At 40.8% G+C, this 144,179-nt stretch overlaps 3 protein-coding genes across 6 annotated transcripts in view; 2 read left to right on the forward strand and 1 right to left on the reverse strand.

Moving 5' to 3' along the window:
* Positions 1-2,466: 2,466 nt before the first annotated feature.
* On the forward strand, positions 2,467-27,482 carry LOC147329836 (constitutive coactivator of PPAR-gamma-like protein 1 homolog). Of its 3 annotated transcripts, none has more exons than XM_086291194.1 (17): positions 2,467-2,570; positions 6,895-7,141; positions 7,226-7,308; positions 9,257-9,385; positions 10,519-10,609; positions 11,339-11,427; positions 11,510-11,760; positions 12,803-12,890; positions 12,983-13,204; positions 13,340-13,511; positions 16,448-16,697; positions 16,827-16,941; positions 17,537-17,746; positions 20,948-21,146; positions 21,259-21,397; positions 21,798-21,894; positions 26,012-27,482. In XM_086291194.1, exons 1-17 carry the CDS (start codon positions 2,553-2,555, stop codon positions 26,321-26,323), a joined length of 2,712 nt encoding a protein of 903 aa, XP_086147320.1. In that variant the 5' UTR covers positions 2,467-2,552; the 3' UTR covers positions 26,324-27,482. The 3 variants fall into 3 exon arrangements, with proteins under 3 accessions (XP_086147320.1, XP_086147318.1, XP_086147319.1); XM_086291192.1 differs by lacking the exon at positions 2,467-2,570 and adding an exon at positions 4,995-5,778; XM_086291193.1 differs by lacking the exon at positions 2,467-2,570 and adding an exon at positions 4,995-5,778 and having other exon boundaries at positions 21,798-21,891; positions 26,009-27,482.
* Positions 27,483-29,877: 2,395 nt separating this feature from the next.
* phf2 (PHD finger protein 2) lies at positions 29,878-70,763 on the forward strand. 2 transcript variants are annotated; one of them, XM_086291196.1, is made up of 22 exons: positions 29,878-30,418; positions 44,731-44,816; positions 44,948-45,062; positions 46,046-46,206; positions 49,310-49,451; positions 49,565-49,751; positions 49,893-50,055; positions 51,522-51,609; positions 51,894-52,000; positions 53,196-53,287; positions 53,388-53,477; positions 55,350-55,703; positions 56,171-56,287; positions 57,686-57,801; positions 58,018-58,196; positions 59,733-59,800; positions 62,095-62,261; positions 63,092-63,378; positions 65,709-65,804; positions 65,894-66,003; positions 66,085-66,397; positions 68,858-70,763. In XM_086291196.1, exons 1-22 carry the CDS (start codon positions 30,321-30,323, stop codon positions 68,944-68,946), a joined length of 3,225 nt encoding a protein of 1,074 aa, XP_086147322.1. In that variant the 5' UTR covers positions 29,878-30,320; the 3' UTR covers positions 68,947-70,763. The 2 variants fall into 2 exon arrangements, with proteins under 2 accessions (XP_086147322.1, XP_086147321.1); XM_086291195.1 differs by having other exon boundaries at positions 29,881-30,418; positions 63,071-63,378.
* A 70,915-nt stretch (positions 70,764-141,678) lies between these two features.
* Positions 141,679-144,179, reverse strand: part of barx1 (BARX homeobox 1) — a 3,365-nt gene continuing 864 nt past the window's right edge. The window contains exons 2-4 of the mRNA XM_086294151.1: positions 143,036-143,315; positions 142,487-142,571; positions 141,679-142,215 (exon numbers count right to left, since the gene is read on the reverse strand). Coding sequence (XP_086150277.1) covers positions 142,051-142,215; positions 142,487-142,571; positions 143,036-143,315 — 530 coding nt within the window. The 3' untranslated portion in view covers positions 141,679-142,050. The remainder of the gene's footprint in view (positions 142,216-142,486; positions 142,572-143,035; positions 143,316-144,179) is intronic.

Raw genomic sequence — 144,179 nt, forward strand, 5'->3', positions numbered from 1 at the left:
CCATATTTGTCACATTTAAGTGTTTCAAATTTTAATATTAGACAAAGATAACCGGAGCAAATAAGAATTCAGTTTTTAAATGATTTCATTTATTAAAGGAAAAAGCCACCCAGACCTGCCTCATGTTAAAGGTTAAAGTTAGATAAAGACACATATGGGTTGTTTAGAACGGTTGCCAGGAGAAAGCCTTACCGAGGTCATTATTAGGGATGTGTGCAACAGGACAACTGGACTAGTCGCACATAAATGACCAAAAGCCAGTAAATTATTATTTCCTATATGTTATACAGCCATTTTCCGTTAACACTAATAAAATTCGATTATGGGTGATGGAAATGAGCTTTTTCTGAATCATGGACGGGCTCTCCCTTAGTAACAGCGTGAGGAGGTCAGTCATTTGGGAGCGACAGAGTAGAGCTGCTTCTCCTCCACATCGAAAGGAGCCGTCTGAGGCTGTCACCTCCTGGGTCAGAGATGGCATCTGTCGGATGGCCTGGGAACCACTTGATGTTTTTCCGGATAAGCTGGAGGTGGGGAGAGGGAGCTCTGTACTTCCCTGCTTTGCCTGCTGCGTGACCTGACTTCAGATAAGATAAGGAAAATGACTGGATGACGTATGTTTTGTTATTTTAAATTCAAACTTTTATTGAAGTGGTTATTATGACAACAACATGGATCATCTATAATTGACGGTAAGTAGCAAGTAAAGTTCTTTTATGTAGTGCTTTTCACAGACGTAACAGTCACGAACAATTCAAACACAATATCAAAAGAATAAAGGCCCGATTAAACAGAAAAGTTTAGTTGTTTTAAAAAGAAAAAAGACTAAGAGGCTACAAGGAAATATAAAAACATATAAACTTGTTTGAGTGTTTACCAGACAAAGTCACAAAAAATCCTACTGGCTGCATTTTAGGATAGTTGAAGCCGGTGTTTAACCCACACTGGAGATTAAACATCAGGATATTTCAGTCTCTGCTGCTTCAATACTGGACCTCATTTGAAAAATCTATTTTGAGTTTCTTTTCGTTCCATTTGCGTTACAGTGAAATACAACCATTAATGGCGTAATTGTTCTATTTCTGTCACTGAAGCGTGAAAACATTTTTACACCCTGAAGTGATTGTTAGACATCCGAGTCATTACAGAACAGGAACTGGATTTAGGGTTGTATGCTGTCTTTCCTAACTGTGGACTGTGCACAATAGTTAACCTTTTACCACCCACTCTTCTGCTTGGGTACTACCTTTAAAACTGCTGGTAGTATATAATGTCTGCGGTGAAAAACACAGCACTGCAATGAAATGAATGAACAAAAAGACCTTTAGAGAGGCCACTGTTCAAAAGATGGGGAAGATTATTTTCAATCAATACATGTTTTACATCTCTGTAAGCTTTTGTTTTGGTTGTCTATGAAGTTGGGCGAGCAACAGTTCGGGCAGATTTTCTCACAAATTATGAGATGTTCATTCAAATTTTGCTGATTTAAATTTGATGCATAGCTACAATAATTTTTGATTCTTTTGATACCTGCTGGCTTTTCCCCTGAGGCACTTTTACCTTCTCTATTCTCTTCTCCCAGTTTGCACTGCACTTTTTCTTTTGATCATTTGGCTGGGAGTTAGCAAGCGGTTCCAGACAAGCATGAAGAACTACAGGCAACCATAGAAATCTGCTAGCAAACAAAGCAATCACTGATCAACTGATCTCACCCACCGAGTGCCAACAACCTCCAGAAACAACTGTCAAGCCGTCGGGGAATACACATTTCCCTAGAAACCAGTGGTTGTACCACATCTAGTATATGGTGGACAAATCTAGAGCTATGTGTGCATCGTATTACACCAGAAACCTTACCAGGTTATGAAATGATTTAACCACATGCAACGCAAGACACAAACGCTTCCACTGTGTCATTGTGTAACAAAAACTAAACTAAAATGGAAAACTGAATGTAGAGCTACCTTTAGCAACAATAACTTGAAGTGTTTTGTGTCGAATGTTTTTGTGAAGGAATTTTGTCCCTCTCGTATTTACATCGTTGCTTCAGTTCATTGGAGCGTGCATGGATAAGGAGGACCTCATGGTCAGCTCAAAGGTCCTGCCTTACTAACCGCGTGCATGCACAAACCTGTGCATAAGTCATGTGTAAGAATGCAAATCAGTGATTTATCAATATTTATGTACCTAAATTTGTTTAGATTTGTACTTTATGAACAACATTAGAAGTTCCTCTGACCATCTAGATCAACCAATGATGGCCTGGTGGAGTGAAGGGTGTAAGCTTGAACCTTTTCAGCCTAAAGATATTCCAGTATTGCTTATCTCATTTGATCTTATCTTAAATTCACATTGTTTATATCATTGCTTGATGTTGCTTTCTTCTTTTTCTTGTAGTTTAGACAGGTTCACACATCACTGTGAGTGCTTCGGGGGAAACAGTATTCACAACCTTCATTATTTTAACCAGAGCCTCGAAACACTCAAAAGTTGTTCCTTCTCTGGCTTCCTCTTCGGACAATTATTTCAGGTTTTTTCAGTCAGGACTTTCTATGACTTTCCATTTAGAGGTGCGTGCTTCTGTCTTACAACATCGTCACTGCTTTATTTGCTTCATCTGAAGGTAAATGAATTTGCTCATAGAGAGCAGATTGTGGTTGTGCAGATTGTATGCAACTGGTAAACGGGTACAGGGCTATTGGTTCAGAATGACTCTGATTTATTAACATGTTAATGGTGGTAAGAACAATATAGGACAGATCAAAGAGTCATTTTGCTTTCACACTTTGGTTTTTTGTGCAGTTTAGCATCATTGCTAAGCACATATTAGTAAATGCGGTCCATAGTTCCAGAAGTCCAGTTGTTTTCTCCCAGCAGCCTTTCCAAACAAGCCTCTTGGAGCCATTAGAGGAACTGCAGTTTTTGTTACTTTGACACTGGCTTCAGTTTCAGCCCGAAGGTTTGCTAATGGGGAGTACATCAGTCTCAACACAAGTTTCAGTTTTAATATATTGTTGTATGGTTTGAATTTTACTACTAATTCATATTCTTAACCGTCACACTGAAGACTTAGTTTGGCAAAAACATTGCTACTGTAAGTCCAGCGATTGTAGTTTACGTTGTGAGATTTTAAAGGACCACGTGAAAAGCTACAAAGGGTTGCAAACATAATAACTTTGTAGTTTTTAGACTTGTGATACGCAGAAAAGACAAAAGTCTCAGCCAAACACAGAAAGGACTAGGCCTGGAATCAGTGGGGTCAATATCAAAAAGTGCTGAGCAAAAAGGAAGAGTATTTATATTCACTCTATTATAAAACTTACAACATATAATATAAAAGAATACCAGGATTACAAACCTCTTAACATCCACCAGGTCGCTGGAAACCCAGGGGTTGAGTTTAGTTAACCACCTGTTTCTACAGTATTTGAACCTTTCTGAAATGTAATGTGTAGGTTCTAATAAAATGCCTGGTTAACATGTGGCTAAAGCAGAGCCACATGTTAACCAGTTAACTTTGTAACCTCTAAGGATTATGGCCACCAAGACCCTAACCTGTTGCTGGTCACCTGGTTAAGAGGCTAATGGGGGAGGGGGCTCACAAACGTTTCCAGCTCATCGATAAATAAATGAGTATTACTTATTGGAAATGCAAGTGAAATTCTCATGCGTGTTTATGACATAAAAGAGTGTATTAACCACCGACAGACTGCTCACACGTGCAGTTACTGATTGGATGCCGCCCTCTGTTGACACTGAACGGAAATGACTTTAATCCCATATTTTGGCTGCTTTTTCCACTCTTAACCAAGCGGATATGTTGTGAACATCTGCATTTATACATTTCCGAATCATTGCAACATCATTTAAACGCATGTAATGCTGCAAGTTCTCTGCTTCTTTTAAACCTTTGCTGTAACACCTGTGCATTCTAGAAAGATAAGGAGAAATTCGGGGTTAACTGTTAAGTTAAACCAAGTAGCTCACAAGGCTTCGTAAAAACAATGCCATTAAACCCTGTTGTATCATTCATTAACACATTTATTAATGCATTGTTATAACCAGCTGGTGAGAGGGTGGTGGACTTGTCGATAATGAGCTCTGAATCAAATCAAATCACTTTTTATTGTCACATCACATGTGCAGGTACATTGGTACAGCACATGCGAGTGAAATTCTTGTGTGCGAGCTTCACAATATCGAAATAGCTGTCATTTCTAGATCGTTTCCATGTAGCAGATAGAAAACTACCAAACTGCTATTAAGAACACTATTTTTTGCACATTGTACAGAGACTCAACTTTGCACCTTCGCTCACCCCCTCCCTCCACAAATCAGGAAGGAACGCTTTTACACCCAAAGAGTGAAACTTGCCAAGATAGTTCACATCCAACCTTTGCCAGACAGTTCTCAAGGCTAGCTTCTAGCTAATGGGACAGAAGTACTTACTTCTGCAGTAGGTTTTAAAAATGTGAAATTTTGATTCCCAATCTCACTGCTTCTAGCTTTTATACTAAAAAAAAAAAGAAAATAATAGCCACACTCATCTACAAACTGGAGTGGTAACCTTAACATAACATCTATCTCTACGCTAAAGTCACAAGATAATGAAACAGACAAACTGCAGTCTGGAGCAACAGCCACAGAGTCATGAAATAAAACAGCCATCAATATATTTGGATTGATATCGCATCTTTTTTCTTTTTTTTAAATAAAACAGAACTACCTTCCACATCCATATTTTTCACTTCGTGACCAAATCTGATCACAAAACTACAGAGCTAACGGTAGTTATGTTTCATATACAGTCTCTGTATAAAAGGTCTTTAATTTTCTGATTTTATTTTATTTTTTTAATTCAGGCAAACAATAACAACAACAACAACAACAACAACAAACAAACAGCGAAGCACCGACAGTGTACTCTCTTGCTTCTCACGTGGGCCTCTCGAGCCTACGTGCCTTGCGTCATATCGTCACGTGCTTTCCCTCTCGCTCTCCTCCGGTACAGACTAAGGATCGCAGTCATGGCTTCGTGAAGCGACACATGGCATCTTGAAGCCATGAACCAAATTAATAAACACAACAAACAACAACAACAACTCACCGGAAAGCGGACACATTTAAATAGCAGGCGTGTTTGATTTCATTTGTAATTACAGCAACTCCGGTAATATCTCCAGCTAGCAGTCAGTCACACTGGGGGAGAGGCGCACTGCAACCTCCCCCGGTTTATTTTCCTATGATAGCCAGCTTTCTTTACCGTCACTTTTAAGTTTCCGTCTTTTCTAAGAGAAGCTCGACATGGGTGTGCAAGGTTTCCTGGAGTATATTGAGAAGCACTGTCCCAGCGCTGTGGTGCCGGTGGACCTCCAGAGGTTGGCCCGGGGGAGTTTGGTTGGAGGTGGCCGGCAGAAACCCCCTCAGAGTCCGCTTAGGTTGCTGGTGGACGCCGAGAACTGCCTCCATCGACTCTACGGGGGCTTCTACACCGACTGGGTCTGCGGGGGCCAGTGGAACCACATGCTGGGCTACTTGGCCGCCCTCTCCCAGGCCTGCTTCAACGGGAACATTGAGCTCCTGGTGTGCTTCAATGGCGCCCTGGAGAAAGGCCGTCTTCACGAGTGGGTCAAGCGGCAGGTGAACGAGAGGCAGACCGCTCAGCAGATCATCAGCCACGTCCAGAATAAAGGCACCCCACCGCCCAAAGTCTGGTTCCTGCCTCCCGTGTGTATGGCCCACTGCATCCGACTTGCTCTCCTCAAGTTCCGCGTCGGGGTGAGTGGAAACTCGGCCCGGCAGTGTCTGCCTGTTGAGCTGTGGACACAGCCCGAGTTAGCCTGCTAGCTGCCCACCTTGTCACCACAGCATCCTGACCCACGATAGGATGCTGTTCCCACACTTAGACAAGTTCTAACCTGCTGTGCGAGGGTGGGCAACTGCGGTGGTTGACTAGTATCCAACAGGTTGCTGGTCTGAGTCAGATGCTGGCCCCCCTCTGTCACTGCTTGTCCTCCCATCTGACAGAAGTAAACAGAGTGAACAAAAAGATGTCCAGACAGGTTTGGCATAAACGAACAAGTCCCTGTTTCACTGGAAGAACGTAACTTCATGGCTGAGGTTTAAATGATCTCAAAACAAACAAACTACTAACTGTAAAGATACTTTCTGCTCAGTTAATAAAACGATGAGCTGATGAGATAAAGTAGAAAGTTCTGACAGCGTCTCCGCCTCAGCTGTGAGTCCCATCACACAGCTGCTCGATTTGTTGGAATCTGGTAAATTAATGCAGTACGCCACAACTTCACACTTACATTTAAGACTTGTAGTGTGTGTTCTTTTTAACACACACACCAAAAATAAAGCCCTAATTTTACCTGAGGCACAGACCTGCAGGTCATTGAGGTCAGAAACATGTTCTGTGGCTCTTCAGAGCAATGATAGTGATGTGTTGACAATATGGCTGAACTGTTTATATATTTGTACTAATCCTAATAAAGATGGCATACACAGGATCTTTCTTTTAGTAGCCTGTTCAAGCGTGACCACAAAGCAGGCAGCAAAGTGAACGTGAAAGTGGTTACAGTGATTCTGCTGTAACAGTGAATACAGACAGAAGACTCCAGTCCTACTGGTACACGTTTATTATAAGGCTGTAACATGACAAAAAGTAATCAAGTTGTGTTTCGTATTGTAATTTTCGGTCTGCCCACAGGATGATAACAGTGAAATAATAAAAACTGAACTCCAGTGTGAAAACTTATACGGGACTTATGAGCAAGGCTCACTCACCAACAGCTCACACGAGTGTGCTCCTCGACTGTAGTTTTCTTCCTGTGCATATTCTTTGAGTGCTTTAGCGTTAGCTCAATTCTTGTCTGTGGCTCTCCTCAGGTTGTCCAGAGTGTGGAGGACCACCACCTGGAAGTGATAGCCTTATGCAGGAAGAGTGGCTTCCATGGTCTGGTGGCTTACGACTCGGATTACGCCCTGAGCAATATCCCATACTACTTCAACGCCCACATCCTCAAACTGAGCCGCAACGGCAAAAACCTCACCACCAGCCAGTACCTGATGCACGAAGTGGCACGGCAGCTCGATCTCAGCCCCAATCGTTTTGTCATTTTTGCATCGCTTTTAGGTTAGTGTTGTAGTTTGAGCAAGTAATGTTGGTGGAAGTGTTTGCCCCGGTGAGGCTGACGGATACACGTTTTCTTTTTAACAGGGAATCACTTACTGCCTGATGAAGACTTGGCTGCCTTTCACTGGAGCTTACTTGGTCCAGAGCATCCCTTAGCCTCTTTGAAGGTAAGGACTTTCTCTGAGAGCTGCGAGAGCTGTCGGCCTTGTGCTTAAATATTATGGTTACTGGTCATTTGTTTGCTCGTGCAGTGCACATCCTTGACTGATGGGAAGGAAATGTGCACATGTTTTGCATTCAAACATATAGTAGCAAGTGCCAGCGACGCCTAGACTGAAGTAGCTACCAGCAACAGCGCAGGATCTCATTGATTGACATATGACCTGGTAGAAAATAGAGGCGTTACCTAGGCAACTGGACCCTGGAATTTCTGCAGGTGACCAGCTGGCAGCTTCAGAGCGATTCAAGATGAGTGAAGTGTTTCCAGTGTGGGCGTTGCTCAGCACACAGACAACCATTCATCCTCCTAGTCACACTTGTGACCAAATTTTAATCACCAGTTATTAGTTCGTCTTTATTGGTACTCGCGTCTATGTGACATCACCCATTTGAGCGCACCCCCACTTCAGACCAGTAGATGTGTTTGCATGGACTCGTGTCCTGGTTATGATAAAGTTTTTGAAGTATGTAGTTGTTTCGTTAGCACATGTAAACATGATCAGAGTATTTAAAAACTTTAATCGTTCTTTTTTGGTTTTATTCAACCTGGATTTGGTAACGGGACTCCAGGTCCAGCCTCCGTCCCTGTAAGTCGGCTTTAATTTGAGCGTTTGGCTCTCAGATTATTGTACATACACTGACCTTTATGTTTAATGGTAAATTAACTAAAACTTCTACTACAAGTCTCATTAACCCAGTCACACACGCATTCATACATATCTAGCACTTACACTCACACCAGAGGCAATTCTGGGTTCACTGTCTTGCCTAAGTGATCAACCCGCTCTGTCACCTGAGCCACAGCCACTCGCCTTGTTTAACATCACTGCTGTCATAAGGAAAAGCACACTTAGGCTCCCTTTTATGATGCTATCCTGGTATCAGTACCAGCAAGTTTCAGCAGCTGCCCTCAGGTAATAGTTATAGGTACATCTACCTATTTGTTTGTGTTTCTCAACATATCACACCTGCCTAAACTAACATCACACAGTTACCAGGATACTAGTATTTATTATGTACACAGGACACGCAGAACCCAAACATCTGTTTTCCGTGTAAACAGCGTTTCGCGTATATGACCTCGGATAAACCTCATACCCGGGTTCATGAAAGTCACAGGAACCACAGTGCTGTGTAGAAATATCCAGACCATTCACATCCAAAACAGGCATGTGCTTAATGGGTTTCATATCTGTTCTGTCACAAAGCTTGTTGTATTGATTCTGATGGTGTCTGTATGACCGTCCAGATCCCACAGAGTGTTTCAGAGCCATGTTTTGCAGGATTGGAGATCTTCAGTCCATGCACAGTTTGACACGGACAAAACCTCTTTGCTCAAAATAGCAGTCTTCTCTTTCATGTAGTGATGAAGCTGTCAAAATGCTCTCAAGTTGACAGCACAAGACTCAGATTCTGTTTGTGGTGCTGCGGATGGGCGAGTTCACTTGGACGTGTGTGGATGTGCACATGATAAAAGATAACATGCAAAGTTCTTTGTTTGCCGCATAAATGTAAGCAGCCTCACTTTCATTAATTCCAGCTTAAGTGAGTTCATTGTCGTGGCACCAGAGAGTCTAATGAACAAAGTTCACTTGACACTGTTACGGTGGAATGATTCACAACACGAAGCACAATCTAAGCTTTTTGTGCACGAGTGTTACAGTAGTCGACATTTCAGTTTGATGTGGACATACTGCAGACACATCCGAACATGTTCACAAACCAGCAGACACCCCTGAGCCTGAATCCTTCTCAGATACACTTTACTTACAGAGGAAGAAGACACTTTTACTTTTGACTTAAATCATTTGTGCTTGTTGATTCGTAACCTTCCCTCTTATGCAGTGAAGGGTTATATAAGCTTTGGCTGCGTTCAGGACAATCTGTCTTTCACAGGTGCGTGCCCATCAGCTCGTGCTTCCTCCCTGTGATGTTGTAATCAAGGCCGTGGCCGACTATGTCCGCAGCATCCCCGACATCACTGACCTGGAGACCATTGGCAAGGACATCTTCAAGAATTCACAGGTATGAACTTTCCAAAAGCCCTTTGAACAAAGTTTGAATGTTTTGCTCCACCCTGTCATCCCCTCTACCCTTGGTAATGCAAACAGTGAGATATTTACAGATTCAAATGATTTAGCTTCACAGTAAGTGGTTGGACCAGCTAAAACAGTATGCTTGACACTGCATTTGACTTATTTTCGCCTCAGAGCTATAGTTCTGTTACTCACCTTTTCTGAAAATCTTGTGAATGCAATAACGCAGGATTTTGACATTCCTACCGTAGGTGTATCTGCTTGGAAGCTGAAGGGTAGCAGTGGCAGTTTCATATGTTTAAAATCCGTCCTCATGTAGTTCGCCCTTCTTCATACACAGCCAGTGCTCGGGGGGGGAAAGAAATGATATAGATGAGATAAATGAGCAGTTCTCCCAGTGCAGTCACATTAACCTCGAACCGCCAGGCAGAAATATCATTCTTCTGTTTTCTAGTTCACATCACGTTAAAGTGATTCTTTGTGACTTTGAATTGACTGAGCAAGAAAAAACAGCCGTGAATGGGTCATGGAGCTAGAGCCAGCTAAAGTGATCATGTGACAGTTTTCAGATGTAGTCCTGTTGATTAAAGATGCAGAACGTCCGTGCTCTAAATAAAATCTGTTGATCTGCCAGATGTGCAGGTAGACTGCATGCGCGTGCCTCCTTTAGCATACACTACACCACAAACAATAGAAAGCTTTGGGAAAATTGATTATGAAACAGGTTCTGACAGGTGGTCTCTCTTCATTATGGCTTCAGTTTGGTATTAAATCTAGTTGTATGGCCAGTTTCTGTCCTTTACTCCTTTATTTTGGTGACACCGACACATAAGGGATCAGAGTGAGCTCTGAGCTGTGGCGATAAATATGTAGTCGCAGAGGATCCAGCGGGATGCTCAGAAAATGGGAAGATGATGAAGTGGTCTAAACACATTATTGAGCGTGCAGTGATTGATTCCATTTGAGTTACCTAAGCTATGTATATTATTTTTACTGCATGTTTTAGTAGAAAGTGGTCAAAATCAGGATAAGAGGAATAAAGAATTTGCTTGTTTGAAAGTGAATTTGGAGATTTTTTTATTTTAGACAGAAATACTCTGTTCTCTCATTTTTTTCTTTTAGTCTTGCACTGATGACAAAATCTTCCGCTTCAAGAAGGCAGTGGAGTACTACTCAGTGGCCAACCAGCCCCAACATTTACCTCTACAGTTGGGTGGGTTTTCGCCTCATCTCACCATAAACTGAAAACTCTGGAGTTCGGGTCAGCAGCACTGATCCGTCGAGACGCGGCGCTGAGACTCAACACTTTAATATATCATTTATGACATTAACGTGCAGAGTTTCTGCTTTAACTTGAGTTTACATCAAAATGATACTTTTTTTAAAAGTTTCCATTAAACTACTTTTGGGTTCCGTCTGTTCGGAGACTCGCTGCTGTGGGGGGATGTACAGTAGATAACATTGAAAAGTATAAACTGTAAATGTTATTTATGGGGAGTTTAACACAAAGTGTTCAAAGTTTAGAGGTTAAAAAGCATAAAACTAAACTGAGTTGATTGGACATGTCACTGCTGACCGAAGCAGCAGGTCAAACGCACTGAACAAATATAAAGGAGTGTTTTCCATCTTTTTATACAGTCTGTTACTCATATTCAGATAGACGTATCAAAACTCACTGGACTAAATTTGATCATTTTAACAGTGAAAGAGCTTCTCAGAATAGACGGCCTGCAGTCCACCTGCTCAGGTGCATTTTCTTTGGCTCTGTGTTCGGTTCTATTTGAAGCTCTTCAAATGCAGTACTGCTCCTACACGGTTCTTTGCCACTTAGTAACCACTATCAAATTTCAGTGTGAATGTGATGAAGCACATAAAATATCTGCGTTTGTAAGTGTAGAAGTTACTTTTCATATGAACTAGAGGTTTTGTGTTTGTTTCACAGTTAGACCAAAACACACGGGGGTGCCAGCTGCAGTGCCATCTCCTAAACTACTCGCCATTCCACAGGCGCCGCAGCCTGACAAACACGGGGTAAGAAATCCAGCCAGTACCACGGCAACGTGCTCCAGCTGCCTCAGCTTTCCTGATGCTTCTGTGTCTCCCCTGCCTTCAGGTCCAGCACTCGCACACAGACGCTGTGGTGGAGGGCAGCCAGTCTGTGGACTCGGTTGAGAAAGCTCTCCCAGAGCAAAAGAGCTGCAGCAGCATTTCTCCTGAAGGGAGGCACACTCCCCTCTATGAGAGATCCTCTCCCATTAACCCCAGGCAAGCCGGCAGCCCCAACCACATAGAGGCTCCTTTCTTCAATGCCTCCTCCACGTCGTCTTCCTCAGAGAACGATGAGAGCTCTGGCACAACTGCCAAGTGAGTAGAGCTCAGCATGTCCTCACTGATGGTGTGCCGATTCATCAGCGGCTACACTGACTGTTTGAGATCAGCAGCAGTCAGTGGGAGAGGACAAAGGTGAAGGTAGCTGTAAGCTAGTTTGTGCTTTATTCAGTCAGGACCAATGGACCTGGCCTAGAAATACAGTAAATTTGCTTTTGGCAGCTTTTGGCTCTTTTATGTGAATATGTAGAAATTCAGTAGAACAGCAGCGTGAGCCCAGCATAGAAAGAGCATGCATCGGTGACAGCTATCACATTAAGACAGACACCAGCAGCAGCCAGGGTAGAGTTGGTTTGCAGCTTTTGAAGAACCTGCTCTACCAGTCTGGGTGTCATCTGGATCCGCAAATGGGCTTAGGGTTAGAAGGTCAGGGATACAGTTGGGGTTAGAGTGACCTCATGTTTGGGTTTTGTGACCTTTATAGATGGAAGCAAAAGATTCCACAGCAGAATAATCCACAGAGCGGTGGATGGTGTCGGCTGGCTCGCTCTTTCTTCCTATAAACAATCCTGCTGCCATCAGAGAAACACAACACGATTGAGATTCATCAGCCCAGAGCAGATTGTTCGGTCGCTCAGTCCTGTTCTGACATCGATGTGTCGATTGCGGGTTCTTTTGCCAGTGGACTCTGGGCACTCTGTCGGGTCTGTGGTTAAATAGCCACAAACTGCAGTAAACAGACACATTTCAAGTTTTTGACACAGTAGCTTTTTCATGCGATCAGAACACATAAGCCTCCCTTTTGCACATATCACTGAGCCTCTGACTTTGTCACCAGCTCAGGTTTCCTCCCTGGACTGGTTCCAAGATCAAGAACCGCTACGCTCTGTTGGAAATGATGCGTAGGCAGGTAGTACGTGACAAAGTAAAGGGTCAAAGGTTTCTTAGTATGATGTTGTGCCAAAAAGATTCTAGTCATTGTGAATGGCGGTTTATTTGACTTGTGGCTGATTGCTGTAAGAGACAGTAATGTTGAACACTTACCTGTAAATGCAACAAACCTGTTTCCCTGTTCTAGTCACGTGAGCAAGCACACTGAAGAGTGGCACAAAAATGGACATGCTGCTCACGCTTCCAACACACCAGAGAGAGGTGAAGGGGCGAAAGTGAGTCTAGCTTGACCAGTACTACATATTGGTTGATGGGGAATCTGACAATAGACTTGATTGAACATCCCCACACCCCCTTGTGTCCTCAGACTGACCTGTGTGGGACCTCTGCTGTGAACCTGGGCTCACAGGATGGAGATCTCCAAGGCTCGAATGCACAAATCCCCTCCCTGCTCTCCATGCCCACCAGGAACCATATGGACATTACCATCCCACCTCTCCCTGCCCCCGCCCCCGAGGTCCTGCGGGTTGCCGAGCACAGACACAAGAAGGGCCTGATGTACCCCTACGTCTACCACGTCCTCACTAAGGTCATCTAGACTGCTTTTATCTTTGACGTGTTGTATTTGGCATATACAAACTCTGCATGTTGGTAGAATGTGAAGTGCCTGTGTTGAGCGGCCTTTGTCACTGTCCAGCACTGATCTAACAGTGTGCCTTTGCAGGGAGAGATTAAGCTGTCTGTCACCATTGAAGATGAAGCCAACAAAGACCTGCCTTCAGCAGTGCAACTGTTTCGACCTATCCGTCAGTATGTTTACGGAGTGCTCTTCAGCCTGTCAGAGGCCAGAAAGAAGGCTGAGAGACTCGCCATGAGGAAGAACTGCCTCCCTGAGTGTGAGTTATGATCAAACAGCTCCTTTATGTCTGTTTAACACTGTAGTGAAAACTCACGGGCGGGGATTTTGAGATTAGAGCAAGACTGAGAGCAGGGCTCTGCACTTCCACTGTTTTTTCTTTCTTAGGGGTACTGGTTTCAAGTTTCAAATAATGAGGCTGGTGTGAAATGTCCCAACAAACATGCCCGTGTGGGCTCACTGGGGCTGTGTGCACAAGGCAAACCCACACAGGCCCCGAGCGGGTGTGCCCACTTGGGGCCACAGCAGCCAGGGCCCTTAGAAAATAGTCACTGGGACCTTGAGAGGTAAAACTGTTGTTGGGCAGACATGGGCCAGTGAGTGTTTTTGTAGACAAACAGTATGGGTTGCACACAGAATTCCTCCTAGGAGCCCAAAAGGAGCAAAACTGCTGTGGGACACACGGGGGAAACGTTTTTTGTTCATCCACAACTATTGAGTGTGGGCATGCGTGGGGTTGTGCTGGTATCAGACAGAGTATTTTGAACTGAACCATGCAAAGCTACTCTAGTATGTGTAGTCCATAAGGAGAGCTCTTTTGTTGCATTAGTTTGTTATCTACAGGTGCATCAGTAGCAACTGTGTCGGACAATTCTTAATTCTGATTTGGATTTTTTTTCTGAGAACTATAACTCATAACAGATTTTCTGACTGTTCAAACCGAGGCTGCTGGCTCTGAGCTCCAAACAACTTCAGACACTTTTACTTGGTCAGCTTGTTTAGAATATCCAACGTCAGCAGCTCAAGTGTCTTGTTAAGTTTGTTGCTACAAACCATTTTGTGGTAGTTCTCTGTGACAAAGTGGGTGAGCAGCTGTCACACTTTTATAATTTCATTACAAGTTCATTTTCCACACTACAGAGGTCCTTCGTTTACTGTGGGAGTCGTGTTCCAAAAATAACCAGCGACAGGTGAAATCGGCAAAGTAGCCAGCTTCATTTTTTACAATTATTATAGATGATTTAAGGCTGTAAAACCCGTCACTACACACTTTATACACTTTTCTCAGACAGGCACGAACATTTTCACACTTTTCTCTCTTGTTTAAACTCTCAAAGTTCAAACCTTCGTAGAAAAATCAGTCCAGTATTGTAGAATGAAACCAAGGATCAAACCCTGTTTGAGGTCCAGAACATGGGAACAGAGCAGCTGCCAGAGAATTCAACATAAACGAATCAATGGTACAGAAGTGGAGGAAGCAAGAAGAATGAGCTGAGTAAAGTTTGACTTATCTGACTGTTTTGTTTCGCTCAATGCGCCTTATAATCTGAAAATTATGGTAACTTTACCTTCCTTTAACATGTCCAGAAATCCAACTTTCTGTGCGATGGTTAGCATCTTCCTCTGCCTTCTGGGTGCTACTGCAGCTGCCTTTGACAGTGCAAAACGTTTCGTTGACATTGTTGTGTTTGTTGTGGAGAAAACTTAGAAACATACAGTGCAGCACTTCAGAGTCACACTGCTAGGATCGAAGATTTATGTAAATTTGACAAGCTGAACGCATTCTGTACTGTACAGCCAATCAGGACGCAGAACACAATGCGCCGTAAAAAAATAAAATAAAAATAAATAAAAATTGCACAAAAGAAAATCCTCAAAACAGCGTTACAGCGAGGGACCACTGTCCATCATGTTGTTTTTTCTACCATACATGTGCGTATTTGCTATAGCTTCACATACTAAACTTGGTTTGTTTGTGTTAGCATTATGTTGCAGTTAATATCAAAGCATGTACAAGTCATAATTATTATTGTTCATCCATTCTCTTCCAATTATCCACATCAGGGCGCGCGGGGCTGGAGCCTATCCCAGCTACCACGGGGCGAGAGGCAGGGTAAAGCCTGGACAGGTCGCAGAGCTAACGCAGAGAGACAGACAACCTTTCACACTCACACTCACACCTATGGGAAATTTAGAATCACTACTGAGCCTAACCCCACTAACTGCACGTCTTTGGACTGTGGGAGGAAGCCGGAGAGGAGCCACACAAACACGGGGACAACATACAGACTCCACACAGACAGACCGGCCTTTCTGTGTGGAGTCTGTGAGGCAACAGCGCTGACCACTTGGCATTGTGTTTGTTTGTTCTGAGCCACCATGCAGGTCATTGTTGACATCACTGCGCTAAACCAAGCAGAAGGGTGCTCTACTTGTAGAATTGTTTTCTTTTGTTTCTTTTAATGTGTATTTTTCTTTTATAGGGACCCATTTAGCTGTGTTAATGATCTGTGAGTGTTTAGTGACTGCTATGAGATTTTCATATGTACACGTTAGATTTACAGGTTTGAGCTGTTGGTACCGGCTAGACTAATTAGCTGTGAATTGACGCCCTACATAGAGTCAGTCAGAGGTTGTTTCCGGTGAGCAGATGATGTGTGCTGCTTCTTTGTTGTGTTGGTTTGTTTAATATGGAGGTCTAACTTTCACATGTCACAGAGAACACTGTAAATAAACTCCTCACCTCAGAAAACTCTAAATATAATTTTTACCTGCCTGCCCAGACTAGCTTACATTCTGTATTGTTGACTTGGGTTTACTTTGGTGAGCTTTGTGTCTTCTTCATTCAAAGTTAAGAACTCGATTACAGCCATAGCCACATGCTAACCACATCTGGCTGTGAGTGTGTGCGAGTGACCGCTGTGCATGAAAGGGACCAGCATATAATCAGATTTGAGCGATTGACTCGTCACCGGTCTAGGCCAAGATCGGTGAAAATCATCCGATTCTGGTTTCGGTCCGTTCGACCACTGTTGATACCTGTTATGTCTTTAGGTTTGACTGGAACCTTTGAGTCATGATCAACGTGTAAATAACAGCTATTGAGCCCTAATACTGATATAAAGCTGGCTTTTAAACATTTTTTTTACATGCTATAAAAGTACGAATCGCTCACTATTTTTTGTCCTCCTGCAGACACACATGTCATGGTTAAAGAGTGGGCTGCCTACAAAGGCAAATCTCCCCACACTCCAGAGCTGGTGGAGGCTCTGTCCTTTAGGGAGTGGACATGTCCCAACCTCAAGAAGCTGTGGTTGGGGAAAGCCGTGGAGGACAAGAACCGCAGGATGAGGGCGTTCCTGGCCTGCATGCGCTCTGACACCCCGGCCATGCTGAACCCCGACAACGTCCCCACGCCCCTCTTAGTGCTGTGTTGTGTGCTCCGGTGAGTAGCCACAGTCTGACAGCTGGAAGCAGTGCGATGCTAAAGTTTAAGGGAGTGAGGATTGATGAGGACGGGCTCGATCGGTTCCCGCTTTCTGTAACACTGTTAATCTTCTGTGTTTTGCTTCAGGTTTATGTTACATTGGCCAGGAGTAAGAATTTTGCGTCGTTACGAACTTGACGCTTTCCTAGCTCAAGCACTTTCTCCTAAACTTTATGAACCTGACCAGCTGCAGGAACTTAAGGTGATTTTATAGTCTTGATTATATGAGGAGCGTCTGAGAACTGCATCCGGGAATATCTCGGCTATAATCTGCTGCTCAGTCAGCCGTTCCCTTGCTTTGTATTCCACCTCTTTCTCTTCTCTGGACACTCCTCATGTTCCTAAAAACAAGCTCTGCAAAACACTGTTTTGTAGAGCTTGTTGTTACTGAAGCTGTAGCTTTGTGTTAAGAGATGTATTTGTAGAGCTTTGCGGGATTTCAGTGACGTGTGTGGATGGTTTATAAATTCAAGAGAAACTGGATCGATTTGACCCTTTTTAATTGAACCATCCACACGAGCTGTGCGCTTTCCTCTTTGTGGTCTCTGTGTGTGTAGCTCCCCTCAGCCTGTGTCAGAACATCTGGGTTGTGTGTGTTGGCTTTCTGTCTTGGCTCAATTAGCTTGTTCGTCGCTGTGTTTTAGCAGCTGAGTGTGAATGGGCTGCTTACACCCGCTCTGTGCTTCGCTTTGCAGTTCCCCCGTTTCAATCTGAATGGTCAGCAGGGCTGTTAGGGGTTGCTAGTTTTTTATTTTCATTTCAGCATTTTAGAAGTTTTTCATATTTTGCTTCCACAGATTGACAACCTGGACCCTAGGGGAGTCCAGCTGGCTGCTCTGTTCATGAGCGGCGTGGACATGGCTCTGTTCGCCAATGACGCATGCGGGCAGCCGATTCCCTGGGAGCACTGCTGCCCGTGGATGTACTTTGATGGCAAGCTGCTTCAGAATAAACTCGTCAGGGCCAGCAGGGAGAAGGCCCAGCTCATCGACCTCTGTGACGGTCAGGTAGATTCAGCCGCACCAGTCTCACGTCAGCAAAATACGCTCCAGTATCAAGGTTGGGATAGGGTTTTCTCATGCTTCTAGTGTATTTGAGCCTGCTGTATTTGCCATTAATATTGTTGTTGTAGCTTAATGAGTGATGCTAACTTTACACTATCAAACCTGTGCTGTAGACATTCAGGGAATCAAACAGTTGAACAAAACAAACCCTAAACTGTGTCCTGTATGGGGTTCAAAACATATATACCATTTGCCCAAAACTCAACCCTCTGGGCTCTATGGTGGCCATTTGTGGCCATGAACAAGCTGAGAGGGAGTTTTTATGTTTTTGCTCTCCCTGCACAAAAATAACAATGCATTATAATCAATGTTGATGTGAATCAATTACATGCCCCAGACTCTACTATTAATAATACAAGAAATTCCAGTAGCAATGCAATTATAGAAAATTGCAAGATGTGATGTTGTCTTCCAGCTAGTGCAGTGGACAAACAAACTGGTGTTTAAAGGGTTAAAAATGTAAAACGTAATAACTATTTTATATTTATGAAAAAAACTAAAGTTAGTTAAAAGCTTTATGCAGAAAAAATGGCAACAAAACATAAAAATGATAAAACTTACAGACCTAATCTGTCGGTGGACACTTTTGGCCTCAAACAAACTGAAAGGGTCGTGATTTTGAACAAACCCAGAGGGATAAGTATATGCGTCCCCGAGTGCTGCTATTGGTTATTTACCTTCATGCTCACATTAGAGTTGGGCAATATGTTCTAGTTTTCCAGCTGAGCATCTTCAGTCCAACAACTGACTGTGGTGTGTGTGCGGAGCCATCCATCCATCCATCCATGGACCTACTTACATGTAAAAATGATTAAAAGACTTACAGTTATGGTTTGCATTAACTCATCGTGAGCAATTTGGGGCTTTAATGATTTCTTTGAACTGTTCTCTCTCCAGGGTGGAATAATTGCATAGCTGCTTTAATGACTTTAAAAAAGGTGCACAATTTAGAATTTTCTGTAATCCACACAGGGTCAAAAATATAAAGAAAAGCTCAGATATTTACATTTGCTCACTGTTTTAATAAGAGAGAAGGCCAAGGCCTATTAACTTCTCGTTAGTGATTATGATCGACTACAACAGGTTGTTTCTCTTAGCCAGCATAAATAGGGTTTGTTTGACAGCATTCATTAGATGGAGCAGTACTCAGAACAGTGGGGAAGGCCAAGGAGCTCAGCGAAGAGCTAAAAGGAGAATTGTAGAAAGGTTTCTCAGTGCCAGTTAAAAAAAACAGTCGTATGTAAGTACAAGTTATTTAAAGTTGTCACCATTATGCCAAAGAAGAAGGCCTAAACTGTGATCCTCAGATGAGAGAAAATTGGTTAGGATTTTCAGGAACAACCCACCAAGGCGTGTCCACGGTGAGTGTTACGTTGCCATGGACTGAGAGGATACAGACCGAGAAAGAATCCCCAGCTTTACATTTAGAAGAGTAAGGATGAGGCTTTCACACCCGAGAACGCTTGGGAAACTGTGTTAACGTGGACACGATTGGTTGTTCTAACAGGACACACATCAAACATCATACAGTTTTAGCTTGTTGGTAACAAAAGCACCTGGATAAGGTACAACTTGGTATTGGGTATTTAACTGGATATTATTGTGAAGGTCTGTATATATAATCAATTCAAACCTTTGCATTTTAATCATTAAAGATGTGTGCTGTACAGTTGTTCCACCCTGGAAACAGAACAGTTCAAAAGAATCATTAAAATTGCTGTAACATTCATGCCACGAGTGTATGTAAACGTCTGACCACAACTGGAAATGAAGGAGTGTAAAAAATGGGTACAACCTGCTATTAAACAACGGCAAAGAACAGCTAACAATATTCCAGCATCTTGCCTAGAAAAGCATTCTGCTGTATTTTATTAGCTCTGAAATGTGTCTGAGAAAGGAAGCGTGATTTCCACACTGGTGATGAAGTTCCTTAAACTGACCATAGAGGGCAGGGTCTCTTCAGCAAAGCAGTAGCTACTCAGAAGAGTAGCTACATATGTAGCGATATATGTAACTACTCAGAATGAGAAACAAAATTGTTTTAAGTGACTTCAAACCAGTTCCAGGCTGGTCTTAGTTGTGTGGGAAGTTTCTGAAAACTATCTCTAGGTTTCACGGAGACTGGTCCAAAAAAGTTCTCTTGATGAAAAAGCCTTATTTATGTCTGTGGTTAGAGGAGAATGACTAGAAGGCTAAAAGCTAAAGGGAAATGTTTTCAATAAGCACTTGTCACAGACGAGGTCTGCAGGAGAACGCACAAATCTCGAAGCAGATGCACTGCAGAGACAGAGAACCACACTGGTTCACTTCTATCAGCTAACAACAGAAAACTGAGGCTCCAGTTTTCACTGGCTCATAAAACTTGGATGAGAAGATTGAGCAGCTTTTGCCTGGTTTGAGCCTCGATGTCTGTTGTGACATTTTGGATGCTAAAATCAGTATTTGGTGTTAGCAGCATGAAAGCATGGATCCATCCTGCCTGTATTAGCAGTTGAGGCAGCTGCTGGTGGTGTGTGGACATATGTTCAGCATCATTTAAATATCGCGGCCAGCCTGAGTATTGTTGCTGACTACGTTCATCCCTTTATGACCATAGTGTACGTATCTTTGATGGCTCCTTCGAGCAGCGTAAGCTCCTATAATTCCAAACTGGTTTCTTGAACATGATGATGAGTTCACTGCACTCAAACGGCCTCGACAGTCACCACAACACAGCAGCTTTAGAGTGTGGGGGTCGTCTACTGAGTGCCTGAAAATAGGGAACTGACTGAAGATGCCTGAGATTGAAGGTAGTCTGCACACATATCATTAATCTTTAAAACTGCACATTTAGTTTAACGCATTCTTAAAAATTTTAAGGCTGTTCCTGTTGTTTTGTTGAAACTACTGTTGAGCACCTGTTGTCCCAGATCTCATGAAAAGGCCAGTTTCATTTTACCGTGATTTAATCAGACACTGAACATTTTCTTGTCAGACGGCGAGCACCGCAGCTGATCTAATGAAGCTGTTAAAGGGAGGCACTGTGTTTAACTGACAGCAGTGTGATATTGATTTTATAGCTGCTGATTCAAGAGGCTGATGACTGCACAGACAAAAAGAGCTCTCTATGTTAAGCCAGTGCTTGTGTGATATCTCTCTCTTCAGGCTGAGCTGGCGGCCAGGGTGGAAAAGATGCGTCAGAGTATCCTGGAAGGCCTCAACTTTGCTCGGCCACCTCATCTGCCTCCTTTCCCCCCACCGCCACCTCTGCCTCCTCACGGGATGCCTTTCTACCCTCCCACTGGTTATTTCTACAACCCGCCTCCAATGACGCCTCCTGCAGGGAGAGGCTGGGGGGTGCCCGGTGAGTTCTGCTCTTTAAAACATGTAGCCCAGATTAAGGTCATTTCTCACAAGTCTTCAGAAACAAAGTGTGGTCTTAACATTTGATGCCAACTTCTCGCTGTTTCTGTAAGGATTGGAAGCAGTCCAAACACAAGGTGGGAAGCTGGAGATCGCCGGCACTGTGGTGGGTCAGTGGTCTGGTACACGACGCAGCCGAGGAAGAGGAGGCATCCCTCTGCAGGTGGTGTCTGTCGGTGGACCAAACAGAGGGTAACAGCAGAAAGATCGAACGTCTCGCTCATATTACTTTGAGAACAGACTTTTCCATCATTTACGTTACACGAGCAAACTAAGAAAACACCACTTTCTTCTTTTTACCACTGTAGAAAATGAGACAGTGTCATTCACATCAGCATATCGCGCCCATAGTGAAGTAATACGGCTCGATGCATGAACTCACACATTTTTCTAGACTTTTCGGATCTGAACTTTGTGTAAAACGATCAGGTTTCTTTGTAATACACTTTATGACTGGTCCTGATGTATGGTCTAAGCCTTCCTGTCTATAAGCTCATGTAAAAACGACTTGTTTTTCATGTAGAGATTCAAAATGTGGCAAAAACAGCAGATTAAAATGAATCTACAGTGGAAATCTGTCTGCTTCTTGCAGTCGTCCAAGAGGCGTGATTTCTACACCGCTCATAAGGACGTTTGGTCGGGGAGGACGGTACCACGCCCGAACCTTCAAGAGCCAGGGAACGTACCTGGTAAGTCAGTCATGATTTCATTTTATTTGGAGGGACTGTGCAGAAAAAAACATTATCTATGAAAGAAACAATAACACTGCTCTGGATTTCTAATTCCATCGATGCAGACAGGATCCCCAGCACAACAGATAAACACTAACTGTTGTGCAGTTAGGTCCATATATATTGGACACTGACACAAGTTTAGTTTTTTTACCTGTTTACTGAAACATGTTCCAGATATACTATGGACACAATGTGCAGACTCTCAGCTTTCATTTGAGGGGATCCACATTCAAACTGGATGAAGGGTTTAGGAGTTTCAGCTACTTAACATGTGCCACCCTCTTTTTAAAGGGACCAAATGTAATTGGACAGTTTACTCAAAGTGCTATTTCACGGACAGGGGTGGGCATTTCCTTTGTTATGTCATTATCAGTTAAGCAGATAAAAGGCCAGGAGTTGAAGAAAAAAAAGCAAAAGTGTGGAAAGCATGGCACAGAGGCAGTGTGATGGCTGTGAGCGGCACTGGCACACTAGTGTTTACTAGCATTAAAAAGGAAGAAGCCCAACATCTGAGTTCATCCATGAGTTCAAGACCTCAGGCTGTCATTGCCAGCAAAGACTTTTCATACAAGTGTTAGAAATGAACTTTTTATTTTCAGTTATTCAATCTGTCCTGTTGCTTTTGAGCCCCTGAAATGAAGAGATTGTGTTCTTTTTGTTCAACCCACTGAATTAAAGCTGAAGGTCAGCACTTCATCATTGTGGTAATGTACAGAACCACAATGTCTGTCCAAATATGTATGGACCTAACTGTACCCCACTGACCTCCATACATACAGGCAGCGATTTGAGGCCAAATTTCACATTTCATTCATCGCTCTATCAGACCTGTTGCCACATCTTCAGTCCAGCTCTTGTGTGGCAAATCCCAGCATTTCGTTCTGTTTTCTTTAAGAACAACAGATGAATGTGTTATTTATGAATTAGTGCCGGATGTATCTGTCAGGCCACTGCTAGATCTCTGTCTGCTTTCAGTTTTCTCATCTTTTTGAAGGACACACTGCACTACAGTCCAGTGTAAAAGCTTGTTTATGAGTTTGAAACCTGAATGCTTATATTAATAAGTAATTGTGTTGATCTAGTTTAAAATACTGACCAAAGCAATAGTGACTGTACTTTTGCCATCATTGGTTATTGACCATCATCGACCATTTGAAGCTTTAATCTTCAAGATGATCATCAGTGTCTGAAATTCTCAGTGTTTGTCACACGTGGATTTTGGTACCAGAGAAACGAATAATTCCTAAATTGAAGCTCAGCCTGTAGTTTGCTTTCCCAGGAAGGTACCTCACAAAACTCCCGATGCAGCTGTTGGTTTTTCCACTGTTTAATTACGGTGCAAAACCAGAACACAACCATTGTGTGAGCTTTCAGCATGGGAACATGAGAGGGAACTAAACAGGCTCCCTGCATGTCTCTGGGCTTCCTTTTGCTGCTAATTAACTTCTAAATAACTCTTGAGTCCTTTTGTTTGTTGGCAGGACTTCCAACCCACAAATGCATTTTTCTGTGCTGCACATGATTTTCAATGGACTTTTGTAACATGTGGGCCTTAATAAGCTCTAAATATCCTCTTCTACTGTATCACACCATTGAAAACACACAAGTTATTTTCATTGTTTCTGTGTTTCTAAATGTTTCCGACATTTTCTGACCTATGAAGGTCATCACAGTGCACAGTGCCTTCTGGGTCTTTGACTGGTTGCATCTAACATCTACTATCATCATTTCTACCAGTATAAAAATGGCTGTATTTGACTGTTATCATCTAAAAGAAACAATGAGAGTGATATTTTCTGTCTGATATTTTCTGAGTAAAGAGTAGAAAAATGCTGATATAAAATGACAATCTTCTGAAGACCCACAACTCTGTTTTCAGCACTTCTGGTGTTGAATTTTATGCATGTAGTCCAAGTACTCACAAAACCTGCTGATTTCTTTTAGATATCTTCTCTATCTTATAGTTTGCGTTTTGCTGTTGGTCTCTCTTTTGGCGGCTCCCTTTAGGGGGCGCCATAGCGGATCACCTGCTTCAGCCTGTCCTTATCGTTCTGCTCCTGTCACACCACGCTGTATGTCCTCCTTCACTGCATCCATAACTCTTCTCTGAGGTCTCCTTTGTCCAGTACATTCACTGTCCCTGTTCATGTCTAAGCCATCTCAGCCTTGCCTCTAACTTTGTCTCCATGCTGTCTTCAGCTTAGCCTCCTGTGTCTTTGTCAGTGCCACTGTCTCCAAAATCGATCTTCTTCACCTCGCTCGGTCCCTCCATATTTCTCTCTCCAGCCGTGGCAGATGGCTGTTTGTCTGCGGTCTAGTTCTGTTAGAGACCACTTTCTGTTAAAAGTGAGTTCTTCCTCCCCACTAGAGCAGGGCGATATGACCAAAAATATTTATCACGATATACATTTGAAAACTTGCGATAACGATATAACTGACGATATAATTGACACTAGACAAAAGACTTTACAACTCCACAACTTTATTAGTGCAAAAAAAATAAATCAATGTATTTTCACTTAAACAAGCAGCTGTTTTTATGTGCATTAAAGTTATATAAAAATTTAACAGTGCAAATGCAAATTCCTCGCTGACAGTTTAACCAAGTGGAAACTGGCCGACACATCCTCAGCATAACCATGTTTAATATCCACAAAACTTGAAAAGAGGTTATACACACACAATACGGTAATATCATGTTGAAGCACAGTACGTATCACTCCGCGAGGCTGCCTACGATAGCTGTAATGCTCCGACAATCCATCAAGCGGTGCGGCTTCGTAGCTTAGCAAAGTTGTACTAAAACGTGACAGATTTTCGAGCGCCGTGTACATAAAATCGTTTCGAGGTCAGTAAACAACCAGAATTCATACATAAGGCCATTGGATTATAAGGGGCGCTGTCGATTTTCAGAAAAATCAAAGGATTGATTTTAAGTGTGACGTATTTTCCAAAAAACACGGTAATAACGACGGCCCGCTAGCATGCGCTACCAAAAATACTGCTTTGTTGTGTATCTGACGGGCGAAAGCTAAACCAGTTCCACACCACTGAAGCTGCAGCATTTTTACAAACCAATTCTGGTTCATCCGTTTCATTCAACGATCCGCTTTCGCCCTCCTCATTCGCCGCCATGCTTTTTCCGCCATGTGCATATGAAAACAAAGGCACTGCGCATGCGCGTTTTACTCATATTCTGTCGCGATATTTCATTTTCGTTGCCCAACGTTACACCGGTGTTACCGTGAACGGTATGATATGGCCCAGCCCTTTGCCATGTGCAAGTGATCATTAGATTGCTGGGGCTCTCTCCCTCTCTTAATATTACAGGCTCTTCTTTAGATGACCATTGATGTGAACAGGCACTATATAAATGTAGTATAAACAACAATGGTGAGATTTTTTTTAACCTACCAAACTCAGAAATCTACAGCTTTTTAAAAATATCATATTATAACTGATGACCATCACACCACAGGCTCTACTTGCTTAATCTATTTGAAAGCAGTTTTATAGTGTTTAAACCTTTCTCAATATGGAGATGTTACACGTGGTTAGAGCCATTGGACTGTGCAAAACTTAACAGCTTGCTTCATTTCACAAGTGTCAATGTGCATCATTGACAACACATTAGGCAAAATACAGTAAATAAACAGGGGTGACTTCACTTTTGAAGCAAATTATGTCCCTCAGTTATTTCTATCTATGTAGTCTATAAGAGTCTAAAGATCAAAGAACCAAATGGGTTCTTTGATCTTTTTTCCTAAAAGATTTTAAGTCACTGTAGCCAATCGTGTTCCCTTTCGAGCTTTGCTATATTTTAGGCAAGCTACACAACTGCATGCTGCTGAGCTTTCTCTTCTAGCATAACTAGTTTAAGTAACAGACAGTGTCACCTTTGAGATGGCGTGTAATCCATGCATTTTATCCCTACACTTCACCTGTTTAGAGCTTTGCCTTTTGGACATGTTGCATAGGCACCGTGTCCAAATGGCAATAAATAGAAAAAAGTCTGCATTCTCAGGATTTCTTTGAAGAACCCTCACCGTCATTTTTTCTGTCTGTCTACCAGAGCAAGCCTGCTTACAAGCCTGCTCAAACATCTGGAAACAACCTAGTGAAGGACCAAAAGAAGCCCAAGCAGGAGGAAAAGAAACCTGCACAGCACGGTGAGAGCTTAGCCATGGAGAACGGTGTGGAGGACAAGGAGCCAGAGCAGCTGAACGGAGAGAGAGAGGAATGTGGGGCTCTCATCCAACCTGAAAGTGCCTTTAGCAGTGACTCCAAGACGTGCAATACTAATCCTCACTTAAATGCACTAAATGTAGACAGTGGCTGCCATAGAGATGAAGGTCTAGAGGTCACTGTCTCAACAGAAGATTAAACCTATTTTTCTAGAGAGGGTGAAGGATGAAACATGGAGCAAGGTTAGGAACACGAGGAAATATGGAAAGCTTACATTCATTGTACTTTTTTCTTTTCAAACAAAGAAATGAGATGTAATTCGGATCCCTCTCTCTAAACACACGAGATCCTAACACCGGTAACCTGGAGTCACTCACTCCCTTGTCACTTCAAATCAGAAGGTTACTGCTTGAAGACGCTTTAATTTGAAAATATGAGTTGATCTGTGTTTGACCTGCTTCTAGTACTTACCGTGTGCAGGTATGGATTTTGTGTTGTCATTGTAACCGCTCAGTGAAACAAGTGAGGCTTAATCTTGTGCTTCCATCACCACTTTGAGTTGTGTTCATGGTTAAACAGCTCTGTCCCTCACTAGACGTGAGCTCCACGCTGTTTCGCTTATTTAACTGTAAGTAACGCCTCGAGAAACAGCTCGCGAAACAGCTTGAATTGGGGTTTTGAGCTGTACTCAAAGCTGTAGAGCTGTAGTGTTGCCACTTTGATAGAAATCTTCTGCATGGTTCGCAGTCTAACCAGTGTGTAGTTATTATGCATGCTGTCCTTTTTCTTCCATTCTTCCCGGTGCCCAATTACAAATTAATGAAACATCTAATACCAACAAAAGTCCCAAAAAGTAGTTGTTCTAACCTGGAATCTTCTTGTGATATTGACCTCTGTTGCATTAAAAAAAGGTTATTTAGCCACTTTGGAGTAGTGTATTCATGCTATATTGTTCTGTTACTGTTTCCTGTTTTAGTCAAAAAAATGAAACTCACCCTTTGTGTAGCTAAAAGGCTCCACCTTTAAATCAAAACTTTAGCCATTAACCAGTAATCATTAGGGAGATTTCCTTTAGTGTTATTTATACACTTGTAATTCCTCTTCACCAGAATCATCATTTCATGTTTTCACTTAATACTGCCAAAGCTTTTCATCTATCACTAGTGATTGGAGAGATGGTGTAATCTCCTACCCCTGTCCCCCTCGCAAGAGCTAAATGGGTTACCTTCTGTGTAAGTTGATCAGAGTTTCCGCCTAACTCTTGGATTGTAAAAGAATGAACTGCTGATGGGTTTGGTTGAATGTTCGTGGATTTTGGTGTGGTGTACTTGAAGGCAACTTAGCTACAATGCTTAATAAAACTATATTCTTTTAGTACACACTGTTGGTGGTTTATTGATCTCTCTTAACACTGGGACATGTAGTCATAACACTGTGGTGGGCTGCTAAGTTTACACAAATTTTTATTTTTTTATATCCAAGTGACAGTCAAAAGAAAGATTCTGCACCTACACCCATTGCCTGTCTTCCGCGAGGCTAAGCAGATACACTGCAAAAGCTAGCAAGCTACTGGCACAAGAATAGCAGTGCAATATCACACTTTTTACTCCCCCACCTCCCAACATCATAGGAGGGAAGAGAGCTGGGTACCCCAGGGAGAATGGATGATGCCCAGGATGAAGCTGCCTATTGTACTTTACCTTATTATCTATCATACATAAACTGTCCAGGAGTGGATGATCATATTAAGCATGTCCAAAGTGTCAGATAATAAATTCAGTGTATTTACCATGTGATCCAAAAATGCCCATAATATTAGAGACTGAACAGAGAGCGAGCACCTGGCAACTGTGGGGAGGAAGAACTCCCTTTTAACAGGAAGAAACCTCTGTCAGAACTACACCTGGGGAGGTGCAGCCGTATGCTGTAACTACTTGTTGGGTGAAAGAGAAGAGACCACAAACTGTGGTCCTCTCCCACACAGCTCTGTGTCAAACAAAGTTGTCATCCAGTCTTTAAGTGATGACCTGATGAACCCTGTTTCCAGGTCCAAACTACTCTGCATGTATTAAGGCTGTTGTGTTTTTAACATGTGTTAATACTTTATATCTTCTTCTATTTAATCTGAACAAGCCCCTAAAAAAAGTCAGTGATCACTGTCGGCCTCTCTCGGTTTCTATCATCACTATTCATCTGCAGCATGTTTTAAAGCTCAGTTTTTAAAACCTCACGATGTAACTACAGCCCAGCACATGCAGCAGTACATTAATAACTAACCTCGTATTGTGGATGGATTATCTCAGTTGTTCTCCTGACTGAAGTTTGGCCCGTTTACAGCTTCCTGCCATGCGATTGCATTTGTCCCTAACCATCGGGAACCCTCACGTTAACAGCTGTAAGAAAAAGGACGTTTTCTTTGGACTCTATGGAAAAACCTTAGTACACATCCCGTGATTTAATAGCTCGTAGAAGCACTTTAGCAAAAACTTGAAGTAATTATTTTCTGTATGCCATTATCAGTCTCTCACATCGTTCTTGAGAAATTTTGCCCCACTCTTCATTACAACCTTGCTTCATTTCATTGACGTTTGATGGCATTCATTTATATACCGCTCTCTTAGGGTGCCATCACAGCATTTCAGTTCTTGACTTTGGGTGACTGCAACACCTTGATTCTTTTGTTTTCCAGCCATTCTGTTGCAGATTTGTGCTTGACATCACTGTATTGTTGCATGACTCAGCTTCAACCGAGCTTTAGGTGTTGGACAGATGGCTTCATATTTGATGCTCAAGCACCTTGGTAAACAGAGGAGTTTATGGTCAGCTCAATGTCTTCAAGGTACCCAGTTCCTGTGGCTGCACAACAAGCTCAAATCATCACCCCTCCCCACCACTGTGCTTTACAGATGGTATGCAGTATTTATGCTGATATGCTGTGTTGGGTTTTTGGGCAAACTTCTTCGCCTTGGTCTTGTCGATCCAAAGGACATTATTTCAGTAATCTTTTGGTTTCTTCAGATGCAACTTTGCAAACCAAAGCCATGTTGCCATGTTTTCTTTAGAGACAAAAGGCTTTCAGACAAGCCATAGTTGTTTGGTCTTTTTCTAAATGTAACATGTTTAACATGCTATCTGTAGCGTTTGCAGTTTCCCTGAAGATTACATGGTTTGATTGGGGGTGAATTTCTTCTCCTTTCATAGAGGTGAGGCTGCATAGAGAAAACTTTTTTTCACACCACTGTAAAATGGCTTGTTTAATACATAAAAAGGTGCAGACTGAGATTTGGTGTCATGGACAAAACCTCATGCTGGTTTATAATCAGTCAGCCAGGAAGGGCAGTGGACTTGTGAAGAATGCAACATGTGTCTGACAGGGAATCATCTGTTCTTGCAAGCTTATAGTTCAACTACCTTATTACAAAGTGACATTTGATTTCGATTCTGTTTTGCTGAGATGATGTTGAAATATTTTTATGATTGTATTATTATTATTATTATTATTATTATTAAATTCCAAATACATGAAATGTAGTAATAATAATAACAACAACAATAATAATAATAACAACTGTATTTATAGAGAGGATATCATGATGTACGGAAATAGTGTGTAATTTCGTAATAACAGATTATGTAATAATTAAACAATCATATCTTTCCTAATGGCGGCTAAGAACGCGGCATTTAAATTGTATTCATCGATTAACAATAAACTGTCTGGGAATAGAAAGCGTTTATTTCTCGGCATTTGAGCGTTCCACCACAGGGGAAAAAAATCCGCAAGTCCATTTTAGATCGATCTTTACGCTCATTCATCGGATCTAAAGCTGCTCCCTGACGTAACTTACATTTGTTTATTTATTTACCTCGCAGCGACATCGAGACTACATTTTCTTGTGGCTCCTAATATGAGCGCTTCGGTGCCGCGCTGTCACCAGGGGGCATGCACATAGTAATAATAACAATAATAATGCATTTGAGGAAAGCCTGCTACGACGAGCCTCCATCGTTTCTAGCTCCCCGCACAAACGCCAGCCCGGCCGCGGCGTGATGGAGCTGTGCGCTTAGGTTCATGTGTCCGGCGGGACTGCCCCTGGCTTTTTTTCTGGGGAAGATCATATTGGATCATATTGTTTGCAGGACGTTGTTCCTCCTGCAGCCCCCCCAGTCTATCCCGACGTAGTTGTGAATTGAACATGGCGACTGTACCAGTATATTGCATCTGCAGATTACCTTACGACGTGACCCAGTTTATGATCGAGTGCGATGCTTGCAAGGACTGGTTCCACGGCAGGTAAGTCTCGATTGTTCGCCGTACTGTATTTTGGGGCGGTTTGCATTTGTGGGAAACAAACAAAAATGGCGAGGTCTCGGTTGCGTTTGACAGCTTTGTGGCTCTCAGTCGCCCGTCTACATCTGAAGAGAGGCCGCTTGGAGAAGAAGAAGAAGGCGGAGTTATATATAGCCGACCGGGGTTGTGACATTTTTTCGCGAATAACACAAAACAGATTTCCCTTATTGGAATAAATACGGTGGTTAATGGGAGGATTTCGGTGTGAGCTTCGGCTATTAATTGCACTTAACGGCTCTTTAACATCCCCGCATAGCCCCAGCCTGCCTTCCCGTTGTAAGGAGCGGACGACAGCGGGGGAAGCCTCCGCAAACTCGCCGCTCATTTTTGTGACAAATGCTCGTCCTTCCAGACACGTTAAGGGCAACATTTCGTGCCTATTGCCGGGAAATATTGTCACATTCGAGTCGCTCTTCCAGTTTTCACCGGCCGTGTTAACCGAGCGCGGTGGAAAATCACGACTCGAGTCCGAGCTTCCCGAACTCAGCCCCGCAGCCTTCCTGCCAGGCGGCAGCTATGGCTGACAATAGCCCGTGCTGGATGTCCTAAGCTTCAGCAGCGGAGGGGAAATAATTATTAGTATTGGTTTGACTGGTTTGTCACTAGTGTAGACTACGACTGTTAGCTCATACGTCTCCCCGAGTATAGTGCGAAACGTATCGCCCGCCGCTGCTCATCACTTTCCCTGCTGTACACACACTGTAATGGTCTCAACCAAATCCCAGTTATCATCCTTTCGTTTTTGCCTGCTGTCGTTATATCTGTTCTTACACGAGTCTGTGTCTGGACTGGCCTTTGCTTTGGGGTGTTTAGAGCTGTTCGGCTGCTCACTGCCTGTCTTTTTGTTAACCCGTCATTTGTTAATCGCGTTTCTTTCGGTGAACAAGCCCTTCAGAGCATTGAACAGTATTTACGCGCCTGAACGTTAACCCTTTAATGTTCCTCCGCCGGCCGGCTGCCCGCTGTCTGTATCACACTGTCTAAATCATTCGAGAATTAAGGCATGGCAATAGTCCAAGACCTAGAAGCCAAACCACCAGCAAAATACATGTTGTTTCTCCCCCCGAACATCGTATTTCTGCTTGTGTTATTACCTGCATCACACATTTTCACTTACCTGTCACATTCTGTAAGTTTGTGATCCTGATAAAAAATAGAGCAACTGCATTTTTCAAACCATAAGTATATTTAAAGTGGATTTGCACACACCGTACATTGGCGCTCCAATTATTCAGGCCCCTGAGGTGGACCATCATGAGGAATAAATCAGGTTACTAACATCAGGTTCCCTTAAAAAAAATTTAACAAATGTTGGCCCGAGTAATGAATTTCTTCTCAAATTAATATTAGACCACTGATAAATACTTGCATTTTAAAATAATAATATGTTCAGCTGTTAGGAGCGGATGTGTTAAGTTCACATGTATCATCAATATAATTATGATTCACAGTCTTAGCATGAGTCCACACATGATGATGTGATGTAACAGAAACGTGAACAAAATCTAATCATTATCATCTAAGTGATCACTGAATCCTCTGGGACTTATACACATGGTGATCCATACATGTATGGGTATCACATATACATTGGCTGTTAGAGTCAGAAACAATCGTTCTACAAAGAGCTGCAGCAGCCTAGCTTTGCCATGTCTGACAACACTCTACTTTCCTACAACCTTTATGCATTCGTTTTTATATCCTGTAGTCATTTTGGTTTGGGCCACAGTTGAGTCACTGCAGTGTTCAGGACAGCGCTTTGGAGATGCTGCTTGCAGTCATGGCACCCAGCTGTTGTTGATCAGGAAACAGTTCAAACGCTAACTGCTCCTAAAACCACACTGTCTGGTTTTCACTGTACATTTCTGTTTTATCTTCATGTTAAATGAACAAAACCAAGTGAGTTAGCCTCGGACTTGTTGCATTTTTAAAATGGCAACTTCTTTTAAAAATAAAAATCAACCTTATAATCAAAGTGTCTTTATTGAGGAAGGCTGCTTTAGTCTGTTTTAGTTCATTATTAATACTCGTGGGAGCTCAGTTTACCACCTGGCTTCAGTCTCACTGCACTTATCAACCTTTGATACAAAAAGCAAGCAGCTGTTTTCAGCAAATAACCTACAATAAACCCACAATTAGTGATAAAGCTAGCTGGTGATGGCTTATCCAAAAAGCAGTAGTTGGAATATTTTTCTCAGGAGGTGGTGATCAGTTGTTAGATAAAAGGAAAAAAAAGTAAAAATAAGGATTTAGAACACGTTGTTACAGTGAAAATAACTGGTTCAGACCTCAGCTAGGTCCTTTCTGCTTAGTTTGTATGTTTGCACTCTGCCCATCCATGGATCTTCTTACCCGTGGATGTGAGCTGGACGGGTGTTCACGTAGAATAAAATAATACCAAAATTCTGAAAATGCAACATGCCCACCAGCACAGAAAAAACAACACATTGAACAGCAAAAACTATTAGCTGAAGATCGCAACTAGTGCAGCTGCCACAACAACTCTTACAGCCCTGATTTATTGATAAGAATGGCTGTAAGAGTTATATCAGGAGGTAGTTTGTGTTGTTATCATGAAATACATTTTACCACTTTGTCTGAGACACTTGTCATTGCTGTTGTAAAATCAGTTATGATCCAAAGGCTAAAATGTTTGCAGTGGTTAACATTATATATGCTGAAGCTAACATGACGTAACTAATGTTATGTCTTATAGGATTGTCAGTAGGCTGCCTGTCAGTCATCCTAACATCTCAGTCTATGTTCTGTCAACTGAGTATAATGTTTAAACAAATGGTCTACCAACACCATGTCAGTGGCTTAAATCACATTTTAATAAATAATTATGGCTGAAATCATCTAATTCTCTTCGTACTGGCGCTGACTACAAAATGTTTAATGTTGTGACATTCTGAGTCAGCAAGACTGAAAAATGCTATACAAGGCCATTCCTTTCCAAGACAACTGATATGTTGCTTAACTACAACATTTATGTATTTAAAGTCCGTCAAATTGTAACAAAAGCTGTCTTAACCAAATATATCTGGATAATTCTTTATTAAAATACAACATGTTAATATGTATTTCAAGAGAATAGTGTTTGAACATGGCTGTGATGTGACTTGTTATCAGGTATTGGTAAATAATGTTTAAACTAATACTGTAATACATATTATATATTACCTTATTACAATTTTGAGCAATTGTTCTTCCCACTTGATGTTTGCAGTTATTTTGGCGCTGCATGAATTCACTTTATGCTTGTGGTAATTAGTAACAAAAACGTTCTTTACGTTGAATTTGTGCGTTGACCAGCAGCCACGGTGAGTTAATGCATGTGAATGAGTGAAACACTGGCATTAACCATGCTCTGCATTTTCATGGTGTAGTGAAGTTGTAAATGCGCAGAGGGAAAGTAAACAGAGGACAGCCGTCTTAACTGGCGCTATTCTATTCTACTTTAACGAACGGCTGTCAAACTGGAATAAAACCAAGCAACTGAAACCAGGTGTAACCACATTCTTCACAAAGATGTGTGGACACCAGCACTGAAGAAGCCAAGGCTAGGACTGCTAGCACTGCTGGGGTTAGCTAGCAGACAAAACTAATCTGACACTGTGTGCGTTTGCAAAGTTACACACAGCGCGAAGTGTTACATAACTGAGCGACATTTAAAACATGAATTGTTTAACAGGGAAGATAATTAGTGGTTTCATATAGCCACTAAAATGCACACAGTGTATTTGTTTGGACAATGTTGAACTTTGTCTATTTAAAGTGTGTTTAAACAAGTAGCAAAGCAATCAGCAGGAACATCCGTGACACATGTGTGTTTTTGGCCTACCAGAATTACTCCATGAGTGTATCGACAGCTCATCCAGAAGGTCAGTTACCTCAGTTAGTGTCAGTGGAGTGAAAAGACAAAAGTTCAGGTTTTAGATGTTTGGCATAAAACTAACACAGCATTTCATAAAAGAACATGGGGCGATCGTGGCTCAAAGAGTTGGCAGCTCGTCTTGTAACCGGAAGGTTCGGACAGTCTCGGTCGTTGTGTCTTTGGGCGAGACACTTCACCTGCCGCCTACTGGTGATGGCCAGGGGGGCCCATGGCACTATATGGCAGCCTCGCTTCTGTCAGTCTGCCCCAGGGCAGCTGTGGCTACAACTGTAGCTGCCTCCACCAGTATGTGAGAGTGAAGGAATAGTGGAATTGCAAAGCGCATTGCAATTCCACTATAGTGCTTTTTGAGGGCCCCAAAAAGCGCTATAAATGCAATCCATTATTATGATTATTATTAACATCATGCGAACATCCTATCAGTTCATAGTGGTGGTAGTGTGATGGTCTGAAGCTGCTTCGCTGCTTCAGGATCTGGACAACTTGCCGTAATTAATAGATCCATGTGTTCTGCTCTTTACCAGAAAATCTAGAAGGAGAATGTCATCAGCTCAAGCACAACTGGGTTGTGCAGCAGGACAAAGATCCAAAATACACAGTGGCTTAGTAAAAGTCCAACTTAAGTCCTGTCGACATGCTTTGCCATGACCTTAAATAGGTCCTTTATGCTTGAAAACCCTCCAATGTGGCTGAATTAAACAAATTCTACAAAGAAAAGTGAGGCAAAGCGTTGTGAAAGACTCATTGCCAGTCAATGCAAATGCTTGATTAGAGTTCTCGCTATCAATGGTGATTAGATATATGTAAGGCATTTACTTTATCACACAGGACCTGGTAGATTTGGATATCATTTTTCCTTTAAAATGCATTTTGTATTTACTTGTGTTATCGTTGTGCGCATGTTTAAATTAGTATGACAATCTTAACAAATATGGAAAGAAATCAGGAAATCATGAAAATCAGGAAATCATGTGTTTGTGTTTACAGTGGGGGAAACAGCTTTGCAAGTTTGGTCACTTACAAACAGTCTCAAATTTTATAGTAATGTCATTTTAATGGAAAGAGACAGACTAGCAACCAAACATCCAGAACAAACATGTCACGAAGTTATAAATCGATTTTCATGCAATTGAGTGAAATAAGTATTTGATCCCACAGGATTGGGTGTATGCCACATGGGGACACAGATTACAATCAATCAATCAATTACAGATACTCCTGATCTCAGCTGATGTGTATAAAGCACACCTGTCCACAGAATCAATTTCTTCCATTCCAACCTCTCCACCACCAGCTCAAGACCAAAGAGCTATCAAAGGACATCAGGGACAAGATGTAGACCTGCACGAGCCTGGAAGCACGACGCTTGGTGAGAAGGTGACAACTGCTGGTGCGATTATTTGACAGTGGAAGAAATATGAAATGACCCTCAGTCTGGAGTGCCATACAAGATCTTGCCTCATGAGGATGGACTGAAGTCTCTCGGTGCATGCAAGGCTCCCCTCACTCAAGAAGGCCCATGTACACACCTGTGAACCTGTGCCAGTGAACATTTCAATGATTCAGTGCTATGAATGAAGTGGTTAGATGAAACTAACTCAGCCCATCAGCTTTGGAAGAAGAGAAAAGCAGAGTATGATGTAAAGAACACTATACCTACTGTCAAGCGCTTTGGGGCTGTTTTTCTGCTTAGGGTACAGGATGACTTCACCGCATTAAGAAGTCAGTGGACGAGTCAATGTAGTATTCAGTCCTGGACGTGCACCTCCTTCCCTCTGCACTGAAGACGGGTCGTAGATGGGTACTACCAAGGCAATAAAGGAGTGGCTAAAGAAGAAGCACATTAAGGTCACAGAGTGGCGTAGCTAGTCTGCAGACCTCAATCCTATAGACAGTCTATGGAGGGAGTTGAAGCTTTGAGTTGCCAAGCAGCAGCCAAGCAACCTAAAGGATTTCGAGAGTCTAACGCAGGAGGAGAGCAGCGAAATCCTTCCACAGACGTGTAGAAGCCTGATGACCAACTACAAGACGTTCTTACTGTTGTTCTTGCCAACAATGTTTTTTTCACCAATTACTCAAATACCTTTTTCACTTAATGACATACAAATCATTTTATAACTTTTATGTAATGTGTTTTTTATGGATTTTTAAGCGGATATTTTGTCTCTCTCCATTCAAATAAAGCCACAATAAAAAGTAGACTGTTCATTTCTTTGTAAGTGAGCAAATTCACAAATTCAGCAGGACATCAAATAATTATTTCCCCACTTTTTAAAAAACATTTTCTGATTAGATCTTTATTGTCATTGAACACCGAGCATTGAAATGAGTTAGGAGCTTCAGCAGTCTTCAGCATAAAGTAACATTATAAATTAAAGAAAGAATGTATGGCAACTTGATAATTTAGCAATTATCTGGCAGCTTTTTGAAATCTGATGAATTAATAGCAATTACTTATTAGCCAACATGATTGTTTATACATGTACTTATCGTATTTAATCATTGCTCCCTGCCCTGGCACACACTGACTACACAGCCCTCCAATGCCCTTGAAAACCATCTCTTTCACTTTTTTTAAATGATTGAAACTTTTTAATCCTTTTTTTTGGGGGGGGGGGGCATTTTGCCTTTATTGGGTGGGAACAATGGAGATAGACAGGAAAGCGGAGAGAGATAGTTGGGAAGACGCAGCGCTGGGTCAGACTCTGGTCATGTGGTAGCAGCCTGCTGACCCAGTAAGCTAAACTGGTGTCCAAATTAGGGCTGAACGATTATGGAAAATAATCTAATTGCGATTTTTTGCCCCAATATTGCAATTGCGATGTGATATGCGATTATTTTTTAAGGTCTTTGTCTTCTGTATTATTAAACAAAGACAAGCAATACATCATATAGTATGGCCAATACTATATTACATTAATTTTAAACTGTTCTTTCCTGGAAGACAGACCTCTGTTATGATGACATGAGGTGATGCATGAATTGATGACTGACATTGTTATTTAACTTCTTCAATCACAACAGTATATTTGAACATACACAATAGTTTATTTTTAGCTTACAAACATCTGAGCATAAAGTGCTGACAAGGAACCCTGGTGTAAACATTAAAATGAAAGTCAGTACAATGTGCAGATTGCAGAAATATACATAAACAAAATCAGTGGCTTTACCACACTCAGTTTTTCGACATCTGTGAACTACTAGACAGTCATTAAATTAAAAAATAATATTAAATAAATAAAACTAATAAATAAAAAATACACACATCTTACTGATCTCTGCAGTCAGTAACATTACACATAAAGTGCAAACATAATAGCAATTGTATAAACACACACACAAACACGCCTTTAAAATTTAAAGGCGTGAAATTGGACGGTCTAGTTCTGATTAGCGTCACCGCTGTCTCGGTGGAGTTTAATAAACTCGGCCGTCTGCTTCTTGCTATCTAAAATATAACCAGACACTGGCGTAAATTCTCGACTGTCTCATACTTCTGTTTAATCAGTTTTCTGTTTGACGTTTAGTCAGCTGTGTGAAAACCAAGGAGGAACCCACCCGGGGGATTAATAAAGTTTTATTTTATCTAATCTAATAACTTTAATCTCAGCCAAACCGATTTACTCACGAACAAACAAAACACTGAAAAAAGCCCAACAATAACATTTTTATGTTGTCTAAGTGACTTATATATTACGTTTAACCCGAGCAGCGAAACTCCGCGGTGATCTGAAAATGATGTGCCGGGAGTTGTGCCGTTATCGCAAATGCGATATATCGTTCAGCCCTAGTCCAAATGGTTGCAATTTTCCTCAGAGCAAACAAGTCTCAACACTAAAAGCAGGTTTTGATGACTTTGAGCTTTGTTTAACTTATTGAAAACATGCCCTGCAGCAAATCTGCACTTTGTTGGACGATGTTCAGTGTGACGTATTATATGGAACAAGATACAAAACCTTTTTTTGCTTATTAGATAGATGTTATCCTCACAGCGCCAGACACTTTACCTAATAAAAATATATGTTTATATATTTTGATGTACTGTAAGAAAACAGATTCTGCGAGCTGGTGATGGAGACTTGATTTCAAGAACATGCCACCTGTAAACGTTTGCTTTATGATATAACGTCTTCTTTCACAGAATGGCTTCATCAGTGCGTCCTGGCGTTGACTGTGTTAAAGCTTTAACTAAAACCATGGTTTTGGTGTGGTCATTGCTTAGAACCACAGTTGCATTATGTGTCATTCCCACACTAGCCACAGGGGAAGGCCCCCTTTGACCACACTGGGTCCTGGGGAGTTGCTGTACAATAGGTTTATATGAACTTCTTACTGCTGGATTGACTGTGGTAAAATAAATGCACTATTAAAGCTAAACAGAGAGTTCAAACAGGACTAAAGCTCACCGGCTTTACATAGCTGGATGTATGGGGACTTGCATAGTACAGAAACAGTTGTCAGCAAGTCTTGCACATAACACAAGCCGAATTCAACACATCCTGCAACTGCTTCACAATAAAAGCCAGAGGAAATTTGCTGAGCATGCAGGTGGCAGAACATTTAAAGCTGTGCTCTGTGTGGGGAGGGAGACAGAACAAAAGACATGCTGTGGAAGAGAGCCAACGATGAATGATTAAATAATTAATTAATATTTAAATGCAGAGAGGTGTATAAACACATAGTGAGAAAGGTGACTGGAGAAGAAACACTCAATGGAATCCCCAACAGCCTAGACCAATTCCCGCATAATAAGGGAGGATTCACAGTCACCTGATCCAGCCCTAACTATATCCGCTAGCAAAAAGGAAAGTTTTAAGCCTGATCTTAAAAGTAAAGAGACAGTGTCTGTCTCCTGAATCCAAATTGGAATCTGGAAGAGTGCTCTGACAGCTGCAAGCTATGCCTATAATTCTACCGTTAAATATAGTAGGAATCACAAGTAAAGCTGCAGTCTGAGAGCAGACTGCAGCTCTAATAGGGTGATATGGATATTAAGATAAGACGGGGCCTTCCTATTCAAGACCTTGTATGTGAGGAGCAGGATTTTGAATTCAATTCTGGATTTAACAGGAAGCCAATGAAGGGAAGCCAAAACAGGAGAAATCTGCTCTCTCCTTCTAGTCCCTGTCAGGACTCTTGCTGCAGCATTTTGGATTAATTGAAGGCTTTTCAGTGAGTTTTTAGGACTTTTGATAATAATGAATTACAGTAGTTAAAGTTGGGAGTCATCTGCATAGCAGTAGAAATGTATGCTCTGCCTTCTAATAATAGTGTCTAAGGGAATTGTGTATAATGTAAACAGAATTGGTCCTAGCACTGAACCCTGTGGAACTCCATAACTAACAAATTGGAGTCTATTAGATTGCAGCGCAGTACCTGTAATACCTACAGCGTGCTCTAATCGCTCGATACTGTCGAAATGGTCGACAGTATCGAACACAGCACTGAGGTCTAGCAGGACAAGCACAGAGATGAGTCCACTGTCAGAGGCCATAAGAAGATCATTTGTAACCTTCACTAAAGCTGTTTCTGTGCTGTGATGAGCTCTGAAACCTGACTGAAACTCTCCAAATAAGCCTCTGCAGATGATCTGTTAGCTGTTTGACAACTACTCTTTCAAGGATGTTTGATATGAAAGGAAGGTTGGAGATTGGCCTATAATTAGCTAAGACTGCTGGGTCTAGAGCTACATTCTGTATTACACATAAAGTAAGATGTCCAAAAGTTTATTGGTATTAGAAGATATATAAGACTAAGACAACAGAGAGGAAGCATTTTGTATTCAGAAAATGAATATCACTGGCTTTTTAAATATGTTCAGCTTGATTTCTTAAGGTTACTCTGCAACTCAGAAGAGCAAAGTGTGTAGAATGGGGATGTCAAACTAGTCTTGAACCACATACACCCTGCTTTGGTCTCATGTGGGCTGTATAAAACCCAGTAATGTTTCTGTTATTTAATTGTTTAAAACTTAATTACTTTCATCTTTTATGAATGGCCATGTGTCAGGTCCTTATCAGTAGGAAACATCCAAAATTTATGCCATTCATGCTCACGTTTTCCAATTCCAGTGTGCTGGATTGGAATCTGTGCCAGGACACCCCTCTTCAAGAGTGTAGTTCATTGTAAAGTAGCTCGCTTTTGTTTGTTATACTAAAAAAAAGTCATGACAAAATAATCATAAACGAATGTATTATTTTGTATTTCTTTATCTAACCGTCTTTTTCTTCTTACTAACCATTTAAATGCTTACACATTTCACTTGTCTGGGACTTTGATAACAAGTGGCTGTAGCTCAAGAGGTAGAGCACGTTGCTTCCTAGTTGGAACATTGGTGGTTTGATCCTTGACTGCATGCCAAATATCCTTGGGCAAAATACTAACCCCAAGTGAATGTGCATGAATATCAGTTTGAAAGCATAGAAAAAAGTTCTATTGTGAAAGGGTGACTGAGGCATATTGTATTGAGTGCTCAGGTAGAGTAGAAAAGCACTTTATAAGAAGCAGCTCATATAGTATTTTACTGAACCCTATGCTCATTTCCAGTTTGCTTATTGTAGGTTTTAAGGTTGGGCAATTGGACAAATATATCGACTATCGTTGATGGGCTGCCCTGTCGTTGATAGTTTTTACAAGGGCCATTTATTTATTTATTTGTCCGTGAGTAATTTTTTTGATAATGTTGGTTGAAGCCAACAGAAGCAGTCAACAGAAATAAATAATAGCGCTGTTTTAACGGCACCCTCCTCGGAGTGCACTCAAATGCAGCAGTGATTCATTTACTCAAACTCATAACAGAAAAAAGAACAGCAGTAGCCTATGTTCAGAAAAAAAGCCTTTTATTTAAATAAAAACGTATCTGTCACTCGAAACACACTCGACCAAACAACAAATTAGCTAAAAATCTAAATGTCTCTTCCAGCAAACATTAAAAAAAAAATCTCCAACGTAAACATAAGTCTTTTGTGCGATTTGGCGCATCTCAAATAAATAAATAAATAATCCAAAAAGTAGCTACATTATTACTGAAACAAACAAGAAAAGAAGGTAAAATATTCCCTCCAAACAAAATGCATGAATTCTTTGACAGGAAATCAAGCATGTTTACTTTCTCAGGTTTTAGCAGTGTGCACAGGTGGTTAACAACATTACCAGCGGTGTTGAAGACGCGTTCTGAAAGTGTGCTTGTTGCTGGTACACGCAGATATTTTGGTGCCATGTGTGACATCAATGGGAAACGTTTTTCATTTTCCACCAAACCAGTTGATTGTCTTCTCCATCTATGACCATCTCGCTGAGATAACAGTCCATTTCTCCTCCAGTGTGCAATTTGGTAATTAGTTTGTCCATGTTTGGACTTCTGTGTTCTAAACGCACAAAGTCCATGCATGATTACATTGCTCTGCCCATCGAAAAGTCTGCGCGTGCGCGACTATATGACCTATCGTCGGCTATTGGACTGACGATTGTTGGCTGCAAAATTTTACATATTGCCCAACCTTAGTAGGTTTGTACTAAAATAGCTTTGCATTAATCACACTACACAGTAGGGGTTGATGGTGTCATCAAGCTGCGCCTGTTTTTGCGCCTGTTTTGGCCGAAAGCATTGCAGCGGCTGCAAACAATATCATCTCCAAATAATGCCGGGCGACAGTAAAAGCAAAGAGACGAAACACGTTTTGGAATATGAGAAAAGCCAAAAACTGCACTTCCTCCACTTCCCTACCTTTGATTCATTAATGTTGAATTCTCTGGCAGCTGCTCTATTCCCATGTTGTTGCAGTATATTAATGACTAACCTCGTATTGTGGATGGATTATCTCAGTTGTTCTCCTGACTGAAGTTTGGTCCGTTTACAGCTTCCTGCCATGCGATTGCATTTGTCTCTAACCATCAGGAACCCTCACGTTAACTTTTATCGAGTGGAAAAAAGTTAGCGTTCATCCTCCAGCTTCACTGTGTTTATGTTATGCTAACATAGCTGTGTTGCTAGCAATCACGTAGCACAACATTATATAGCAGCTAGCCCAACTTCAGTAACCCTAAAAAAGTCACTGCTGTTTATTTTTCTGTCTTCTTTTATGTTGGAAGTGGTAGCAGAGCTGTACGTTTAATCTTTTCAGAAATCTCTCAGTCAGAACATGGTATGTCATGTTTAGGTGGAAACTAGCGAGCTAACTTCCTGCTAACTTCTAACTCTGTTAAATTTAATAAATTCTGTTTTCATGGATGCCTGGATGTTAAACTTAATTGTTAAACCTGGTAAAGCAGCAACGCTGATGATTTTATTAAAGATGAAAGAATGTAGACAGTTTTTAACTCTCAGTGATGCAGCAGTGTTCGTTAGACTTTGGGACCTGAAGTGGATGGCGTTTTGGACCCAGATTACTCTGCGAGACTGCGATAGCTGTCATGCTCTGACAATCCATCAATCGGTGCAGCTTCGTAGCTTAGCAAAGTCGTACTAAAACAGTTTTAGATAGATTTTTGAGCGCCATGTACCACATAGAGTCGGTTTGAGGTCAGTAAGCACAACCAGAATTCATAAATAAGGCGCACTGTCGATTTTTGAGAAAATTAAAGAATTGTAAGTGCGCCTTATAGTGCGGAAAATATGGTATATAGAAGAAAAGAATATATCACGATATATATCGTTACCGCACATGCTTCAAATTATACCTCAATATGGATTTTAGGCCATATCGCCCAGCCCTACTACACAGGAATCCTTGTTGTCTTATATTCTATATTAAGTATACACTTGACCACAGTGAGATACATACTGTGCACTGAATTGTGTGAACCTGTGGTAAAATGAAGAATGATATTGTAAGCATCAATGCTGTGCCTCACACAGGAGGGTAAAAGGTCAAAGTCAGTTTCAGAACTGCTCAAATACAGCACTCACAAAGAGATGAAAGAACTTTGGTGTAGCTCAGACCTGACCCAGGTTTAAAAATACATCCTGCTCTGTTACAATCACTTTGTAAACTGAGGCAGCAACAGGTAACATGAGTGTGAATTCAGTCTGTCACTGTGAGACGTGTCGATAATTTCCTTTGTTACTGAAAATTGTGCACTTTTCACATTTAGTATGGATTTAAAGCCACTGATGTGAAAATGTCATGAAGAGCCATGTGTCCCTCTGTCCAAACACACCCACCCACTCTTCTGTGTGACTTCAGTGGATGTGAGAGGGCCTGGTAGTAAAGCTGTGGAGCTCCCACAAAGAGTCAAAAGAATACATTGTGTAGAAACTCCCAGTTCACCGAGTTTGAGAACAGCGGCTCCAAACGGGAGGAATTTGGACTTGCAGGAGTTAGAGAGAGAAGGGAAGAGCTGCGCATCACTGTCATCATAACAAACCACACTAATGCTGTCTTGAAATATCTTTCAGTTTTGGTGATTTTTCCTTTGCTGCATTTGAGCTGCAAAACTCTTGTTTTTTTCTTCACTTCAAAAGTGCAACTTTTGCAACAGCAACAGTCATTTTCTCACGACTAGCAGTTTGCCCTTGTGCTAATTCAACCAACATTTCCTTTTACTACAGTCGTGCTACAAACCACAGAGCTACAATATAGACTGCGTCTGCATCTGTGTAGATGGATATTTATAGGCTACTGATACATGTTCCTGTCCTGAGGTCTTGATGGCCCTCTGCTGTCTGTCAGCGTAGACCATGCATCACTTCAAAGGACCATGCTGATGTTCTTTGGTTGGTGACCACGCTGGAGTGTAGATTTTTCTTTCCTCCTCTGTCACTACAAATTCTATTGTAGACGTATACAAAATCGATTTATATGCATATGCTGTTAAAGAGCCAGAAGAAAAGTTTTGAATATTTTTCAGTAATTTAGTAATCAGGTTTTTTCAAAAGGCAGCTTCAAATTTTTTACTTTTAACTGTTTTTTCACTTTTAGTCTTTTTACTGAAAAAGACGCCACCATGAGATGTCATGACCTCACATAGACCTAAGTATGTAATAGATAAATAATCAGGAATTCTGGCATTTTTTAATGTTAACATCTCATGAAATAGCAAAAAATTTCCTTTTTAATTTACTATTTATTTTATCCCGTCTTCTCTTTTTTTACAGTTGAAAACGCTGAAAGCTAAATTTGCTGCACAAGCAGTTTTTTATAATGTGGAAGAACAGACCAGTTGTTGAAATTGTACTTCATTTTTGGAATTAGGATGATTTAATCCTAATTCTTAAAATTTACATTTCCAAGATGAATAATCTACCCAAACTTTTTCCTCACAGCCATTGGCCACAGCCAATCACACTTTTACTTTAGTTCATGTGCAGAAGGCTGTTCCTCGCCATTAAAAAGTATTTCCTCTCTCATTTCAGCTGCGTCGATGTTGATGAAGACGATGCTCCAGACATCGATATTTATCACTGTCCAAACTGCGAGAAGACCCACGGCAAATCCACATGTGAGGAGTTGCACTGATTCAAATGATTGAAATTCGCTGTGGTGTGATCATTCCACATCTTCTCATTTGCTGGAACAATTTAGATTTGATTGCTGTCAAGTTCTGACTGATTCTTTCTGTTTGCTCTCTAGTGAAAAAGAAAAAGAACTGGAGCAAACATGACACAGGCCAAAGCACCGATATCAAAGCTGTTCAGAACGGCAGTCAGGTCTTCATCAAGGAGCTCCGCAGCAGAACGTTTCCGAGGTAAAAACACAGAACAACTCCTTACATGAGAACAATCGCATTACAGTTCCTTTTTTCATGTTCTTCCTCTACAGTAAGAAAACTTTAGGCCTCTGTGAGTTCTTTTTTTGTATCTTTTAAATTTATTTTGGGTTACACTTTGTTAAACAGACAAAATGAAAAGTCAGTCTTGACAGTTCCATAAGGAGGGTTAGAAGTGAAACTGTGAAACCAGCTGGTCGACGTTAAGAGATGAAAAAGAAAATGAAAACTTAAAACCAGATGAGTCTGGTGCTGTCGGAGGTTTCTTCCTGTTAAAAGGGAGTTTTTCCTTCCCACTGTCGCCAAAGTGCTGCTCATAGGGGGTCATATGATTGTTGGGTTTTTCTCTGTACGTATTGTTGTAGGGTCTACCTTACAATATAAAGTGCCTTGAGGTGACTGTTGTTGTGATTTAGCACTGCATAAATAAAACTGAATTGAATTGATTGCTTGACTGTATCTGGCCACACCCCTACTGACCCAGGCATTCATACTATAAAACATCACACATGGGATTTTGCAATGTGAAAAGTGTAAACAAATCAGTGTGTGTCATGTTTATTTTAACCACAGCTTCATAAGACCATCACCTGGTACAGTTTATTGTAAAGAACAAATTGACTTTCTTGCTTTAATGTGTTTGAGACCATCAGATGTGTTGTGCTCAGGTGGTGTTGTAAATATGTGGCTCGACTTAAATAATATGAGATAAAATGGTGAACGTAAAGCTTTCTTTATAATTGAAGTGATCATATTTATGACTCAAACTGATGAAGGAATATTGCGTGTATTGTTCCGGGTTTGAATAACTCCACTAGGGGGCACTGCCTGGTAACATTTCAAAGACCTGCTTTCAGATAGTGTCACATGCTGCTCACATAGAGCTCAGATGTGATTCTGTTTCTTCAGCTTAGAGCACATTAAGGATGTTCTCTCCTCATCTGGCTGTGTGTGCTTATTAGTGCTGATGACATAGTGGTGAAGCTCAGTGGCAGTCAGCTGACCATGGATTACCTGGAGGAGAACGGCTTCAATGAACCAATCCTGGTTCAGAAGAAAGATGGTTTGGGCATGTCCATGCCCGCCCCCACCTTCTACATCAGTGATGTGGAGAACTATGTTGGTAAGAACATCTGTCACCAAACCATACACACTGAAAAAAAGGGATTGGCCAGCTCTTGGATTTATGTAAGCATCTTGCGTGTATTTAACACAATTGCCTCATGGTTTAAAGTTAAGTGTAACTATATAGTGTAGAAACTACATAATATGCAGAGCGGGAAGATTAAATTGTTCATATCATGTTCGAGTGAAGTAAGTCAATAATATAGCAATGTTAAATCTTGCGACACTGCAAGGGATTTCAGTCTTGCACGCTTTGGATCGTGGTTTGAGGAAGGCATCCATCTCAGTCAAGTCGAACAGCTGCCTCTACTTTTTTTGGTAAACCGAAAGAAGTAAATTGGGTGGTTGTTACATTAAAAAAAGTCTACCTTGTAATTTGAACACAAAATTTTCATGTTTCTATCTTGAACGTAATTAAATCATGTAGGATCTGTACGAAATTCAACAACTTAATTTGTTCTTGTTGAGATGACCTGATACAATCTAGTAAGAGTGGTTAGTTGCTGGACTCATGAACATTAACAAGATCACATGAGATTTCAAACTGCAGGAAAATCACTAGAACGTCTTGATGCATTCTCAGTTATCCAGGAAAGTAAATCTCCAAAAGTTGATTCTGTTCATCTGGACGTAGCATTCTGTGGGATGAGTGACGAAATGTTTCTCCCACAAAACGCTACGTCCAGATGAACAGAATCAACTTTTGGAGAAAATCACTAGAGTTACAAGAGGCAGACAACTACACACACACACACAGAACGTGTATGCTATTGCTTTTTATTGTGTTTTAACATGTCAAGGACAAAAACGTACAGAAAATTCTGCATCAAGCCTTGAAATCATAGCTTTCCTACTTATGTCCAGCCTGGATTGGTGACATGGTGGTTAGCGCTGTTGCCTCACAGTAATAAGGTCCTGGGTTCAAATCCACAATATGGCTAGTTTGCACTGATTTCTCTCTGGGTATTCTGGTGTCCTCCCACAGTTAAAAGTCATGCAGTTACAAGAGTTAGCTTAGGTTGATTGGTGATTCTAAATTCACCATAAATGTTAATGCGAACGGTTGTTTGTCTCTATGTGATTGACTGGTGAGCTGTCCAGTGTGTACCATGCCTCGTAACCTAGCCCCCCTGCAACCAGGATAATGATAGGAGGATGTTAGTTGTTGTAGACCCATTCAACTTTCATGTTAACCAGACTCTAGACCAGGGGTGTCAAACTCAAATACACAGTGGGCCAAAATTCAAAACTGGAACAAAGTCGCGGGCTAACGTTAATATTTATTGAAATATATTTATTCCTCCAGATATAAGAATGAATCTTTTCTTATGAACTCAAACACATTTTGCTGAAAAACTGAATATGGATCAACCAAAGCTTAATACTAAACAATATATATATTAGCTGTATAATACCAGTAGGCCAGCTCTAATAGGAATTTGGTATGGCTTCGCGGGCCAAATGTAATTAGGCTGCGGGCCAAATTTGGCCCACGCGCCAGAGTTTGACACCTATGCTCTAGACTTTGTTGAACATTATGTAATATGAAGTCAACATGTAGTATTTAAGAGATCAAGTAGTACTGTGGTAAAGGTTATTGAATAGTGTTGAAATAAAATGACAAAATTGTGAAGGATTAAAATATTCCAAGAGCTCAACTTACTTCATCTAAACATGTTTCAATCACGTTTCATGAACACAAAATGCACAGGTTTATTGACTATGAATAAGTTGAGTTGATTTAACTCAGTTGTTTAAGTTTCTGCCAAAGCAAAACGTTTGTGTGCAACCAATGTCCACTATTGAATCAAGTAAATCCAACATGGCCTTTTTTTCAGTGCAGTACTATAACTGAAGCTAGACTAATCCTTCTATAACAACCACTGCATTCACAGTTACTTCTACTGAGGCAGCCGCTATTGCTCTTTCTATTACTTTTCTAACGTCAGCCACTGCTGCTGGTGCATTACAACAGCATCTGTTTGTTACTACTTTATCTGCTCTTGCTGACATACTGCAGTATGTCCTGAAAGTCATATAAAAGAATTATAAGTAAAGATATCTAACAGCCCAGGACAAGTACATGCAAGTCCATGAAGGAGAACGAAAACACAAAGCTTACTGTGAGTACTTGCAAAATACTTGATTAAAACCAAATGGGAAAGAGAAACAAAACAAAAATATGCAAACAAAAAACTGTAGTGTAGTAACATTAAAGGTAATTTAACAGTAATAATGATATTGAACGTGTAGGCTGAGCGTTAACCTTTCAGCTGACACCAGGTTACACATGTCAGAATTGACATTTGAACAAGAAGGTGGACTGCTAAGTTGTCAGCTAATGTTAGCCAGCTGTCTTTGGTGTAATGAACAGCTAACTTAGCTAAGTGCTAAGTAACAGCTAAAGAATACTGGAATTTCACTCACTTTAACTGAAGAACACACGTCTTGAAGCGTAGCTCATAGCATTTGTTAGCCATTCAAACCTGCTGTTTCCAAACGTTCAAAACAGTTCACTGCATGAAACATTGTGATTATTATCTTTTGAGAAAATTTAATGTGATTTGGCTTCTTGTTGTTGGATGGAGATGCATATTATTATTGGAAGAGATCCATGTTAATATTATAAATGTTTTTTGCTGTAATTCTGCGTTTTTCACTGCTGAGAAAAGTTTCGTTTGCTGACATTAGATCTTCTACTCTTAACATTTTACAAAGCGTGCAGATCCCCTGTTTTAACAGTCATAAGAGCATCTTCATTTACAAACACAATTGAAGCCAACACCAGCTGTGGCTTTAAAATGCAGCACGTGTGTGAATATGAGAGGGAAATGTTGGCACAACGAATGACTAATGTCATTTGTTTTAGTCGATGACCTAAAACTAAAACAAATGACATGATTAAACAAATGACATGATTAAAGCTGTACAATGCTCTCTGCGCTTCAGTAGGGGGCGCGCGTGTTCTTCTTGTCTTCTCTGTGCTGCAGACATTTTCTGTTAAACAGTTTTCCGCCTAATGAAAATGTTTAGCCTGTAGGTGGTTACTCTACCTTCAGCTCGTTTTATTGTGTCTTCCTCACCCCTGGCCTTTGTCTCAGGTCCCGATGTCAGCGTGGATGTGGTGGATGTCACGAAGCAGACAGACAGCGAGATGAAGCTCAAAGAGTTTGTCGACTATTACTACAGCACAAACAGAAAGAAAGTATTAAACATCATCAACCTGGAGTTCTCTGACACGAGGTACTAGCTCTCTGCCTGAAGGCAATGTTTGAAAAATGAGATCTGGCTTCTAAAGATGCCGGCTGCATGGAAAACTCACAGTGCTAATTTCTTTTTCTGTTTGTCTGGGACAGGATGAACAGCATAGTGGAGAGTCCACAGATTGTGCGGCGGTTATCTTGGGTAGAAAACTACTGGCCCGATGACGCTCTGCTCGGGAAGCCAAAAGTCACCAAATACTGTCTAATCTGTGTTAAAGACAGCTACACAGACTTCCACATCGAGTGCGGTGGCGCCTCTGTCTGGTACCACGTTCTCAAGGTTAGAGAAGTGTGTCGGGATGATGGGAAGTCAAAATATATTCGGGACTGATTCTGAGGCTTTGACAGGAAACACGGAATTTATTTCACTCCTTTGCTCATATGATGGCGATGACGCTGGAAATTGTGATTATGTTTGCAGGGAGAAAAGATCTTCTTCCTCATTAAGCCCACCTCGGCCAACCTGTCTCTGTACGAGCGCTGGAGGTCGTCGTCCAATCACAGCGAAATGTTCTTTGCTGACCAGGTGGACAAGTGTTACAAATGCACATTGAAGCAAGGCCAGTCCCTGTTCATCCCATCAGGTCAGAGCTGGTCTCCTCTCATGAGTCTAGCTGAACATGTTTCGCTCTTTTCCTGTTCTCATGAATGAATGGGACAGACAGAAGCCTTGTTGACTCAATCACAAGCAGGAATCACACTTCCCGTGTCCGTGAGTCCACTTTGGTCTCAGTGATGTAAATTTTATCATCAGACGGTCAGCACGAAGGCCAATGCGGACATGCCTGCCAGTTTTTTTTCTTTCCCAAGGGTAGTTTGAGGTGTAGCTGAGCGTCAAGCAACCGACCTTCTGATCTGCTGACGACCTGCTCTTCTTCCTGAGCAGCAGCTAGAATAGAATAGAGTAGAATGCCTTTATTGTCACTATACAGATGTAAAATGAGATACAGAGCATCTCCTAATCAGTGCAAACATGTGGGAAAAGAAGCTAACTTAGCTAAGTGCTAAGTAACAGCTAATAAGATAGTCAGTATGAGCCCCTTTTTACTCATAGCTCAGCTGTTATCTTCAGCTGGTGCATCATGTATGACGTTGGCCTGATTTACACTTGTGCGGGGAATCTTTGTAGAGCCTGTATCTTCGGGGTTTTTTGTTTTTTCCCCAGAAGCAAATATAATTGTCCCTCAGGTTTTTCAGCTCTTTGTACACTCCCTCACATCTCTTCTCCCTCTAGGAATCTGCTGACAGTTGTGATTCTTGTATCGATGCTGTGATTATTGTTATTTATACTGAAGCGATTATTGTTGTTCTCTCACTGATGAATTCAAAAAAAGTATTTGGAAATGCACAAGAGGAATCAGTGGTCCAGAACAGGCCGATCACAGTAGTTGCAGACTGTGTCAGCCCCGACGTGTAGTTACATTTCTCAGAAGGTGCACTTCCCAAAGTAAACTGCAAGCTGCTTTGCAGTCCACTTTCAGCAGCTTCTCCTTTTCACATTGTTTAGGACTTGTTACTTGGTCTGATCTGATACTGAACTGCAGTGACCGATATTTTTTCCACGTAGCCTAAAATTGGACTCTCTTATTTTAGCCTTATCTTGTCTTAAAACCAGAGAGGACAAATCGCATGTGGCTAGTCATAAAACATGCATATACTGGTGCTGTCAGCGTTAATCTCGTTAAAATGACGTTAACGCCACAGACGCATTAACGCGGCAAATCTCTGTTAGCAAGTTAACGTGGCTCGCCCCGTGCGAGGGGCTGCACGGCATCAACGCATCAGCGCGTTTAGCTCGTTAACACGTTAGCGCCATGCAGCCCCGCCCACAGGGCGATCTGCGTTAACTCACTAACAGAGATTTGCCGCGTTGATGCGGTTATGGCATTAACGTCATTTTAGCGAGATTAGCGCTGACAGCACTAGTATACAGGTAATACTTCCTTAACAATAAAAATGCAAGAAATGTTGTTGTTTGCATTCAGAATGCTGCATTGATGTTATTCTTGTAAATACTGGATGATTATCTTGTCTCATCTGGTTCCTTCAGGTTGGATCAATGCAATACTGACACCTGTCGACTGTCTGGCGTTCTCTGGACACTTTGTCCACAACCTCAGTGTGGAGATGCAGATGAGGTTTGGGCACCTTCCTTTTCACACACATTCATTCTTTACGCTTGTTTTTAGTGCACTGGGTTATAACGTGATCCACTGTGCCTCCTGCAGACATTCCTGTGGTGATCTAGTGTGACCTTAAAGGCCTCGGTTGATATTATTCAGTAGTTTCCAATTCTTTCCTGCTCCAAATTCCACCAATTCTGTTTATGAATTCTCCCTCTTTGGAAGTACTTTGTGAATTCCATCCTTTGTTAGTAATCCGTGATGATGTTTAGCTGAAACCTTTTTTTTATCTTCCTCAGGGCATATGAAATTGAAAAACGGCTAAAGGTCAAAACTCTCACTCCTTTCCCCAACTTTGAGACGGCGTGCTGGTATGTGGGGCGACACCTCCTCGAACGATTCAAAGGTGAAGTCTCAAATCGCGTCGGTGTAGTTATAGACTCCGGCTTTGCGTGTGGTACTCTAATGTAAACACTCATCCTCGTTTCACTCGATATTTCTCCAGAGGAATGCGTGAATGCGGAGAAAACACAAACACTGTCAGAAATGCATCTTTTTTTCTGGGCTGCACATTCAGCATGTGGCTGCATGTCTGCAGCGCAGATGAGGAGCTGGATGCTCTAATATTATTTCAGTCATTAAATCGGTGAATCGCAGAGTTCACAGATGATTAGCTTCAAAAGGTTTGGCCCAGCTAGAATCACTTGCTCCATTACAAGCCTGTGTTTAAACTCCCTTCAGCTGGCGTGGCCCAACTGTTTATGTTTCCAGCATTTTCTGTGTATGTTCATGTGTTAAAACCAGATTGTGATTTTGTGTGGTGCACGCCACCTCCAAACTATAAAGCTCTGTCATTAATATGCCATTATTCTTTTGAAAAGCCACCTATTATGCTTTTCCTTATTTTCTGTCATATGTAGTATACGGTTCAGTCGTGGACACACATATTGAACGTGGCTTCAAATAATGAGTTCAGTGTATTTGCATGTATTTTCAGACGGCTCTCTCAGGCAGTGATTTTCTGCTCTCCTCAAAGATAGGAAATACACCCCAATATGGTAATCTCAGAAGCCCCACCCACTAGTTCTTTGTTTGTGAGGGGCAGCCAGTCACAGGAAAGTCGGTTTACAGAAACGGTGGCCTTAAAGGGAGAGGCTTGTTTCACACAGAGCTGCGCTAGGCTCAGCGTGAGATAAATAGGGATTGTGAGTCATGAAAAGCTGGTCTAGTAGAAGATAATATCCAGAGTAAATCAGCAAGATGATGGTGGCTTGCACCTTAAGAGCTTTAACATGCCGCTTGGCTGTGTTGGGGTTGATCTGCACGTCTGAATTAAGGTAACAGGACAGTGTTGTCTAAACACAAAGTCGCCCTGTTGATGGGAGTCCCTCTTCTGTACACTGAGGAGTGCAGTAGCTTTATCTTCTCTCAGCTGTTCTCCTGTTGATCAAAGGCTTATTTCAGTTAGATCCTGTAAATCTCGCCACCACTGGGAATTTACACTGTCCGTTGTGCCCTTTTTAACTGCAGTAGTCCCAGCTGCTCACAGTTCAAAGGCCACGATTCACTCAGTGATAAAATTTGCATTCTTTGCTCTGTAGGTTTACATAAAGCGAATAAGCAGCCAGCTCCATACCTGATACATGGTGCCAAAATCATCAATGGAGCCTTTAGAGCCTGGACTAAAAAGCAGGTATGGAGGCAACTAAATACAAAATAGAGTGTATCTAGTGTCATGTATCTGTCTATTTTCTTAGAAACTTTTTTTGTATTTGTTTTGTTTTTTGTAACAGGCTCTCCTGGAACATGAAGATGAGCTTCCAGAGAACATGAAGCCATCACAACTCATTAAGGATCTTGCCAAAGAGATCAGATTGTCAGAGGTATTTTTATTTCTAGGTGGTAATTTCATAGTTTTTTGGCTCCAGGAGAAATTAATGTTTCATATTATGACATATAGGAAACCATAGAGGTTTGTCTAGAGGACGATGCCTTATTTTTGCTAATCAAAAAGCTTAATATTCATATTTGGTTTTTGCAAATTAACCCTTTCCACTTAGGCCTCTCCATAAACTCTCAAATGTCAGATTTGCAGAAAAATTAACATTTTATTGCCATCAAAGAAGGCTGATGTTCTGTAGATTATGAAGCCCTCGTCTTTCCGCTAATCTCAATGATAAAAAATACTTTACTAAATTTTTCTTTACTTTTAAAATTGGAACTTTCTTTTGGCAAAAAATAATTCTTTTGTTACATGTGGTAGCAACAAAAAGCAAACCAAATCTTAGCAGCTAACATTTAGCCAACAGCTAACATTTAGCTATCAGCTAAATGTTAGCTAACATTTAGCTGATAGCTAAATGTTAGCTAGCTTATCTAGCATTAAATACCATGTTAGTGCTATGAATAGCTGTTGTTCAGATAACTTGTTACTAAAAGATTAGCTTGCAACACACAGTGGCATTGTGTTTGCAACCAAATGGTGAATAGAAAGAATGTGTTTTTATGTTTTGTTTGTATCTCTTAGTTGAGCATACAGTTAGCCCAGTGGTTAAAGTAGGATTTGCCAGGTGGGGGTCCCTAGGTTCAGGTGTAGCAGAGACAACTACATCCTCCTATACATATATATAAGCTCATGTTACGTTTGCCATTACAGGTGCTTTGTAACTTCTTGACAGTATAAAGCTGGAATTCTGCAGTTTTTACTAAAGAACATGATACACTTAAATCAATGACATCTTCTACAAGCGAGTCCTCCTACTTAGCAGCCATATTAAAAAGCATCTGAACACTAATATTTGCATTTACCTTGAAGCATTATTTAAATTAGCTTTCATTTTAAAGGTCAGCAAGACACACAAACTTTATGCATCGAATATTCAGAGAGTTTGCTCACTCTTCACACAGATGGGATTTTAAAAGCTTCTCCTCTGGTATTCATAAAACTTTCGTTCTATCTAAAATTCTCTCATAAGTTTCAGTTTAGACTTGAGGGTCCTATCTTTCTCTTACAGTGTCTCAGATTTTAAACCCACCAGTGACCAAGGATATCACAGTCTGCCCTGCATCAATCCAACATAGTTCATCACTGAAAACCAGAGCACAGCACTGCAAACGACCTGCTCTTAATATCTAGTAAAATATTGAGGAACATGGAATTATTGTCATTTAAAAAACATGTTGGAATATGAAACATCCCTATGTCAGCAACACATCATCTATAGATCCAGTATCTGAATAATAAAACTTTGAAATGAATTAGAACATTACATATAGACTTTAAAGTTGATCAAATGACACTTCCTGAGCACCTGGACCGCCTGGGAATCCCAGGTGCTGTAAGCTTTGGGCAGCACAGTGCTTAGGACTGTTGCCTCACAGCAAGAAGGTTCTGAGTTCAATTCCACCATCAGGCCGGGGTCTTTCTGTGTTGAGTTTGCATTTTCTCCCTGTGTTTGCGTGGGTTCTCTCTCTCCTCCCACAGTCCAAAGACATGCAGTTAGTGGGGTTGGGTTAACTGGTCACTCTAAATTGCCCATAGGTGTGTCTGTGTCGATGTTTTAGCCCCGAGACAGGTAATTTTATGTAGAAAATAAAGTGCAGTACCAGGTGACTACATTCTGAAGTGTTGTAAATGATCACACCAGTGATAAAGTTAAATAATAAAAACAAAATCCTAATTTAGGTTTAATGAACTCACAGAAGGTTTAACGGCAGGTTACAAAGTCAAAAGTTGACCTTGATTTCTTTTACAGAACACAACAAAAGCCATTAAAAGCGAAGCTCCAATTAAGGTACCAGTTGAGGAACCGTTGTCCACCCAGTCCGAGCCTGAAGAAGCCATGTCTCCAGCACATGTCCCCTCACCCAGCAGAGAGAAGTCCAGAAAGAAAAGCTCAAAACCCCCTAAACCCCCTAAACCACCCAAGCCTCCCAAACCTTCAAAGACGCCCAAGCCTCCGAAGGTGCCAAAGGTCAAGGAAGGAGGAAAGAAGAAAGCAAAGTCAGCAAAGGAGTCATCACCACCTCCTAAACCCTCCAGTTTTGCTGCGCTGGAGTCCCATGCAAAGGACATTTTGAGTAAAATGGACCAGCCAAAAAAGCCTAAGGTGAGCATTTAGTTATGTTAGCACTTTTTTATAGAAATGATGGTTTCTAGTTTCATTGTAGGTCAACCGTTCTGTATCTGATTATGCTATGAAATGTTCAGCTGCTGCCTGCAGGCAGCTGTAAAGTGTTAGCATATATAACTGGCTGCACAGCTTTCCCTGCTAGTATGCATTAACTGGTGCACATGCTAAACAGGCTTTTTTTAATCAAAGAAGTGCGTCTATGTCTACGTAAGGGTGGCCGTTGCTCGGTCATATACCAGGTCATCGTTTTTTAACTGCAGAGGTGTAACATAACATCTGTGAAAATGATTGTATGTATAAGCATTGAATTAAGATTTTATAGATTAGACATGTGATACACAGTTCAGTTAAACTGCAGTTCCACTTTCTGCCTTTGCAGGGCAGAACAGTTTCACCGATTGATCGTTCTGTTATGTTTCTCTGTAATTGCTTTCATTTTCCAGGCTGTTAAGAATGTCCTGAGCATGTCTGAGAAGGAAATGTCAAAGCAGAACAATGTGGAAAAGTTTGATATCAGAGAGCAGAATAAAAACAAGACTGAAGCGAAATGGAAGTACAAGGTAAGTTTACCGGAGCTGTTATTTTAAACTAATGGTGGTGAAGACTTTCGCCTTGGCCTGCAACAGCCAATGCATTTGAAATTCTTTAGGCAATAAGCTATGAAGGTTACAAGTTGAGCAGCTGAATAGAAAAAATGCAGGACCATCCAACAATGATTTGAACACTTCACTTCAAAGCAATCAGCCAAAGTAATGATGCGGCCCAAGTCGCACATTTGAGGCCTGCACCTCATCAGGGCTTCTCCAGAAACGTCCGCCCTCCCAGAGTTTACCTAATGGAATTACGCCATGTCCATATCCAGTGCATTCCATCTAAGTATTTACATATGCCCCCATCTCCTTTTAAAGCGTGTTGTATCGTTATTGTAGAACAACAGGAGGAAGTTTTTAGCGGGGAGAAAAAGAAAGTGTAATTTTGGTGAACGGAAGACATTAGAGGGCTTTAGTTTCTTGGAAAATACAATGCCAAACTGCTGTGGAATGTATTAAACCCCTCCAAGGACCTCCATCCCACTGCTCGTTCACATCAGGCCAAACATTTACAGATGGGGAAGAGACCCCGTTAGACCTTTACCAAGGTCACTGACAACCACATCTTCACTTGTGATCACTGTTCATTTGTGCAGAGGCTCGCAGCTTCTCTGTTAGGTCTATAAAGCTCGTCGGTGTCGCACGGCAGTGTGAAATTTCTGTTTCAGATTACAGCGCATAGGAAACAAAAACAGCTGAGGAGTGAATATTTGAAAATGTGAAAATGGATGTTCTTGGGTTGCAGTTAATTACAGTGTGATCAGTGGGGACTTTCATGGCAGTCGTTCTGCATTCCTCTATGTGGATTTGGTTTAGTGAAAATTGGGTCAGAAAATTTGACCTGTTGGGTTTAACATCATGAGGTACTCACCCTTTTAACAGCAAGGTTTATTTTAAGAGTTGATGAAACAGTTAATGACAGCGTCTTTTCTTTTCTTTTTTTAAATTCTGATTGTTTAACAGGTTTCCTAAAGTACACAAGGACTGAGAATCTTTATGTGCCAAGTTTTAGATCATTTCTTCATTTATACGATTACTTTTTTAAGTTCCAGTTAGCTACATTTACATTGAAGTGTAAAAATGAAGGCATGAGACAGAGGCCACATTTCCTTTAAACTTCAGCTAGAATCAAAACAGTGAGCTAAGAGAGGCTCAGATGCTCTGTAGAACTGAGGGAACATAGTTATATGCAATTAATCTTTCCTTTGAAATAAAAGTACAGAGTCGGTTTAAATTGGCATGAAGTGTTCTCATTAATGCAGTGAACCAGAAATAGCGACACCAAGATATCTGTCATCCTCTCTGTTCTTTAACATAACGCTGATTACTTTTAGCTTCTCTGACATTATTTTCCTTGGAATGTTGCAGAATAGTAAACCCGATTCCCTGCTGAAAATGGAGGAGGAATGCAAATTTGACAGAACACTGCTGTCAAGCAATAAAGACAGATTCAGCTTTACTATGTCTCACAGGAAACTGCTGAGGTATGTATGGAATGGCTGCGATCGCCACGTAAATGTTCGACTTCAGGTCTTTGAAGAGACGAGCACGCCAGCTTTCTCATGTGGTGTATTTTGGTGATTGTAGAGCCATGTGGCTATCAGCAGCATATCCATTAGAGCTAATTCAAGGACTTCTCGCTGCGAGCGCCTGGCTGAGCCTCGTATCACTCCCTTATTGTCCTGCGGTTTCATTTTCAGCTCCAAGACCCTGAAACCTCAGACCAACTCAAGTGTTTTTGGATCATTACAAAACCTAAAAGAGGACAAAACCAAGCCAGTGATAGACGAGTATGAGTACGTCTCAGATGAAGGCGAGCTGAAGATTGACGAATTCCCCATCAGACGGAAAAAGAACACTGTTAAGAGAGATCTTTCCTGTGAGTATTTTGGGCTTATTTGGTTCGTGTTTCAGTTTGTTTAAATTATCAAGTTAGACTGGGCAATTTTCAGAGTATCGGCTTCAATGCGTATGTATCAAAAAGTGCCAAAGATTTACTCAGCGATATACTCTTGATCTGGTATTTCCTGTTCTAAATTAAAAACATGTTTAGGGGCATGTTTTAGCTCTGTAAAATGATTTTTTAAGACAGATGCATTAAACAGTTTGGTTTATTTTTGTACATAAATAATGGTTAAACCATTCTGACATTTCAGTTTTTGCTTAACATCTGGAAAAAAAGAGCTTTGTTTGAGAGATTAAGAACTGTGACAACATCAGCCTACACGGCACAAAGCATCACTGCTGTTTTGATTGCTGACCTAACTGTAAAATGACTACTTTTTTAATGACATAGTTATCAGATGATTGACTAAATTTTCAGTAAAATTACAAAAAAGAAAGAAAATCTCGGCAATTCAAGTCGAATTACTTGCATTTACATAATGTGTTGTTAAAGAAGAGCAAGCCCTGTTTTGTCACGAGTTAGTATATACAGCTCGTTTGTGACTGTAGCTGAAGGAAATTCAGCTAAAGACGAAGTATGAATAACAAAAGTGTCCACTTTAACTCTAAAAATCTCTAACTTGTGGTAGCACGATTTACCACAGCGTTGTTGTTAGTAGGGATGGGTATTGTTTAGGTTTTATGTTTAGCTGTTTTCCACTTTTTCTTTGGTCATTTTAGCCTTTTTGGCCAGGGTGAAGGGAGCATCTGCCATCAAACAAGAAGACAGCTGCATGTAGCCATGATGATGTTTGCTAGTTCACATTAATGTAATAACGTGGTTAGCCTACTCAACGTAAATTACACACGAACAACGTTAAGCTACTCACGCAGAGAAGAACGGCTGCTGCTCCATCATCATCCTCATCATTTCTGCTACCTGGCAGGGCTAGGGGCCAGGACTCTGCTCTTCGGGTTTTTGGGGATGTTGCTAACTCCGGGTCCGATAACAGGCACCACACCCGCAGTAGATGTGCTCGGTGTGAGGTCTCGCAGCAAGCTATCAAATACGGCGCATTTCTCGGCTTTTAACAAAATGCTATGCGTCGCCAGGTGTTTCATCAGATTCGAGGTGTTACCTCCTTTGCACAGTATCAGCTTGTTGCAGGCTGCTGAGTTTGCATCTTTTGCTGTGAAGTACAGCCAGACTTTTGACCACTTTGCCTTGGTCATTTTTAATCTGCTCTAAAAGAACATACGTACCTGGCCCCGCCTACTATGCTTGCAAAGGTAAAATGATTGGCTAGAATCCAAAGTGTATGACATCTCAGGGAAAAAAAAGCATCGAAATAAAGCACCGAAATGTGCGCTGCTTTTCGGTCTGGTTACTACCGTTTATGTCAGAACCGGTGCCATAATGGCACCGGATACCGGTACCCATCCCTAGTTGTTAGTCTTATTGGAAGACTAGTCTTAAAATGTTACTAATTCCGATGTTATGGTGCTGATTGTTACATTTGTTTTTCCCTAGTTTTATCAGACATCAGAGAACCTATTCAGCCAGCCAAAAAAACAAAGTTTCAACCCTCGGTGACTAAGGTATGTACGACATCACCTGTATCTGCTATTCCCAAACGTTGGAACACTGAGGCCCAGCTTGAAAATCGTCAGCCTCCCACCGTTAATGAGAAAAATAATCAATACAAAATTAGTGCTTACATTTTTGTTTAGGTTGATTCTCATAAACAGTTGTCCTTTTGCAAACTGCAGTAAGATGTAAGCTCCAGTTCTGCGCCTTTGTTTTATTATATTTGATGACATTTTACACTAAGCTTTAACATATGAACATCAGTATTTATGAGACATTCAAACAGAATGACAAAATGTAAAAATTTATATTTTATACTTATTTATTATTTGTACAATAACTTTCACTGCCCACCTACAGTAAGTTCTATGTGCTGATGAAGCATACTAATAATTCCAAAAAATAATACACACGACCTGTGTGGTGGAATCACTTTGGACAGACGCGCACACTCGATAAATGTAAAGTTTTTGCACTTAACAGAGAATTTAATGTTTTGGCGTTTTATCCATAAAACTTAAGCAGTTATGACGTTAATGTGATGCATAAACAGACTGTGAAAAAATTCTGCAGTGCTCCTTTAACTCAGAGGCGGAGACTTCCTGTGCTGTGGAGCCACACACACTGATGAGAGAAAGAGCTGTGGCATGAATGGAGGAAGAGGAAGAAAAAGCCTAGACCAAGTTTACTAATGAGAGGTCACTAGAACCCATATCACAGCCTTGATCTGCAGTTTCCCCGGATATTTCAAATTCTGTGTTGTTGTGATGCCATGCCACTCATTTAAATACATATTAAAATGAAAGATTATAAATAGATGTTAAAACTGAATTTTGTCTTTTTAATGAAAAAATTATATTTTTGAATTTAACATGTTTCAAAGAAGCTGGGACGAGAAAACAGAAGACTGAAAAAAGGACAAAGAACATTTTAGCTCTAATGTGATTAATTAGGAACATTTTTATTTAATCACACTGGATATAGGTAAACATAATGACTCCATATTGTAGTGATTCATACAACATGTGACACGACACCATCCACTGGGAGCATTTGGTATAAAAACCTGTTAAATGAAACGTGTGTATACTATTCCTGCTGTGACAGAGCCGTGCAAAGAAAGTAGCTTAAACATTTCTGGTAAAATAGAAGATATGAAGAGGTTCATCACGATGAGGAGGACATTTGATTTAAGGCTTCTTTTTGTGGTTCATGCAATTAATTATTGATTAAGAGAATATAAAATAATCTATGTAGCAAAGGGACAAGACTGAAAACCAGTGTTAGATTATCACTATCTGAAAGCCCTCAGCCAGCAAGGCTTTAAGAAGAAGTTTAAAGACCCCCACACAACGAAGGAATCAGATACTCTGCCTTCTTTTCTGCGTCTCAGCTCCAAAAGACTAAAGTAGAAAGTGTTGCTCATGCTGCCTTCTGATGGCATGAGAAGCATGAGTGCACCTGTGAAGGCACCAATAATACTAAATGATATGTTCAGGTTTAATAAAAACACATGCTGCCATTTAGGCAACAAAATATTCAGCCGAGGCCTTACATGTTTTAGCAAGACAGTATCAAACTGCTTACTGTACACACTCCAATAGAACAGAACCACAGAAGAAGAGCCCTGATGCTAAAGTGGCTGGGTGACAGTCCACATGTGTCCCCCACTAACTATTGGCATTTCATGAAATGATGTCAAAAGATAATTTAACACTAAAGCAGCTGGTGTCGTCCTAAATCTCTGTAGTGTTTTACAAAGAAAGTTGAAATTTTAAAAAAGCACGGCGGCATTAAAATAGAGCTGTTAGATAAACTGTCACTATTAACATTAAAATGTGGGTTTTTCATTCACAAATCTATTCTTCGAAACGAGGTTGTAGTTCCATACTGGATCAGCAGATGGAAAAAGTGGGCAAATATCCCAGGGGTCCAGTCCTGAGGGGCTGCAAGTGCCCTACATTTGCTTAGAGTGTCTTTGTGTGGGGTAAGGTTAGTAAATGAGAATGTAGTCGACAGCAGAAGAATCAAATATCAATATTGCCTGTTTTTGCATCGTTCTAAAAACATTTATGTTAAAGTGAATAACTAAAAAGGGGGCTGACGGGGGCAGACGGCTCATTTGTGCCCTGGGGCCTCCTACTGAGACTTTCTGGCGGCAGTCCTATGATAAACAGTGAGACTGCAGTAAAGAAGCCATTACAAGAAAAGCGAACATGGATTTTCCTTTTTTTGCCAGAAAAGGAAAGAAACTTGAAGTCTCTCTCATATCTCTTTCCTGTACGTTCACTTCCTTCAACACCAGAGCACAGACTCCTCAGATGAAGAGACGCTGCACATAGACACGGAGGCCAAGCCTGAGGTCAAAAGTCGCAATTCCAAGGTGAAGAAAAAGAGCGGCAGCGCCGCAGGAATTCTGGACCTGTTGCAGGCCAGCAAGCAAGTGGGTGGCATCGACTACGGCACCAACAGGTAGACTAACCTAACCCCGATGTCAATTTTCTGCTGCATTCCCATCAACACCAACAGAACTTGGACTTCTAAACTCATTTGAGTTAGAGTACATGCGCAGCATTAATCTCTAAATGGCTCCCGCTGGACCCCCTTTTCCTTCAGTAAATGAATTTTAGCTCTTCTTAATGGACCGAGGCACTGACAAACAAATGGCCTACTCAGCGGCGACGTAATTGGATGAAAAAGCTGAATTTTACAGCTTCGCTCAGAGCTGAAAAATCAGCTAGCGGCTGGAGCAACAGTTTACACCGATTCTGTCAGCAGTTTGTGTTAAGTCAGTGTTTGTTTCATCCCGTGTTAATCTATCAAACGCTGCGTGGCTCCAGGCTCTTCCCTTTGCCTTTTGCTGTTTGCGAGCTCTTGATGGTCTATTTCCACCACACTGAAAGCTACAAATGAGCAATGAAAGAAAGAAAGAAAACATTGATGAAATATGTTAATTTATCACATCGTTGGTGCTTTGAAGAGGGGCTGAAGCTTCATTATAGCGGTGTGTGATAGTCGCTTTGTTTCTTGTGGCAGCTCAGCAGGTGATAGCTTAATGGGTGTGTGGATTCATTTTGGGAGCGATGTCTTAAAGAGGATATTTGTTTTTGACAGTTTTCCTTCCTCTTTGTTCCACTGAGGCACAGTTTGTAATCTAGCTTACACCGAGATCTGGTTCAGAGCCTTCTTCAGTTCTTTCTTTCTTTCTTTGACCTCTGCCAGCGTGTTGACCACCATGTAATGGCTGTGTTGTTGTGTATTTCTTATTGACATACTTACAGTCAGCCACCTGCATCTCCCAGCACACAGGAGGCCATTCAGGGCATGCTGTCCATGGCCAACCTGTCGTCTTCAGAGAGCTTGCAGCAGCCGTGGAGCAACAGCCAGGCCAAAAACAACGGCCAGTCGAAGAACAACTCGCACAGCTCGCAGGCCGGCAAGAAGGCCGGCAGAGGAGGAGGCGGAAACAACAGCAAGCGGTCGACTAAACGTCTGCCAAAGAAACCCAGGAAGAGCAGCAGTATTGAGAGTCTAGATTATGACGACGACCAAGATCACATGGATGCGTGTTTCAAGGACTCGGATTACGGTAAGCGACAAATGCCAACTTGTTGTTGTTTCCTCATTTTCCTGTCATCGTGGGCAGGGTGGGGTGACGGCGGTAACGAGTGTCATTTTTCCATGATACTGGTGCTGGTCAAGTTCCAAAGCATTCCCTGTTTTGCCCTATTGTACCCAGGATGTGTTTTTTTCAGCTACAGTGTACTTTATGAATTTATAAGTCACACCTACCTATTGTCTGGGCAGAATCACAGGAAACCAAGAAAATGCTGAAAATGAGACAAAAACACGAACTGAAAAGATAGAGTGTGTTTCTGGATGGCTGTCTTTCTAAGCTTAGACCATCAGAGTGATGAAACTAGGTAAACATTTCATATGCTGGAGTCTTGGGATTGCATTAACCCCAAAAATGTCTCCAAAAAAACATGCATGTTTATGTGTGCTCCTCCCCCTACACACAGAGTGGAGCAGGAAGCCGTCACTCTAACAGAAAACACCTTTTAACCAAAATATTAAAACAGCTCATCCAAACAACCTCTCACTCAGCGCTACACCCGATTACACCCACCAGCTTTGAAGGGCGTAGGATGAATGACTTTGGAGAGCAGACGTAAAGAGATTTCTCTAATTAGAAGTGGGATAACTTTAATCATGGTAAAACATTCTTGTAATCAGGATCAGGAATGGGAATGTGTATCAGGATGTTGTCATTGCGTCTGTTAGCTTCAAAGAGATGGTTTGCAAAATGTAAACAAATACACGCTTTAAAAACGAGCTTCATGAAGGTTTGTACTGGAACTGTTCTGTTGTTCGCCTTCATATTAATGCACCAATAATTGTCTTTAAGCATTACATGAAAAGTAGCTCCACACAAGAGACTGAGAATTGCTTTGAACTGAATAACTGTTTGGCTAAGTGGAAAAACAGATATTCAGACATAATCAGACTTTAGTTTTGATACAAAGGATTTAGAATCAGAAGATCCTAAAAGTGTCCACAGACAGTAACCTGTGCAATTGTTTCAGTGAGAGAATCACATCCATGTTTACTGCAGAGCTCCCCGAGAGCCTGAAGATCACAGATATCAGCACTGATTTCTTCACATTATCCGACTCTTCTGATGACGCACGATGACATCGTCAAAGGCTTTGCATTCAGGAACATTTTTCTGAAATTGTTCAGCTATTTGAAGATGCATTTTTTTGAACTTTTTTACTATTAAGGAGCTCTGCCTCTACAAGGTGCTCTTTGTTGGACCCAATCTGACAATTTTAGGACGTGTCCGTGGCATCAAAACCAGTTGAACACTTTTAAGAGTGCAACCCTCAATCATTTTGAATCATATTTTGTAGGATTTGTTGGAAAAACTAAAAATGAAAAGACTCCCTCACTGAGATTTCTCACGTTTTGCTGTTTCTAAATGCATAAATCTAAAACACAGTAGTTGCAATGTCTTTATATTTTATCATTTATATTTATTTGGGTCTTAAAGGACCTTAAAACACATTTTTGTTACATTATTATTTTTATATATTTTTTAAATTGCAGTACTTTTAGTGGTTCACTATTATTTTATTGCGCTTTTTTGTTTCTTTTTGTTTTCTACATCAATAAAGTTGAATGTGCAGGAGGGCTGATTTATTCAAAAACTAAAAACAGTGCAGCTGATCGGAGCTCTGTGAGTTCAGTCTGGTGTCATTTTTCAAGCGCATGAATGAGAAAATAATGTATCTGCCATGTCTGATCCTCACTGCTGCTAACAGGTGCTTTAAAAACAAATTGGCCCCTTATGTATCTGCTTGTGGAGCTTAATTTCTCAATTTGGCCTGGAGCTTTTCATTACGTGTACGTGACACGGGCTTATGTTTACTTTTCGTGCGTCTCTTTGGGGTTTTTTTGCTCCAGTTTATCTTTTTTTCCTGCAAAATGCTTTCCCTGTGAAGCCCATCCAAACACAGCTGTTTGGAGCCTCCTAGCTTGTTAATAAGCGATTAACACGCGTTCCAAACGGTTATTTTACAAGCTTTTTGAACTTCTAATTGGTCCAATTAGTTGTTCTTAGCACGAACATTCTCGCTCTAAAATCCCGAAGCTTCTCCCGCAGACTGGCACTCTGCTCTGCTTTTATAAACAGGTCATTTTTTATCTTGATCATCCAATTATCAGATATTAAAAGGTCTAGATTGGAATGGCTGCACTGTGAACCGACAGTCAACAGCTGCTTTGCAGCTGCACCGCATGCTGCCACTTCCTCCGTTTTACAGAAAACTGAAGTAATTGCAGCTTTTCTTTGCAACTTCTCAGCAATGAGCTAACATGCATGACATGTGAGTAATCTGTTCCACGTTTCGATTTTAGTTTACCCCTCGCTGGAGTCCGAAGAGGATAATCCTGTGTTCAAATCGAGATCAAAGAAACGGAAAAGCAGCGACGACACTCCGTACAGCCCCACAGGTGAACACTGGCATTGTTTAAGAAGCATCTTGGCTTCAGAGTTTTATGAAAGAAATATGTTCTAAACCCCAATATGGATGTCCTGGCAGCCCGCGTAGGACCATCAGTTCCCCGACACGAGCGGCCAGCCAGAGATGGAGCCCGGGTGGCGTCCATAGAAACAGGCCTGGCTGCGGCTGCAGCAAAGCTTTCCCACCAGGTAAATTACTTACACTGTATTCTTACACAACTGTAGATATTTCTGATCATTTTGCTCAAACAAAAAATGATGTGTCAAAAGGAGGAACAACAAAAAACCAAGAAGAAGAAGAAAAGCACCAAAAAGAAGGCGCTAGTAATAGAGGAGCCCCCGAAAATCTCTCAGGACAGTAGCTCGCCGGAGCACAATCTGGACTCCCAGGACGGCAGCCTGACAGACCACGAGTTCAACACTGGAACGGTCAAGTCACCGGGAGGGCCGCAGCCCATGGCACCCGGGGTCTTCCTCAGCCAGAGACGGCCGTCCATGTCCTCTCCCAACAGCACCAACTCCACAAGCACCAACAGCAGCGGCATGGCGAAGGGTGACCGTGTGGGCTCAGCAGACGCCAAAGGTGAGCACGTGTACAGAGTGTGGAGTGTGCAGAAGAAAATACACAACGGATGGTCCCGTCATCCTCAGAGCAACTGTCACTGGTTGTTGGTCCTGCAGAAACAGACAGAACTTTGTGCCTCACAGTGATGACTTCTAAATATATTTCCCTTTAAACCATTGCAGTGTATGTTATGAGCGATTTAACGCCAATGTAACAGTGTGTTTCCGAGAGAGGAAAAAAGGAAAAGCATAATAGGTCCCCTTTAAGCACAGGCACGGCTATTTGTTCGTTAGAAAATTTCAAATGCTGCGTGTAACGTCTTTAAAGCTTTAGTAATCTGTGGGATTAAGATTTCACTTCCCGTGAATAAATTTGAATCGCTCGCCTTCTTTACACAGAGATTCTTGTAGCAGCTTTTCAGTAATGGAGCAGTAATGAATGAATATCTAATGGCTTTTAAATTGAGCAGTTTTTCAGGGAAATGAATGTTTTCCATCTTGCCAAATGAAAGTTCTTTCCAGGATTTTTTTTTTTTTTACAATTTCTAAAGCTTCATCCGGACTAGTAATCAATAATAATTAGCAAATAACAGTTTGGTTTGGCGGCCGCTGCTCTTTGAGCGTGCAAAGTGCAACCTATTGTAATGAGAGACAGTTGTGTGAACTGTTGTGAACTGCCAATGATGGATACTTAGAGGGAGTGACTCCCTCCTCCAGGAAATGCGTCTCACTTAAAGGTTTTCTAGGGATCCTTTTAGGTAGCTTCTCGTTAATGCATTGCTTTTTAATTTACATTTGCATGTGGTTCTTCCCGCCAGTATTGAAATGACATTTAGACATGTTATTTAACAGAATTTTAAACGATCTGTCTTGTTCCCCTCTGCTGGCCACAACACAACATGCTATAATTTGGCATTAACTTTTAAAAGTGCCCATTTTGTCAGAATAGCAGGCGCACTGGCATTAACTAAAATTAGCCAGAAGAAAGATGCCAAAGCACAAACAGTCCCACTGCTGCAAATCCCACTTGTTGTTTACTGTAGTTATCCCCTCGTGGCCCATTCAGCCAAGTTTGGCTTGATTAGACAAACACTTAACGCAGCAGCGAGCTGCATGATCTGAGTTTGCATGCTGCCTAATGTTACTAGCAAAGTAGTAATATTACAAATGCAAATGCTTATATAGCACTTTTCTACCTGAGCACTCAGTAAAACTAGTCTCATTCATGCAGGCACTGTGTGCTACGCTTTGTGTCTAACAAGCGTCAGAGAACAGCTTGGGGTCAGTATGTTGTCAAGTATAGTTGGTATGTAGACTGCAGCACCCAGAGGTAAAGTCAACGATGACCTCTTTACCTCCTGAGCTACAGCCACTCCTGTGTGTTTAACGGTTATAATGTTTAATATAAACGTTGGCGCTGGCACGGCTGGCAGCCTTAACCCAATTTTCCTCGGGATGAATAAAGTATGCTCAATCAATCAATAATACAAACATGACATTAGTGATTGACTCCATTACTAACCCACATGTGGTCTTTTGCTGCTGTAACCATCTGTTTCAAGGTTTGACATGGCGTGGGTTCAGAGATGCTCTTCTGCTTGCCTTTGCTGTAGTGAGGGGTTATTTGAGTTGCTGCTGCTGTCCTGTCCGCTCAGAGCAGTCTGGCCATTCTGACCTCTGCCCTTAACAAGGCATTATTATCAGTATAATTGTAGGGTCTTTACCGTCAAATATAAAGCGTCTGGAAGCGATTGTGGTTGTGATCTGGCGCTATTTAAATGAGATTGAACTGAATTGCATTTTCACCCAGAGAACTGCCACCAACTGGATAGTTTCTCTGTTTTGAGCCATTCTGTGTTAGTGATGGTTGTATGCTTGTGAGGGGAAATCCCAGTAGGTCAGCAGTTTCTCAGACCAGTCCATTCAGAGGCACTTAAATCACCTTTCTTTCCCCTTTCTATTTGGACTGAACTTCAAAAGGTCATGTGGTGACATGTGACTGTGTAATTAGATATTTGTCTTTCGTAGCTGGACCGGACATTCCTAACAAAGTATGCGGTGAGCGTAAGTCTTTCCACTGTCTGTTGGACACAAGCAAAAGTCTGGAACAACATGTTCAGACAGTGTTGATGAAAAATCACTATCTTCCTGTTAAAAGGGAGTTTTTCCTTCCCACTGTCGCCAAAGTGCTTGCTCATAGTGGGTCATATGATTGTTGTATGTATTATTGTAGGGTCTACCTTACAATATAAAGCGCCTTGAGGTGCTGTTGTTGCCCTGTGGGGCTCCTGTTGGGTATGAGTATGTTAAACATGTTTTTGCTATTAGACCAATGAACATGTTCCAGCATAAAGGCCACTAAGCTAGCAAATATTGGTGCGAACATGTCAGGATGTATTACTTTGTTACATTTTTGGAAACAAAATGTTGTAAGCTGGCTCGGCATCTTACCTCTTGTCTTTTCTTGTCTTTCCTGCAGCTAAGCGGCTAAAGAAAGGCATGGCAACAGCCAAACAGAGACTTGGAAAGATTTTAAAGATCCATCGAAATGGAAAGCTCCTTCTGTAGCATGCAGCGGACTGTCGTAGGACTGGGAATTCACGAGCTGGGTCCCATCCCAACCTCACCCCCCCGTTCACCGATTAAAGCCAACGACGTGGAAAAGAGATAAAAGACTGAAACGAGATGGGAGAAGAAGAAAATCATGCATTTTTGAATTTCTAAGAAGAACATCAGTCAAATAGGTTTTTGCCTCTACTTATACTTTATAACTTTCAGATATTAAAAGTGTACAGAACCTACTATAAATATTTTTTAAGAGAACATGTCTCATTTTACTACAGCTGTGAGTTTATCAGGGGTTGCTAAAACATGAAGTAGAATTACATTGCAGTCATTCCAAGATTTGTGAAAGTATCCCTTGCATGTATTCAGTTGCATGTGCGCTTGGGTCAGGGTTTTTTTTTGTTTGTTTGTTGGTTTGTTTGTTTTTGAGGGTTATTTCCTACTAACTGGATGCGGCTTATCATTGCCACGCTCGATTGAACTGGGAAAATTCACCTCCTCCTTTCCCAACGTCCTCGTGTTTGATCAGAATCGATTAGCGCGCGTGCGTCTCTGTCGGCGGGAACCTTTGTTCGTTTGTGCCGAGCCGTGGATCGCAAATGAGGAGCGACTATAAAGCACAAAAAGCGAATCGCGGGCAGCGCCGTCCAGATGTTTGTCAAAGCGAACGCAGTCAGACGGAGGAGGACCGGCCATAGGATTACTGACACTACACGGAGCTGATGATAAGCCTCATCCACGTCACGTCTGCGGTTACATGGGGATACTTTCTCTCTTCTTTTGCTTTCCCAGGCAGCACCGACAACATAGGCGCATCTCTGCATTTTTATAGCTTCACACATCACAGTATATAGAATGTAGCTTGTACATAGCCTTTTAAATTACTACTTTTTGTATCCTTTCCCCTTAAGGCTTCATTCAGCATTTTTACCGGTTTTGCTAATAAGAATAAATGAATAAAAGTATATATATGGATATACACTATAGTCCTAATTTTTATTTGTATTTTTTTTTAATAACAGAGGTTCACTTTTATTATTATTAGTATTATGTTGTCATTAGACGTAAAGGTGTTGCCTGGAAAACAATCGAAGACACGATACATTTTATTGTCATATGGCCTTACATACACAAAGCTAATTGTATTGTGATTCTGTCTGAACGAGAGACGAAGCTTTGAGGGAAAATTACATAAAAGGATTAAAAAAAGCAACACTTAAAGTTTCTATGACCAGCCTCTTGTTCGAGTTCTAGTATCCTGAAGGGTTTTGGAGTTATTTTACTAGCACCTTGTGAAGTGTTTATGTGTCAGTGATGTAATTTATTAATGTTTGTAGCTTTTTTATACTTGTACAATTCTAAAGAGTTTTTGTTTTCTTTTGGTTTTGGATATTTCATCAAGTTGTGAATTTACCCTTTACTTTTTGTTGCTTTCTTTTTTAGGCGTTTGTGTATTTGGGGGGCGCCACGGACATTTGACACACTAGAACCCACGTTGGCAAACTTTTTTATCTACACCCTGTCTCCAACCATTTCCAATGTGACATGATTATCATTACTATTGTTGATATTATGGTTCGAAGCAGCCGCGTCCACACCTCCATCACACCTCGGGTTGTGTTTTTTTCCACGTTATTTTGGTCAGGACATTTTCGACATGGTCTCAGTGCGCTCTGCTTTCGTCTCCGAAACGCTCTGATCAAACACTCTTTTCAGGTTTTTATTTTGTACAATACGTGTGTTGCTTTGTTGTGGTTTATTTTTGTATGTCCGACCTATTAAATGCATCCACTGTGCCAGGACAGTGAATGATACCTGTTGTAGCTGTCTTCCCTTACTGTTCTTCACAGTACTACCAAGTATTTACAATCCTTTTTGACCTGAAATATATTTTTCTGTATTTAGACGATTCTGTTGGAGATCATAGCTCACTTTTCTAAGACATGGAGAAATGGCAAATTCAACTCCGAGGAACAAACATATTGTTGTTGAATGATATGATTGTCCGCCTTGTTTACTTTTGCAATACAGTTACTGTGGAAAACCTACTTTGTAATGTGTTCCTGTCCCACCTGCGTTGTGACAGTTTGTGTGGTGAACACTAAACATGGTTTCTTTTTGCTTTCCTGCTTGACACTGTCCTGCTTAAAAGTCAAATCCAGCACTACGCACATCATCGGGCTCTTGGACTCCTCCCACAGCTCTAGCCGAGTCATTAATTAAAACCAGGCCAAAGTCAACACCATTAAAACTGTATTAACTTAAAAAGCGCTCCAAAGCAGTCCGACTTTTTTCACAGCAGGTGTGGCTGCGGTTAAATGTCCTGTGGGCAAGAAGTGAAGACGCAGAATGTGCTCAGTGAAGAGAGCTACATCAAACCTTTACTGCCTCGCGACGTTTGACGTTGTTCTTAAATCTGCAGTCAGACAGTCAAGAGTGGAGCAACAGCGAGTCTGTGCCACTAGATGGAGTCAAAAAATGTGTCTATGGAGAGGAAGCTTTCAAGTCCAGCACATGGAGAAATACAAGAAATAGGTGCCGATTTTTACCAGCAGAGAGGATGTTAGTAAAAATGGTTGCGTTAATTACTCTTCAGAGTATATATGTATATATATATATATATATATATATATATATATATATATATATATATATATATATACATATATATATATATATACATACATATATATATATATATATATATATATGTAATTTTTTAAAAATATGTTTTTGTATTTTCCAAATTATAGAATATATATACAATTTTAAAAAAGGTCTAGATAATTCATAATGATAGGATTATTGATGCAATAATACTATTGTAGAATTAAAGAAATCTGAAAAAATATATATATTTATTTATTTACACTTACGTATTTATTTATACAAACATCATACATCATATATATATATGGTGTATGATGTTTGTTTCTTGAGGATGAGGATTTAAAGGTGATGTGTGCCACATCTGAAAGTAACTGTAGACTTTTATAATTCATTGTTTTGAGATTTGAAGCTAAATGGGTTTTTTTTATTTGTTTGTTTTATTTTCAGTTTTCTGCTTGATTAAAAAAATACTTAGTTACAGTTTGTGTTGTAACTAAAAAAAATAAAACTGTGGCTTTGCCTTCTGGAAGAAAACCCTGAAGAAAACCATGTCCTACATATGATATTTCCCCCACAGATGTGAACAAACACTAATAGTTAAGTTGTAGTGAAGCCCTGAAACAACAATGATTATTCGTGTGTAGGGCAGTAAAATGACTGGAAATGCTATCAGTTATTCTGTTATTTTCTTTTAATGTAAAATCTTAAAAAGTTGTATTGTTAAACTACAACTTAAAAGTAAGTAGAATTCTTAAACTGAGTAAAGGTCAGTAAAAATACTAGAAAAATATTGGCTATTAGCTGATGTGATCACTGTGGCCTGGTTTTGTTTTAAGAATAAATTTGCACTGTTAAACAGAAAAGTAACTAAAACAGTCAAGTACATGTAGTGGAGTAAAATTACTGATGGAGAAATGAAGGATTCAAATAAAAACACAGCAGTGATAATTGGCAGATGACAGGATGTGCTTCATCTGAAGGCTTCACCATTCAAGGTAAACATTTTTCATTTCATTTCACATTTGGCTGACAGTGGAGTTTTGTTTTTGCTGCTGTACAGTTTTTACATTTTCTCATTTTTTAACAATGTGTTGAAAACATTCGCTGACAGCACCAGATCCTTTCTTTGGATTCTCACCGTAAACATTCTGCACCAAACTTCATATTAACCAAATTTTTCTCACCGAGAAGGAAAGAAAGCCGATCTCAAAGAGAAGGAGCGACTTAACCATGAATGAAGGCATCATAAGAAAATTAATCAGCACATTTAAAACAAGCGTCTCCAACAAAAATAAGTCAATGGACTCTTCATTTGCGTAATTACACACTGATTGCAGTAATAGGAAAGTTGGGCCCTCGTACGTTGTGTCGCTTCTTTCCTGCCGTTTTAAGCCTGGACTAATAGCACATCTGGACACAATTGATTTAATCAAAATTAAACCTTCATGGGAATCTGCATTTCCCCACACTGGTGTTTTATTGAATTTGTCCATTAGATTTGTGTGTGTGTGTGTGTGTGTGTGTGTGTGTGAGAGAGAGAGAAGGAGATCTGTGGGTGTAGCGAAGCAAGGCGGCTGTTAAAGGTCGTGACCCCGTTTCCACCCTGGTTAGCATCAAAGTGAGTTGTTATTGTTAGCTAATTGTTAACACAAAAATGCCAAAGTGCTCTGACAAATGAAAGCATCTCATGCACAGTTTGTCCTCTCAGGATCTTTTTCGCACACGGGAGAAGAAGAAAGTGCTGCGCCGCCGAGCATCATCGGCCCGCTGATTACGGGCCACAGCTACACACACGACAGGGCAACAAGTTGACTTTAGCATTAGGTTTTTCAAATGATTGTTTACCTGCAGTGATTATTTGCACAAAACTGAGTGAACCAAGTCAGTATTGAGTTATTATTTAGTAATTGTTAAGGGTAGCTGATACAAAAGGAAACAATTCATTTGTAGGAAATGTAGAATTAGGAAAAACAGATTTTTCAAATGCACCCAGACCATCTTTGTTCATGCTCAAAAATCTTAGTTCCCTTCTTTAATTTCGGCTCCCTTAACACCTCTCCTCACTTGTTTCTTTGCCAAAATCTGTCCCCTCCAGAGGGCAAGTGGGATCACAATTTAAATGTCAGCGTATTAAAAACAATGCCTGCAGAGTGTTACAGTGTAACTGCTCTCATGGCCGTGCCGCGGCGCCTTAGCGATCACAGATGTGCATGTGCTGCCCTGCACTGCTTTGAACACCCCCTCGGTCCTGTACGGAAGTCCCAGTTGGTCAAGACAAATGTGCCAGATGTGTAAATTACGCAGGAATGTCAGGTTAAGTTTTGTTTTTGTTTGGGCGTGCAATGGTGCAGGATCACCCCTCAAACACCACCGCGACCACACTTTTCCTCTTGCCTTTTATTCATCCCTTTCTTCCCAGTTCAGGCCTGTCATTAGCAATAATGTGCAGTCATTCTTCTACCAACACATTGGGAAAGCTTACAGAGCCTGTTTTCGTGATGAGAAGTGGCATACTCAACGCTTGCAATTTTCAGCAATTGTTTGGAGCTGCTCCCTTCTGCGTGGATTAACCGCTCTGTCAGCCAGCAAGAACTCCTCTGCTGGCAGGAAGCTTAGAGGTGCAGAGAGATGTCTGGCTTCTGCTGACACCCAAACGCACAAAGATACACCGTTTTCCTGTGTTTTCTAGGTTGCTTCCTAAAAAACAATCTGTCAAGTTAACCTTGACGGTGAAAGAACTACAACCCCCTGTGGCTGTTAACTCGAAATAAGTCCAAGACTAATATCAGCACATAACAAAGTATCAAAATTAAGCGCCTGTTCTATGTTAAGACATGGATTTTTATTTTTAATGTTATTGCAATTAAATTCACTTGTATTCATAAAGCATCACTTCATAGCAAGACTCACCTCAAGCCTCATGTTAGGGAGACAACCCCATCGAAATCAGCAAGCACTTGGCGGTGACGGTGTGGAGGAAGAACTCCCTTTTAACAGGAAGAGACCCCAACAGAAGCAGGCAGCGATCTACCTGTGGCACAGGGAGGCGAGGACAAAACACACACAAAAGTTAACAGGATGCAGCAGCGATGAACAAAGACGTGAGTAGAGGTGCTCAGTGCCTTATGTTCCCCAGCAGCCATTGTCTATTGCAGCATAGCATCCATACATTTCCAAGTTTACAGTTTGTAGCTGAAAAACAGTAACACATAATAATAGTTTTTCATATGTTAAGACGGCAAATTACAGTTATGTACAGGGGCTGAATGCTTGATTCATTTCCAGTGTGCCAGCTTAAATCTGGGAGTGTCAGGCACTACTGTTATTATTTTTATTATACTTATTTATGTATTTTTTACAAAACCTTTCAGATAATACTTATCTATCTATCTATCTATCTATCTATCTATCTATCTATCTATCTATCTATCTATCTATCTATCTATCTATCTATCTATCTATCTATCTATCTTTAAATCAGATAAGTGGAAGAGAATGGATGGATCAGCCCTTCTTTATATGAGCCAACCCAAAAAGACCTAAAGACCACAGATTTAATCAATGCTTCAGATTATAATCTTTTTCTTATGTCAAATATTGTTACAAGCTTTAATTGAAAAGGATCCTGAAACTGGAAAAGAAATAAAACGGTGCCTCTAACATGTCATGGATTCATACAATTCATCCCAGGAGAACTGAAAAAAACGAAAGTTGTCAAACAAAGTGTAACTATGTGAGAGCAGCCTGAGCAGATACACTTCATTACTTACCATCAGCGATTATCATGGTACATGTTTGATTCAGCAGGTGAGGCATGCTGGCATCCTTCTGCTCTAACAACAAGGCTCACACTGTAAAAGTCTTCTCCTGCAGTCGAGCACTGAGAGGAAGCTGAAACTTAAAAACTGTTGTCAAACAAAACACAGCATTGCCTCGGCAGCAGACGAATGTCCGACAGCTCGAGAAGTGCAAGAAAATGCTGCCCAGTTTCAAGACAAACACAGAGGCTCACGTTTATGGCGGCGTGTTTCCTTAACCTTTGGCAGGCCTAAAATCTTGGACCTGGAAAACAACACGTCATCGCTAATTTTTGTTGCCCATCAAGGAAATGACTGTCACAAGTGAAGCAAGAGCCCACCCAAATGAAAGTATCATTAATGTGAGCGTGATCAAGGCCTCCGCAGAAAGGCTGTTTTATTCACTAAGTGGTCACAGCGTCTATCAGCAGCCGTCTCAGTAAGACATGACCGTTTTGGTTCATTTGGGTTTTTTGTCTCAGTCGGTGCCACATTAAAGAATCGTACTCATTAAAATATCACCACACACTCAGTGCTTGAGATATGAGTGAGATGTCATTATATAATGCAGCAGTGGATTATTTCTATGAAAAACAACCAAGCTGAACTGCAGGTGCCACTTTTTTGATACTGAATTTGTGTGATGTTGACAGAAAGGGAAAATATTTTCTTGTCTTTATAAATTATTCAAAGATGGTTTCCCGTCAGCTGTAACAACTGACTTAAGCTCCAGGTGCAACACCAGCTCGCAGTGTGCAACAGTAATGGCCACTGATTAAATAAATAAATAAATATAATGTGCTTGTAGGGCTTGTTCAAACACAGCTGGCTGTGATTTTTATAGATATTAAAATGATTTCAATTAGGTAGAAGCTCCAGCAAATTCTGGTCAGCTCCAGTGAAAAACAGTAAATGATGCCAAATTTGAGCATGTCTGTATTTATTTATTATTAAAGTATCCTACACTTTATTATCTCCAATAATCCAGAATGCCAAAGGAAAAATCCTGATCCTGTTTCTCGCTGAGGGAACCGCGGTGACGCTAATGGTAAACAAAAATATATTACAACTGCATATCTGAGGGGCTGCTTTGTGAAACAGCTACAGCTAACCATAACTAAAGATGAAATTAGATGCTCTACTCTTACTAAGCTGGTTCTGTAATTCTGTTATAACCACAATCATGACTCTGTCTGGGTGGAACTGGAGTCCTCAGGTGGGACCACACAAGCTCAACCATTAACTCCAGTTCAGTTTAATAAATATTTTTAAAATGCATAAAAATCAGTTATCTCCTTCTGAATTACAAATGGAGTTGAAATTTCTTCCTACATTTTCCTTGTTATTGCCACGTTTTGTAAATCCATATTTTGGTAGCTGCAGCACATTTACATCTTTCCACAGGACCTCGGTTAAACGCCTTTCCTTCTCTAATGAAAAGACCTCCTGCGTCTTTTTCATTCCACATTATTTGTATCCAACTCCAACCTCGGGACGCATGTAGCAGCACATGGTAAATAAATGCAAATTGCTTCAGAGGTTAACACACTTTATGTGTGTGTGTGGGATGTGGACGGGGGCGGGCGAGGTTATACGCTGTCACTGCGCCCTGTAAACAGCGGAGCCAAACAACACATGCGACATGTTTAGCTCTGAAATGTATGAATGCAAACATGTGTTAGCAAAGCTGACCAGTTGTTTTTAGAGGTTTTTTTCTTTGCTGGGAACAGCTCAGTCGAGTAGTACTTCATTATTATCCTTAGAGGTAATGACTTGTAATGCAAACAGACACAATGGTAATATTGTTGTAGTTTTAGTAGCTTTAATATAACAGATGTGTCATTATACAGAAAAAGTTAGGGTGGCCCTGAGAGACCAAACGGACTGCAACATGAGAAAACACCAGCAATAAGAAAAACGCTGCAAAAGCACACAAAACACAACGGAAATAGGAAAAAACACAAGGGAAGTGTTTCTGGGGAGACAATAACCCAACGGACCAGTTGCAGGAACCCAAAACATGGTAGGTGTGTTTTATCATGATTCGTATGATACTGATGACAGATTTTTAGGCTAATATTAGGCTAACACACTTACCGCTCATCTTTTCTTTCCTCACAAAACTGACAGATCCTCCACTTCTTTTGTCTCCCAGCACAACTCTTAGAATATTTTGGTTCCTGCACCTGGTCTGTCAGGTTACTTCCCTTGTGCTTTGGAAATCTGTTTCCGTTGTGTTTTGTGTGCTTTTGCAGCGTTTTTCTTGTTGCTTGTGTTTTCTTAAGTTGCAGTTCGTTTGGCCTCTCAGGGCCACCGTAAAAATTACAGTACAGAAATATTTAAAGAAGCTTTGTTGACATTATATTTGTATTTGTGGTGTCTCTATACATGTCTTGGCTGGAGATATTTGGCCCTGGTGTTAAAAAGGAGTTCTTCCTCCCTGCTGTCGCCAAGGGTTTGGGTTTTGCTATTGCAGGATCTTTACCTTAAAATATGAACTGTCTTGAGGCATCTGAGCATGTCTCAGTGCTCTTTTTGTTTATTTTTCTTCTTCAAAAGTTCTGCTATCCAAGTATCACATGGATCTGTAATAAGAAAATTGTAGCTTATTTTACAATTTTAGTAGAAAACTAAGAAAAACCTTAAATAACACCATTACTATAAATTCTAACATAAGCAGTGGCAGCAGTACTAAGAATATTTTTGAGTGACACTGCTATTTCTATTTAAGTGGCTCTGATTTCATTGTGGATGATGTGGATTTAAATTACACTCAGCTGACAGTGGGAGTCTCCTAAGTACAATTACTCTGTTTACACGCAATAGTATGGGAGGGAAATTGCTTTTGAAAGCGCTCTTTAAGGTTATGGTTTTGCTGCTGCGGATAAGCCCAATGTTTACCAAAGTATTTTAAGGGAACTCAAAGCTCCGCCACGCATCAACAAGTGTCTTAAACGTCTGCACAAAGGCCCGGTTTTTAGCCCAAACGAAGCAAATGCTCACCTAATCCTTCCAGACAGGCTCCTGAGAGTGGCCCCCAGATAGCATGTGGCCTCTTTAACAAGGTGCTGAAGTCACTTAAGCACTGAGCAAACAAACAAACAATCCAAATCAGTCACTGCATTTCCTGGACGAGTTTCTCGAAACAACTGCGGCTGCACACTGCGCGTACAGGCGCGCCGCATCTGAAGCCGCCGTTCGGTCATCTGTGTGTAATTATTCGTCATTCTAGATGGGCATTTCAGTGGGGCGCTGGTGAAGCAGCTTTATCCTACTTTGAAACAAGTGGGGTTTATTTTCGAGCCTCTGCTTTTTCTCCACAGTCAGATTGCCCGGAGAGATTGGCTTTCTCCCGGCTGTGTAACAGATACCATCTAAACCATTAGGAGGGCTCATTCATTGCCATGTGCCACTCTGCAGCTCAGGTTCCTGCGACCCTGAGGTCAAGCGACTGAGAGCTCCCTGACCTCCAGCACTTCCTCTGAATATTAACAGGGTAGTTATGTAGTCAGAAGTCCTGATATAGAACATTGGTTCATTTAGATAATAGCCAATCAGGCCGAGCAGTGAGGAGTGCAGCGATCTCCTCAGGATGGCTGGGCCTTTATGTGGCTTACAGAGGGCATAATGACAGCAAACAGAGGAAGCATAGGCCTCTCTGGCTGAAATTATGTGGTCACATGCCTGCTGGCTGTAATGCTTTCCTTTAGCCCGGCTAAATGGGGGACAAATCCAGCCAGGCTTTATTATGAAGATGAATGCTGTGCAGTTATCTTGCAGGCACTGGTTTAAGAGAAGAGAGGAGGCCACCATGGTTTAAGAGGCATTCAGCGTGCAACCTCGCCACGTGATGCTAGGCCAACGAGAGAAAATACATTCAAATGATTTTTAAAGGTTTGTATGAACCTGCTGACTTTGACATGGAAACGACCGAACGAGTCGTTTTTTTTCTTTTTCCAGTCGAGTGTATTTAATGAGACCTGTTTTTATAATAACAACATTGATATTTAAATTGAACGTTAACGTGACATTTAAGCTGAGAATTTGACCAAATGTTTTTCACTGGTCAATAATTATATTAAGTTTTTATCTGTTTTATTTGATTTAAAAAAACTCAAAGTTTAAAAAAATATTTTTATGTATTTTTCAACATGATTTCATATTTTACTACATAATAAAATTTTTTTTTACACTTTCTGTCTTATAATTTTAATTTTTTGCCTCAAATAATTTTTTTTTTATACCTTACATAGTTTACATAATATGAATCATCAAATCGTTCTACTTTTTCACGTGACAATTTTTAAAGACTGTTTTTTTATTTCATAACTTTGAGTTTTGGTGTCAAAACATTTCTATTTTTTCAATTTTGCCACCGTTCTTTCATTTTATATCTCCTACATCAGACCAATGATCCCATATTTAGAGATTTTGTTTTTTATTTTTCCTTCGTTAGGCGTTTCCATAGTTGAGTGTGAGCCCTGAGGCTCTGTGTTGCATTAGGATCACTTGTAACAACTTAGAACTCGTTGTTGTGGAAATCTGTCAAAGCGAGTGGCATCTTTGTAATCCATCTAAAGTGCAATCAGTGAAGCATCCCTTAAACATATTTGATTGTATCTGAAGGAGTCTTGGCTTCATCTTCCCATCTTGACTCCCACAGAATCAGTGACCTTGTTTGACTGCAGAGCAGTTGCTGTTCATCCACAGCCACACTATCAGGCCTTTAATCAGAACAACATTACTGCGTGTTTGTGGAGCTGAAATGGAGCGTGGCAGCCGCTGGAGGCTCTCTCGGGATGGACAGCAGCCACATTGTCACTCCTTTGTGCTTAATTGTCCGTGTGCTGGAGAAGCAGAGATGAGGCTTAGATGCAGCTGTTGTCACTGGTGGACAAATTCTTGGATAGAAGTGTCAGAGAATAGACGGAGAGTAAAGAGCCTTCGAAGAAAAAGCCTCTAAAAGGTCATTTAGTCACAATGTAATCTTGTTTCACTCATTTTTAAATAAAATAAATCATAAAAAACATGTTTTTTTAAATTATCTTTTAGGAAATGTTGGACAAATAATTGAATTGGGTCAGAATAAACATTGCATTTATTTTACACAAGAACAACACAATGTTTTTCTCTTTGTTGGCTGCTTTGTGTGTGTGTGTCCATCCCTAACGTGTGCCTTTCATAGAAATGTAACTACACAGCCACAGGGGTGTAAATACTGGCACAGCTACTTATGTAGCCACAGATTCAACGAATAAGTCAAAATTAACCTTAAATGGAAGTTATTCTTTTGGCTCACTTTTGCACCATGTTTAACGCTCGAGCTCGACCGTGTTCATTAGCTGGTTACCAGCCTCGCTCTGTCTGCTGTTTAGCACAGGTCATGCTGAGGTTTCCCACCAAAAACCAGTTTTATGTGGGTGGAAGCAAGATTGATGACATGGGCAATAAAAGCAACAAAAGCAAATCAAGAAAGTACATGACATTAAAACACTTGACTGAGCAAAGGGGAAGTGCAGAATTGGGCAATATTTGAATGTGGATTCATTTTAATTTATTTTTACTTTATGTTCATGTCCACATGATAATGTTTTATTGTCATTTTAAACAGGGGCGGATCTACAGGGGAGCAAGGAGGGGTTTGCCCTCCCTCAGCTGCCCCCCCCCCCCCCCCCCTTTGTTTTCTTAGAAGAGATAATGATAGAATGAATATTTTAAAATATTCCACATGCTTACCTGAAGAGCTGTCTGCCACCCTGCCTAGAACTCGTGTCCCTCCTTACCCTCCCCCATGTAAAATGTTCTAAATCCACCACTGATTTTAAAGATGCCCCATGAAACATTTTTATGTTGAAGCAAATTAAATTAGATTTCAAATTTTAACATCTTTCACATTTCCCATTTTAGCACCTAAATTATATACAAAATATTGTTTGTGGCATCTTTAATTTAATAAAATATAAAACTGAACATTTTATTCTTGTCACACAGAAAATAAAAGCTGCCCAAAATAAGTTTAAAACTCAGTATCAGTGTGTAAAAACCCCCCAAAAGCAACTAATGCAGCTCAGGAGTTTTCATAGCTCAGAGTCACATGAGCTGCACACGTGGGCTTAAAGTAAAGTGTTGCAATAAATATTGTAAACTGACTGTCCTGATTAAACTCAGAGGTTCGATAAAGATCCAGTACTTAACACTACTCTGTCTGAAAGGTTCCACTAGTTTGCGTTTGTGCACCAGCTCCCAAACCTGATCGCATCTGACAGTAAATGGGTTTAGAAAATGATGAGAAGCAAGATAATGAGCTTTCTATGCTTCTGTCAGACACTCCCATAGAAAGCCATAAGGGATGCCATCCCGAGCTCGAACGCATGTCAATTATAGCCGAATTCTCCTCGACCTCAGTGAGTAAATAAACACCCTGAAACCAGCGGATAATCATCACAGCTGCTTTTGTCTTATTGCAGAATTTGGATGACACATGGAATCTGCATGCAGGCGGCCCTGCGCTATATATAGTCGGCAGCAATCAAACAAAATAAATGAACTGTCAAAGCACAAGTATTTACAAGCACGACAGAATTTTAAGCAATTATAAGAAAATTTGTTGCATTTCTGAGTAAGTGGTAGCAGATAGGCCTCTGACAGGGAGGCAGTGGTGTGTGACGCGCTGATTTAGAACAGCAAAGCTGCCCGGCTCAACCCCGGCTACAAAAAAGAGAAAAAACCCAACACAATCCACATCCCACACCAACCACATCTCAATAGGCAGGAAAGCTAAAGACATCTGCAGGACCATTACACACACACTTAGCCACACATCAAGGAGCGCTCGGCCGCTGTGTCACTCCCGTTAAACCCCCTTAGAACGGCTGTTTGTATCTTAATTATTTCTTCCCCTTTGGGCGATTTCACATCGTCCTCATCCTTCTTTTTTCTCGGCCAATCGCTTTAACGTTGTTTATGGAAACAAGCAAATTCTGAGTGACCCCAGAAAATGAAACACGTAATGGAAAATTGATAAGCATAACATTATCCCATGCTCATTTGAGCTGTCTGAAGAAAATATAGCGTTTCAGTGATTTGAGATGTTCACCACATTACCATATTTGTGCACCATATGACATGATTTATAGACAATCATGTGATAATTTACATCTTGATGGCCTCATTCATGTGGCTTACTGAGGGGGATTTGCAGAGCCCGCCTCACTGATTACAGACTAAGCTGCGCTGCTAAAACAATGTGTGCTGCAGTCAGCGTGAGCAGAGAGAAACTCTTTATAATCAAGATCTATTTTTAGGCAGGTTGAATCTTTCATTTAGAATAACAGTGGCATTTATTCAAAGTCTGTCTTTGTTGGAAATCTTAAACAAGCCAGATAAACAAAAAGCCAGGGTGAGTGGAGCAGAGAAAACATCAAGCAGGCACTTAGATGGATGTGTTACCCATACAGAGTCGCTCTGTTTAGCCAAAGAGTGTAAAGGTGGGGTTTTCCGTGGGCCGCGCGCTAACGACCTCCCGCCCCCACGCCAAGCCCCTTTGGAGCTTCTCAATGGGACAATAAGCAAATGACAGATAAGGAATGATTTGCTAAAAGCAAAACCTCAAAAATAAACAAACCATTACAGCATGCCACGGGAGAGCTGGGTTAGCGCTTCTAATTCAGGTGAATTGCAGACAAATTTCCCCCGGCTGGCACACTTACAGCTGTAATAATACAGAGAGGGCTGCAGAGCAGGCTGGACCACAGAGCAGCCTGCACAGTGTCCGCACATGGCCCAAGCCTCACGGCAACACCTCGTATGGCAGACCTAAGACTATGGAGGAAAAATAGTGCGTATATTGTCCTAGACGCCATACAACTGGACACCAAGAAAACAACTGAATGACTGAGGTCATCTCCTCAGTCAAAACTGGTCACGTGTGTAACTCTTCGTCAATCACAAAGACGTTAAAGTTGTGTACACGTACAACAGATGTGTGTCCGACCATCTCAATGCAAGTTATGTTGGTCATATTATTCCAGTAAAGAAGGCAAATGTATCTGAACCTGAATTTGTAAGTTGGCTCACTTACAATGAAATTAACAGTCATTTTTTATGGTAATTTCATTTCAATGGAGAGCGATACAATATGTAAGTTACGAATTGATTTGCATGTCATTGAGCGAAATAAGTATTTGGTGACCGAACCAGAATTCTGCCCCCCACAGACTGGATGTGGCACGCAGATTACAATCAATCAAGGTAAAAAGCGCACATGTCCACAAAATCAGTGTCTGCCTCATGAATAAGACCCTCGCAAGGCTGGAATGAGCTACCAGACCATCAGCAAGAAGCTTGGTGAGAAGGTGACAGTTGTTGGTGTTGGAAATAGTAGAAAAATAAAATGACCATCAGTTGCCCTCGGTGTGGATCTCCATACGAGATTTTGCCTAATGGGGTAAGTTCGATGAACGTGAGCTCAGTAGGAGGAGAAATGGATGTCAGCATGTTCGATCTTCACTTTGAGTCATGGTAGACTCTTCTTTGTTAGTCAGGTGAGAAGATTTCATCTTCTTTTTCTTCTATTCGATAAAAAAGTATAATACAAAAAAGTCGAAGTTCAGAAGGATTATCGGTGGTTAGTACAATTTGAAGTATTAGTTGGTTAATTTGCTAAAAAGATGTGTCTTCATGTCACAAACTGGGAACTCAAAGCACTTTTTAGTATAAGCCTCATTCACTAATATTCTGTACTCATAGACACACTCACGCACTTGGACAACTTGGGGTTGCATGGCTTGCCCAAGGGTAACTGAAACATGAAGGTCAGGGTTTGAACCACTGATCGGTAGCAAACCTGCGCTTCCTCCTGAGCCACAGCCATCTTTACTGAACACAACTTTGTCAGACATCTAAACAACATTGAGATTGGCTTAAAGCATAAAATGTTTTCTTATGTTGGAAAGACCTTTTATGTCTAAGTCTTGTCCAAAACATACTTTCGTAAACTCCCTGGGAACAGTATACAGGTGAGCTCAGCATTATTTATAATCTGTACATCAAAAACGTCTTTTGGAAAAACTGTTGGTTTGATCTGGTTGACCAAACTTTCAAAAGTTCTGGTTGTTTTTCATACTAGTCTTTGTAGTTTAAAAAGACAAGTTTCCTTCCTTTCCTTTGAGACATGAATGGGATGTCTTTTTAAAGCTTTGCTTTGGCTGCTGTCTTGATTTAACCCAGAAAACAACGTCACATCACAAACACTCAGCCCAGAGCTTCTGAGATTGTGACAAGAGATTTAACACTTTTACATCTGTAGAATCTTTAGCTCGTACTATAAAGCTCCTTGGGGTGAGTGTTGCTGTTGCTACACAAATAAAAACTGAATTATTTAAGGATGGTTTAAACGGCTTTTTTTGACTGCAATACAATGAGTGACCAGTAATAGAAGCACGGCTGAGTGCTGTAGCTACATCCATGATTACAACATACTGTAGGTGAGGAAATGTGGCTTCTTGAGTCATTTCAGCAAAAGAAATGTCCAATGACTCCCTCTTGCGACCCCCTCAGGGCGATCCGGGTGGATGGATGGGTCAATCAAATGCTGGATACCTTATACCATTATGACAAAGGTGCTTTAACCTGAACTGAGACCGTGAACTTTCCCTAAAGTTATCAAAGAGATTATTCCTGTGGGTCATCTCAAAGGGCAGAGAAAAACGGTGTGTCAAGGTTTCTCAAAATCTAACTTTGTTTTTACAAATGTGGGAAAATATGAAAATGGTAGCACTATTTCCCTCCATATCTGACCTGTATGTGCGTGCGTGGGTGAGTGGCATGTTTCTGCTGGCACAAGTGGGTGTGTTGGAGTGGGCAGCACATGGAACAATCACAGACAGAAAGACAAAGTGGGGTAAATTTGTCCGTGTTTTCTTTACCAGAAACGCTGTGTTTATTTTTTGTTTCTTCAATTTCAAAGTGTGGGTAGCAAACTGCAAGGGAAACATGAATGATTAAAATTAAAGTGCTTTGATTGAACGCTGTTTTTCCAGCCTGTGGCACAAACATTTGCAGTTTTGTCCTTATATAGGGATTTTAATGACCTGTTGGGAACGCTTGGCCCTAAATGATGTGTTACAGGAAATAAACTTCAGAGAGATGCGCCTCACCGTTGCCCTGAGTAAGATTATGTAAAGCACATTTAATGGTTCTGATGTTTACAACAGTTAGCATTCAAAGCTTTGAACACTCAAAAAGAAAAAGCAATATCCAGCAGCTCTCAGTTATAATTAAGCTGGATGTGAAAAGTACGGTTGGCAAAGTGGGAGTTCTGCAAAGAGGCCAAAAAACTCCAGGAGTAGAACAAGAACATTTTCACTCTGAATCCCCATCAGCCAAGCCGCCCACTCACGCGTTTTCACCGAGGAACAGTCTGAGGAAGCATCGCCCGTCAGTGGGCTCGAACCGGTGCTGTGTGCCAGTGCAATGACATGGTCCTGAGCACCTGATTGCAGGCATCTTGAAAAGATCTGGCTAGCTCGAGCGCACCGCAGGTCTGCTTTCAGTGGGCTGTCATTACCACCGAGGTGAGCTCTCACACGCTGACGCCCCCCTCCCTCCGTACGCTCAGGGGATGAATGCACTGAGTCCTGGGTCTGATCAAGCGAGCGGCGGCCAGGGTGTTGGTGTAAGGAAATCCTCTGGTTGGACTGTGAGAGGGCGCATTAGACTGAGCATGCCCTGTCCTTCAATCAGGCATGCTCAGTCTAATGGTGAGCACACTGAGGCAGTATGTTTGAGCAGCCGCTAAATGCAGCCACTTTAATCCCAAGACAAATATGTTAGGCAAATTGGAAAAAGAGGCTTCATTTACCTGGTTCACAAACCTTACATGGAACGAGGATTAATTACTTATGCAGATGTTAATCATCACATGGCAATGTAAGGGTGAGGTAAATACAGTGCCGAAAGGTTCAAAGCCCTCATGCCGGGGCGGACGGGCGGATCAAATTTATGAGCTTTCACTGCAGCTACTTTATTTTGATTCCACATAGGTTGTCGTTCACGTTGTGTATGTGCGTGTGTGTGCCTGTATCCAACAGGTGTGCTGCTCCTCTGCCCCACAACACATGCAATCAGACTGTTAGTAAATAGTCTGTCGTTTCTCAAAAGTGCCTCCGAGATTTGCAGAAGGAAGTGAAATCCCTGCAAAACGGTCTCATTTGGCACCAGGCTTCAAACTTGCGCGCTTGAGTGAGCGTAATTGCTGAAGTGGGTGAAAGTGTGTGTGTGTGGAGGGGCACCCGAATCCAATCTTGAGTTTGCTATCTCTGGGCATACCTTTCCGTAATAACCGCTGAAATCCCAGTCTGTCTTTGCTCCGAGAGGTGATTAGCCTGAGAAATTAGGATTTCAAATAGCCCTCATTGGACTCCTCTGTTTACATGAGCTGCAGATTTATCATTGAGTTTCTGATTCATTTTAAAGGGATTAGCCCCACACATTCTGTTTCACTGTAATTATGTTTAAGTGGAGCATGCACAGGAACAGATTAGTGTGGAGAGTTGGTTTTATTATTGGAATTATTTCCCATTTGCACAACAAGCAAGAGCGTATCTCCCTCCTCTCGCTGTCAGCAGACAGAGTGAGGATTCTAATGTTGGCCTGCTGTCATGTATGATGTATGTGCTGAAGCTAACACCAACCATCCTGTGCAGGCTGGAGGCTTTTGTGGTGGTTCTGAGGAGACCTGTAGAACTGTCCTCCCGCTAGAATGGTTTGATCTGTGAGGGGTGCGTGTGTGTGTTAGCAGACGTGACCTGGCCAGGCGCAGAGCTTCATGTCGGGTGTCGGGCAGCCCAAGCTGTAGCTGTCAACAGTGATGCTTTATGGGGGCATTTCCTCTGTCGTTCTGACATGTGCTGTCACCTCAGTGTGGTAGGCGCTTCCATCTGCTGGCTTAATAGCCTTTGCTGTCAGCACACACACACATGGACACAGGCAGACCCATGTTTGTTTTACTCTCTTGCACTGGCACACACACACACACACACACACACACACACACACACACACACACACACACACACACACACACACACACTCGGAACACCCACTCTCAGATATCACCAACACCCCCCTTTGCTGTCTGCCAAGAAAACGATCAGGATGGACCGGATTCTGAATATTTCACTCGCTGACAGCTTTTCACCAGAATAATTTACAGACTTGGCTCTAAAGTCAAAGACATTTTTCATCACATATCACTATTAAATGGCAAGAGTGTGTTTTCTTTGCTGCCATGCACAGTGTATTTAGCTTTCAATATGACAGTATTATATATTTATGTTACAGTTAGTGTGTAAGCTTGTCAGTGTCTTTATATTGTTGATGAACATTTGCATGTTAAATATTAAAGAAGTAACCTGATGGGAGAGACATAATACCATCAGCCTGGAGCTGGTGTCAGCTGGCAGGTATTTACAGTATAACAGATGGCTCTGACAAGTAAAACACTGAAGTGCATTCTTTTTAAAGGCTACTGGGGGAGGTGATACCTGTGGTTGCAAAAAGACTTGCAACCACAAACGATGATCTCACTTAGCCTTTGTAAACATTTTCCTGCTGAATTTGTAGTCTCAATCACTAATTTTGGGTCAGACTGAATAAGCAGTTTAGGCAGTTTTATCAATTTTGGTCAGTCTAGGTATCAGAACGAAAAGGATTACCCAAAATGTGCTCATGCTTGTGTTTGACAAGTGATCAAAGCGGGACTTATGGGATCGTGGGTTAATCTTTAGCAAAAATATGAATCAGAATACTCCCTAAGGAAATGATGTATGGCACATTAACACTAATATGTAACATTACCAAATTTATAAGTAAATAGCAGTAATAATATTAAAAAAGCATCCTGCTAGCTTCAGAGTTAATTTGATTATTTGTTATGTTATGCAAACTAAATTTTCTTTGGACCCAAAAATAAATACAAACTATGTTTAAAATAGTGCAAAAGTAACACGTACATGCATGTTTCTGCATTTACCATTGGGGCCGATGCTAGCATACTTTTAGTTATTAAGTATTTAATAGCTACTGTAACAGAGCACAAAGTCCTAAAAATATTAGCATATAAACATGTACATGCTAACATAATAAGTGTTAACATGTTAGCATATAAACATGTACATGCTAACATAATAAGTGTTAACATGTTAGCATATAAACATGTACATGTTTACATGCTAACATGCTAAGTGCTAACATGTTAGCATACAGTACATATTTCCTCGCTAGCTTGCCAAGTCTTAAAAGCAAAATCATCTGGTGACAGCCAATATTTGAATGCCTTTGGGTAGTTATTTTATTGTTTAAAAGATTTCATTTTGAAAAGGACTAAGCTAACATCTTTGGCTTATTCTGTCTGAGCACTTAAACAATAATGTGATGATGTACATTATGGATCCTGTAAGACAAAAAAACAAAGATGCATATGTTACCATCTCTACATGGATAATGGGACCACCACACAGCTAAAACTGTTGTGAGCACAGGTGAGTTCAACAACATGTATAGCTCATTTTTATCTTTCTTTTCTGGGCAGAACTACTTCAGCCTTTTTTATTGCCCTTATATCTTTGCTAATTGATTATTATTCTGTATTGTATTATTCTGAGAGAAACACCTCTCTCTTATATCTTCGTGATAACATCTGGAACAGCTGTACGAGAGCTTTCAACTTTTTGAACTCCCTTTAAAAAAATTGAGTCTAACGTTATGTTTACATTGTGTGTTATGTATCTGCTGTATCTTTGGAAATGAAAAGCCATCGCTTTAAATGTAGCAATAAACAAACACACATATCAACAAGCCTTACAACTCCATCACCTCCATCACTGAAAAGACATAGCAGAGGTGAACAAAGGGAGCAGATGGTTCCCGCAGGGCTCTCCAAGGCCGTGAGCTGGTCGGTGTGAGCAGGCGGCGGGACCCCTCAGGAGTGACTGTTTGTTGGGAGTAATAAATCGACTGCATGCTTGAACCCAAAGGTTGGCAAATTAACAGTTAATTAGCGGTTGATAAATGACAGATTGACACAAGCCCTCCACTGCTGTACCCTCCACCGCTATCTCACTCAGGCAAGTGTTTATGTGGGGGTAACAAGTGTCTGAGCAGACTGTTATGTCTGCGTTTTGTCACATGCTGGGATTGCTCTCAGATGTGCCCAACCCCCTGTTTCCTGCACACCTAACAACCTACTCCAGACTTTTTTCAGTCTTGCCTCCATTTAACTCTGTGATCTCCTGAAGAAGGTCTGGCTTTCCTTTTCCGCTCCACAGTCCACACCTTTTGAGTCAGATTTTATATTTTAGCCAAAGCTCGGAAAAATATCCAGAAAAGCTTCAAATTCTGTGAGGTTAAAGGACTGCTGTCAGAAATCCATGTTTTTTCTCCACTTGGAATCACTCTGAGCATGATAATTGCATTTTCCCTGCTAGATCTGGTTCCTGCCACAACTGAAGGAAGCAATAATTTTAGGCCTAATGATGTAAATTAGAGGCAGGTCCTGTGCACTTGACATGTATGTAATGAGCATAAAGGAAGGCATATTTAACCTAGCAGTACTGCCTGTCACCAGCAATGGCCTGTAAATAGCAGTGTATTTAGAGGAAGTGAACAAGTAGAGTTCCATTAATGGTCCTTTAAACTTCTCCTGGTGAGTTCACAAAGAATTTATGTGAACATAAAATCTTTTCTTATTGACCTTTTAGAAAACATAAATAGAAATATAATGGATACTTTGTTATTAAGTGCAAATTAATGTCAGTTTTGGAATATAAAATCTGTTTCCTCCCCTGACATTCCCTTTACTGGAGGGTAATTTCCAGATAAAAGTGAGCGGGATTACACAATAATACTGCATTTACCTCACCGTATGTTACCCTTCTACATAAATGGCATTTGATTGATTGGTTCTGAGAGAAGGAGCGAGCTTAGTGAAATATGCGCCGAACTGCTTTTGAGTCATTCATGTTTCAACAGCAGCAGGGGAGGCAGAGGAAACAGCAGCATGTATGTACATTCATTCCTGCAGACTTGGCATGGCTGGAGAAGTAATGTGTTTGAGCTCGGTGAGTGACTGCCAGAACAAAGTACACACAGTACTGCAGCTCCACTGCTGCACGGTTGCCTCTGGTGAGCCTGTGGCTTTTGGTGGAAACGTCTGAGCAAGAGTTTTGTGTGACAAAATCATCGCGGTGTATGAATTCACATGTCTTTTATGGGATACTTTTTGAGGATTAAGAAAACAGTTAGCAGGGAAACGTGAAGCAGCCACACCTGAGTACAGCACAACCCGATTCTTTTCACATTCGCTTCATTTCTCTCGTCTTTTGAAATGGCTTATCGGGAGCGTAGCACTCATCACTTAAGAATTAGCGCCAGTGAGAAAGGGGAAAAATGAGCATCTACCCAGCAGATCTGGAAGGTGATCCTCATCGCTATGCCTGACTGATATTGTCCAGCCGCACTGGCACAGATCTGCTCGGGTGAAAATCACAGGACTGAGAGGGTCACTGCTATAGTGGCTGATGTAGGTGTCTGCTTTAGGAAGCATATAAGAATACTGTGCCACCCTGTACATGCAAACAATGTACACGTATACAGTTTAGTTGATTTGAGTTGCTGAACTTAATTAATTCTATTTTTTTTAAATTGCAGCAAAGCTGCACATTACTTGATTTGTGTGATAACACTTCTTCAATAGAAACCATAAAGTTTATCTTAAATTTTTTACTTAATGTTGTGTTAATGATTTAAAATGCATGGATGTATTTCTATAGCTTAACGTTGCTTAATCAATTTAAGACTGCTCAGAGTTGCAATGTATAAAAAAAGTTGTCTTTACTTAAAAGTGACCTTAGGTTAACATCAGTTTAAGAATTTTATAAACAGTAATATCAGAAAACATCACTATGACTGCCTTTTTAAAAAGCTGAGTACTTATTGGTAGTATTTACCGTATGTAGTGAGACAGAAAGCTAAAAACCACGAGGCAGTCCTGTGTAAAAAACCTCAGAGTGCAGTCCATTTTGAGTGCATACTACTTAAAAGTTCATTAAGTAATTTTTTGAGGTTTATTAATAGAAAAAAAAAGTGGTATTTAAATATACACTGATTTGTCTGTAACCCTAAATAAGATATTCTCAATAACTCATTATCGCTGTTGTTGGACACAAGTAAGCCTCAAAAAGACTCCTTTCACAAAGATTTACAAAGTAAATACATGTGAATACCTGGCATATTGGCAGTTGAGGTAAGCCTAGATTCACTACAGATTTGTTTGTCCTACACTGGCTACCGTAGCTGGGATTATGCACTTGAACTGGGAAGGTTAAGAAAACCGAATGCAGCTGATTGAAATCTGCAATCTGCATCTAACAATATGATTTTACTCGCTGTGCTAAAGAAGCATATGTTAAATAAATTAGAAGAACTGTTTTAAGTTAAACACATTAAAAACAAAAACTCTGCAGTCCCATGAAAAGCTAAACCCATTTAGTAGCAATAACTTGAAGTAATCATTTTCTGCATGACGTTATCAGAGTCTCACATTGTTGTGGAGGAACTTTGGCCCGCTCTTTACAACACTGCGGTTCGCGGGGCTTTTGTTTATGCACAGCTTTTGTAAAATCCTGCCACAGTATTCTAATCAGGTTGAGGTTTGTGCTTTGACTGGGTCATTGCAATACCTTGAGTCTTTTCTTTTTCAGCCATTCTGTTGTAGATTTGCTGGTATATTTGGGATTATTGTCCAGTTGCATGACCACGTTCTAGCTTATGGCCTCACATTTGACTCAACTGCAATGTACAGGTTCTGTGGCTGCAAAGCAAATCCAAATCTTCCACTCCATGGAGTCTCTTGACTGCAAGACTCGCTGCAAACACTACGTACAGTTTAACAGACAGTGATCCCACTTTTTGGGAATACTGGATTTTATAAATTGGTAGAAAGGTTCAGCAGAAGTAGATAACTCAGTCGGTAAACTTTCAAAAGTAGTATAAATGAACTTAAAGGAACTCGTTTAAAGCAAGTTAGACTCCACAGCATGTGTGTTTCTTTGTGCCATTTTGGTTGCGGAGTGCTCAGAGCCAGAATGAGTCGATGGGCTAATGTCGGAGGCACTGCTCTCATTATTTCATGGTTAGTTTGACACACGGCTAATATTCCAATGGCACGAGTTGAATTGAGCGGACTGAGGAGTATGAAGTGAAAATATGTGAGTGGGAGGTCTGCGAGCAGTGTGTGTGTGTCCTTGTGAGTGTGTGAGCAGGGGAGGGGCATCTGGAGTCCTCCAAACAGTTCCTGACAGAACAGTGCCTCTCTTGGCCATTTCCTTCAAACAGCAATCAGGCCGAATCAAAGCAGCTGCTCTGTTCTTGAATACTCCAATTGCACTAATCAACTCCATTTAGCGGCTCCTCAGCTGGCGAAGACCTGAGCCGCGCTGAGCCTAGCGAGCACACGCACACACATACACTCGAGCACGATTGGCTCAGGCCGCCGTTCAAAAGTCCAGTCAGAAATAATAACACTTATTTTATTAGGCCTGCTGGAGTGCTGCCAGCAACATTTAACAGCCTCACACAAGTCGAAATGAGCACAGCATGGAAATGGCGAGACTGTTGGAGATTCTTGCAAATCATCTGCTCGTTTCTGGCTCCAAGTGGAGCAAAAACGAGCAAAATGCGATAATGCTGTAGGAGTGGGAAGTACCGCATTATTCTGCTGGGCCTGCTAGTCTGCAGCAGCTGTTGTGTCTATTGTATATGACAATTGTAGCCTGAACAGCGAAGCACTAATCCGACAATTTCCATCAATCAGTTGACAACAATTCAGGTTAATCTTGTATGTTGAAAGCTACATAGCAGAGATCCAAACAAATGTCTGGAGCGTGCTTCGCTCGCACTACCCTTGGATGCTCTGGTAAAAAAAACTATGCTAATTGTTCTGACTTGCCTCCCGATTCCAGCTCTTGACTCAGCCTTCAAATTTATTTTGTGACTTCAGCCCAGTGCTTGCTGTGATCAGCGTTACATAAATCCTAACATTTAACAACACAAAGCGGAGGAAGTAAAAGCACACAGAAAGTGTTTCAATGTGGTCTGGCTGCGCAGCCTTGGCCCTGGGAGAGACTTCCTCTGAGAAGTATTTAATGTTGGAAGCCTTCTCTCTCCAAACACAGAGCACCTGGGACAACAGCGGCCATTCCAGAGCCAGTGTTAATGAGTGGCAATGCAGACTGGCAATCAGCACTACCCGCAAAAATACAATTAATACGGTATGCTGGCTCTCTGTGTGTTCATGCTGCTTCGCTTATGAAAACAAAAAATTACAGCGTTAAACTGCTCTAAACATTTGGGAAAAACTGTGCTGCACATCCAGAGAAAATCGCCTTGATTGCTAAAAGGATTTCAAAGAGTTTGCATGGAAACTGGATGAAAGAGGGGGGAAAATCCAAACAGTGTTAAAAGCATTCTTTGCTCCACTGTAGTCAATTACTTTCTTGTGTTTCAGTTCGACAAAAACACATCCTCTGGAATTTGCTCAGGGTCGCTCCGTCACACCGTCGCTGCAGGAGGTTTTTGGGCAAACTGATCAAACTGAGTGACACAGACAGTGTGGGGGGCAGAAAACTCATTTTGTTTTTAGCATCTAAGGATGTTAGCAGCTAATTCTATCATTTTGGCATCACGGTCAACGGACGACCTCAGCCTCTGCGTTACCGTGACGATATTCTTGGAGTCAAATTTGTGACGGGGCTGATTTAACTTATAATAATAATAATAACAACAATGGATTGGATTTATATAGCGCTTTTCAAGGCACCCAAAGCGCTTTACAATACCACTATTCATTCACTCTCACATTCATACACTGGTGGAGGCAGCTACAGTTGTAGCCACAGCTGCCCTGGGACAGACTGACAGAAGCGAGGCTGCCATATCGCACCATCGGCCCCTCTGGCCAACACCAGTAGGCGGCAGGTGAAGTGTCTTGCCCAAGGACACAACGACCAGGACAGAGAGCCCGGGGATTGAACCGGCGACCTTCCGGTTACAGATACGCTTCCCAACCCCCTGAGCCACGGTTGTCCCAGAAAACATCATGAGTCCTAAACAGAGATGTACTTTTTTCAGTAAGTAAAGTAAGGGATTACTATTCCAAAAAAAGTAATTAGATTACTGTTACTTTCCCGTAAGCACGCTGTGTTACTAAACCGGGATTTTGTTTGTGAGAGTGTCTCATGACAATGATGTACGTCCGTGGCAGCAACAGACGTGTGCAGATCAACAATGGATAATATGGAGAGCAGGAGAGAGTACGACCGTGCAGCGTTTAAAGCTTGGAAGTACTCACATTACTTCGAGTTTGACTCTGTGAAAAGTGACAAAAACATCAGCGTCTACTGTTCACTCTGTGTGGGAAGAAAACTTCTTTCTACAGCGAAAAATTAAACTTCAAATCTGAGCAAATACCGAGCACGCTGCCACGGGGATGTGACATTCACAGAGAAACCCCGGATCCTCCCACTGACATGACCGCTGCAGAAAAAATAGAACGCGGCTGAAATGTCTGTTGCCTTATTACGCATTCAGATTTTGTATCATGTTTTTTAAAATTAACTAAGTAATAAAGTAACTAATTACTTTTGAAAATAAGTAATCAGTAAAGTAACCGGATTACTTTATTGGAGACGTATTCAGTAATTACTCTTTTCAAGTAACTTGACCAACACTGGTCCTGAAGTACAATCTTAAGAATAGATTAAGAGAAGCTGAATCAACAAATATCAAGCTTTTGGGCATGACTGCATCTGCACGGGTATTTGTATGTGAACCTCATGGACCACGAGGTCATTCGCAGTTGTCTTCAATCAGTGGATGCAAAACAGGATGTGAGTGGCTACCCTATTTTTATTTAAGTGTCACAGTAATTAAGTCATAGCAAGGACCTCAGAAAAAAGAGTTGTTGGCTCATCAGATAGAACGGGTTACACGACCAAGATTTTCAACCCCACCTGTCCATCGCAGCATTTTTCTGAACATCAGTAAACTGTGTACTTACACATCGATTTTACTTTCCATTTGGAATCATTTTGGTCACTTGACAAATTTGGGTCCTACCACAGTGGCGTAGTGGGTAACATGTGAAAAAGCCCTAGTTTTATCGTGGAAGGGGAAACTTACAGCTAGTGCAGCTTCGAGAACTGTACCAAAACTGGTAAAAATAAATAAACAAATGTTCATCTAGTGAAATAAAAATTCAAGTTGCAAGATGTCAGATGAAGGGTGTGAGAAGGTCGGGCAAAACCTAGCTGTGACTTTGTCACTACATGCATCATAAATGTGCAGAAAAAGCAAACAAGCAGCCGAAACATCTCGAGCACCAGTTCCCATTATTATCACTTCAATAAGAGCCTGTCATGACAATCCTGCTGTTTACACAAACATCATTAGCATTTAAAACCAGTTTAATTGACTGTTACATTATGAAGAGAAATGAAGTGTAACATGACCTCATGAGCAGCAACAACCTCACAGAGCTGAGCGAGCGCTCCTCAACACTGACTCGACCAAAAGCAGGGTTTGAAAAAACAAAAAACAAAAGGGGCATACTGGCAGTGTTTGAGAGTGGTCACTGTTGTCATTAAGTTAATACTCATCCACAGTTTGGTCTAAACACAGGGCCTTTTATGGAATTATCCTAATTAGTGTGACCATTAGCCTTAATGGGGAGTAATGGGCAGTTAGATGTTATTTGGTAAAACAACACGCCAGAGGCTGGAGGTGTTTTATTACAGCTCTATATTAAGCTCATTTCTGGAAGGTAAAGAATGTTTCCAGATCGCAGACAAAATTGGCCGGGCGCTAATTCAGTTTCCACATCGAGCAAAGCACGGACCACCCACCAGGAAAATAACATGCAGCAAGATGCCTGCTGTATGCTAATAATACGGCCTGCAGTGACAGCTTCAAGTCTGACGGACTCCACGCACCGTTCTTTAAGAAATTACTGCAGCTACACATGATTACACACTTCTTCTTTTCAAGCGAACGCTCAGCGTGAAGTTTCCAAGTGTGGTTATAAGATTTTATGCTTTTAGGAAATTACAAAAGACATCCAGTTTGTAACCGTATAACAGCGTCCAGGGAAAGCCAAGGCTGCATTGTTTTCCATCACATGTAGATTTCACTAGGACGTTGTAGGTTCTCACAAACTTTAAATCTGAGTGACAAAACGCTTCACAGTGTAGTTCAGCAGCAGTTTGGATAATTAAGCTTGGGAACACAATAACCTCTGGCACTGCTTACACGGTGGGGACTAGAGTCTGCTTCCTTTTTTTTGCTGTAATGTTGATTCTCTAGAGCAGTTGTAATTGCTGTGTTTGTATTGCTCTCCCTGTGGGAAGCTATATGCAGTCTGAAGCCACATATGAAATATTATTTGCAGGGCTGCTAAAATCCCCCCCCCCCCCCAACCAAAAAAGACAGAAGACAACTTAACTGTGGTGGACAAAGTCTTCCAATGATTTCCAGAGTGCACAGAAATCACTATTTCCAGGGGAATTCCTTCACACCAGAGCCTCTGTAAACACAGCCAATAATGAGTTAATTGCTGAACAGGGTGAATGATAACCAGCTATTCAGCGCCTGTGATTTCTTTAAGTGTGAAATGTGGATACAGTGTCACCACACGCGGTATCTCCGAGATTTATGACACACTCACAAACCAGTTTCTTTCCAGTGTCGGTGTTTGAACTTCGCCACGGGCCATTTGCTTCACACAAGCACCATCATTCGTGAAGCGACTGTGTTTTATCTGTCTTTATGATTCACAAGCAGTGAATAGGACTATTTCAAAAGGCATATCCTCTCCTTGGATAAACCTGTCACGCAAGTGATGAATGAGGAAATAATCACGATTCAAACACAAAGCTGTTGCTAAAATGCTTTACTGTGTCTGTTTTTGAGGTCAATGGGTGAAAAATCTCTTTGTTGAAATGATCTTGTGCTCATTCTGTATTGCAACAGTATCTAGGCTAGTACAGCCTCGGGGAAATTTCCAGTCTCTTTCTCTTCATGCAAATATGTTTTTGTGTATTAATTTAAAGATGCACCGAACCAAAGAACTTCCAGAACGTTACACTATAATGTGATGATCGGGTCTAATTATGTTACCAGTGATTTTAATGATGTAGAAAATTTTATATTTATGAGGGGTGATCAAAAAAGTTAAAAACCAGATTTACATTTGGCCCACTGCAGTCCTATAAACTTCACCAAAGTTTAAAACAACATTTGAATATTGTAGGATGTTAATCATAAACTTCAATAGTGAATATTTAACCCTATCCATTAAATAGAAACATCCCTAGCTTACATAGAACGGCACATGTTCCGACTAAATGTTCTCCTTCAGACACGTCAGGACTTTACAGCAGAACTCTGACAGTCTTAGCCTGGGAAATAAATTCAAGGTCCACAATCACGTAAATGTTAGAAAATAATGAGCATTCAACTGGTCTAAATTCTCTTTTATCTGAGAGGAAGTGGAGCAGTTGAAAGAGAGAGCAGACAAATTGAAATGACTGAAGGTTTTTGACTGTTATGGACCTATTTGAAGCACTGTTTGTATTTGAATGCTGTGTCCATCAATATGTCTAGATTTCACTCTACTGATTGCATATTTTGGTAAAGATGGTGTAAACACTTTTATACAAATAACACTATCAAACAGATGACCCTTTGGCCCCAAATTCATTCTGCAATAACCCCCATGAGAATCATGAAGTATGGAACTGGGTAGTTGGTGATAGGCAGCACGGTGGCACAGTGATCAGCACCAGCAAGAAGGTCCAGAGTTTGATTTCACTACCAGGCCCAGGCCTTTCTGTGTGGAGTTTGCATGTTCTCTCTGTGTTTGTGTGGGCTCTCTCCGGGTACTCCGGCTTCCTCCCAAAGACATGCAGCTGGTGGGGTATGAAATTGGTGACATGATCAATACTTGTTTTACCTGCTGTATAAAATAGCAACAATGCTCAGTGGCTAGTGGACCTAAGAGCGCACCACAGTAACCTTCCTGAACAGGATTCAGTAAACATTGCAGTGGCAGACATCCAAGAAAGAGTTTCAGGAAAGAAGAGTTGGACAGTACCAGGCCCTGACATGATTCACACCTGCTTGCTAAAGAAGCTAACCACATTAAATGAGCACCTGACACCACAAATGAACCAACTGCTAATAGATGAGGCTGCTAAAACTACCATCCAATAGCCTGCCTCAGCACCACATGGAAGCTCCTGGCAGGTATCATACCAGCTAAGACGAACAGACACATGGCTCAAAACACATGGCCCAGAAAAGAATTGACACAAACACCAGAGGGGCAAAATGCCTGGTAGATAGAGCAGTCACTTGAGACCAGACTGGCCAACATGTGCACCCCCTGGATTGACTACAAGAAGGCCTATGACTTAATGCCTCACACATGGATCCTGGGATGCCTAGAACTATACAAGATCAACAGGATCCTAAGAGCCTACTAAAGGCCAACTTCAAGCCAACTGCACAAGGAGATGCTCTGTATCCACTGCTGTTCTGCATAGGCCTGAATCTCCCAAACCATATAGCCTAACCATATAGAGTAAAGCCTGGAAGTTCAATTGAATTTAATGTAACTGCACAGCGCCAAATGACAACAACAGTTGCCTCAAGGCGCTTTATATTATAAGGCAGACCGCACAATAATACATACAGAGAAAAACCCAACAATCATTTGACCCCCTGTGAGCAAGCACTTTGGCGACAGTGGGAAGGAAAAACTCCCTTTTAACATGAAGAAACCTCCAGCAGAACCAGGTTCAGGGAGGGGCGGGGCCATCTGCTGTGACCAGTTGGGGAGAGAGGAGGTCAAAATGGGATACACACTCTGTGATGGATGAGAATGGTCAAACTAAGATCCTGTGGGACTTCCAATAAAGACGGACACCTTGTTGAGTTCTAACCAACTGGACATGTAGTCGTGGACATGCAGTCGTGGACATGCAGAGGAAAAATGGCCGTAGTGATAGAGCTATACCAGTATCAGGGAGAAAAGACTGAAATGAAATGACTGAATTTGCCATATCAGGACTCCAAGTCTTAACTGATATGAAATCTTTGACACACGTGAAGACAGTGATGTAGTTACTAAAGATAAAACAGAGATAGTAGCAAATGCTAAGCTGCACTTTGAGCCACCTTTTTCATTCTAATAGATGCCATGTTAGCGACACGAGGTCGTTAGCTAAAGCAGCGTGTAAACCGCTAATAGACAGTTTATTTATTGCATCACTTAGCATTTATGTAAGGATTTGGTGAATGAATGAGGCGTGTGTGGTGATGTAATTTTAGTGATATTACGATTGAACAAAAAGTCACTGGACCACATAATATCTTGGAGGTTATACAGTGGTACGGTAAGAGAGGAGGAATGGTTCCAGAAAGTGCATTGTTCGCTTTTTAAGGCAGAGTCAGTGTCCTGAAGCCCTGGCAGGATATACTTTCACATGTTTCTGACACCCTGGGGCTTATATAGCTACACTTTATGTCCTTGCCTCTAGCTGCAGGTAGTAGAATGGTCCATTACACAAAAACTAGTCGTCAGAAATGATCAATGATCCAGGATAAGAGCATAGAAAGAGATTTGCATCCCTCAAATTTTTGTTTCACATAGATGCTGGGTATACACAAAGCTACACTAATGCAGAATCATCAAATTCTGTCATCAGTTTAGCTCCACTGACAAAACAGACATTAAAAATGTGTAAATGCCTCTCTTCTCTTCAGGTGTCCAGCTTAGCCACGACAGTGAGTAAACCATATAAAAATCAAATTATTGAATTAAGCCAGTGTAATGTTATGATTTACACTCATAAGTATCCTCAGCGAAAAAGCATCTGTTCCACGTCTCCAGCAGTTTTTTGTGGGGATAAATGCAACAGCTTTGCAAGCAGGTTTTGTGATGATTTCATTTGAGATCATCATTTATGCTTTTAACTTTTTAAACCTTTTCAGAAGTGATATCACTTTGAAGCTATGTTGAGGCTAACAATGTCTCATCAGGCCTTGAAAACTTGGAATGCCCCTTCTCAAACTCCACCCAGTCTCGCTCGCCAAACCCCTGCACGCATTATTAGACAGTATTGAATGTGCAGTTTCAGGCAAGCTGTTGCCATCTGACATGTGCCGACTTATCAAAATAAATCTTTCTGCCCTTTTAAACGTTTGACTCAAAGTCAACGGGAGAATCACGTGGATCTTCCCAGTCTGCCATGCAGCCGTGTGATTGTCAGGCCGGCTAATTTAGCATGACTGCAGTTTCTGTAGCTAATGCGGTGTTTGCTTTCCACGCTCGGATTAACAAGATGCAGTTATGAGCCTTTGTGGGATTTCTGTCTTGTTGATAGGGTTTTCAGACTGACATGGACATGTAGTGTATTTGTGCAGTGATCACAAAATGTTTGCAGGCAGGACAATAAGAAATGCTCTGCAGCTTTGAGCAATCTGAGCATTGCACTGGGTGCAGCTGTGAACATGTTCCACCTTATCACTGTTACAGTAATACTGTGAGAGATGGACAGTTAATTAGTTGCCTCTGCGAGCACAGCCTTTCGCCTTATGAGATGTGCCTTCATTATGTCTTCTTTTGACTGTCAGCTCTATAATCAGGCCTGTTGAACTTATCCATCAGGCATCAGCGGTAGAATTAAAGTTGTGACTGTGAGATGAAAGAGAGGAAAGTAAAACAAGTTAAATCAGTTGAAGCTGAACATTGTTTTTTACCCGCTTACTTTCCAAGAGTTTGATTTTAATTTGGAATTCAAATCACAACTGAAGCACCACTGAAGACTTATTGTCTTTACTCAAACCCGATTTATGCACTAAATGTATGGTTAATAAGTCACAATAGGAACTGAAAATATTGTGCAAGCATGAAAAGTATTTGCACTTTCTTCATGTTGAAGTTTTTAAAACTTTAGTAACTTATTATATTCAGTACATAATGCAGTATTATTCTACATAAAGTGCTCAGTAACACAGAAGTAAATAAAATAATCTTCAGCTGCAACATAATTAATAATTATAATTCAGTAAAGGTACATTTAGTACATTAGTTGTAACGTAGGATTATGACTTTTACTTAAAGAGTGCTTTCAATACAAACTTATGTTTCATGTGCAGCCACTTTTCAGCTCATGCATGTGTGTGAGTCCACAGGGCCGCAAATGATCCTAAAATCCATGTCCATGCCATTTTTTATCACCCTGCCCTGTTCTTGGGGCTTCCTGTGATACCCCATTTAAAAAATCCTGGAAAGATCCCTGCCTTGATTTACCTGACAAGAAAGAACACGTAACGGCCGTGTGATTTATGATCGACGAAACAAAAGCTGGCCGAGTGTGATGTTGTTCTAACACTGCAAAGCATCTTAATGAGGAGGTCAGGGCTGATGGATGTCAGCAAAGTGTGCAGCACTAAAAACAATGAAACAAACACAGACCTGTTTATTTTGCACAAACACAAACCATGACTGCAATCACATGTCGGGGTATTGCTGTCTGAATGACTCACTATAAACAGATATTTTTCATAAATTTATGATGTTTTCTCAAAACCAGACTAAAATGTAATAAACTGTATATCGTAATATGATGATGTGGACAAGCGGCGTTATGTTTACGTATTAAATCTTTCGTTTAACCATCTGAACCGCTGTTTGTACGTTTGCGTGCTAATACGTTTATGAATGTTGGGATTCTGAATAAATAGCGCTGACATTTATGAATATTCAAGGCTGACATGAATAGCAAAAATTACTTAGTGATAACACTGACAACGGTTAGCAGTGTTACTCAGACTTTATGATGTGAAAATGAATACTGCAAAAAATATTCCTGCAGAAGTCACATGGATGAGTGATGAAACAGAATCAACTTTCTGGGATTTTCTTACCTGGATGATTAAACAAGATATAAAAATGAAACCAAAAGGTCACATATGTAATGACAACGCAGACGTTCTCTTGCTATAATGCTGTGTTTGGTAAAATATGTGAAAACAGCGTGTAAATAAATGAAGGTTGGGGTGAGTTTCACGCCTGAGAAAGTTGTCAGCTGTCTTTAAAGTTTTATCACTTGTGCCTAATGTTCCCCTAATGTTACAATCATTGCTTTTGTCTTTCCTGCAGACCAACAAACTGCCAAACCCGCTGCTTTTAAAGAGGTTCATCTGCTGATGATCAGTTAATGAAGTGCCTGTGATTAGCAACACCTGGCTACCTACAACAGACACGTTGTACTGACTTTGTATTGCAAAATGACATAGAAGAAGCAGATTATTATTATTTTCATTATGTCCTGATTGATAAGGCCTTATAATTGAAAGAGGGTGCACTGATAGATAGATCTTTATATATACATTTTTACAGCTTTGCACTGTTATGCTTTTGTTGTTTGGAATGGCTTAATCACTGTGGTGTGTCATGTGGGTGTGCAGTGTGGATAAAGCTTATTTAATTCCACAGATGAATTAGGCTGTGTATGTCTGAGAAATCACTTTTCATTACGTTTCAGTTCCAAATAAAAAAGATAAATAAATCCTCGTGCACTCATACCCGATCAGATACGAGTGAAGAAAACCTTAAAAACAGTGCTTGTTGAGATAACCCAGAGGCATGCCTACATCAAACAGCTCAAGTTCAACACGGTGCTGCCGTGGTTTTAAGAGTTTACATCCACTTCACAAGGGCCCTGTGTGGAAACCTCATATTTCAGAGTGCAGTTGGCACGAGGACATTTGCTTTAATTTTTGAGGGCAAGTGAGCAGAATTAATGGCTGGATGGTAATAAGTCACTGCTGTAAGTGAATGTTCAGTGTTTTACATGCGCTGAAACCATTTAAGACTCAATATAACAAAACATGTCACAAATCTTTACACTTGGGAGACAGGTAACTTGAGTGTATTGATTTTGATGAGTTTAAGGAAAACTGGCAAGGCCTTCAAGGTATTTCTTAAATAAAAGCACATGGAGTCAAATGCAAAGCAGCGTGAGCCTCCATACTGTAAAGTGCAAAGAGTAGTCTTGTCTTCCAGCCTAATGGGGATACGGGATAAACAACTGCAGCATTAAGAGATTTTCCGTGGTTTGTAAAAATGTTACATTTTCTTTCATTCAGAACAGTTTTATATATTTATTACTGCATCACAACTATCTTTGTTTTAGAAAAAGAAGGAAAGCTTGAGCTTTGTGAATGAAGAGAAAGAGACCAGAGAGAAAGAGCAAAAAATGAGACGATTGCAATTAAACTAAATACATGAACAAGAAAAAGGAGAAAAAGAAAGAAATGCAAAGTGTATATTTACACTATATGATGCATGGCTGCACGGTTCCTTCAAGAAATCTGCAGATATTAAAATGCACTAACTCTAATCCAGTTTGTCTTTGATGTTTGTTGTCAAATTCTGGTTCATTATTTACTTTTCATTTCCCTTTGACTGTATTTGGATACTGATATTGAACATTGTATGCATGTCTGTGTCCGATACCAGACTATAGGCAGCAGAGACCAGAGGGGATACTTTAATTACTCTTTGGGAAATTAAATGCTTTTATAACAAACTTTCAGCTGTTTCCTTGTTTCTCAAAGGTTGTCACAGTGTAACAGGCTTTACGCCCTTCCTCTGTTAACCATGGAGGTAAATCAAACCTATAGCTTTTTTAATAATTTTAAAAAATGCAGTAATTGGGTCTCATATAAGCTTTAGTGAGAAATAGTCAGCAGTGAAATTATTATTTAAAACCAAAGACTATATATATATATATATATATATATATATATATATATATATATATATATATAACGATACAGATATTTTATATATATGTATACAGATACAGATATATGTATCTGTATACATACATATACATACATATATGTGTATATGTATGTATATGTTTAATATATATATATATATATATATATATATATATATATTACTGTATCCAGTAAGGGTCCTAAGGCTAGACCCCCTATGCTAAGCAAGCCTACCGCAGACATGAGCGAGACAGATAAATATGAAGGCATGCCGGCTCGGACGTCGCCCGGATCAACAAGGTCCGCGTCAGGTGTTGAGGAACCAGGGCACCCTGACGAAAAGTGGGCTACTGGAACAAGAAGGCATCGGTGGGCAAGGGACGAAAACAGGGCGTTGTTGGAATGCTACTACGCAAGTAACCCCGGCGGAAGGGGCTACATGAATAGGATGAGGGACCTATGGATTCTTCGATACCCAACATCCACAATGACGGCGAAACAACTAGTAGCTCAGTGTTCCAACATTCGAAAGAAGGGACTGCTCTCACAGCTAGAGATTGACGAGGTACAACACAAATGCTACGGCAAGGAGGAGTCAGGACGCCAGGTCAGGAGGGCGATATCATCACCCCCACCCGAGATTGGGTACATAGCCCCAAGTGCGATAGGAGAAGGATCGTTGAGTGCGAGAGGAACTGACCTGAAAAATAGGATCATGGCCAAGCTTGAAACCTGGATCTCCCGTAGCCGGTTACCAAGATTACGTGAAGTACCCTCAGAAGGTCTGCTAGATGATGTTAATGCAGCACTACGGGCAATACCTACAACCACGATTACCGACACTAACAAGCTGATCTACAATACGGCAGCAGTGATCAGTGAGATGCTTGGCTACAAGTTGAACAGCCACAAGGGGCAGTACCCTCCATGGAGAAGGAGGCTAGAGGGCAAGATCAAAGTAGCACGGAGGGAGGTTAGCCAACTAACGGAGTTGCAGAAAGGTGCGACAAAGAAGGTGCATAAGAAATACAGCAAGCTGTCCATACCTGAGGCCTTGGAAACTGCCAAGCAAAGACTCACAGCCTTGGCCAGCCGCTTGAGAAGGTACACCAGAGAGATAGAAGGCAGGAGAATAAACCAGCTGTTCTCCACAGAACCAGCAAAGGTGTACTCTCAGTGGCAAGGGAACAATAAGAGAACAGCACCACCAAGGCTGGAGACGGAGCAATACTGGAAGAGCATATGGGAGAAGGATGCAACCCATAACGGCAATGCTCAGTGGCTAGTGGATCTGAGGGCAGACCACAGCGACCTCCCTGAACAGGGTCCAGTAACCATCACAGTGGCAGATATCCAAGAAAGGGTCTCCAGTATGAAGAGTTGGACAGCACCAGGACCCGACATGGTTCACGCCTACTGGCTGAAGAAGCTGACTGCACTCCACGAGCGTCTGGCAGCACAAATGAACCAGCTGCTAGTTAACGAGAGACACCCGGAATGGCTAACCGAAGGCCGGACGGTCCTGATCCCCAAGGACCCCAAGAAGGGACCGGTCCCCTCCAACTACCGACCAATAACCTGCCTCAGTACTACATGGAAGCTCCTGTCAGGCATCATATCGGCTAAGATGAACAGGCACACACAGAAAGGAATTGGCAAGAATACCAGAGGCACAAAACACCAGCTACTGGTAGACAGAACAATCAGCCGAGACTGCAAGACCAGACTGACCAACCTGTGCACTGCCTGGATTGATTACAAGAAGGCCTATGACTCAATGCCCCACAGCTGGATACTGGAATGCCTAGAATTGTACAAGATCAATGGGACCCTAAGAGCCTTCATCAGGAACTCAATGGGGATGTGGCGTACAACACTAGAGGCCAACTCCAAGCCCATAGCACAAGTCACCATCAAGTGCGGGATCTACCAAGGAGATGCTCTGTCCCCACTGCTGTTCTGCATAGGCCTGAACCCCCTCAGTGAGATCATTAACAAGACTGGCTACGGATACCGACTACGGAACGGAGCAGTTGTCATATATATACATAAATATATATATATATATATATATATATATATATATATATATATATATATATATATATATATATATACATATATATATATATATATATATATATATATATATATATATATATATATATATATATATATATATAAAAGATAAGATAAGATAAGATAGAACTTTATTAATCCCTCGGGTGGGTTCCTCTGGGAAATTCGACTTCCAAAAAAAAGCACAGCAACGACCGAAGTTACAGTTACAGAATTGTTATATATATATATATATACACACACACACACACACACACACACACACACACACACACACACACACACACACACACACACACACACACACACACACACACACACACATATATAAATACAGAGACAAATATAAATAAAATATACAAAGGGGATAAATAGAATAAATAGGAATAAAAAATAAAAATACAAGTGAATTGCACATTTCAAGTATTGAGTCTATTGCACTGTTGACTATTTACATATATATGTATATATATATGTATATGTATGTATACAGATACAGATATATGTATATGTATCTGTATCTGTTTAAAAAATATAATTACAAGTGAAATTCAGGACCCACAGATCTGATGTATAGGAGTGTTTTTTATTTATTTTCGCTTGTTCCTACAAGCGACTGAGGTAATGTATGACGTCCACGTGCCACAGGGATCCCATCTGGGTTTGGTAAGAGTCTCTCTGGTTCCCCAGGACAGTTTGTGATCTTCCCTGATTACATGTGGCAGCCTCTGACCTGCACCGAAGACCCTCTCTGACATGGAAGATTGACGATTATCGATGCAGAAACCTCTGTTAATTCAGCGTACGTTCTGCAGCTGGATAACTATTTTAACCTCATCTGTGAGCTGCTCAAATCAGGTTTATTTTTGGATGCGAATAAATGTGGATCCTGGGAAACAGGGTTACCTTGTACTCCTCTGATGTTGCATGCAATTTCAGGTTTAGTCCAGGCTCTGTGGAAAGTGGAGCTCCCTCTTTGATTGAGTGAATCACCTGCTGTGGAAATTATAAACACTGTGCAGGAATTTACATTAAGCACCCAGTGGAAAAGTGCACTGTGCTGATGGCTTTGTCCGAAACCATGGAGCAATAAAATCTCTTTTGTATACAAGACATATTTAATCATGGTATCTGCACTCCTTCACGTCAGCTCTTTAAAAGCCATCCCATCCATCTTTAAAAACAGCCAAGTGTGATGACTTCAAAACATTTTAACTGCAAGGACATTGCGCTTTCGTGCTTAACTTTTGTCAGGTGAAAAAAACTGCCCCTCAGTCTCCTTTTGCTCCTAATGCAGAGCTGTCATGCTGCACAGGAAACAATGCAGACACAATGAAGCGCCTTCAATGAAGTCATGAATGACTTGAGTTCAAATTCAACTAGGAGGAGGCACCAAAGAGCAAAAAATCAGCAGGACAGGAGGGAGTAAAGTTACCTGTTTTTGCTGTGTAGTCATGGAAGTCTGACAGAAGGACTCTGCATGTTAAAACAATTAAAAACAGCTGAATCATCAGTTCTAAAACCATGCATGCAGAGCAGGTCACACAAAGCTTCATCCTTAACTCTAATACTCTGCTGCTTTTGACCATGTGTGCCAGCCAGAGGGGCCTTTGCCCTCCTACTGCTGTGTCTCAACTCGTAGCAGCTCAGTTTACCAGGGGGAATTCCTTCAAGTTCATTTTGCTGGCTGCGTTAGCCAAAAGTAACTCGGCTGCTAGAGAAACCCTGGGAGGGCACACAGCGTCGTAAGGCCTATGGTGAAAATTGTTTTGTTTTTTCCCGTGGGTATCAGTAGGTTAAACATGGGTTACTACAAAAACCAAAATAAGTTTGACGAGGCACATCTCTGATGCGGGACGTAGCCGGGATTTTGAAGTGAATTTTTCCCCAGCGCAGTCTCACAGTCACACATTTCAAGTTGTATTAATAACTCATTTAACTGCTGTATTACACTTTTACAAATGTTGTTTGCAAGAATTCTGATTATTGTGAGAATCTCAACACAGAAAATCCTGCTGTTTTAATGAAGGTTACAGTGAGCTGGTTGGTCCAACTGTGCTTTCTGTCAGCTGTAATGAATGGAGTCAAATGATGGAAACATAGCGTACCATAAACATAAATACCAGTGGATATCGAGCCTGCTTCCAAACTTTCCCTGGCCACACCCTATTCTGGCTGTGTTTGGGGGGGGAAAGACTGTATATAAAAGATGGATTTCGCCACATGACATGGCTCATTGGTTTGCAAAGCTGGAGATTTTTGAGTTTTGAGCTGAAGTTATTCTTAGATTTTTAAAACTATGCCCCACTAGCATGAGGAAGATCTGACAGTGGAGGTTGACTCCACCATTATTAATCATCATTTTTTTTGCTGATAGGTTCCATATTTCATAAAAATGTAACAATATTTTTAACTAGAAACTGATAAAAGACATCATAAAGTCATCAGATAGTTGCTTACGGACGCTAGATCAAGGAAGGTGAGTAGTATTTTTTTTTACACATAGCGACAAGAGTCGCCCCCTGGTGATCATGATGAAGAATGCAAGTTGAAGGCACTTTCATGTTGGCTTTAGTTTTCAGACCCAGATACTAGCTCTTCTAGCTTTTTAGGTTTTCAGTTACAGTTCATGGTTCAGACACAAACATCTGAAGTAAACTCACTTCCTGCATGCTGCTCATTTTGTACACACAATCTGTGTAAGCAAAAATCTAATAAAAAAAACCTGCAATTTGTAAATGGTTTGGATCATTGAACCTAATATCTGTACATATGTGCAACAATGAACCATTCAGGCTATGAGTGCATGTACTAGTCTTTCAATAGAGCTATGGAAATGGTGCAAATAAGTCAGGTAAATAACACAAAATACTTAATTATTAAAATTTTCATTGCATTTTTCTTTGCTCGAGTCACCTTTCCTTTTGAACTTTACCTGGACAACATATTTTCATGTCAGGTTTTCAGCCATTTAAAATGAATTTAACAGTTGATAGCGGGCTGCTGATTCTGATACAGTTTAAGGCTAAAGCTGCTGGGTGTAGATCCTCAGGTACTCAGTCCAAAAGTGGACTTCTACACCCACTCTTGCTGTCACTTTAAGTGCACTTGAAGCCACATTTATTGCAGAGTAATTGTAAACATTCCCATTTCCAAATTTTAAAAAAGAAAAAGACGAGGATGTTAAGTGTAGTTTTCCATTTATCACCAGCTGGGGAGCAGTCAAGCAGATGTACGAGAGAGCGCTCCCATCCCTGAGAATTTCAGCGATGCGGTTAATTGCTAATCTGCTTACCATTTTCAATGATTCTGCCTTGGGATGGTTCCGGATTTTGAGTATTTTACGTAAACCTCCGGAAACAAGTGGAGCATGCAGGAGAAGGCTAAGCTCAGCGACAACCTAAAAATGTGATAAAGACCACATTATTCCTAAAATATCATCACACGGCTTTGGCTTTCACTTTGAGGGCATATAACCACAGGTTTCCAGTGTTGTGACGATCAACATCGCCGACTGTTTTCCCAAGAATTAGCATTGTAGGTTACGTTTGATTTAAATACCTGTGGTTAGCCGTAATGAAGTGCTAGCAGCTAGGTGAGAGGGACAGGGCGAGGCGAGAGAAGCACATAGTCCCTCCTTTCAGGGAGAGAGAACACATGGATTTGCGTCTGCTATATGTCAACACGAGTAAGTCATGTATCACTTTGTTTCCATGATTTCTGCACAATTAAATCATTAAGTGTCATTAAGGGACTTGTGTAATAGCCCCTGCGGTACAGGCGGAGGGCTGGAGAGAGATGGAGCTCAGTCTGCTGCAGGCAAACTCTGCCAAAGTCTAACCTGCAGATTACTACAACATATTATCTCTATATAAATGCATTAAAGCTGCATGCTCACTTCCACCAAGAGAAAATCTGACCTTGATGCAGTCACTTGGGAAGTATGAAGTTTTACTGTAAATGTTGTGACGAGCGGGGGGAGGGAAAAGGAGTTTAATGTTCTGCATCCACTTTGGCAAAAAAAGCTCGACTGCTGCCGAGCCAGGTCAACGTTCTGGAAAATGAAAGAGTCATTATGAGTGGAAACAGTTGTATTTAGATCATTACTTCACACAGTAATTATTACATACAGAGCGTAATGAGTCATTGCGAGAAGATTAGCTTGTTAATCTCCAGGAAACAAAGGGCCTGGAGGGCACCTAGCGTGCAGAACAACATCCAGAATTATCAAATAATGTTTCTTTCTTGCTTTTGTAAACACACAGTAACCGATACCTGTTTTCTTTAGAGAGCACAAAGCGTTGTGGAGATGAAGGCCTCGCCCTGACTGTGCCAAAGCTCTGGAGAGCATTCGCTTTAGAGGAAATGTAAGCTATGTTACGTCCTAGCTCATTTTGACATTAAAGACACTAACTGGAACCATTACAAGCTGAGCAACACACTGGAGTGTTACACCTCAAACCTCTCTAATGAATAGATGCACAATAACTGCAACGCTGAGTTTTGAGTTACATCCGACTGGAAACAAATGGCTTTTATTCCTTGAAATACCACTTCGCCATTATACATCTCCATGCAAATACCTTGTGTACTTGCTGCTTGGGTAACAAATTGCCATATCATGTGTTACAATTACCTCTTCACTTTGGCCAGCCAATACATCTTCCCAATGAAATGGCTTGAAAGCTATGAATTATGGCCATATTTCAGTCTAAAAGAAACAAACCACTAATTGCGAAGTGGCCTCTCGGTAATTTCAACAGAGAACCCAGAAAGGCACTCCAGCATTGGGGAAATCATTTACTGCTGCTCCTGCTTTATTTTGGTTTCAAATAACAGACACTACTAATTTGGTGTGGGCCTGACCCCTGCCACCACCGCCCCCACCCCGCCATCGTCCTCCCTCCCCCCCTTCCTCACGCCCCTTGGGGAAAACTCCAATCAGTCCACAACTCTACCGACTTTTTTTCCCCTTCCCTCCCTGCTTTTTTGCGAGCCCTCTCCACTACCAGCGAACTGGAGACCGCCTTTCTGAAATGTTTCTGCTAATTCCCATTTCCTTTATAATCACAAGCTTTCATGTGAGTGGCTGGCCGGGGCCGGGTGGGGAGGGGAGTGGTAATTACTTTGGGGTCCTGGGCATTAACCCGACCAGGTGTCACTGGATGGCCTGTTTACCTCAGTGATTAATGAATGGACTGCTGGTCTCTCACTGCCCCCACTCACTGCTCTTTTTATTCAGCGCGGAGCGTGCCACTGAATCAATTTGCTGAGCAGCGCAGGTTTGAGCCACATCACAACTCTGAGGGCAGCCGGTCCATCCGGGGCCTTCTCCCCTTACCAGGCCAGTTCGTCTGCTAGTGGTGCTAAGCTAATTAGCGTATCATGAATGGCAATCCAGGCAGTGCGTGTGGCTGAGATCACATTTGTGTACAGCAGTTTGCTGCACTGACACATGACTTACTGATTCTTTCTGATAGGAATGACTACTTTCAGAGTATGCTAAAAGAATGCGGGTTATCTTAATGCCATGAGTACGTCACAAGCTTGCTAAATACATTGTCATAACACAATGCTATCAGTGGATATCACAGAGTATTATAACGTCCACTCCTTACCAGTGTTGGTCAAGTTACTTGAAAATAGTAATTACTTACTAATTACTGATTACTTCTCCAAGAAAGTAATCCAGTTACTTTACTGATTACTTATTTTCAAAAGTAATTACTTACTTTATTACTTAGTTACTTTTTAAAACCATGATACACAACCTGAATACATTGTAAAGCAACAGACCTTTCAGCCCAGTTCTATTTTTTCTGCATAATCCATCATATAAAATTCGATCAAATGAAAAATTCTCTTTTAAAAACTTGTTTTATTAGTTTGAATCTTTTAACTTTATGCACATTGCATCAACTAAAAATTATATTATATGCAAGAAGAAATGTGTTTAACCCTTTAAAGCCGGTCAGAGCAGCACGCTCCGTTTTGTGTAACTACTTTTAAATCCCGGTAGCACTGCAACCACGTAAGCTAGCACAATAATCTTTATTGCATATGAAACCGGAGGAGTTGTACTCACATCTTAGGTCACCGTTTCCTTCCACATAAAGCTTTGCAAACATTACATAAAAGCACTTGCAGCAACAAAACATAATATTCCAGAAACACGCTTTGCCGATCCGATCAGCTGTCCGTAACACTTCATACATTGCAATAGACATCAGCACGAACTATCGCATGTCCACCATTACCTGCCCGAAACCGGAAGTGATGTAATTTTCACGGAAGGTAGTTTTTGTTTTTTTGTTTTTTTGTTTTTTACCTTTAGGGCCTTATAAGCCTACACTGTTGTTTTTAAAAGTCATGTTTGACTTCATGCTTTTCTCTATCGTTTCTGAGATGCTTAGAACTCAAGTTGCACCGCTGTAAAAAGTTTATTTTGATGCTGTTTTTTTTGCAAATTATAATATTTATTTTCATTTATCCACAGCTTAGTTAAGTAACTAAGCTGTGGATACTTTAAAACACACACTGCATGATTTTCATTTTTCCTGCAGTATATAAAAATTGGTGTATCTCAAAGATAAAACTATGAAGACACTCAAAATAAATTTCCCGTGGTTGGAAACTATTTTGTGCAACTTTTTTGTATTTACAGTTTTGACGGATCAACCTCTTAAGTTTCTCTAACTAGAAATATATGTAAAAAAAAACAAAACCCAAAAATTGTTTTCAATTTTTTTGTAGTTTATTGCACTTTTTTTTGCAATTTGTGTGGTTACTATGGACTTAATGCATACATATTATAAAAATTTGGGCTATAATGGTTGTACTGATGTATAGCAACTTGAAATACTCCCAAAAATGGCACTACAACATGTAAAAATATAAAGATAAGCTCTGGCGCACTTGGTTCTATGGTAGGTCTTAAAGGGTAAACATTTAAACCTATTTCCTGCATATTCCAGCTTATAAAATAAAATAAAGTTTGTGTTTACACTCTTTCAAATAGATGCAAGCAAAACACAGCAAAAAATCAATAAAAGCAAAGATTCAGCAGCACTGAGTCCTGTCGCTCTTAAATCTGTTGTCACCTGTTTAGCAGGAGTGGGGCGGGTGGAGGTTTGCCCGGTGCCACAGCGTTCATGTCAGTGGGAGGATCCGGGGGTTTCTCTGTGAATGTCACATTCCTGTGGCAGCGTGCTCGGTGCTCGCTCAGATTTAGTTAAATTTTTTGCTGTAGAAAAGACGTTTTCTTCCCACACAGAGTGAACAGCAGACGCTAATGTTTTTGTAATTTTTTACAGAATCAAACTCAAAGTAATGTGAGTACTTCCACCCTTTAAACGCTGCATGGTCGTACTCTCTCCTGCTCTCCATATTATCCATTGTGCAGATGCACACGTCTGTTGCTGCCACGGACGTCGCACACTCGTACGTCATTGTCATGAGACACTCTTGCAAAAAAAATCACGGTTTAGTAACGCAGTAATGCAGCGTGCTTACGGGAAAGTAACAGTAATGTAATTACTTTTTTGCAATAGTAATCCCTTACTTTACTCGTTATTTGAAAAAGTAATCGGATTACAGCACGTTGCTGCCCATCTCTGCTCCTTACATTGTAATTACACATTATTTTTAACTGGTGGCTGTTATATATATCACAGAGCTTTGTTGTGGCCTTTAGTTCACAGGACACAACACAAAACACACATTTGTTTAAGACCTGAAAATGTTTGTGTAGCCATGTCTTGGCGTTTCTTTAATATACCCTAAAGGTTCTCATTACCTGTCTTTTTGGCTTGGTTGACTTGTTATTTGTGTCTACTTTCTTTTAAAATCTTCAGTTTCACTATGTATTTCTTCACTAAATACTGGAAAATACACCCAAAAACTCAAAAATTACATGATTAATATTGGGAAATGTTACCATATAAGTTGAAGGCTGCATTATGGACTAACCAGAAAACATCTTCATAAAATATAATAACCTGCTTTGTAGCAACAGAGGTAAGCCAATAATTAGCTTCTATGTGGCCTACATTAAAAGATTAACTTTTCATCATTTCCTTTATTCCCCACGCACGGACAATAGGCCAGGCCCGACCTCACCTGGTGGGTCTCTGTTCAGACAGTAAATATGTTTTACCATCTAGCAGGCTGCAGCCAAGCTGTTATCTGCGCTGTGATGAAAAGGGGTGTGAAAGCAGAACTGTGTCGTCCCTTCATGCCTGTCAAAGAGGATATGGAGGGAAAGGAGTACGCGGGCTTTGTGTACACAGGTGATTACCTAATCAGCATGTCCTCTTTAAGAGGGGCCAGCAAAGGTTCACGTCACTCAGCCACCATGACTGAACCACCCAAAGCCAAATACAGCCTCATTGCTGTGATACTGGCCAAAAAAAGCACATGGGGGGGGGGGGCAAGCATGATGAGCGCTTCTCAAACAAGTGCACATCAGTGGAAGCAACAAATTAAACTGTGTTCACCCTTATTACTTCAACGTGGTCAGTGATGTCACTCATTTTTATATGTCTATAACTCCTGCTAAGCATTAATTAGAGCAGAGGTGCCGTGGTTAGCATTAATGAAGACATGCCACAATAGAAAAATACTTTCAAGTTCATACTCAGCACTTATCAGAGAAGCATAAAATTATTGGATTACTGTTGCCCAGAGGTATACATGGCTAATTTGAACCATCATATAGCATTGTTCATTTAGTGCTTAACAGTGATGGGAAAGGCCAGCGTTGTCAGCGTTGCTTCCACTCTCCATCATCGTCACAGCTTTTCTTGCTAATATATTAAAGGATTAATTAACACATTTTTCCAGTTTCATCTTTTCTGCATCACACATGTTGGTTGAGGTGGATAACACGATGAAACTTCTATCACGCTGCTGAATCACTAAAGCTTGTTTTCTCGCTAATGCTAGATGTGCTTCCATACAAAGTATAGATTGTAAATGATCTGCGAGCAGTGAAAGCAGACCAGCTCGCCTCTCACTCTGGTCTCCCCTCAGTTTACCGTCAAAGACCAGAGATTCATCCACAAGCAACATGCGCAAATGAACAGATCAAAGCTGCTGGCCTCTTAACAGGAGACAGAAACACCCTCAGAGACAGAGAGTGCTACTCTGCTATGAGATTGAAATAACCACAGCTGACTATGGCCACAACGTTGCAGTAACAAGAAGGCAGATGTTTAATATGTTTCTTCAGCTGCTATACACAAACAGTTCCCATTGACCTTAGACTTGCAGGTTTGGCAAACAATGGATTATAGTTATAGTTAGCTAGGATGTTTCTGTTGTCACAGCAAGGCAGAAACAACTGAACTGTGTAGAAGAACAGGGAATACAGCAGCTGACTGACTACGTTTTATGGACATGTACAAGAGGAAGATATTTAAAGATGCTAACTTGGTTAATAGATTGATATAAATAAAAATATATTAATATCAAGCATTCTTTATTGTTATGCTAATGTTTGTAGTATTGTAACAGACAAATTAATGATTCTATGAAGATGTGTAATGATTTACAGCACTGCTTCAGTTCATTGAGGTTTGCAGATATTTGTTTATGCACAGCTCTCCTAAGCGTTTGAATCAGGCTGAGGTCTGGACTGGGCTGTGCCCCTGCAACACTTTGATTCTTTTCTTTTTCCAGCCTTTCTGTTGTAGATTTGTTGCTTGCAGCTGTTTTCCTGTTGTTGTTGATCTGTCTGTTGGACAGATGGCCTCAGATTTGCCTCCATAAGGAGGAGCTGTGACTTCAAATGCTCAGGTCCTGTGGCTGCAAAGCAATGGAAATCAGCTGCCCTCCACCACCTTACTTCACAGTCAGTATATGGTGTTTGTGCTGACATGTGATATATACGGCAGAGACAGACGAGACAAGAGGCTTTCTTCTCGCAACCCTTTGTATTGTCATGAAATTTAACAGATTAAGACCTGTAGAGTCTGATGTAGCTTTTGTTTGAGCTTGGAATGAATTTGCTGTGACATCCTGAAAAGATTGTAGCACTATGTAAACACACACCTGAATCCTCCAGATCAGGAAACTGCCACTTGTGTTTTATTAGGCGTGCTCACACTTGCTGATGAACAGTTAATCAAATGTGTTTGATTAGCAGCACCTTGCTTATCCTCTTAATTTCTGTGGAAGCAGTAAGGGTATCATTTGTCACAGGGCTGCATAGAAACAAACTGGGTTCATGTCATGCATGAGAAAGTGACAAAAGGTAAGTTATAGATAGCCTACCTACTGCTAACACAAAGATTAGCAAACTCTTTACTTCAAAGGACGCAGAAGTGATCAGTAATAGTTAAGTAACTAAGCTGTGGATACTTTAAAGCACACACTGCATGATTCAGTGATATAGTGAGGCCATGTGGTGGTTTAGAAAACCTCTAGGATTACTGGATCGCATGTAACCTGTAGCTTAGCAAGCTAGACTTATAACTGGAAACGTTTAGGACTTGTCGATATTTTCTGTTTTGCTATGTCAAAGAATGAATAATGAGATACATTTCAAAACAATTTTATAAAATTCAGCAAAAACCCTTGTGGTTTCATATTCCTTTTCCTCATCCTCAATCACCTGGCCACAAATCTGAGACAACCTTCTGCTTTTTCAATTGCATTTTTTTTCTGTGCATATTTCATACTTTCTTTTTAGTTAGTAGAGTAATTAAATATGTTAGAGTGCCTACACTAGAAGCACCTCCTGTTTATCCAGACTGTCACTTCACACCTCGAGGCACCTTCGAGTGAGTCACTGAGACGTGATCATAAAATGATCCTGTTTGCCGTAAGTGCTGCGTGTCACGACAGAACACATTCCGACTTATGTATTCAGACTCGACTGGCGTGCCATGACATCAGCTAACAGTGAACATTAAGACAGGCCATTAACAAAGCTGATGAGTTACAAACTGCTGCTGCTATCATCCCCGAGCTCTTAATGGATTGCAATTTGATTGTGTCAGCCAACATTCAGGCGACCTCTTACATGATGCTTGACACTTTGAGCTACGCTTCCAGCAGCTGTCTTTTAAACACAGTCTGTCAAAACAACATCTCTAGGAGATTGGTGTTGGGATGGCGAAACGTGTGTGTGTCTGAGGGGTACATTGTTGTGACTACCACAGGTGGGGACATGGAGAAAGAGCGCCGTGACATGTCAAGCTGTCACTGAAGAATGCCGTAGTATTGAGGGAAATCTCTCTGTTCACAGTGCAGGTGTACTGGACGCTCAGATGAATTAATGCAGCGTTAATGAAACAAAAACATGTCAAAATTACCCGCTGCTCAATGGAGTGTTTTAACACCTGCGGCTTGCTCGGCTGTTTGCGTTTGTATGTCAGTTTATGCTGTGTTTCACATGCTGAGGGGCAGACCCAGGGAATTAGGCTATCATAACAGTATGGTGAAATAATACATTTGGTTCCCGATGACTGCAAAGCACAGAATTACAACTACAATGGGATCATAGTGATTAGTATGGAAGACAAAACATATTGTCCCAGGCACTGGGTGAGTATCATATCTGTGTGTGGTCTCATTGTTTGTTTAATAAACCATTTATTTTATTACTAAATGCCAGTGTGATTAACAATGAGGCATGCTGAAAAAAACTGCCCATGCATGAGCATTGTCTTGATTAAATATAAATCAAATGGACATTATAATAAATGTTCTTTCAGAGTCCAGACTTCACCATAAGCCTGAAGCGTTCCTGTCATTTCTTTAGGTAGTCTTCAGAAATACTTCTCCAGGCTTTGCAAAGGACATTTCAAAAAGCTCCCGGCTGCCTTTTATTCTGTTCTCAGTCAAGATCCCACACCACTTGGGGCATCCTTCCTTCAATCTATAAATTTTCTTCCACTTATCTGTAAGCGGGACCCTGTGCCAGCAGTCGTAGTGTGATGGATAGTGTGGCCAATTTAAAATCAGCAGTTCTGGATTGTCTTTGGAAGCCAGTGTGCAAAGTGAGACCCAACACATTCAGCCTCCACACAGAAAGGCCTCAGCCAGCCTGGTTCAAAGCCAGGGTCCTCTTGTCATGAGCCAATGGTGCTACCCACTGCAGTCACAAGTCACTAAATGAGAATTTAGTGACTTTGGACATCGTAAGATTAACAATAGTTTGGCAGTGGTATTGGACTGGTGTGGCAATCACATATAGTGAAGTTTGTGTGCTAGCCTAAACCCCCTGCATCTACAGGCGCATGTTTTTTCAGCGATTAATGTTCTATAAAATAGCCATAGAAAGTCTTAATGTCCGATACAAAAGTTTACAGTAGCGGTTGTAAGTTGTAAGCTCGGTTTTGTACTGCAGTAGATTACATTTGTTTAAATGGCCTGCTTTATTCGAGCAAACTAGCGTTAATGTTCATCTGTGAGGTGGTCAGGCTGAAGACATGGAAAATGGCTCAGCCTATGACTTTGACAGATGGTGACAAATGTCTTATTGAAAGGTATGAATTCATGATGAATTATGGCACGATCCATTCAAACCTGAAACCTCATGACTCACATCCAAGGCTGACTGGATTTATTCATCCCATGGAGTTGCTGCTTTGGCATCTTGAAGAAACATTAACAACTTTTAACAATGACGTGAACGCTGCCGTCTTCCTGCAGTGGGTATATTACAGGCACAAAGATGACTTCAGGTGTCTTTAGTGATTCTCCTGAATAGGATGAAATCTGTCACAGATGAATGAAGCACAAAAAATGACTGACTGTATCAGCAGGCTGTTTCTTGTCAACACAAAACAGAACTGCTCTGTTTGCAGTGACTGAGAAGCAATCGAGCATTAAATACGAATCAGCAGTTATTAATTCCAGCATGACGGGAGGTGTGGAATGTTTTCAGAGCTGTCCAAACGTGTGAGATTACATTGATTGCTAACTGTCACTGCTATTCTTCAAAGGTGTGGAGAGCAAATGCAATATCAGAGATATAGTCTACAAATTCAAAGTTATTATTCAGTAAGTGTAACAGTATGTGCATCGGCCTACAACCAGGTAAATGTTCTTTTGCTAGCTAAAGTACAATGAAAATAAGTAGCTGGTTATGATGAATATATCATAATAGTGGTTTGCAGTGCATGTAGCAAGCTTTAATAATGGCTAACTGGTGTTATTGTGGCTGAAGCATTCAACAGTGGTCCGCTCCTCTCAGTTTAGAACGAGCGATGTTTTTAAAAATTGCTTGTTTGAAAAATTAAGAAGGTTGCTGGTTGAAACGCTGGCTGTGCTTACATAGGCTTCCTCCTACATCCATGGATGTGAGGTAGATAAAGTTCTTAAACTGTAGAGAACAAAGCGTGGGCAATGTGGCTGTTAGTGTAACGCACTGGGAGTGGATTGCACTCACTTGGGTCAAACTCTGGCGGCGCACTTAACTGTTTCGCTCTTCTTTACTGGGAAAAAATGGCTAAAGTTTTTATCACAAATAAGTTTTGTCTTTCTTATTGTCGTCGTTTTACAACCTAAAAACATTATAAAAAATGTTCCTTTTTTCAGAGACGTCACAGCATGTTGCGTCCATCAGCTGTAAGCTAACATTAGTGAAACGCGCAGGTGAACTGATGCTAAGTTATGCTAACTAACGAAAGATGCTTAATACAATACTGTGTTATGTGTCTTATATTTACATCTGTGTGAAACCATGAGGAAAACCAGGACGTGTAACTATCACACGACACTGTAGTGATGTAATTAAAACAGATTTGTAAAGCCACTTCCTGCTCGGTTGTTATGAAGGAGAAAAAGATGTTATTGCACCAGGCTAAAAACAGGGCTTGACATTATAGCACAGGAGCCTGTGATGACCGGCAATCACAGGTCCTTGTTTAAAGAACTTTTTAAAGAACTAGTGTATGTGAAGCTGACCGACCACAAGTGTAAGACTGCACATGTAACACCAAGCTTTGTTACTAAATGCAGTAATTAATATCTACTAATTAATAACTAAATACTAAATACTAAATAAATAATAATGTATCACTTTATGTTGCTAAAGGAACAGGAAATTTAAAACTTTGATATAGCGTGCCCAACGTATGCTTTTTACACTCACCAGACACTTTGTGTTAACATGCAGTTGAACTGGTGTACCTAACAAATATCTCATGCATGTGCATTTAGACATATAGATACGATCAAGAAGTTCAAACCTTGCATCATAAAGTGGAAGAAAGCTCCTGAAATCCTCAGAGAATGGTCTGAAAAAGAAAATATTCAGCGAGCAGCAGTTCTTCAGATGAAAATGTTTCTTTATGTCAAAGGTCAAAGAAGAATGGACAGACTGTTTGAGCTGATAAGGTACCCCCTCCTTATCAGCTCAAACAGTCTGTAATTTACAAAACTACTCGTTACAACCAAGGTATTCAGTAGAGCATGTCTGAATGCACAACAGGAACCAGAAAACCACACTGGGTGCTTCTTCTGTCAGCTAACAACAGCAAACTGAGCCTGCTGTTCACACAGGCTCACAAACACTGGACAACAGAAGATTAGAAAAAAGTTGCCCGATCAGACAAGTCTCGATTTCTGCTGAAATGCATTTGGGGTAAACAAATTCATGCATGGATCCATGCTGCCTTGTGATGATTAAGGCTTGTGTGTGGGCCTGTTAGTACTAGCAGAGGACTGCTGCTGACCATGCCCATCCCCTTTTGTCCAGTGTGCCCATCTTCTGATGGCTACCTCAAGGAGGATAACACGCCATATTTCAAAGCTCACTGCACTCAAATGGTCTCCATAGTCCCCTGATCTCAATCCAGTAGAGTACCTCGGATGTGGTGTAATGATTCACATCATGGATGTGCAGCCACGGTGTGACGTCATCATGCCAATGTGAAAGAAAAATCCCTGAGGAATGTTTCCAGCACCTTGTTAAATAAAAACAAATCAGGCAGTTCTGAAAGCAAAAGGACATCCAGCCTGGTGTACTTAACAAACCTGTAGCTGAGTGTATATTCAGTCCCATAACATTAAGTAGGCTAGTGCGTTACCACCATGTTCTTATAGCTCTATCAGCAGTAATGCATTGACTGCCATAATAAAATCTACAAGAGAAAAGAGTTCAAATCTTTTTTTTTAAAGCCAACTCATTTGAAATGTACTTTACGCTAACTGTGTAAAAAGAAAATGGTAAAAGCAGTAAAAGCACGCGTATTCAACGTTCTTTTAACTTCAGTGGTTGAAAAATGGATGCCCTTAAAACCCTAAGAAGGAAGTTGCTGTATACTGAGGAGACAAGAAGTGCTGGGAAATGACTATTCTTATATACAAACATGCAAAAAGAGTAATCTCGAACTGCCATCCATCAGAGGCTTCCTTTGTAGGTGCAGCATGTCTGGCAGGAGGGTCATCGGTCAGCATCTGGTTTACACCTCTCTCCCTCTCTCTCTGTTCCAGGCAGACTGCTGGGGTCACAGTATTGATCAGAGCCACGGATGGGAGCCCTTGACCTGCACCTCGATTTAAGAACTATAAAGGAAGCCCTGCCCCAATCTAATGTTTTCCACCGAGTTGCCAGAGGAGGCTGCGGACACCTGCACTTTGTCAGAGTGTTTAGATTGGGAGCCGAGGCTGATACCGCCAACCAGGCCTCTCTATCATTAGATCCAGTAACGCTTACAATAACAGAGAAGAAGGCAACAGAGAAACACATTAGGTTTCACCTTATTTATGGCCTTTGATGACAAGAGTACAGCTCAAGATCCAACTTGGACATTACAAGGCTAAATTGATGCAAGGCACTTACGGAGCTCATCCATGCAGTCTAGTGTCTAGTGTGAAGATGCTTGTCTGCTGTAAATATTATGTTTGAGGAATATTTCAGCTTGTCAAAACAAAGGCTCGCAATTGCTTTTAACGTCCTTAATCTTTGGATGATTGTTCAACACAGATTCCTGAGTCACTCTGCCTTACATCTGTTCAAACAGCTGCACTCACGGTTGTCTAAAATGGCACGGTGCACGGCTGTGGACAACAGCTAGCTTCAGTTAGCGTTTTCTTGCCTTGATTCGTGGTCCTTTTTTAGTGCAACAACACAACAAGCGTGTCCTCCGAAGGAAAATACAGAGTTTAGTGAACCTTTATGAGCTTGTTTCTGACAGTCTTCTGGGGAAAGTCGACTCCTAAATGCTGCATGCAAAGTAAAAACATCAAGTGACTGAGGTTTCTAAGGATGATTTTTCCTTCTTTGCATTTCCTGAAACAATTGACCTGTTAACATCTTAATTTCACTGTAGGACCTCCAAAATTGTCTGATGAGTGATCCTAATGATGAGCATAATTATAGAGCTTTAGATAAATGCAGGGGCAGGACATTTTTAGGCAACGTTCACCATCATTTTGGCCTGCACTGAAAAAGCGTCCAATTATTACAAATAATTTTAGTACTGAAAGGTCCAGAGTTGAACCAAACAGTACAGACTTCACATATTTGCTGACTATGTGAGATTCGATGTTTTCTGAGGTTGCCATTAATGCTGTATAGAAATTCACCTAAAGACTTTTAGAGCTATTGAAAAACTAGCAAAACAAACAATTAAGACTGGTTAAATTATACTTATTACTTATATTTACTTATTTTCCTTTTGTCGGCAAATCCTCCCAGGACTAAGAACGTTTGAAGACTGATTATTAATCTGCATTTCAATGTCTTACTATTATTATTATTAAAATATCCTAATAGTATCAGATCTGTTCTTGTGGTTAATTGATAATAAATTGTTTTATTGAGTGTATTATCTGCATATTTTTATTTTATTTCATGTTTCTTTTTTTAAGGACCCCCTAGTTGTATTCAGTTCAGCTTTTTTGTATAGTACCATTTTCACAGCAACAGTTGCCTGTTAGGCCGAATCCCCCTGTGAGGAAGAATAGCCTCTAACTAAACCAGTTTCAGGGAGGGCAGCTATAAGCTTTGTCAAAAATAAAGCTTCATCTTAAATGCCGGTAATGTCTGTCTCCCAAATCCAAACTGGGAGCTAGATCCATATTAGAGGGACCTGAAAGCCGAAGCCTCTGCCTCCCATTCTAAGTTTGAAAACTGTAGTAACCACAGGTGAGCCAGCAGTCTGATAGTGAAATGTTTGTTGGGAGAATAAAGTCTGTAAGTGTCATGATCGCTTGGTCTTGGATATCTGGGGTTTTCTGATTTTGTATTTTTGATAATCGTGCGTTTTGGGTTTGCATTCTGTTTTATTTAGTATTGTGGTTATAGTGTTATATTTATGTTCCTGGGCTTATGATGATCCTGTTGTCTGTGCTGTTAGTATCCCTATTGCTTAGTTTACAGGTTTATTATTTATCCTGTTCTGTTTTTCCAGTCTAGTCTTTGTATTTATTTTCTGTCTTTGTCTCAAGTTCATATGTATTAGTCCTGGTCTCAGTGTTAGTGATTTCCTGCTTTTTTTCCTGCTAATTTCGGCTTTATTTTGATAGTCGCTTGTCCAGCTTTACTGTCCCTGTCTAATTAGTTAGGTTCTGTTCAGCTGTGTTCCCCGGGTGGCCTTTATGTCTTTAAGACATGCATGTAGGTTAACCAGTTGATTTGCATAAACTGGCTTCAAAGTTGGGTAGCATCTGCATAGCAATGAAAATGTATGCAGTGTTATCTAGTAATATTGCCTAAGGGAAGCATGTATAAAGTAAAAAGTACTGGTCCCAGCACCGAACCCCAGTGGAACTGAATTGGAATCTGTCAGATACAGTCAGGGAAAAAATATTTGAACCCCAGCTGATTTTGTAAGTTTGACCACAAACAGAGAAATGATCAGTCTGTAATTTCAACGGTTTATTTGAGCAGTGAGAGACAGAACAATAACAAAAAAATCCAGAAAGATGCATTTCAAAAAAGTTAATTAATTAAATTAATTCACATTTTCATGAAGGAAATAAGTATTTGATCCCCTATCAATCAGCAAGATGTCTGGCTCCCAGGTGTATTTATACAGGTAACGACCTGACATTATAAAAGACAGCCGTCCATCAAAACAATCAATCTATCCAGATTCCAAACTCTGCACCACGGCCCAGACCAAAGAGCTTTCCAGGGATGTCAGGGAGAAGATTGTGGACCTACAAAAGGCTCGACTGGTCTACAAGACCATCTGCAAGCCATCAGGTGAGACGGTGACAACAGTGACAACATAGAAGAACCATAAAATAACTCCCTTGGTCTGGAGTTCCACGCCAGATCTAGCCTCGAGTTTCAATGACAATGAGAACGGTGTGGAACCAGCCCAGAACTTCTCAGGAGGAACCTGTCAGTGATCTCAAGGCAGCTGGGACCATAGTCACCATCACTTTTTTGCAATGCATTCTGTCTGTTGTTCTGTCTCTCACTGCTCAAAATACCTACCTTTGAAATTATAGACTGATTATTTCTTTGTTAGTGGGCAAACTTACAAAATCAACAGGGGTTTGAATACTTTTTCCATTAATGTAGATATGATTCAAACCACTGCAACACAGTTCCTTTAATAGCACCGGTGTTTTCTAATCGCTAAAGTAAAATATTGTGGTCAAGGATATCAAAAGCTAGGCTGTGGTCTAACACTTGCCTCAAGGCACTATCCGGTTGTTCAGTCTGACGTCACTAGCCGTGTCTGGGTCTAAACTCCGCTGCAGGTCCATATATCAAACGATCACTATGGCATTACTGAGAGTTGAAAAACTGTCTAAAGTCTTTCATCTTTAATAAAATGATCAGCGTTCTGCTCTACCAGGTGTAACAATTGAGTTTAACATCCAGGCATCCATGAAAACGGAATTTATGACATTTAACGGAGTTAGAAGTTAGCAGGAAGTTAGCTCGCTAGCTTCTATCTAAATACAATATAGCATGTCCTGACTGCGGGGTTTTGGAAACAAATTAAAACGTACAGCTCTGTTATCACTTCCAAGACAGAAAACTAAACAGCAGTGACGTTTGCAGGGTTACTGAAGTTTGGCTAGCTGGTATATAATGATGTGCTACGTGACCGCTAGCGACACAGCTATGTTAGCATAATATAAACAAGCTAATTTTTTTTCCACTCGATAAAAGTTACCGTGGTCAGGAACAAATGTAATCGCATGGCAGGATGCTGTAAAAGGACCAAACTTCAGCCAGGAGAACAACTGAGATAATCCATCCACAATACGAGGTTAGTCATTCATATACTGCTGCATGGGCTGGGCTGTAGTTACATCCTAAGGTTTTAAAAACTGAGCTTAAATAAATGATTAGCGGTAATAGAAGCCGAGGGAGGTCAACAGTGATCACTGACTGTTTTAGGAGCTTTTTGAGATCAAATAGAAGAAAATACATAACATTAAACATGTTAACAACACAAAAGCCATATTAAACGCAGACTACTTTAGACCCGGAAGTAGGATTCGTCGCGTCATCACTGAACAACCGGATAGTCGTACGGTAAACCTTATAATATTAGAGAGTGAATCCCAATGATTATGGCCTTTTAAGCATGCCTTAGCAATTGAGAGGGAGACCTCTTTTTAAATTGTGGGCTGCTGCGGCTCAAGAACAAGAGACGATTGTCTACTAAGCAAAGGGTCAGTGGTTCAGTCCCTGGTTCTCTCAATCTACATGTCAAAATATCCTTTGGGGATGATATTGAACTCTGAGTTCAGTATCGTTAGCCTAACACTGAGTATTAGCAGAGGAAAAAAGCACACGTATAAACAAGTGAATGAGGATTTGAGCATTTGAATTGAGTAGAGAAGAGCAAGTACAAAATGCATATATATCACAATGTGATTATGCGAGAAATAAAGTTTTTAAAGAGTCCTCTGAATGACTAAGTACACCCGATGACACCACCATAGTAGGAATAACTTAACTGATTTCATTCAGGTTGAGTTCTGGACACTGGTCTATACCAGCAGTCCCACGGACCGGTTTATGTCCGACAATATTTTCATGGACCGACCTTTCAGGTGTCGCAGGTAAATACAACAAAATAAAACCGGTACCGGTACCAAAAAAACAGAAGATTTATTCATAACACACTGGAAAAGACCCAGGGAAACCGAGTTAATGATAAACATGATTTTAAAAAAAAAAACAATGATAAAAAAACCCTGAAAACCATAAATTTCACACCCGAGCCTCAACACTCGCAGCCCAGTACCAAATGACCCAAGGACCAGTACCGGTCTGTGGCCCCGGGGTTGGGGACCGCTGGTCTATACCACTGCAACACCTCGACTCTTTGCTTTTTTTTTAAGCCATTCTGCTGTTGATTTTCTGGGGTGCTTTGGATCGTTATACCATTGAACAACACAGTTTTTTGGAGTGTTTTAGCTGCCAAACAGGTGGTCTCATGTCTGACTCTAGAATACTTTGGTATACAGAAGTGCTCGAGGTTGAAACGAGCCCAGATCATAACCCCTCCATCGCTGTGCTTTAGAGTGATTATGTGGTGGACTTGCTCTGTTTGTTTTTGCCAAACATCACATTGTCCATAATGGTTTTGTCTGTCCAAAGGACAGATGACAATCTGCAAATTTAACCTGTGCTGCATTGTTCTGTTTAGAGAGAAGAGAACAGGAAGTAATCATGCAAGTAATACTTTGCAAGATGTGACCTTGGGGAGACTTTGCTTGTAAATCCATGGCATTGTGTTAACACACACCTGAATGCTCCAGACCAACAAGCTGCCAAAACTTCAGCTTTCATGGTCAAACTTGCTGGAAATCAGTTAATTGAGTACATTTGATTCGCAGCACCTGGCTGCTACTTGTTCTGTTAATTAATATGAAAGCAGTAATGGTGTACTTGTTTTTTTCACAGTGATTCACAGCCAACAAGTCTGTTTATATGACTGTCACATCAGCGTAACTTTGTGCTGAACATTGGGGGGGGGGGGGGTGTCAAGATCTCTGTCTAAATAAATAAATAAATCTGGGTACATTCCCAGATGATTAAACATGGAACTATTTTGCTGGTAATTCCTGAAATGAGTAAAGAAAATCAACAGCCTATGTTGCAAGATAATTCATAATTTTATTGGGGGTCTGATTATTGGGGGGGTCATGACCCCCCTGGAGATTACGCCTCTAAACTGTCAGTTGCCAGTGCAACATTTGAAATACATTTGAGAATTCACCTCACTGTTCACTCTTCACCTACACTTGATTGTGTAGGTTTATAGCAGGACAACATGCTTGCACGTTTGATACACATTTCCTGTAACCAGACGTTTACAGTGTTGTCTTGTCAGCTTCTCTGCAGCTATCATGGGGGGACCTAAACCTTTGCATGTAGGCAGCATACGCTTCCATTTAAAAGGAAATTTGAGTCAGCATAGTGTTTTTGTGCTCTGGATGCAGGAGAAAAGTTGTGTGGCTGAACAGCCTTGGGCAGGGTTAGCAGAAAGGCACCCATCTGGGGATGTGAGGTTTGACTGGCATATGGTTAAACAGTGATGCAGTCTGACAAATTTCAAACAAAGCTTATGAAAAGATAACATAAACACAATAGTCACTCTGGGCTCAGCGTCCACCTGTGTGTATGTCATCCTGGAGTGTGAGTTAAAGGCCAGTACTAATGAGCAGAGCTGCTCTGCGCTCTTGGATTAAGGTCTTTATAAAGTAAATCCCCGTCAGATAAAGGCACAGTGTTTATAAGGGACCATTAATATTTTGATCAGTATGTTTAAGAGAACCAGCTCCTTAATGCACACCCTGCCTGGGTTTAATAGGATGCGCTGGCATATCGGACTTTGCCCCCCACTGTGTTAACAGGTCATGAATCTTTTGCAAGTTTAAGCACCGTATCATTTTAATCTATTTTTTTCCCTTTACAGACATGTCAGTGTAAGACTTCAAGGTGAAGGTGGTGAGGCAGCAGGGACAAACAATAAAATAGTCTCAATGTTAACCTGTGTTGCAGGCTGCCTTAAAGCTATTCAAACAATTTTCATCCTCAGTCAACCAGAAGCAGGAAGTTTCTTCAGGAGTCACCCTGGAGCTAGAACCGCTCGAACTATTCATGGCTGGTTTCTATTTAAAATATTTAAAAAGGTCTAAATGTAGATCAAAACCAATAAAAAGGTTTTATTGCCACCATAAACTGCTTGAGCACAGTGGATTAAATGATAATTCCAATTTATTACATCTTGTGTTTATAATTTGAATTGGTCATTCAATGGTTAGGACCTGTAAATGTGTTCACAAAAAATCAACACGAGCAGAGACATCAGTTCAGCCCGTTTTCAAAATGAAGTTTGAAGAAGAAAAAATGTTGCTAGTCTCATAATTTCACATGAAAACTGAACAGCTGTAACATCTGTGACAACTGTAAACTGTGATGTATGTTTTGGATAGTAATATTAACAATAAGAGTTGGTATGTTGTGACCAGAATATTGATTCAAGCTGAACTTGCTACATGTATTACTCCTGAAAAAGTGCCGTTTGTTATCCAAATGTTTTATTTCTGTTTACCGAAATTTTGTGGTAGTTAATTGCGCTGAACTACAAGTCGCTTACAGGTCAAATATTATATTATAATACTACTATTATGGTTATTGTGGTCATCTGAAAATTCAACATTAGTCTTCCCAGTCTTGCAGTGTAATCTTTTTTGAGAGTTGCATATTTGAACAAGAGGTTGCTAAGTTATCTACAAATACTAGCACGCTTGTTTAGCAAGCTGTCACATTGATTATGTGGGGGTGGGAGGGGTGGGGAGCTCCCAATTATGTGACATGAGCTACAATAAAGAGCCAGTGAAGGGGGTAACCATCCATAAAGAAAAAAATTTTTTTTTTGTATTTGTCTGTAAATATTCTTTTGGGTATTTCAACATAAAAGCCTGTGGAGACTGAGTCACTCTTGAGCACAGCCACAGTGGGGCATTAGAACAACTGTAGGTTTTTGGAAGTTGCTGCTTGGAAAGGAGTTGTGGGTCCAAATAAGTCTACTAGCCTGTAATGTATCTACTGTATATTATTTACATGAGCATATCCCATTAGTAGGAAAATGAACAAGCTTCAGCCTTCTAATGATTAGAAAACCAGAGAAGCGAGTGAGTGCAACCATGACTCCAAACCAACATGTTACCAGCTGTCTCAGCTGTTACTATCACTGTTATATTTCTTGTATAACAGGGTTATTGAGCTAAATTCATTCATAAAAAAAAACAAAACATGACCAATGCAAACATATCTACAATATGTGCAGCTGGTTAGACTGCACCACAAAATACTTGGTCATGATGGTTTCACTGGTTACCACAGAGTTAGAACAGGGAATAACTAGACTGCAATAAATACAATAAACCAGCACAGGCTGAAGGAAAAACAAACAGGTATTATAGTGCAACGTTTTACCGACCCTCCATCTACCCCAACCTCCTCCTTTGTTGTTGTGCTACATCACACTATTCTCCTTTATCCTTTCAACAAAAAGACAAGGCTTGTAATTACTGAGGTCATTAAAGGGCTTTTTAATATGAACATAAACAGATGTCATTTTGGAGGGTAGTCGTCTCAAATTAGAAGCACTGATGAACAGATCATAAAGCCATGACTGGAGATTAGATCCATCACTTATATTCAAGTCGTATCTAACATGTTTTCCATACAGCTCTTCTACATCTATGTTAAGGAATCTCTTTCACGTATCTCGCCACTAGTCACGGCTATACAATGCTGATTATAACTGTCACTTCTCGTTACTGTCTCCAAGGCCATCATTGAATTACTTACAGTTCCTGCGCCAGGAGTTTCTGATTGTTTTCTCTGAAATCCAAAAAAGGCCTGCAAGGAAACTTCCCCACTGATTCCAGAGCCATGTGAGGCACATCTGGAAGATTACTATGGTTGTGTCTTCCAGTCGACAACCACCCAAGCCCCTCTGCTATTTTAATCTGTGCTGAATATTCCAACAGGCTGCAATCAAACCAAATAAAAGAGGATTGGACACAGAACAGAAGGCTGTAAAATTAAAAACAATTGCCGGATATTGGAGAATAAGATTGTTTTGTGCATGTTTTTTTCAACTTCTTGTAGAGCTGTGGAATCCATTTAATGTTCAGAAACCAGTTGTTGTGACATGTTGTAATGCTGCAGCCTGAAAGCCTTAAAAATAAATCTTGATTGTGACCAATGCCAGATCTGCATTTTCTTCCTTATATCTTTGACATTAGTTTACAGAATTACTCATAATTGCAATAATATGATGCAGCTGCAGTCAAGCTGTCACAGTACTATAAATTATGAAAACATTTCTTGCACTTATAATAGGTGTAAAGGGAGTAATTTGTTCATTCACAGACATGTTTGCACCCATGTATAAATCATCACTGTCTTCCCTGTCAGAAAGGAAAAACATGTTTCATGTTGATTTTACTGTTAAAGCCTTTCAGAGGACTTTTCTCTGAATGTTGAGCCATTTTGGTCCAAATAAGATGTAACCCGAGTTGACAAAAGTCGTATATCAGCTTTAATCTGTGTTGTTATTAGTGTTGCCTTTAGTTATTCTTAGCATGCATTCAAAACAAAAAGCTTAAGGAGCAGTAACCAGTGGTTCTCCAAGGTTTATCAGATTTTATTTTGTCACTGTGGGTTTCAGACTCAGGACCAGCATTTCTGCTTTTAAAGTCAAAACAATACTTTTCCAAAGACACACATTAATATACTGTATAATATTTCATTGCAGTTATTTAAAGCTCTTGGCAGCAAAGAAACTTTTGCGACAGAAGGCACAATAAGGAGTTCCTGATCATAATGTAGGATTTGATTTACTGTAAATGACTAAAAGCAATAAGAAAAAAACATGAATTCTTTCTTACTGCTGAAGTTAATGTTGGTTGGATAAGCAACTTCAATTTTAATATAATTGTTGTACACGTTCTTGTTGTTGTTGCTTTTATGTTGCGAGGAAATTATATCAGCAAAATCATGAAAAACAGCTTTTAAACTTCCCAAAGAAACAAAATCACCTCATGAGTTGTCAACAGCTCTCAGATTTCCATTTTATGTCATTTTTCCTCTTTATTCAATGTAAATAAACAAATAAATAAATGTCCCTATTATTATAAAAATGGAAATGTTTACATACACGTGGTTGCTGTTAAATGTAGTAAATGTAGTATCTAAAGATAGATAGATAGATAGATAGATAGATAGATAGATAGATAGATAGATATTTAATAACTATCACTTTTTTTACTTTTTATCATGCTGGGCAAAGGCTTACTATTCCCATTAGTCCATCCTCACTTCCTGCTTTGCTCCAATCATAATTAATGCAGGTGTTAAGCAGGTGAATTTGAATCATTTGTCTGGTCTGTAAGTGAAGCAGGTCTGTAACGTTACTTATAAACCAATGTGTTTTGAATACATATAATAACTGCATAAAGGCGATTATATATTTAAAACAGTTGTGATGACTTTACAAAGTCTGTTGAACTTTGTAAAGTTATTTTAGACAAAATATGTTTCCTGTAAATGTAAAGTTGAGAATCCAATATGTTGACAGTTTTGGAGACAGTGTTGGACGCACACAGATGGATGGTTTTTACTCCACAAGAAAACAACCCATCAGAGAATGAAGTGCTCAGAGGAGCTTCTTCTTCAGACCCACCTGTTTGCACCGAGTACACGAACCTCGACTAAACTACTTAAGATAACAATATAACTCAAGATAATACTCTCTCAGCTAAACACATTGTGCTTAGCTTTGCCACCACTAGAGTTCTACTGAATGATAAGAATCAAAAGTCAAAAGCGCAGTAGCGTTAAAGGCTCTAATGTTTTCTCACAGTGTTTCTTTGCTATTCAAACTAAGTTTCCACTTCTTGGGTTTCATCTGTTTTCATAATCTGTATTACTTAAGTCACAGAGGACTTTTGCACGGCCGCTGCTTTTAGCCTGAGAAGAAATTCTTAAGACTATCAGCTTCATCTAAATGAAGCTCACCATATGAACACGCGACATATAATGAATTATAGAAAGCTTTAATGAGAAGTGAAGCTGTTTCCACACAGCCATGCTGTGATAATATGCTTGTAGTGAAGAATCTGTCCAAACAGCTCTTGGAAAGAAATGACAAACTTCCAGGGCATTTGTAATTTGTATACTTTATGGGGGAGAGGGCCTCAAAAGGAAAACAGTCCAACCTTTGAAACCATTAAACATTTAACTATTTATCATTTAATGAGTGCAGATATTTGAGGAAAAAGATAAAAGATGTGGTGATTGTGAAGGACAAACTTATTAGGAGGCTCAGCCCCTTCCGTTTCTGTAAGTCTTGAAGCTGTACCAAAGTTACATTGCTGCCCTGTCATGTCTTACTTTTGGAAAGTGGGATTGACTTTCAAGCTGGATTTTAAAAGGAAAGGGGGTTTTGTGCTGTAATTGCTATATAATGAGGGTTTCACTGACCTTCTGCCACAACATGTTTTTTTATTTACTCATCTCGCAAAAGGCATTGACTCCATTAAACAGATGGAAAATTCCTCCAGCTCCTGCAGGAATTTGATTTCTCCCAACAGCTGTCTTGCTTTATACAAGCATGAAGTCAGGGAATCGTCCATCTCAAATCAATCACGCCGGCTGACGTTTCCTACAAACTGTGCTCGCAGAGCTGAGAGCAGGAGGGGCAGCGTGGGCTGAGAACGGAGCATCGTCATGGCGGGTGAGACGGTGCGCTGATGTGGTCTTGTTTATGTCCTATAATGCCTCCTCGCCTTAGCTGCGTGGCTGAGCTGCGAGCTGAGCCACAGGAAATCACCTGACACCTGCAGGAGGAAGCTATACTTTAGCACCATTAGTTCTGAAATATACTGTGGGTGGTGGTGATGATATTACGCTTGGCTCTTTGTAAGCATATCTTCCAATCTGAACGGCCCTTTATCAACATAGCGTAGGTTTTGTTTTGTTTCCCAAGAAGAGCACAGATTTAAAGTCATGCATTAAATAACAGCCAGAATCTATTTATAGAATTTTGCCAATTAGTCCTTTGCTCCTTTTGTAATTACTACTAACCTAGTGGTAATGATGACAGGAGAAAATGTGAGTTATTAGTTATGGTAGGACCGACAAGTCAAAATGTGATTAAATGATCTTTGGACTATCAGCTGCAGTCGGGGTGTAAACGCTTTGACTTGTTTCAATGAGTTTTCTTGGATCTGAAATTGAACTGAACCAATTATTCCAATAAATTCAGTCACACACACAACACCATAAACACTGTTAGACGAGCATATGGTGATACTAACACAGCCACGATTAACTCATACCGGCCAGTAAGAGCTCTATAAAATGTTCCGCACTGTTGCTTACTTGCTTATTAGTTATATTATTACTTCTCATCCGCATTTTCTGATTGAGTGGAAGTAAAATAAATGATATTCCCAGAAAAATAATTTCCCCTCTGATGGATGTGGAAGCCAGAATGTTCCGAGTGGTCATTCTGAATTATGGGAACGTGACTCTGAAGTCTGGGTGCGCACAGAAAATAGCATTTATTTTTGCCTGCAGCCCTGAGTGAGTGCCTGTTCACTGCACGAGTCGAATAGTGGAGGGCGGAACACTGACGACTTTATTCCCCCGTCACTTTAAACTGCAAATGTTGCCCCACAGTTCTCTTCATGTACCCGCCTCAGAGTGTTGACAGTTCAGCTTCATAATGAATGGAGGTCTCTGAGCTATTTTGTACAGCTGAGAGTCTGTGAACGCACCATGTGTTAATGTGACTGCAGCTCGTTGCCAGGATAAGTGAGAACGGCGTAGGAAATAAATCATCAAATTATTATTATTATTATTTTTAATTTACAGTATATGTTTACACTGTGACGGCTGGACCAGTCATGTTACTAAGAGAAATGCAGGTAAATAATACCTTTCTGTGACATATGAGGACTCTAATTGTTGGAAAGCTAAGCCATCTTCTGTCATACTTACAGTTTCTTCACTTCTCAACATCCAACTAGTTACCAGCAGCCTGTCTAGCATTAGGCTTAAACTTTAAAAATAAAGTTTTGGACATTAATTTCGTCATCACAGTTTTTCTGTTACATTGATTTAAATTCTATAAAAGTAGGGGGAACATTGCAACCCTATTTGGGTTGCCAGTGACATTGGCTCAGAGGTTAATGGAGAGGAAAGTATAAAGCGATGTGACTTCTTACCTATTTCTAGTGGGATTAGCTCTGATTTCTCTTAAGTGAATTTAACATAAACGGTATTTACAAAAGGGTAATCCAGCTACGTGGGAATACTGTTTCTGACGCAGGATTTTTACAAGTTAAAAGGATATTTGGGTAAAACAGCCATGATCACAGGGTACAACGTTCATCACAGCACCGACCAAATATCACTATATAAGGTGGGAAACTTAACCATCAGAAACTAAGATAACATCATTTGGAGTCTTCTGACCATCCTTTTAGCTCGGTTTTGAGCTCCTGCTAAATGTTTTTTATAGGGTCAAGCAAACCAACAATTCTCCCATAAGTCAGCACAAGGAAGGAATAACTCTGTGGACAGAAGCAGGCTTGGGGTGGGCTGCCACCTGCCTCCACCCACTGGGATTAGAGGAAAACTTTGGCTGTCATTTGCAGTTGGACAGTCAACCTTTAGAGCGTTTCCACCAAAAATAGCTGCCTTGTGCTGCAGTAAATGAGGCTGATGAGAGAGGTGAGACTGATCCAAAGCAGTGAAGTTACGGGTCGAGGTGGAAAACTTGGGAAACAGACTAAATAACAATACACCTTAAGAATGGGACTTCAGGGTCTACTGAAAATGAAAAATAGCAGTGGACCAAATAATCAGATGTGTGTGCAGTGATGACAACAACAGCCGTCCTCAAACTAAGACATGAAAAAAAAGGAAAGAAAGAATTTGTTTCTAGTTATTCTACATTTCTTTACATTGTTCACTTCACTTACATCACTTACACAATCTCTTTCTCTGGGATTTTATGGCAGATGACAGGAGAGTTAGCACCACCACCAAGCACCAACATACAATGTGGACGGAAGAAAAAGGTTCTTCTTGCTGGAAGGAAACTTAGCTACGACTCGAAGGTAAGGTAGCGGTGTGTATCCTGATAGCAGACATAGCCTTCAACTCATGTCTGGAATCAGGGAAGCGGAAAAAGGGAAGGAGACTCATAGTGACATAGCAGGGAGAAGATTAAGAGTGAGAACAGTTATTTCAAAGCATTACAGAACGGCAGAATGAAGACATTCCTTTGCAGGGAAGAACCCGCACATGCTCAAATGAACCTACATCTATGCTACACATAGTTTATTAACCAAAACCTTCGAAAGCTTTCTAATCACTATTTCTGCTTTCCAGATAATCTTCGCAGATGGTTTGAAAATAATAATTAACCACTTGGTCAATTATTATGACTTATCATGTCACTGTTAGACAGAGAAGAGCGTATCATTTACTGTTGTTAAATCACTCTTGGGCCTGCTGGTGAGGACACCAAATTCTTCCCAGAAGGTTGTTTATTTTGACTTTACCACTATCTAACCAACAGGTTAAGAGGTAAAAACCTCTGTATCAACTGATGCTGTACTTCTGCAGTGCACGTCTAGATTCTCAACACAGAAAACTGAGAGGAAAAAAACAATTTCATTTGCTTCCACTGTGGTCGTGGTGTTATCTTACAAACTTTTTCAATTTGCCTTTTTTTATTTACTAATCATTTCCAAGTGTAATTTGAATGCTGGCTCGTTAACTGTCAGATCCTCTGGCGACCAACAGCAGCATGTTGTAATTACTTCATTTCATATTTAGAACATTATGCCTAATGACTATGAGAGTATCTGTAAAAAATGGCAGTCCTATCACAGAGTGGAGTCATGCTGGCTTCTTCACTGTTTACCATCCAAGCGGCCCCGCTCGCATTTCTATCAGTCCATATATTGACTGATACAACAACATATCTTGCCGTCAATATCAACATCTTTCAGTTAGATTTGTCTCAGCAGATGTAATGTGGAACAGGCATGTTGTCAGGGAGCGTCCAGTGAAAACAAAGAGAAGAATGGCAGAGCTAATGTGGAGCTGGGCCTGCACAGAGTTGGGTTTCAGGCTAATTGGGATCATACGCCGCATGTGCAGTTTTGGCACATACGTTAGATTAATCAGGGGCTCTTTAATCGTGGAGAATTTCTCCTGTGCGTGGTTGGGGCGGCTACTTCCCCCTACCCCCTCGGTCCAAGACCCCCAAGCCTGTGCTGCGTCTAAGCACGGACCTTTTGACTCCATAAACACCCGCTCGATAAAAATTGGGGTCAACCTCTCATTGCTTGCATCGGAGCGTTATCGTGCCACCACAAAGGGTCCCTTTAATGATTAAATTATATGGATGTTCCGAATTTGCAGATTCTTGGCAGCCGACTCTTCCTCCTGATTGTAATTTATGTCGGAAGTCATTGCTGTCCAACACTCGGCCCCCTCTCAAAGCCCAGGAGAGAGGAACGTGCACGTGGACGAGGCCTGCGTCGTCCAGCCCGCTCTGGGTCTTATCTGCACCGTGGAGCCGAGGCGACCTCACACATTCACCTTGCAGCATGTACAAATTAACAAATGCATTTCTAAAATGTGCTTGTGTTTTTCTTTCCTTTTTTTCTGGGACCTTTTTGCCAACCTCAGCTCTGCTGTTTAGGTTAACCTGTCATTAATCTGCATATGATTAGGCCCTGACATAAATTTGACATCCCGGGTAAGGACTGATTAGCCATTTGCTTTGGTGATGATGATGACTGTGGTGGCGGTGTGTGTGTGTGTGTGTGTCTGTGCGATGGCAGAGGGGGGATTGCAGATGTCCATGTCAGCTGTGGATCTTTGGGTGAAACTGAAAACTGAGACTACAATGTAAAGGAAAGGTGCCCTTTGGGAAAAAAAAACATCCCAGATGATTAGCAGGACTCCCGAGAATCTGGATTCCATCTCTTTCAAAGAAAAATGAATAAAGAGAGTTTATTAAGCCTTAGAGGCATCAACAGACTGAAACTAATACACTAACTAATAATATTAAGAACAAGCTTTCATAGTTACACTTGCACAGTTATTTCATCCATCCATAAATTCAGTATGTGGGTCTTTTTCGACGTAATGAGACTCCCATACTGCAATGCATCCATGAAGAAATGGGCTTGCCTATAATAATGGCACTTGGGTTACTGATTAATGTATCCTCTCATTAATAACACAAGGCCTTTGAAATGTAAAGCAATGGCAAGTTTATATTTGAAGGGAGGATTCAAAAAATTCCTCACTGTGAGAGTAAGAGCTCCACAGCGAACAAGTCTGCACTCTGTGAATAAAAGCCCTCACAATAAGTCTTCCTCCTCCCCGTCACCAGGCCAGCGGAGATTTGAAAAGTTTGACTTTCTTGCTCTACGTTGTCAAATCACTGAGTTATAGAGTAAATAAATGTGTCTGTAAACAGTGGCACCCTTCTAAAAATTCTCCACTGCAACTCCAGGAGGTGTGATGCTGCACACCGACGGCTGCACGTAGCGTCTGCGCCACGCTCCGTAAACTTACAGAAACAAAGGCAGGCTCGGAGGGGTGGCCACTGCGGAGGAGAGCCTTAAGTGTAATGTGTGTTGATATGAGCTCTGGGGATTCTGGAACTGCTAAACATGTTCGTGTTTTTTATCTTAACTGGGAGATTCAGACCTTTAATTTTCACATTGACGACAGGGTGTAAGACACATTTCCTTTGAAGTAAACGAGCTCGACTTTTGGGCTTTGTTCTTCTGTTTACAGCAATTTCTACACACACACACACACACACACACACACACACACACACACACACGAGCACTGGTGTTTGCAACATTATGATCCAGCTGCTTATTGATCCCACGCTCTTCCAAGGGCAACATTTCAAGGTCATCAGGCCCAGAGAGTTTTTGTGGAAGTTGGCTTAAAAACAGGAGCAGGCATATAAAAATAGGTCAAATTGCAAACTTGACCTATTTTTATACATTTTTATAAATATTTGTATAAATGTTTATAAATTGACCTTTTATTCTGGTTGTTTGAACTGCTTTTGTTGTCGTTGCTTTTTGTTTTTTAACAAACTGTTTGATCAAGTTGCAGTTTTGCGTATGCTTTCTGATGCAAGCCATACTTTTAGACAGTGGTTTAAACTGTCCAAGTGGGGGCTGATGAGTTGTGATTGGCTGATTTTGATCTGTATTTGTATTGAAAAAACATTTTTTTTCAAATGGTGTCAGTGTCTCTCTAATATACCTGTTATATATATTTTTAAAAATATAAGCATATATATGTTGCTACAGTACATTGTGTGTTGTCTTTGTTTAATGAGTTTCCAAAGAAGGAAAAGTGTTGCACTTCCAGGCGCACTGACACTGCTTCATCATGACAGTAATTTATCTCACTGCATTTGATTCTTGACAAATGTCTTAAACTCAAGACTGGAGAACAAACAGATGTGCATCTAATCTAATGAAATCTAATGAAATAAAACACTTATCCAGCATAAAATATTATTGTGCTGTGGAGTCACTTGTTAGGCACCAGTAAAACCTGCAGCTGTATCTATTTTGTTCATTTACACACTCAATTGGCCGTTTTATAGCGTAATGAAAAGCATGAATATAAGCGTAATAAATTCAGCTAAAGTGTGAGCTGTTGTCAAATAAAATTCATGCCATCTATTATTTTTAATGTTATTTTAGACCTCTTTTAGTGCGCACGGTATCATTTGCTTTTACCATAAAAATAAATGCTACCATTCATGCTCCAATGATAAGCCACATCGACAAATATTTCTTCTACTTCTTTGTTTTAAAGTTTTGAATAGAATTGAAAAACAGACTCCTTATAAACGTACACTTTCACTATCTGTGGTCTCAGATTTGTCCCTCTGGCAAAAGATGTGAGACCCAGAATATGTGAAATACTAAAAGTTTTAAAAGTCATTTTCCAGCATTTTCAGTGTAAAACCATTCAAGAGTGTGTGTGCGTTTCATGTCTGTAATGTATGTTTATATAAAGTGCTAAAAGTCTATTCTTCTATTTAAGTCATTAACTACTGTTTTGTGATAATTACATGGGAAGTTGTTAAGCAAATTAAAATGAGGTGTATTAAAAAAAAGATATTGTAGCTGCAATGGCCTCTGAAGAAACCACACATTTTATCCTGTTTAATGGTATTGTTTAAATAACTAGGCCTGGAGTATTCCTGCTGCATACTAATAGAATTATGAGTCTGAGTCTAAACAGTGCTGGATTTTCCAAGGATAAATGTGAGCTTCCCTGTGAGATACTATTAGAATATTTCCAGAAAATAAAAATATGATATACCCTAACAGCGTTATCATAACACACGCAAAAACAGATCAAATAAAGTACCCTTTCATCCACGCTGTCAGGCAATGAATAGGATTTTTTAAAAATCCATTTAATAACATCAGAGCAAACAGTGTTGTGTATTTTTTCATTCCAAAGTAGATTATTTAATATCCACTGTTTATGGTGCAAAAGAAGTTACAATTATTTATGCAGATATATAGATATGGATATAGATACAAAGATATAAGCTTACTGTAGGATTTATTCAGTAGGATTTATATATTTAACTCGTAATGTTTGTTATTTCTATTTGCTTAGCTATTTCAGCTAGGCCACATTTCTACCACTCTTCTTTGTTTCTTTATCCATTACTTTTACCTGTTCATCTACTACATTTAGCTGTTTCCTACAGCTGTTATTTTACACTGATTACTTTTAGCTAACCACCCAGCTAATAGTATTACTTAAATGTGCCTGTTGTGCTGTTTTCCACATTCGCTTTGTCTTTTTTCTATTTAGGAAACCTTTGAACTATAACTTTGAGTCAAAAAATTGAACCTGATTTATTATTAATAATAATATGAAAATACTGTTTTTTATACTCATGTAGCATTTGTATTTAGAGGCAGTGAAGCTTTGAGACGCCACAGTTCTAATGATGAGAGTGATGAGAGAGCCCGCGTTTGTGATGATGCACCGACGCCTGAGAGTGTTTAATGCGAGGAGCCCGACGAATTTCCGGCGGAATTCTCAATTCCAACTCAGCATTTATTTTTATTAAAGACGCAATTCAGCGTTTGTTTTTCTCAAGTTGATCAGCTGAAAAAGCTAGAAATGCATAGAAATGTATGGCTTTAATGAACATTTAATTTAATTTAATGAACATTTAGAAAATACGGGATTAGGCCCCCGACGTGACAGCAACACAACAAAGAAGAAAAGAAGAAAAACGTATTCGAAATAGTTCGCCGATCAGCTACGCGTTAAAGTAATAATGTGTTCAGCAGGATAGCTTTTTAATGAAAGCTATCCTCATCTATCTATATATATATCTATATATATCTATATATCTATATAGATATATATATATATATATATATATATATATATATATATATATATATATATATATATATATATATATATATATATATATATAGATATAGATATATATATATCTAGATATATATATATATATATATATATATATATAGATATAGATATATATATATCTAGATATATATATAGATATATATATATATAGATATATATATATATATATATATGAGGTCTGCGAGTAAAGAGAGTAACAGAAGACATATTCCGGCATTTTTATTTGATGTATTTACTTTTTACTAGTAAACCTTTATCTGTTCACTGTTATCGTTCAGCTTTGGTTTACTGAGATCAGAATTTCGTTTTATTGCCACAGAGGCGTTAAGGGAAAACTGTCTTTAATAACATGCTAAAGAAATAATCTTCTCACCTCATGTTTTCATTATTATTATAATAATTATTATTATTATTATTATTATTATTATTATTATTGTTATTATTATTTCGCAGTGGTTCTTCCTGTGCAGTCCAGATCTGTCAAGTTATTACCTTTTATATATTCTGATTAACATGTTCACGATAAATTCAAGCTAACGATACTGTAACATATTCTCCTGCATTCGCATTCACCTAAATGGCCCTGATATGTGAAAGGAGACCTATTTTGTATTCTCACCCCCCAAAAACTCCTCATTAAATAAATCCATATTTTTATTTCGATTAAGAAAGAGAAGCCCCAATGCTGCTACATGGAATCATGACATTACCACAGCAGGACACGCAGGTCAACAGCAACTAGTCCTAAACCTGAGCGCCTTTACGCCCCCGTGTCTCTGTTGTCTGGAGCCTGGTGAATCGCTGCGAACTTGTCTGAATGTGCAGATATGTATCCATGTTAGGCGCGTGTGAACAGGGCCGCGCGGGACCGGTGACGACACGCTTATCTTTAACCATGCCCCCTTTGCAATAAACGGAGAAGAGCCTTAGTGAAAATATATTTAATAATTAATCAAATGCAAAGTTACACAAAGGGAATGCAGGACAGATAAGTGAGAGCTGATCCTTAGAATATAAAGAGTTAGACCTACTGCAAATATTTGAGTCCCCTCCTCAACAGCAGCATCACGAGGGAATGCCACAAAAACGCCGGGCTGCTGGAGGATGTCGCCTCGTGCACGTTAGGTTTCTGTAGGGCTTTTTTTTCTTTTTCTTTTTTTCTTTTCTTTTTTTGCACCAGGTGGCCGTACGGTCCAGCAAAAAATCCCCCTTTTTTCAGGCACTCTGAGCGTCCCACAGGTTCATAGATAAAGAGGCTGGTCATTCCTCCTGAGCGTTCTCTAAGTGGGAGCTGGAGCCATCGGGCCGGTCAGCCTCTGCGGTGGATCGCTCCTGCTCAGAGAGCTGCTCGCTGCTGGGGATGGAGTTCTTCTTAGGGCGACCTTTGGGCTTGGTCGGGGACTCCAGGCCGCCGCCCTGCAGCACCTGCGGGAGAAACTCGGTTTTAGCCTCAGAGTACAGACGGTGACTCATACATGCGATTTGGCGTCCTTAACAAAGTTGCACACCAACATATTCAATGCAGGACACCCCCCCCCCCCCCCCCCCCAAAAAAAATATATAATACTGCTGAATTTATTCCGCTGAACTGCATTTCCCATCAGGATAAGTTGAAAGAATGGAAAGCAGAAGCATCTCTTTACTTTTGCGTTGAGCTTGCATGTTAAACAGACTGTATTAAGTCCAGCCAACTTACAATTTTCTTCCATTTCATCCTCCTGTTCTGGTACCATGTTTTCACTTGGAGCTGACTCAGACCGAGAGACTCTGCGAGATCTATTCTGTAAGACACAAAATCAAACATATCATTAGAAGAAGAAGAAAGCAGTGTGGACCACACTTCCAAAGACCTCATCAAGTCACCAGGATAATAATGAGGTTTTATTGCTACCTGTTGCAGCTTGTAATAGCCTCATTTCGCTTTAGCTTTCTAAAGGTGGAACGACCCAGATCAAATGGAAGCTCTCACCACCGGCCACCGTGAAAGCGCTCAGGTGTGGTTTGAGCAGCCAGGTTAACGCAGCAGTTTTAGATTAAAAGCTGGACGAGGTTCGTTCGTTTAAACACACACTCAGTGTTTCAATGCAAATAGGAAACAGATAATAAAGACATGAATTAGTGATGTGAGAGAAGTTTTGCAGTGCTGTGAAGCAGTCTGCAGGTTACAGGCTGGAATAAATCCTACAGTAAGTCCCGGGAAAGCAGCTGTCTTTATCGCCATTATCCTCGGCGGTTTCCTGCGCACCTGTCGGGTGTAGAAAGGTACTTCTGCTTCTCGAATCGTTTCTCCAGGCCCATCAGCTGCAGCTCGGTGAACACGGTGCGGCTGCGGCGGCCCTTCTTGGTCTTGCTGCCTGCGTCGGCTCCGTGCTCCAGCTTCCCGCGGAGGTGGAGGTCCAGCGGCAGGTGGTGGGACGCTGCGCCTACCTGAAGGCCCGGGGCCGCGGACAGGAGCGGGGAGCCCAGCGAGCAGGACAGCGGTGACATGGGGAACTTTAGGAGGCTCGTCTGGTCGGCTTTAAGCACTGTGAACATGGCCGGGAAAGGAAACAACATATTACCCACGGCAATGAGGAGCAGATTTCAAAACGAGTTGGTTTTATTTACTCGATGTTTTCGAGGAGTGGGGACCCAAGGGGGGAACAACGGCGTAAACTACAAGTGGACCTTTAAAATCGATTCCCTGATCGTTTAAGGTGGGCAGCTCTCGGAGGCTAAATGAGTTCCCCGCAAACGAAAAGTCGTTTTAATATCGTGTGTTTTCTGCAGAGGACGCATGTGACAGCACGCACACGCTGGAGCAGATTTCAAAGCGCTGCTGCCACACGGACAGAAAAGCATGAATGACGTAGATACGATTAAGTTCTACTTATTTCTGATACCAAACATTATAAGCGTGGAAGGTTAGAATAAGGCGTCAGTATTATTGTGTTATTGTCGTTAGACATGTTTTCAAAGGTTAAAGGTCACATGATGTGAACATTAAACGAAACAAAGCACAGCTTCAAGCTTTAAAATTGGAGTAGCTACTGTGAATATTAAAGAGGCCTGAAATTATTATTAATAATCGGGAAAGGAAATTAGTCTTTCTCGTTCTGTGACTCGAATTGGAAAAAAGGCAAATGCAGTTCTACCCTAAACTACTACTACTACTATTATTATTATTATTATTATTATTATTTCTAGATATTGATCCATCATATTTAGATACCGTCACCGAGCGCTCATCAAAAGAAGAGCTAAGATTAACATGAATCTCATCGGTGATCCACGCTTTAACTCATTTAAGCTTCTAATATGTTTTTGTTTCTTATGTTATATTCTGTTTCTTAATCAGATAAAACCCATTATTTAAAAACTTTACAGTAATTCATTTTCATAATGCGCCT

This window comes from Aulonocara sp. 'chitande type north' Nkhata Bay, linkage group LG5, assembly GCF_057382095.1.
Source record: "Aulonocara sp. 'chitande type north' Nkhata Bay isolate Kocher_YH1m ecotype deep benthic linkage group LG5, A_spYH_male_GT1.1, whole genome shotgun sequence".
Lineage (NCBI taxonomy): Eukaryota > Metazoa > Chordata > Actinopteri > Cichliformes > Cichlidae > Aulonocara > Aulonocara sp. 'chitande type north' Nkhata Bay.

Excerpts from the sequence above, each read along its gene's own strand:
- LOC147329836 (XM_086291192.1), top strand. The coding sequence starts at position 5,305 with ATGGGTGTGCAAGGTTTCCTGGAGTATATTGAGAAGCACTGTCCCAGC. Across the intron at positions 7,309-9,256 it reads ATCCCTTAGCCTCTTTGAAG|GTGCGTGCCCATCAGCTCGT; the intron begins GTAAGGACTTTC and ends TGTCTTTCACAG. Across the intron at positions 12,891-12,982 it reads AGAGAGGTGAAGGGGCGAAA|ACTGACCTGTGTGGGACCTC; the intron begins GTGAGTCTAGCT and ends TTGTGTCCTCAG.
- phf2 (XM_086291195.1), top strand. The coding sequence starts at position 30,321 with ATGGCGACTGTACCAGTATATTGCATCTGCAGATTACCTTACGACGTG. Across the intron at positions 49,452-49,564 it reads CTGGAGTTCTCTGACACGAG|GATGAACAGCATAGTGGAGA; the intron begins GTACTAGCTCTC and ends TGTCTGGGACAG. Across the intron at positions 58,197-59,732 it reads TGTTAAGAGAGATCTTTCCT|TTTTATCAGACATCAGAGAA; the intron begins GTGAGTATTTTG and ends GTTTTTCCCTAG.